Raw genomic sequence first — 124167 nt, forward strand, 5'->3', positions numbered from 1 at the left:
AAAATAAAATATCTCACCAATCTACAAATAAGGAAAGAGATCTAATCTCTTTCTTTAATCTTTTATAGATATTTTACAAGAGAGATATTTTAATTTTAATTCTCTTTAATAAATTATTTCTTCCACATAATAAAAATTAAAATTTAAATTATTTTTAAATTTAATTTGGCCGGCCCAGGGCTGGCCACCTTATACCCAAGCTTAGGCCCTAGCTTGGTTCCCAAGCTAGCTTGGTCGGCCACCTGGTGGGTATAGAAGGTGGCTATAGGTGGGTATAGTACTCAATAAATAAGAGGTTACGATAGGGACCGAGAGGAGGAATTGGTTTTGGTCTCCCGATAAAATTAAGCATCCCGTGTTCGTCCCGAACACACAACTTAATTTTATCAATAATAATTCATTCCACTAAAGAACTATTATTGAACTACCGCACCAATTCCAAATTACATTTTGGGCTCCTTCTTATTATGAGTGTGTTAGTCTCCCTGTGTTTAAGATATCGAATGTCCACTAATTAAGTGAGTTACTGACAACTCATTTAATTAATATCTTAGTCCAAGAGTAGTACCACTCAACCTTATCATCATGTCGGACTAGGTCCACCTGCAGGGTTTAACATGACAATCCTTATGAGCTCCTCTTGAGGACATTATTAACCTAGTATCTCTAGGACACAGTTTCCTTCTATAATCAACAACACACACTATAAGTGATGTCATTTCCCAATTTATCGGGCTTATTGATTCATCGAACTAAATCTCACCCATTGATAAATTAAAGAAATAAATATCAAATATATGTGCTTGTTATTATATTAGGATTAAGAGCACACACTTCCATAATAACCGAGATCTTTCTTTCTTTATAAAGTCAGTATAAAAGAAACGACCTCAAATGGTCCTACTCAATACACTCTAAGTGTACTAGTGTAATTATACAGTCAAGATAAACTGATACCTAATTATACTACGACCTTCTAATGGTTTGTTCCTTTCCATTTTGGTCGTGAGCTACTGTTTATAATTTATAAGGTACTGATAACATCATCTTCTGCATGTGGCACCACATACTATGTTATCTACAGTATAAATTAATTGAACAACTACATTTATCACAAATGTAGACATTTGACCAATGTGATTCTTATTTCTAGATAAATGTTTTATACCAAAAGCTAGACTTTTAGTATACATTCTAACATAAGTATCCTTAACCCTTAGCTAAATTAAAGCTTAAACCCTACATTGCCCAACATGTCCCAAGAAATGCCAAAATCTAATTTTGACATTTTTCTCCCTTTTTCCAATTTGTGCCAATGTAAATTAAACATATTCCTCAATTTTTGGCATAAATTTCTCTTTTAAAGAGTAATAATTCAAAATAAGGCTTAGATTTTCCTTTCACTTTCCAAAATAAATGTCAACATCCCAACTTGGCATTTCTTTACACTTGATTTCTTGTGCCAATTAAAGTTTATATCAAATTTCTCAACCTATGACACATTTTACCCTTTCCAAGAGTAAACCATTAATCCTTATCATTTTCAAAGGTTAACAATAACCTTGAAAATGCTCTTGGAGTGCCAACTTCATCATGATTAGGTTAACTACCCTTTCAATTTGAGTTGATACTCTCTAACCCATCTAAGGGGTAGAAAAAATGCTCCTAGGAACCCAAAACCTATTGGTGCTCTTTGGATGCTCTAGGTATTCACTAGGGATAACTTCCCTAGATATCTTCCTAGTGACCATATTAGGCTTCTTAGAAGCCTTGATTACTTTTTCTAGGTCAACCCTAGGGATTTCTTCCCTTGTGACCTTTTTAGTGATTTTGTTAGACTTCTTAGAAGTCTTAGTCACTTTAGTTGCAAAAATACTCCTAGGGATAACTTCCCTTGTTCTTTAGACTTGACCCTTAGACCTAGACTCGGTTCCATAGCTATATGGAACCCTATGGTAAGTGTTGGGACCCCAAGGTTATTTTGGTGTGATCAACAAGTTAAGTTAGGTCCTGTGTGTTTCTAACCTTGTGTCTAAGTGTGCAGGAGCTTAGGAACACAGGTAGTCGAGCGGAAGAGCTTAGGACGCAGCTAGCGGACCCAGTATTTTCACCAGATCGAGTCAAAACTCGATCTGAACATTGGGGGATAAAATTTATCCCCCAAGGGCGCCCGGAACCCTTCCAGGCGCCCCGACCAAGGCTATAAATATAGCCTTGATCCAGAAGCTTTTCATCAATTCAGAACTCACGCATTTCTTTCAAACACTTGTACGCTTTCTGTAGTTAGCTTCTGTTGTGTGCTTCAACTTTGTAAGAGGCTTCTCCGCCTGAAGGAGAAATTCTAGTGCGATCATCTTTCTTGGATTAACAACCTCCCCGGTTGTAACCAAGTCAAAACTTGGTGCCTCGTTTTCTGTTCTGATCTTAGTTTATTGCTTTGATTATTTTACAAGTGTCAGTTTAAGAGTTCGAGAAGGGTTGGTTTGTGTTTTGATTTTTGCATGGCTATTCAACCCCCCCTTCTAGCCGGCCTAACGGTCCTACAAGTGGTATCAGAGCCGAGGCGCTTCAGGAGGACTAACCGTCGAACGAAGCAACGTCATGGCCGGACCAAGCATCCATCCGCCGAAATACAAAGGGGACTTCTCTACGTGGAAAAAACTGATGCAGGTATTTCTTACAACAGATATTGAACTATTTTTAACAATGAAATTTGGCTTTGAAGCTCCAGAGGACAAGAAAATAGATAAATGGACAAAAAAGGAGCAGGATGACTTCGTGGCGAGCAATGCAGTACCATCGCTGGCGTTCTTCCTCCTCAAGAAGTCAACGGGATCGGTAAATACAACTCCATGAAGGAACTTTGGGAGAAGTTCCTCGAGTGCACGAAGGTGCGTGCGAAGCCAAACTCGCTGAGCGAGATCGCCGCAATCAACTCACTAGCTGCGACTTGGGAAGGCAGGGCGATCATCGCACTCGAATAAAAGAAATCATCACGGACTCACGAATCTCGGAGAAAGGTAAGTAACGAGATTCGCTCAGTACGCTTAAATTCATTTAAGAAATTCAAAATGGGCATCGCTAGTAGATGCTTTTTACATTTCGAAGGACTTAGAAAAATTTCATTAGAAGAATTTTTTTCAACATTTGAAGTGCATGAGACAAGATGTACAGGAATGAAGGAGCCCAAGAACAACGTCGCCCTCAAAGCTTCGAGAGACGAACCTGAGTCGGAATCTTCTCTCGACGATGAGGAAATGGTAATGATGGTAAGAAGATGCAAGAAACTTTGTAAATCCAGATCTACTAACCATCCGCAGGGGAAGAAGAAAAGGACGATCCGCTGCTACCATTGCGAGGAAGAAGGGCACGTCAAGGACAATTGCCCCAAGCTGAAGAGCAAGAACAAGGAAAAGGGTAAGAAGCCTATCCAAAAACGAAAAGCCCTAAAGGGATGATACGTCGTCGGAGTCGGAAGTCGAGGCATTCTCCGGACTTGCTCTAATGGCAAGTCATCAAAACGACGACTGCGAGTCAAGCTCTTCCGAAATGAGCATCGAGAGCATCGATGAAGGGGGAGCGTCGTCAGAAGAAAGCAGTAGTTCAGGGGGAGACACGGAAAACGAACTCGATAAGGTAAGTCAGGTACGTTCTCTTCCTCCCGATAAACTTTATAAATTTGTTAAGTTATTAACTAAAGACTTCTGTAAATTAGAAAAAGAAATAAAAAATTTAAAAATAATTTTAGCTAAGTCTTGCCCTCTAGAAGAATTAGATAAATCAAAATTGGAAAATGAAAAATTGAAACTTGAAAATAATGACTTGAAAATTCAAGTAGATAATTTGAAAAACCATGCATATTCATTTAAAACCAATGGTAGAAGATTTAATAATTTAAATTGGTACTTTAAATATCACCCTGGACAAATTAGAAACATTTCAAGAAACTATATTCCTAAAAACGTTTTAGTTAATCCAGTAGGTTGGAACCTATATTGGGTTCCTAAATCATGCTTAAACTGAATTTTAAAATTAAAATTAGCGTTTTAAGTGAGAAAATTAAACAAAGAATTTCTTTATGAGGCTTTGTCAAGGAAGTGGTTATTGCTCCAATAACCAAGAAAGCCTCGTGCCTCACCACGACTTGGAAGCCAAAATATTGAAATAAATGTTTAATTAACTTACTAATGAAGCATTAATACAAGAATTAATTAGTTCTTTAAAAAGGGTTATTCAAAACATTTTATTTCAATTTAGAAATTTACTTACTTAGAAATTTTTAATTGCCTAGTCATTTATGTGCTTAAAAATTCTCAAAAATCATTCTTTCTTAAGTTAAAAGATTTTCTGAAATTAGAAATTTATGCTCAAATTACTTAGAAATTTTTTTTAAGTTAGAAATATTTTTTTAAAAATATTGACTTAGATTGTTTCTCTTGGAACCCCATTTTTTTTGTGATCAAAGGGGGAGAAGGGAAAGTATAAGTCTAGGGGGAAGTAGATAGATTTAATTTTTTGTCTATCTTTTTTACTGAGGTAGATAGAGTTATTTTTTTCTATCTTTTTGTACTTAAATTGCAAATTAAGTTAAGTTACTTAATTTTATTTAAAGTCTATTTTACCCTAGCTTAACTTGGGTTGATCACACCAAAAAGGGAGAGATTGTTGGAACCCCAAGGTTGTTTTGGTGTGATCAACAAGTTAAGTTAGGTCCTGTGTGTTTTTAACCTTGTGTCTAAGTGTGCAGGAGCTTAGGAACACAGGTAGTCGAGCGGAAGACGCAGCTAGCGAGAAGGACGACAGTCCGAGGGACGAGGTGCTGCGGAAGAGTACCCCAGTGGACGAGAAGGAAGCGTGCAGTGGTTCCGAGGGACGAAAGCCGGAGCGGAAGATTGTTTGGGGAGCAAGAGACGCAGCTAGCGAGAAGGACGGCACGCGGTGCATCTGAGGGACGAAGACTGCAGATGAGTACGCCGGCGGACGAGAAGGAAACACGCGGCAATTCCGAGGGACGAAAAGTCGGAGGGAAGCCCGCTCGAGAAGATCGGAAGTTGGGTTCGGGTGAGCCCTTTTCCGGATGGCAGAGATCACCCAAATGAGTGGATCTAGAGGAGAAGAACCTGACCGAGGCGGGACTGAACCAGAGAAGAGGTCCCGGATGAAAAAGTCAACGGCTGTTGACTTTGGGCTCCGGGGCGCCCGGAACAGTCCGGGGCGCCCGGACCCAATATTTTCACCAGATCGAGTCAAAACTCGATCTGAACGTTGGGGGATAAAATTTATCCCCCCAGGACGCCCGGAACCCTTCCAGGCGCCCCGACCAAGGCTATAAATATAGCCTTGGTCCAGAAGCTTTTCATCAATTCAGAACTCACGCATTTCTTTCAAACACTTGTACGCTTTCTGTAGTTAGCTTCTGTTGTGCGCTTCAACTTTGTAAGAGGCTTCTCCGCTTGAAGGAGAAATTCTAGTGCGATCATCTTTCTTGGATTAACAATCTCCCCAGTTGTAACCAAGTCAAAACCTGGTGCCTCGTTTTCTGTTCTGATCTTAGTTTATTGCTTTGATTATTTTACAAGTGTCAGTTTAAGAGTTCGAGAAGGGTTGGTTTGTGTTTTGATTTTTGCAGGGCTATTCAACCCCCCTTCTAGCCGGCCTAAGGGTCCTACAGTAAGAAGTTACATCCTTCTTAGCCTTGGGTTTGTATCCCAAACCTCTATGGCCATTGGATGATCTTTGTGCTCCTAAACCTAAGTTTTGCTCATTTTGCCCTTTTAGGATATTTTCCATCCTTTTTAGGGTCTTTTCTAACTTATCAAGTCTTGATCTCAAGACTTGATTTTCCATCCTTAAGTCCTTAGCTTTAGGTTTTTCAATGAATTCATGAGCATTTTTATTTTTAGGCTTGTAACTAAAACTCTTAGTTTTCTTGCCTAGATTTTCATCTACCTTCCTAAACCTATGTGTGGTAGTTTTAGCATGTAGAGCCACATGTTTTTCTTTAAAGCTTTCATGCTTTCTATTCTTATGGTAAATAGCATTGAAATGATAAAAGTTAGAATTATCATGCTTTTTACCATTACTTAAAGGGGTAGGCTCAATGAATGATACCTTTCTTTTTACCTTGGAGGCTCCCCCTTGAGTTGTGCTTCCTCCATGAGTCTTTACCGCTTTCTTCCCCTTGGGACATTGGCTCCGGTAATGTCCCTTTTGATTGCACAAAAAGCACACAACGTGCTCCTTGCTCTTCTTTGTTGAGGGAGCGGTCTCTTTGGGCTTTTCTTTGCCCTTTAGTGCCACTTGGCCCTTCTTCTTGGCCAACTTGGGCCACTTGCTCTTGTAATGCCCATGCTCCCTACACTCAAAACATATGATATGATTTTTATTTTTAATTGAAATGTTTATACCTTCATGTGTAGAGATGATATCTTCTCCTTTTGATCCGGAGGTAGAGACTTCCTCTTGATCCGATAATGATGCTCCTCCAATAAATTCGACTTGACTTGTGGAGGTGGAAGCTTCTTCATCCTCTTCTTCTCTTGACCCGGATGTGGAGACTTCTCCTTCTTCTTGATCCGGTGTCATCGAAAATTGCTTCCCCTCAATCCTAGAGGTGGAGGCTTCTTCATCTTCATCTTGTACATGGAACAAGGAGTAGGCCTTCTACTTGCCCTCTTCATTGCATTCCTTTGAAGATGAGGCTTCTTAGACTTCTTCTTCTTCGGAAGTTGAGCATCTCTCAACTTCGGAGTCCTCTTAATTTTGATCCATCGAGTCACCCTCTTTGGATTCTTCATGATTTGGTACAGTGGAGGGGATCTCATGAATCTTAACCAATTTGCTCCATAGCTCTTTGGCATCCTTGAATTCCCCAACTTGAGCCAAAATGTTGCTCAGCAATAGATTGACCAAAAGCTTGGTCACTTTATTATTTGCCTCACATCTTTGGATTTGTTCTTGGCTCCATTTGCTTTTCTTGAGAGGCTTGCCCTTGGAGTTTGTTGGAGCTTCAAATCCTTCCATGAGAGCAAACCATTGCTCTATCTCCATCATTAAGAAATTCTCGATCCTTGATTTCCAAAGATCGAAACTTGTTGAAATAAATGATAGAGACACCCTTGTATCGAATCCAAGCCCGTCTTGGAATTCCATTTGAAGTTGAGCTTCTTGTGATGAAGTCTTCGACTTGTAGAATTGCTTCAACCTCTTCACCCTCTAGCTCTTTGCCCCTTCCGGCGATGATTCCAGTGAAGAGCGGCCTCGCTCTGATACCACTTGTTGGGACCGATTATGTAGCTAGAGGGGGAGGTGAATAGCTCGGTGCGCTCGTCGTGCTCTTCGTTGCTTGTTTCTTCAAGGATATGCAGCGGAAAATACAAAGAAAACAAATACAACGCTAACACTAAGGATTTACTTGGTATCCACCTCAAGAAGAGGTGACTAATCTAAGGATCCACACACTCACGCACCCTCCACTAATAAAACACTCCTTTTTGGTAACTACCGAAGGCGGAGAAGCCTTACAAGTTCACACTACAAGAAGAAAGGGAAAGAGAACAAAATACAAGCAAAAGCTTATAAGTTTGGACAAGAAAACCCTAACCCTAGATTTCTTCTTCTGCTGTAGATCCGCCTCTTGACTTGGACAAACCTCAAAAAACCCTCAAGATCTGGCGGTGGGAACTTTGTGGAGAAGCTTTGGAAGCCCTGTGAAGATCTGAGATGAAACAGTGTAAGTTCTGCCGAGAGAACAGCTCGCCAGCAGCTAAATACGACGCCAACGGTCGGATCCCGATCGATTGAATTGCTCCCAATCGATCGGGGAGGCTTTGGATCGATCGGTTGATCGATCCAGAGCGCCTCTGTGCTCTCGGGAAATTGCCTGGATCGATCGGTTGATCGATCCAGGGCTTATCGTGCGAAATCGCCGCTCCTAATCGATCCACTGATCGATTGGGGGATCTGGATCGATCGACCGATCGATCCAGCGCTATTCTATGCGATCGCGCACTTGTCCCAATCGATCCACTGATCGATTGGGAGGAGGTTTGTCGCGAAGACTCGCCCAATCGATCGGCCAATCGATTGGGCATGAGCCAATCGATCGGCTGATCGATCCAACTCATGATTTCTCTCTAAAATCAAGTCTAAAGCCTCCTAAACCAACATCTGGTCAACTATGACCTATTGGTTCATCGTGCCTAGCATCCGGTCACCCTTGACCTGCTAGAACTCGCTCACCAAGTGTTCGGTCAACCTTGACCCACTTGGACTTATCTTCACTAGGTGTCCGATCAACCTTGATCCACCTGGATTTTCCTTGTGCCAAGTATCCGGTCAATCCCTTTGACCTACTTGGACTTCCCACCACCAGATGTCCGATCATACTTGATCCATCTGAATTTTCCTTGCCTGGCTTCACTCACCAGGACTTTCCTTCTGCCTAACTTCACTCACTAGGACTTCTCACCTTGCCTGGCTTCACTCACCAGGACTTTCCTTCTGCCTAACTTCACTCACTAGGACTTCATGTCTGCATGGCTTCACTCACCAGGACTTCTCTTCTGCCTAGCTTCACTCACTAGGTCTTTCGCCTGACTTCACTCACCAGGATTTCTTTTTTGTCTAGCTTCACTCACTAGGTCTTTCACCTGGCTTTACTCACAAGGATTTCTCTTCTACCTAGCTTCACTCACTAGGACTTTCACCTGGCTTCACTCACCAGGATTTCTCTTCTGCCTAGCTTCACTCACTAGGACTTTCAGTCAAGTATTCAGTCAATCTTGACCTACTTGACTCTCCTTCACACATGAACGATCGCACCTGTAATCTTCATGTATTGACTACATGTATTATCAAACATCGAAACTACAACATCAAGACTCGAGCTTGACCTGGGGAATATTGCACTAACACAAACATTATAAAAGATTTAACAACATAGATGATGTAAAGGATCTAAATTTTAAGAGATCATAAGTTTTTTACTCGGATTAAATCACATAATTTTTAATGTATAAATTTGTTCAAAAATCTATAATTAAATCTAAAAAAATATTGTTTAAGGCCTTTTGGTGGTTATGGATATTTTATTTTTCTGTTAGGATTATTTTAATTTGTTTACAATTTAGGAATTTTGATATATTTAAGCATTTGTCTAGTTGGTACTAGGTCATTATTTTTTATTTTAAATCCATTTTATTCTGTTAAATCTAAAAATAACGTTTTTATGTTTAACAATTGCTTGCGTCCTATCTGAAATTTCTTATAAAAAGAGTCTTTAAAATAATCATTATTCTATCCATCTAATTGGTCAGTTTGGATTTCACAGGAACGAGAATAAAAGACATGTGGTAGCTTCCACTCTCAACCTTTTGGAAATGGGAATTCTACAGCACACAATGATGAAGCCAACACAGACACCATTAATTCCAACTGTATTAACTCTTATTTTTCAAAAACAAAAAAAACAAATCATTAAATGCCACTTTGCTTCCGAATAACTTCTCCGTATCTTGATAACATTGGTGGTGTCTATCTATCTTCCTCACACAGCGCTCTATAACTTTGTGACCAAAACTTTAGGCAAAAAGTTCATGTGGATCATCTGAAACCACAATCTTTTTTCTGCCTTTCTGCAGCCATCCGAAACCACAATCTTCTTCTCCCTTTTGGCAGGACGAGACCACAGTCCTTGGGGCAATGGATAAAGTGCCCTCATGGGAGGGACCCAAATAATCCACAGTACTTGAGCTTTAGCATAAACCCGGAAGCTGAAGCTGTCATTTCATATTTTCCATGGCAACCTGAGCTCCACAAACCATGGTGACACGGCGAGCTGGATAAGAATATGTACTCTTCAATTCTAAGCACAAGACGGGAGAGTGCAGCATGGAATCTGCACATCATTCCTTATCACCATCCCTTTTTCAATTCAAGTATGAGAACTCTTCTGGAAATAGAGGTTGCAATCCATTGGTGATTGGACCATACAACTTTTGCCCCACCGGCTCATTGGGGTTGGATATGATGATGTGTGCATTATTGCCTTCTTGGAAGAAGAACATCATGTATTCATGTGCATATTGGAAATTATGACGATAAGGAAGAACACATGTATGCATATTGGAAGATATGGGGAAAATCACGAGTTTGATCAAAAGGATAACAATATCTGAAAAAATGTATATTATGAAACATTATAGATTCTCGATCAAAGAGAGATTTTTTCTTGAGAAATTTTCGTATCTAGTTCTATAGATGTCTAATAAATATACTTCTTTAAAGTGAAAAATTCTAAAATGTCCCCATGCCAATTTTGTCTAAGAGTATCTACAATATTTTTAACGTTTAAATACGTTAATGTTTATTTTTTATTTTTTCTATTTGAATCTGTAGGCATTCAAAGATTTGAACGCGTTAATGCTACAGTACCAACAAATCTGTCCACGTCGGCGTTAATGCCTCAGGCATTAACATCGTTGTGGATGTCCTAATCACATCTATATATATATTTGAGCATGTGAGTTTTGGGAGGCCGAATCTTCTAGATCTTAAAATACGATCCAGAGAATGGATCATTTCATTCATAAGTGAGATCTCATTGACCCCACCTGTTATACAAATAGGATCCATGGGATCCCATCTATCAGCAACCCCTGTCCAAGAACGGATCAGGGGTTGCGATCCAGAGGTAACAGATAGATCAATGAGATCCCACCTATTAACAATCTTGATCCAAGAACAGATCAGGTGTTACAATCAGAGGATCCTGGTTGAAGTTTTGGGGAGCTCAAGAGCTCTTGTGGCAGTAATACTTGCATGTTTTTACCTTTGGCTTTTCAATCTAGGTGTAATGGTCAATTCACCTTGATGAACATTTACATGTCAAAATACTAGCGTGAGACCACTAGTATGCTCTTAAAGTTCTTAAAAACTCATCAATACTCTCACAGAGGCATTTAAACCACTGTATTGCATTTAAATTAATGTAGATCCACCATGAGTTGGCTTTCGAGGCTAACATTGATTGCATAGATTCAAGACTAAATGAAATTAAACTTTTATTCATTTTTCCTGAACTAACATGATTATCAAAAATTGGTATTGCGTTGTTGCTTGATTTTTTTTTTTTATAAAAAAAAATAATATCAACTAAACACTGTAAACAAAAACCAGAGGAAACATGTAACTGTCTATTGACAATAATCTCATCGTAACAACTCAGATCACATTTAACAAAGCAACACCAAGAACAGAGAGCAGAAAAAACAGAGCAATCCATTCTAGATATCTCCCAGCACTTTTGTTGTTCCACTTCTCTTCCACACTTATCCACAGCCAATTCCTCTGGATTCCTTACTTGTTCCCAGCCATCGTTGTTCCAGGCTGCCGGAGGAGATCCACTCGATGCTAATTCCCTTACTCTTTCTATTCCCTCGGAGATCAAACATACAGAGTCGAAGTCGCCGTAGCTGTCGTCATCGCTGTCGTAGTCTAACTGCAAATTAGCCCATTCAAGTACTCCTCTCGGAGTCTGCTCCGTCGGAGGCTCTGCCTCAGCCAGGAACGGGTGCTGCAGTAGTTGCTCTGCCGTCCATCGTTCTTTTGGGTCTTTTCTCAAACACTTGTCGAGGAAGTCCCTCCCCTGCTTCGAGAGATGAGATGGGTACTCCGGCAGCTCGGGGCCGTAACCGATCCGGAACATGGCTTCGGCAGCGTCCTTAGGCTTCCAAGATGACCACGGTGCTACGCCGGTGAGCATCTCGATGACGGTGCACCCGAACGACCACACGTCCGACTCCGGCCTTGGGATCTCCCCCCTCGCTACCTCCGGTGCCATCCATAATGGCGTGCCTTGCAAGCTCCGCCGATCTCCCGAGAAAACATCGGAAATCCTCATCGCGGAACCGAAATCAGCTAGCTTGGCGACGCCGGGGGCCTCGCCGAGCAGCACGTTCCGACCCTTGACGTCGCAGTGCACGACGCCGGCGACGTCGTGGAGGTAGCGGAGCGCGCGCGCCACGCACCGGGCGTAGGCGCGCACGGACGACTCGTCTGCGCAGCCGCCCAAGTCAGCCGCGGTGCCGCCGGGAAGGTACTCCAGGTGCAGGTTCCGGCATACTCCGGCGCCGACCTCGACGGTGGTATCGTCGCCGAGGTACTCGACGACGAATGGAGAGGAGAGGGACTCGAGGATCCGGATTTCGTTTTCCAGGAAGTCGACCGAAGCGCTGCAGCCGGAGGCCAAGGAGACGGACTTGACGGCGAAAATCCGCCCGGCGGGGACGGCCGAGGGGTCAAAAGCGAGGCTGACCGTTCCGAAGGAGCCGCGTCCGAGGAGGATTCCCCTGATCCAACTATCCCCTTTACTCTCCATAGCCGGAGGACGAGACGAGGAAGCAGAGGAGGAGGTGCCCCCTGTATTTATAGTTAGCCGCGGGAACGTTTTAAGCGAGCTGACGTGGATGGGAATAATTTTTATTTATTTATATTATTGGTTCATTAATCCATGGCACTTGGAGACGTGCACGATGCGCATCTCTTGCTAGTTTCCTTTTTCGAGTGCACAAATTATTCGGTCATTCGAAACGGGCTGCAAGCCTCGTCCACCGGTGCCAGGTGGCATGCTCATTCATCTCTTTTCCATTTTTGGCTATATGTGTGACATGTTCTTTCTAGATTTTTCCTTCGCGTCCCTGAAGGTTAAAATACTGGCAGCGTTAATCATCGGCCATCGGAAATGGAAATGGAATCGTGGATGATCGGGAGCGCGACGCATCGATTCCTTTGGGTGTGTAATTTGGTGATGGATAAGAATTCAAGGGATGGCGATTGGGGGATGCAGTAGGTTGTGGAGCTAGATGAAAGTTTCCGCCAACGGAATCCACGTGTTTTATTGCCTTTTGCGTGGGACAAAACGCGAGATAAAACGTGCACACGCTTCGCCTAAACTCACCACAAGAAGGGGCGTGTGTGTGTTTTTTTTTTCGAAAATAAAAAAAAAATGAAGGCAGAATTCTCAAAGGGTCTTGATGAGTTTCATTTATTGCCAAGAAAGTGCACCACGTGTCTATCAAACGTCCTAAATGCCTTACAAAAAAAAATGAATTCATCTCCCATCCCCCAACTAGCTTAATTAGTATGTCCAAATTATATATATATATATATATATATATATATATATATATATATATATATATATATATATATATATATATATATATGATATTAGGTAGAGTTTTGATATTAGGTTGGCCTACCTTCCGATTTACCTATTAAGTAAAATTGGAATAGTCCTCTTAATTATTTTTCTGAATGTGTTATCACTATTTCACAACCGTGGAGACACATATATGTCCTTACCAATAATGATTATTTTTGAAAATTAATTATATTTTGTTTTGTTTTTTTTTTCTAACTCTTAAATTAATCCATCTATCAAAATCAGCATACATCTTTATTAATAATATTTATTTTTGAAAACTATTTTTTTACTCTGTAATAGTTCATCTAACCATAAGCGGATAAAATTGTTTCATGCTCGTGAGAAGGTTGCATGATAATTTCTGAGTCATTTCTATATTTTGAATGAATGGGTGACTTTTGTGCCAACTAAAGTACATTGATATTTGATAGGTTTCGTAAAGAGTTTAAGTTAATTTGCCTACGCCATTGATATGTGCCTGAAAAATACAAGGACTATATGAAAATGGAATACACAGGAGCGGATCTATGATTTTAAGTTTGGAGGTCATATATCAAGTGACAAAATTAAAATAATTATTAAATATATTATATAATAATAATCCTTCATAACTTTCATGAATAATATATATTTAATTGAAATATGAAAAAAAAATCCTCTAAGGATTCGAACTTGAGAGGTGCGTTTGAAAAAATATTATACATATCATTAGACCAATAATACATATTACCTTATAAAGGGGCCAAATAATATATATACTAAACTATTTTTAAAAAATTAATATAAAAATAATATTATTTAAAAATTTTGGAGGGGTCGTGGCCCCCTCGGGCCATTAGGTAAATCCGCCCCTAGGAATACACACAGAGCTCGTGGAGCTAGACTTGATGCAATTGAGTGGTTTTTATTGGTATCGGAGATTTTGAAAAAAAAAATTATGAATTTACAAATTAAATTCAGATTTATTTATAAAAGTGATGTAAGCAGAAAGAAAAAAATTACTTGGGATGACTGAAGTATTTAGAAAATTTAGTTGTCTAGTATGGTTGACTGTCGAGTTCGAATATAGAGTCCGAGTCAATTAAGTCTGAGTGTTGAGTCCAACTTTGGATGCTAACTACCGAGTCAACCAAGTGCCGACTCCAAGTGTTGACTGTCGAGTGTCAAGTGCTAAGTCGTCAACTGCTGAGTGTCGATCGAGTTAGAAGAAGACATCGAGATCTGCTATCAAGTAATTTCCTTGAAATATATTTGTTCCACCTTCGGCTATGTTTTAAGATTCTCTCGAGTCATCTGTTTCTAGGATACAAAGGTAAACCTCGATCCTCACCTAGCACTGGTGATTGCGATAAAATGAGAGATAGTTGAATACTATCACGGGTACTCTGCCAAGCAAAAGATGTACGATAAATAAGAAGAGAGTGAGGAGAACGTAGGTGGAAGGAAATTCTTTTTTTTTTTGCATTTCTTTGCTTAAGATCATGGCCTCCCCTTTTATAGGAGCGCCTCTCCTTTGCTGCATTAAATGTTATTTATTGCCATTACTATCTGGATCAAAACGTTTATTAATTACCAATTAATGCATCTATTTCATTTGAGCAACAGACAAAAGAAATTCACATGGTAAAATATCGGATGTTTCATTTGGACAAATTTTATCTTGATCAGTCTGGCATTCGATGGGCACATGTCATGTGCGTACAATAATCAACTTGGTTTAGTGCAAATTCGGATGCTAAATTTGCACTCTCCTATACACTCATGCGTGAGAGAAAGTCTCTCTCCATACATTTGTTCACATCATATATGTATGTACAATAATAAAAATCAACCATAAAGCCATGAAACTCCTAATGCAAAACTAAAAACTCATGCATAATGAAGTATCCTCTCTTTCCACCTTTCCATTCATATTTCAAACAATCCCCTATATGAATGGAAACATAATATGTGATAACATTCGGCATTTGAGTCCAGTATGAGACCGATAGATTTTACCATTTAAACCTTCCTATGTGATGATCTGCTTTCTTACTGTCTGACCATAAACATGATGTCCTTTAACTATTCTACCGTTTGTGTAAACATTAACATATCTCATCTAAGACTCTCCCTAAGACTGGCTGACAGTAGACACGATGTTTTTTAATTGTTCTATTGTTGGTGTAAGAATTGACATATCTCACCTAAGACTCTCCCTGATACATCTCAGTTTTTATGAGTGTATTTGTTTTTGATAATAAACACGCCTAGTTCTATGAGAAAGTCTATGAATTTTGTCTCTAATTCTCTTTGAAGTAGTCCACTTCTTTCACACATATGTGATCCTTAAGACACTTGGTGCATGTTAATTAATCTACGCAATAAATCATAATTAACATGTCCAATCCATAAACATGAAAACTCAAACATATAAATGGAAGAGTTTGTAGTTTTATTAACTTTAAATGTAATCTCTATTAGGCTAAGCTTAAATAACTCATTGGTTATATAATCATTTCCTAAAAATATTTTATTTTTAGATAGAATAACTTTGTTCGACTAAAAAATAATGCAGAAGCTATGCTTGTTCAGAAGTTATCCGAAACAAGATTCTTCTAAATTTTTAGAACATACAACATATTATTAAGAGTCAACTCCTTGCCCGAGATTAACTTCAGCATCACTTTTCCTTAACCCATGATGCCCGAGGTTGCTGAGTTTCTTATAAACAATTCTCTCTATCTTTGATTTTTTTAAAGTTGTGGAGTAGCTTATATAAGTACTCTGGGTTAGTTTTGATGTGGTCGACCAGGTTAAGTTAGATCCCGTTGTATTTAAGTCTTCTATCTAAGTGTGCAGGAGTTTAGGAACAAAAAAAGTCAAACAGAAGACACAGCTGACGAGAAGGATGACACGGGAAGGGAGTCGATGGGCTTGGTACGTCTGAGGGACGAAGTACTGCGGAAGAGTACATCGGTAGACAAGAAGTAAGTGTGTCGCATTTCCTAGGGACGAGAAGTCAGAGCGGAGGATCGCTGGAGGAGAAAGCCAGAGTTGGATTCGGTTGAGCTCAACTCTAAAAGGTCGGAGGATCACCCAAGCGACAGGAGAGGAAGCCCAGGATCGGAGAAGGTGCCGAACGAATCAGCAAAGGGTTGACTAGTCCGGGCATGGTCCAAGTGCCCGAACATGGAAAATTCAATCTACATGGCATTGCGAAGCTATTGCGTGGATGTAAAGTTTGCACAGCTAGAGGTGCCCGGAGATGCCTCATCAGTAACATAACACTTGTATTCAAATCTCTTATTTACTGTTTTCATTTTCTAAGCTATAAAGTCATTATACGGGGCTTCTCCACTTCTAAGAATTTGCTTAAAGAATGTGTTCTAATAAGGTGCATCATTCATCTTGGATTAGCGATCTCTTCGGTTGCAAATAAAGTAAATATGATAGCCTCGTTTACTCTTATGCAATTAATCTATATTTTTCTAACAAGTGTTTATTAGTCAAAGTTGAAAGTTGTGAAAAGGGTATATTTGTAATTTCATAGAATTCACCCTTTTTTCCGGTCGCACAAGACCAATAGTTTCTTGTTGTAGTACATATGTATGGTGGCATCGATATTAATCCACCATTGTCGCAGGCTTGAACCCACTAGATTCAATTCAGAGACCATGGTGTAGAGGTCGTCCATTTATGATCCCTTGTTCATGTTGGCCTTCTGCTTTTTTTTAGCTTTTTTCACCACGAAGAGTTGTAACCAATTTGATCACAATTTAAGTCTTTCCTATAGAACTTCTTTTTGTTGATGCCTTCCCTGGATAAAATCTTAGAAGATTTGAGACTTTTCTATTTCAAGCTTTGATTGTGTTCGACTACGTTGGCTTTTACAATAGCCTAAGAGAAAAAAATTTTCTCCAAACTCTTGTTGTCTTACTCACTGTGAAGTCTAACAATGAGTTCTTCTATATTCATCTCATTCCTCATATGCTTTAACTAGTTCTTAAAGTCTTTCTAACCGAGAAGCAACTTCTCAATGATGGTAGTCATCTGGAAGGTTTCACTCAGAACCACACATTCTGAGTGAATCTCATGCAGGATCACCTGAAGCTCCTAATCTTGGTTGATCATCATTCTGGAGTCAACCATCTTGTAGTCTTGGAATCAGCTTACAAAAAATTTCTTAGCTCCCACATCCTCCATCTTGTACTTCTTGTTTAATGACTACCACAACTTTTTAGCTATTTTCTTTATGTTGTATACAACATACAGTGAGTCGGGAAGACAGTTGAAGATATAGTTTTGGAATACAAACTTAGAATGAGGTCATGCCTCCACTGCTCTGATGGTCTAAACATTAACATCCTCAGCATGCTTGGGAAGGTTCTCGTTCAAGAATCGAGCCAGATTGAGCGTGGAAAAGTAAAAAAAACATCTTGTGCTAGCACCTCTTGAACTTCAACCTAGTGAACTTCTCTACCTTTTTCCCATGGCTGATTGGAACATTTCCAATTGAGGCGGAGGGGGCCTCCATGTGATGAGTTTGTTGCACCTCAATACTCTCTATGATCATCTAAAAAAAAATGAATCTGTTTCAACATTGTTGGATAATATGTTGCCAGAATTTTTGACAAAAAATATTGAATTTAGAAACTTAATTCAGACTTATCTATTAATGTAGCCTGAACAAATAATTTCATATTGGCAAGTAGAGAATGAGTTGCTTGGGATGACTGAACTACCTAAAAGATTGAGTTGTCTTGCATGGCAGACTGCTGAGTCTAAGTGCAGAGTCCTAGTCAGCCAAATCTGAGTGCAGAGTTCGAGTGTCGTGTCCGAGTCAGCTGAGTTCGAGTGAGCTGAGTCTTGTTAGGGTCGGTTTATAGCTAGAGGAGGAGGGGGCGGGGTTAATAGCTCGTCACGTTCATTGTCTTACTTCGTGATGATGATATGCAGCGAAATGAAACATGAAAAACTCTTATAACGCTAACACGAAGGATTGACTTGGTATCCACCTCAAGAAGATGTGACTAATCCAAGGATCCGACCCTTACTCACTCATCCATTATGAAACACTCATTTACGGTAATTACCGAAGGCGGAAAAGCCTTATACAAACTCACACACACAGATATACAAGAGGAACAAAAAAAATAAGCTAATACAATATCAAATCTTACAAGATTTGCAAAACTCTAGCTAGCTTCTCCTTCTTGTATGGAATGCCTTTTGACCTTGGAAGTGCAACAACACATTGTTCCAAAAATGCTTCAAGAATTGGCATGCTGTGAAAACAATCACAAGAAGAAGTGTAGATAAAGGGTTGTCGAATCGCTGCGAGGAAGAAGGCTTTTGAGCATTTCCTTCGCAACGGTCATATCTCAATCGATTGATAAATTGATTGGGGAGACTTGAATTGATTGGCTAATCGATTCAGAGCGCCTCTGTGGTCTGTTGGAGAAACCTGTATCAATTGACCGATCGATTTAACGTTTATCGCGACTCACGTGATTTTCAGCCCTCTAATTAATCAGTCGATTGATTAGGCAAGCCTTTATGGTCGTGATTCAGGCTCCCAATTGATCACCTGATCGATTGGGTCAACCTTCACTCACAACCACCTCCAATCGATCAACTGATCGATTTGACTACGGTTCAATTGATCACTTGATGGATTAACCTCCCTTTGACTTGCTTAAATTAAGTCTAGGATCCCCAATTCCAACATCCGGTCAACCGTGACTTGTTGGAACTCCTTATGCCTAGCATTCAGTCAATCTTAACCTTCTGGGACTTTTTCACCAAGTGTCTGGTCAACCTTGACACACTTAGACTTACTGTGTCGTGTCGAGTGTCCGGTCCTCCATGACCCACTTGGACTTCCACCAGATGCCCGGTCAATCTTGCCCCATCTGAATTTCCTTGTGCCAAGTATCCGATCAATCCTTTGACGTACTTGGGCTTTCCAACACCAGATGTTTAGTCAACCTTGACCCACTTGGATTTCCACGTACTTGACTTCACTCACTAGGTTTTTTTAATCTGCTTAGTTTCACTCACCAGGACTATCCATCTGCCTGGCTTAACTCACTAGGACTTTCATCTATCTTCACTCACTAGGATTTTTTCACTACCCAGCTTCACTCACCGGGACTTTCACTTGTTTAGCTTCACTCACTAAGTCTTTTACCTGGCTTCACTCATCAGGATTTTTCAACTACCTAACTTCACTCACTAGGTCTTTCACTTAGCTTCACTCACCAGGATTTTCCAACTGTATGACTTCACTCACCAAGAGTTGCCTTTGCCTAATCTCCAGTTAAGGCTTTCCCAGTCAAGTATCCAGTCAATCTTTTGACCTACTTAACTTGTCTTCACATCTAACTGGTCTGTCCTTGACTAGAGGGGAATTATATCAACAATCTCCTTAATCAGATGATTACATCTGTAATATCCATGTATTATCAAATATCGAAACTCAAGCAACAAGATTCAAGCTTGAGTCAACTCAAGCTTAGTCAACCATGTCAACCTTAACCTAGGGATATTACATCAACAAGTCTAACTATTAAGTCCGACTAGCAAGTTTGACTCCGTGTGCTAATTTTCGAGTAAGTCGAGTGCCAACTCTGAGTCAGCCAACTGTCGCGTCACCGACCGTTGAGTTGTCGATTGCTAAGTTGTTGATCACCGAGTCGCCAACTGTCGAGTTGCCGATTGCCAAATCACTAGCTGTTGAGTCGCAAGAAGACGCTAAGGCATGCTATATGGCATTTCCCATGAAACAGATTCGCTCCACCTCCGACTATATTTTGAAATTCTCTCGAGTCGTATGTTTCCCAGTTTACAATGATAAACCATGATCCTCACCAAGTATTGGTGATCGCGGCGAATTAAGAGGTACCTGAATGCTATCACAAGTACTTAGGCAAGTAAGAGATGCACAACAAAGAAAAAGAGAGCGAGGAGAACATAGGCGAATGGATATTCTTTTCTAGCACCGTTTACTTAATATCATGACCTCATCTTTTATAAGAGTGCCTCCCTTTTGTTGTATTAAATAGCTGATTAAAGACCATTACCATCTAGATAGAAATGTCTATTGGTTAGAGATTTCCCATTGATTGTCAATTAACGCATCAATTTATTTGAGCAACAAATAAAAAAATTCACATGGTAAAATATTGGTTGTTTCACTTTGACAAATTTTACCCCGAACGGTCTAGCATTCGATACGCACAGATTGTACTTGCATATGAGTCAATACGATTTAGTACAAATCTAAGACATGAATTTGCACCCCTGTGTATCTAAGTATGAGAGAGAATCTATTGTGAAAGCGGAACTACCCCCTTCACCAACTTCAACTTCAGCACATGAGGAGACTTGGCAAAATGGGAGGAATTTACGGGTTAGAGCAGCCCGACTTTCTCATGGACGATGAATATTGCATCTTGGAACATTAGAGGCTTCCATAAGCCCCTAAAACATTGGGGGGAGGGGGGGGGGGGGTCATTCACCTTCTCAAGCAAAAGACAATTCAAGTTATAGCACTCATTGAAAATAAGCTTAATGAGGACTCCTTAGATGTTATCATGCGAAGAAAATTCTCAGGTATGAGGATGACAAATAATTTCATTTATTTTAATAGAAGTTGTATTTTGCTTCTATGGGATATGCACAGGGTCAATTGGATGTTCTTAACACATCGGATCAATATACACATTGTCGTGTTCATTGTTCTATTACGGCTCGATCTTCTTTGGTGACATTTATATATGGATTTCATTCTATCATGACAAGGAGACCCTTATGGACTTCTCTTACCCTCTTTGGAGAAACGATTGTGGAACCTGTTGGTTGCTACTCGGAAAGCCTAGAGGTTCCACTGTACAAACATTTTGTACAAAGGTCTGAACCTTTTCTTAGCTACCATGTGTTCTTTTAAATTAAATTTTGAATCGCCTACGGAACTTAACACGTTTGATCCAAAACTTAATCTATTTATTCTTTTAGGTTTTGACTTGGATCTCCTGCGGAACTTAACACGTTCGACCCAAGTCACCTTAAGTTATTAATTCCATTAAATATTAATTTCCATAATCGGTTCCCAGTACTGACGTGGCGAGGCACATGACCTTCTTGGATATGAGAGCAACCACCACCAAGTAGACAAAACCTTTTATAGAAAGCTAATATTTAATTTCCTAAAATAACTTTAGGTTAACCGAAAAGAACAATCAAATCACAAGGAAAAGAAAAACAAAAGAACACTATATCGAAAACAAATTCAAAACTCTAGAATCGTATGTCTCTTGTATTTAGTATTATTTCCAAAAATAACTAGTATGATGCGGAAAGAAAAATTACTAGTTATACCTTTTAGAAAAACCTCTTGATCTTCTACCGTATTCCTCTTATAACCTCGGACGTTGTGTGGGCAACGATCTTCCGAGATGAGAACCACCAAGCACCTTCTTCTTCCTTGCAAGTTTCGGCCATCAAAACTTCTCCTAGGATGAAGAGGTTCGGCCACCACCACCATGCTCCAAGGGATGCTAGAAAAGAGGCTTCTTTTCTCTCCTTCTTCTCCTTCTTAGATCCGGCCACCAAAGCTATCTCCACCATGAGAAGGTTTCGGCCACACAAAGGAGAGGAGAGGAAAGAAAGGGTCGGCCACACCCAAGGAGAAAAGAGAGGAAAAATAGAATAGAGTCATTCACCTTGAAGCCTCCTCTACCCCCTCTTTTATAATTCTTGGTCTTGGCAAATATGGAAAATTTAATAAAAACTTCCTTAATTCTTTTGCCATTGAAAAGGAAAATTTATTTAATTAAAATAATTTTCTCTTTTCAAATTATAATGGCCGGCCACTCTTCTCCCCAAAACAATGAGAGTTTTAATTAAAACAAAAATTAAAACTTCCTAATTTGTTTCTAGAAATTTATAAAAATTTCTCCAATAATTTTAATCCCTTCATGATTGGTTAATAAAAAGAAATTTTATAAATTAAAATCTTTCTTTTAAACATGTGGATAATTTCCAAAAAGAAAAGTTATCTCTAAAAATTAAAATCTCCTTTCAATCTACAAATAAGGAAAGATATTAAATCTTTTCTTAATCTTTTGTAGAAACTAATAAAAGAGAATTTTTAATTTTTAAACTTTTTTTAAATCATGAATATAATTAAAAGGAAAGTTTTTACCAAAATTAAAATCAACATTTTAATCTACAAATAAGGAAAGAGATTTTAACTCTTCTCTTAATCTTTTGTAGAATCTTATAAAAGGAAGGATTTAAATTTTTAAACTCTCTTTTAAATTATATTATCCACATAAGAAAAATTTTAAAATTTAAAATTCCTTTTTATTTAATAGGGCCGGCCACATGAATTCACCCATGAACATACCCATGGCCGGCCCTAGCTTGGTCTCCAAGCTAGCTTGGTCGGCCCCTATAGGATGGGCAAGAAGGTGGGTATAGGTGGGTATAATACTCTATAATTAAGAGGCTACGATAGGGACCGAGAGGAGGAATTGGTTTTGGTCTCCCGATAAAATTAAGCATCCCGTGCTCGCCCCGAACACACAACTTAATTTTATCAATAATAATTCATTCCACTAGAGAACTATTATTGAACTACCGCACCAATCCCAAATTACATTTTGGGCTCTTTTTTATCATGAGTGTGTTAGTCTCCCTATGTTTAAGATAATAAATGTCCACTAATTAAGTAAGTTACTGACAACTCGCTTAATTAATATCTAGCTCCAAGAGTAGTACCACTCAACTTCATCGTCATGTCGGACTAAGTCCACATGCACGGTTTAACATGACAATCCTTATGAGCTCCTCTTGGGGGCATTCTCAACCTAGATCACTAGGACACAGTTTCCTTCTATAATCAACAACACACACTATAAGTGATATCATTTCCCAACTTATCGGGCTTATTGATTTATCGAACTAAATCTCACCCATTGATAAATTAAATAAATAAATATCAAATATATGTACTTGTTATTATATTAGGATTAAGAGCACACGCTTCCATAATAACTGAGGTCTTTGTTCCTTTATTAAGTCAGTATAAAAGGAATGACCTCAAATGGTCCTACTCAATACACTTTAAGTGTACTAGTGTAATTATATAGTTAAGATAAACTAATACCTAATTACACTACGACCTTCCAATGGTTTGTTCCTTTCCATCTTGGTCGTGAGCTACTGTTTATAATTTATAAGATACTGATAACATGATCTTCTGTGTGTGACACCACACACCATGTTATCTACAATATAAATTAATTGAACAACTATATTTATCATAAATGTAGTCATTTGACCAATGTGATTCTTATTTCTAGATAAATGTTTATATCAAAAGCTAGGCTTTTAGTATACACTATAACAGAACCTTGGTTCATTATGGGAGATTATAATTCACCATTGGCAATTCAAGACAAAGAAGGTGGGGAACCGATTTCTAATTATGAGATACATGATTTGGAGTGCTTTGTTGACACTTGTGGTTTGGTTGATCTTCGCTTTATTGGGTGTCGTTTGACATGGACAAATGGATGGGTTTCTTGCAAGCTAGATCATGCTATGGTAAATCTACAATGGCTTGTTGCGGACGATGAAAGTTATGTGAAATTTACATCCCGGGTTGTCTATCAGATCACTCTTGTACCATAGTTTCAACTTTTGCAAGAGAGAGAGGTTCCAATATGCCCTTCAAATTTTATAATATGTGGGCGTTGCATGATGGATTCAAAGATTTGGCGGCAAATACATGGGAGGCACCCGTATATGGCAATGCGCAATTTACTCTCAAAACTAAACTTACACGGTTGAAAGGTAAACTAAGGAAACTTGATGCTCTTCACTTTCAACATATCAAAGAGCAAACATCAATAGCAAAATCAGAGTTATAGGTTGTTCAAAGAACCCTTCTTGATGGTGGAGAGCCCCCAAGTGAATATGACACAATAAGGAAGAAGACAATTATGCTAGCGGAGGCAGAACAACTCTTCTATCAACAACATGCTAAGAGTATTTACCTCAATAATAGTGATAGATTCACCAAATTTTATCATGACTTGGTGAAGCGAAACAACAAAAGAAATGTTATTATTACACTCATCAAACATCCGGGGAACAAACGACTAGTTTGGATGAAGTCGCCGTGGAATTTGTGGATTATTTTCAAAGCTTATTGGGTGAAGCCAGTCAAAGCTCTCCAATTGATGTTTCTTTCTTGCATGGGACTAAATTATCTCAAGCCCAAGTATCATCCCTTGAAGCTACAATCACGGAAGAAGAAATCAAGAAGGCTCTATTTAGCATAGGCACCGATAAAGCTCCTAGTTCGGATGGTTATAATGCAAAATTCTTCACAGCGGCTTGGGACAATATAGGGGATGATTTCATTTAGGCGATAAAGGAATTATTCACTAATGGTCAGCTCTTAAAACAATGGAATCACACCTTGATAGTCGTCATTCCTAAATCTGATCATGCTCCAAGAGTTACGAATTTTAGGCCCATCTCATGTTGTACGATTTTCTACAAGGTTATCTCTAAAGTATTGGCGGCAAGATTGGCAAATGTTATGGATATATTGTTGGATCCGGCTCAAGTGGCTTTCATCAAAGGTCGGTCCATAGGTGACAACATTCATTTAGCTTAAGAATTGTTGAGGAAGTATGCTCGTAAGCGGGTTTCTCAAAGGTGTATGATCAAAGTTGATTTACGCAAGGCTTTTGATACGATTGATTGGAGTTTTCTTATATACACACTTGTTGGTTTTGGTTTTCCCCAACAATTTTGTAGACGGATAAGGGAATGTATAACCACAGTCTCTTATTCCGTTAGTCTAAATGGTGGCTTGCATGGTTTCTTTAGTGCAAGAAGAGGCTTAAGGCAAGGTGATCCTCTCTCTCCTATGTTATTTGGCCTATGCTTAGAAGTTTTCTCACGGTCTATGAATGTTGTTTCAAGGTTAAGCGCTTTTCATTATCATCCAAAATGTAAAGAAGTGGAACTCTCACATATAGCAAATGTTGATGACCTCTTGTTGTTTGCAAGAGCCGATGCTTCTACTCTTAATCTTATTATGGATTGCCTATCGATTTTTTATGATAAAGCGGGCCTTTGAGCAAATCCGTTGAAATCTAACTTATATATGGTTGGGGTTAGTGAACAACTACGAGAGGAGCTCCTACATATAACCGATTTTCAACAAGGCACATTTCCCTTCCGATATCTTGGCATTCATTTAGCAACGGAGAAATTGAGGATTGCAAATTATGGGGCACTTCTTGACTCCATAAGGAAGAAGATTGTATCTTGGTCGAAGCACACACTTTCCCATGCCGGAAGATTGAAACTTGTGCGATCGGTACTTCAAGGGGTGGAATGTTTTTGGTTGTCTATCATTCCAATACCAAGTGGTGTTATTGACAAGATTTATGGCATCTTTTGTTCCTTTGTATGGTCAACAAAACATCCACCAATCTCATGAGCTTCTATATGTCTACCCAAAGGAGAATATGGTTTACGTGATTTGCAAACATGGAATATGGCTCTCTTATGTCGGATTTTATGGAATATTCAAAATCGACGTGAGTCTCTTTGGGTTTGATGGGTTCATTATCACTACCTCCGAAATATGGACTTTTGGCAATAGAGGAGTAAGCCTTCGGACTCCCCCCTTATTTAACACTTACTTTTTATTCGTGATGAACTTGTACGGTGAACTACCTCCATTGGTGCCGCAAACATGAAAATGATAGAGTCGTTTGTCGGGAAAAATAGAGGATTGGCTTTGGCATATGAGTTTTTCCATCCAAAAGCGGCTAAAGTTGATTGATTTTCGGTGATATGGAAGCCATATATTTTGCCCAAGCATAGGTTTACATCTTGGTTATTTGCTCATGGAAGACTAAGAACGGCGGACATCATCTCTTATGAGTCCAATAAATTATGTGTGTTGTGCCAACGACATGATAAATCCAGTAATCATATTTTCTTTGATTGTGAGATTGTCAAGCCCCTACTTGATAAAGCCAAGACATGGATGAGTATCACTTTTGACATCACCGACATGACCTCCTTTCTTGATACATTTCGACAAAATACAAAGGTAAAGGGCGGCAAATGAAAGCAAGGCATTTTGCATTATCTTCCATGATTTATCTCGTGTGGAATGCACGTAACATGAGTCGATTTGAGAATGTTGTTCCTTGCTTTGAGAGGATATTCCACAAAGTCCAAGTTCATGTTTGGCGCTTTGTGGATATCAAGTATTTTTTTTTGTAATGTGTGTAATGCTTTGTGATATGCTCAGGTATCATACAAAGTCCAAGTCATGTTTGGTACTTTGTAGATACTAGTGAGGTCTTGATGTGTGATGTTATGGTGTCATACAAAGTCATAAACCTCTTATGCACTTTGTAGACATCATATAATTGTATCTTGTTTTTTTGGGGGAGTATAATACATTTACCTTCCCCCCTCCCCAAAAAAATGAGAGATAATCTCTCCCCATATTTTTATCCATATCATACATGCATGTGTAATACTATAAATAAGCTATAAAGTTATGAGACTTCTAATGTGAAATTAAAAAATCATATATGTCTCCTTCTTCTTTTCCACCTTTTAATCCACATTTCTAATCGTTTTCAGCTTCATGGCTCAAAGGTTCACTTATTATATTATTAGTGATTGAATTCATTTGTTAATTGATGCTAGATAACTCAACTTCTAATTGACTTGGCTACAAACAAAAATATTATGTTTGTTGCCCGATCAACTTGACTCAACTTTCTGATTTACATAACTATCAAATTGTATTCTTCATTGATTGACTGATTCCTGATCAATTAACTTCCATTCCATTTAGTCACAAATAATAATATTTTATTCATTGATTAATTCATTTAAGTTCACTATTTGGTCTACTTTAATCATTACTAATTAACTAAAGATAATCTTTAGTCAATCAGATTGTTGACTACGACTCCAAATGATTGAATCTTCTCCAAACCCACTTAAGAATTTTATTTTGTAAGTATTTTGCCACAAGGTCATCTCCCATTATATTATTTAGGATAAAATATCTTTAATTCTTCTATATTTTCTATCTAGTACTATTTTGCCCTCGTATATTTAAAAAATAACATTTAACCCCCTTATAAAAAATAAGATATGAGAAATCTTGTAAAAGATAATTGTACCATTATCATTTTTTTTATCATTTTTTTATAATAACTTTAAAGGAGAAAAAAAACATATTGAATTAATCATTATATCATTCGGTAAAAACCTTCACAAAATTCATATATACACCATCATAAATAACAAAAAAACAACAACTCTACAAAAAATAATCAATCAAAAACTCATTCCACCATCCTCGCCAAACTAAAAAAGAGCTCATCATCAAATGTAGCATACAATGAATAAAAGACAATTGTGCCTATTTTTTAAAATCAATTTTTGATAATAATCTCAAAAGGGGAAAAAAAAACATATTGAATTGACCATTACACCTTTGATAAAAATCCTCACAAAAGTTATACTTGTACCTATAGAAAAGTAACAACCTTAAAAGGGATAACCCGCTAAAAACTTATTCCACTACTCTCTTTAAATAAAAAAGAGGTAGAATTCTAAATTGATGAACTAAAATTACACCCCTACTTTATTGTATGTCACATTTGACAACGAGGAGGAGGTTTTTAATAATGAACTTTGTTCTATCTTCATTTAATTTTGATTCATCAATTTAGAATTCTGGTTTTTCTTTGTTTGGTAAAGATAGTAGAATGAGTTTTTTTGTTGATTATTCCTTTCAGAGTTGTTGTTTTTTCTATTGTTTATGCTAGTGTATGTATGAATTTTATGAGTATTTGTATCGAAATATATAATAGTCAATTCAATATGTTTTCCCTATTATTATTATTGAAAAATTATAAAAAAAAGACAATGACATAATTTGTCTTTTATAAGATTTCTCACATATAACTTTTTGTCAAAAGGGGTTAAACGTTATTTTTTTAAGTATAAGGGGATAAAATACTACTAGATAAAAAACACAAAGGATTAAAGGTATTTTAGCTTATTATGTATTAAGCAAATACGCCGAAGCTCATGACTTGCTTTATGCATCTTCTTCCAACTATCATCAATATCAAGAGTATCCATATCAATTTTTCTATCCAAAATATATAATTTAGGATAAAAATTTACTTTATTAAATTTATATATTCACTTTTCGCTATATCATATATCAGTTTCTTTATTTTTTTTTGTCTCTTCTTTAATGTTAAGGGAATGAAATCCATTCCTTAAATTTAGTAAAGTTCTATTTATAAATGTAAATTTTAAGAAATGAATAAGGCAATTGATATAAAAATTATTTTTAATTATCCTATTCAAAATTCAAGATAAAATTTTTAGATAAGATAATTGATATGGATATTCTAAATCTTGAAACTCCTCCTCAAATGCCCCATCCAATCTTTAGCACATGTTGAACCCTTGAGGCAAAATATTTCATTGCATTAACTCATGCTCCATGAACTTCATCACCTTAAAGTTTCCTGTTTTACAATCCCTTAAACGACTCATGTGACTTTCTTCAGAGTCCATTATTGAACGTGTTGCCTTATTCACATTAAATCGTCATCAAGACTGTACCTCATTGAGTCATGAGTTCCATGGATGCCAGTTCAGACATAGGCCATCCCAATTGAATTCGGTATATGATTTTTAATTAAAAATATTATAATTAAAATTTTAATTAAAACTCTTTTTTTTTATTTTTTATAGATTTTTAACTAATTTTTAATTATATATATTATTTTAAAAATCTTATAAATTTTTATTTGATCATACTCTTGAAAATGCATGGTACCTTTGCGGCCTGTGCGTGAATTTCGTACATGTTTTTTCTCTTAGGATGTTTTCACGTATAGTAACAAGTAATACAAGTGGTTTGTTTGTCCCTAGTATTTTTGTCCATTTATCATATCAACACGAAAAAAATAAATTATAGATAATTATTAGTCATTAATAGAAAAACACGCTCAAACTCTCATACTGTTTTCATGTTCATTTTATCCCTAGCCAGTGATAACCTGTGATATTTTTATCTCTTACCAGCAATCCTTCCTCCATGCGCTTTTCTCCTCTTCCTCGATAAGAACATAAAACTGGATTCCTTATCTATTCAATATAATTAAAGTAGATTGCTAGTATTTTTATGCATCAATTTTTTCAATTATACTATTGATAATGCCATTTCTTTACTTCAAAATAGGCTGAGTAGTCTTTTTTTTATAACATAGATAAATTAAAATTGTTTCCTAAGTTTTTAAAAGAAAATATTTTTTGAGTCTTATTTTTTTTTAAAAAAAATATGATATATATGTTATTTGATATTGATGAAAAGGAGTGTAAATTAGTCAAGTCGTTTGTAAATTATTCGAATTTTGATAAATTATTCTAATTAGTCCGATTAAGTTAACAAGCTAAGTATGAGCCTAATTTCGAGTTTGAAAAATTATCGAACTAAATTCAAGTTTAACAGTATTTAGTTTGTGAGCTCATAAATATATTCATTTAGAGATCCGCGAACGTATTTATTAAAAAACTCATAAATATATTTGTTAAGAAACTATATATATAAAATATTATTAACTATTATAATTAATTATCTTAAACATGCTTAACTAAGCTCGTTTAAATTTTACATGATATTTTTAACTAACTTGAGTTATTTAATTTTATTACGAGTCAAACTCGAACTTAAAAATTAAAGTTCAAATTGAACTCGAGCCAAGCTCTAGTTTACAGATAACAAATTGAGGTCGAAGTTGCTTCGAATTGAGGTCGAGGTTGTTTCTTACTATCTGACTCGGCCCGGTTCAATTTGATTACAAATGATGATTTTTTTTTTTTAGAATTACTTTTTTTTAAAAACAATTAATTCAAATTTAAAATAACATTGAGATAATAAATCTTATAATAATTATTAATAACTGCTTAAATAATTTAATAATTAAAAATTTTTATTATCAAATCTTAAATATAAAAATTTAATTAGTAGCGTTCCATCTAATATAAAAGATCTAAAAAAAAATTCACGTGAGCCCTTGAGACGAATTTGATATATGTCTCGTGTCTTGTCAAGTTCCCGAATAACTTAGTGTAATTGACTTGATATTTTATGCGGATTAGAATTGTAGGTCGTATAATAAAGTAGGAATACCCCGTCTTATATTTCACATCAAATTTAATTTGAATTTATATATATATATATATATATATATATATATATATATATATATATATATATATACACGAAGGGAGGAGAGATGAAAGTGATATAAATTTCATTACAAATGAGACTTTAGTCTCATATTGAAAATTTTAAGATATATTGATTGGTTTATATTGATTTATATATATTGATGATGTAATAAATGTATGGGGAGAGATTTTTTTTCATGCGTGGATGTACAGGGGTGCAAATCTAGGGTCCAGATTGTATTGAACTAAGTTGACTCGTGTACGAGCACGATCTGCACGCGCCTAATACCGGACCAGTCGGGACAAAATTTGCCCAAGTACTGGAACAATCGATATTTTGCTACATAAACTTTTTACTGCTTATTGAAGGGTATAACGAATGCATTAAATTAATGATTAATGCAGTCGAGTGAAACGTTGACGTTTCACAGTTGATAAAAAATGATCATTAGCGCTGCCCATTGATCTGAGCTCCTATATAAAGAGGCTGTGATCTTAGACAAAATGTGTCACGCTCAAAAAGTTGAAGCTCTTCGTCTACGTTCTCCTTCTGTTCTGTCATGCATCACCATGCTTAGCGGAGTGCAGTACTGTCCGTGATAGCAGTCGGGTACCACTCAGTCCGTCGTGACTATTAGTGCTCGATGGAAATCACGGTTCATCGTTATATCCTGAGAAAAATATGACCTGAGGAAACCTCGAAGTACAGCCAGAGGTGGAGCGAATTTGTTTCAAGAAAATTGCGACCCTCGCATGTCTCGGTCCATTAGCCTGCTCGAATTCTACGTTCGCTCTGCCGCTAACTCGGTTGGCCTCTGTGTTCGCTCGACCCTCTGCTCGTCCGACCTCTTCTTCGCTCGGTTGCACTCTCGTTCGACCTTTGCTCGCTCGACCTCTTCTTTGCTCAACTACATGCCAGTCCGACTGCAGCTCGCTCGGCTGCACGTCAGTTCGGCCTTAGCTTGCTCGGTCAGTTCGCTCAATCGCTCACTCAGTTCGCTCGACCGCTTACTCAGTTTGCTCGACCACTCACTCAGTTCGCTTGGCCGCTCACCCAATTCGCTCGACAGTTCGTTCGCTTGCTCGCTCGGTCACTTGGTCTGTGACTCACCCGTCCGACCGCTCACTCGCTTGGCCTCTTTACTCGCTCGCCCCGCTCACTCGCCCGGTCAATCACTTGCTCGTCCGCTCACTAGGTCTGCTCGGCTATCTACTTGCTTGCCCGGTCGATCATTCGTTTGTGTTCAATACTTGGCAGAAAATCAACCCCTGTTGACAGTCTGAGATTATCTATTTAAGTTATATCAATAAATAAGTTAAATTTAATTTATGTATTTAAATTCAATTAATTCTCAAAATCTCCCGCAATATATTATTTTGTCCAATAAATATTTTGTATGTGAGACTTAGATATTAAGTGATTTTGACATTTATAGAGAAGATATCAATAAGAGTATTAATTCGGTCTCCATTGACCTCTCTTTTCCATGGTACGCTCCATTCAATATCTCTCGTAATTTATTCCTAGATTATATAGAGAAAAATAAATTATAGGATAAATTTATAATAGACCATTAGGATGAGAAGATTTAGAGCATGCATACTATCAAAAATTGATCCTTTGTCTTATTATAATATATATATCTAATTAGTTAATTAGACATCCGTGAAACTGATTTTTTTCCCTCCTACCCATTTGGTAGTCTCCACTTAATTATCACATCAAATAACAGTTGTTGGGCAATCATCGGTGGCTCGTGATAGGTGTCTAGGTCAAGTGTCGGAGGCATGCTTGCGAGAGCCATCATCCACTTATGGACGACTATGGGACTCACGAGCACTGACGTAAAAGAGAAAGCAAGGGCAACTGATAGACTTAGGACGGAGAACCCATACTCAATGATTAACTCGTCTTTCATTAACTGATCAACTCGTCTTTCGTTGACTGATCAATTGGTTCAGATAATAGATCTAGAATCGATTTTTAGTAGATGTGAAATACTTTATTAGTTGTCTTAATTCCTTCTTATATACAATGTTATTATTAAATGTGGTAAAAAAAGATGATTCGCTTGCTCTTGGTATTCTTGTCAATCTGTTCCCTAGGTCAATACGGAGGAGATAAATTACAGATGATTATTAACTATTAGTGCAAGTGATCAAGGTACGAGGGAAGTCATACTCAGATGTATCGAGTTTCGACCCCAATACCTCATATGACAATACTTTATGTCTTAACCATCTTCTAAAAGGATAGACTACTATTATTAAATGAAACATCTTAAAAACATCCACAAGGACGTTAATGTTCGAGGTATTAACATCGACTTAGATGCACTGTAGTATTAACATGTTGAATTCTTTAAATCACATTAATGCATGCAAATAAAATAGAATATAAAAAAAAATAAAGTTTTAGTATTAACACGTGAAGTTGTTAAGGGTGTGTTTGGTTCGGGGTTATTCTTGATAACCTTGATTATTCATCCAAGATTATCAACAAAAACCTTATTTGGTTTAGGTATTCGATGATTCCCGAATAATATTCCATGTCCGATACGTCAGTAAAAGAGTCATGCAGTCCGGAATCAGAAAACCTCAGAAAACTAAGGCTTTTCTTGATTCCGGGGTTAACGAATTTTTTTACCAAAAATACCCTCCGATAAGAAAAAATATGAAAAAAAGAGAAAAAATGTAAAAAAAATAAAAAATGTTTAAAAAAATTTAAAATTTAAAAGTTTATTTTTTTTAAAAATAAATAATTTAAAAAATTTTAAAAATAAAAATTTTAAAAATAAAAATTTAAAAAATTTAAAAAATTTTAATTTTTTTTTTAAAAAATAAAAAATTTATAAAATTTTAAAAAATTAAAAAAATTTAAAAATAAAATAAATAAATAAATATTAAAATTAAACAAATGTAAAAAAATAAATAATATAAATATAAATAATATAAAAAATATAAAAACATTAAAAAATAAAAAAAACATAAAAATAAAAAAATATACAGGAAAAAGGAAAGTAAAAAAACATTAAAAAAAAAATAATAATATTATGTATAGTTGGTTTTGTAACTGAGGGTAATACGGTAAAATATTAAACTAGGGTATTCATTAAAACCTTCAAACAAATAAATTTTTGTTACATTACCTAGATTGAACCAAACAACATTTGGTTATATTTTTATTACCAGTAATCTTAGTTATGTGATTACCTGATAATCATATAACTAAGATTATATATGATAATTTGAACCAAACACACTCTAATGATATTACGGATGCCCTAAGAGGGTTGTCGAGATGATAATTTTAATTTATTTTTTTTCCCTCCAATGATCAGCTCGCCGGCGGGGTAGGGGCGGCAAACTAAGTCAGTGGGCTTCTCGTATCACCCGATCCCAGGCCCGGCCAGCTCAACCAGACGGAGCACAGTCCTCGCCAGTTGCTTATAAGGGGTAAAGATAAAATGACCAAAATAGCCAGCCCACTGCCCACCGAGGTTTACTACCTTCTTCGACATCCCCCTCTTTCCCGCTTATCTTCGATCTCCAAATTTGGAGTGTGCTCTACCACTTCGCTAGCAGCGATCTTCTCCTCGCCACCGGTGTCGTCGGAGGGATCTTTCCGACGCGCCTTTCGCTTTCTCTTCCCTCTCGTTTCTCTTACACCCAAGAAAACACGCCCTTCATCTCTAGCCGCGACCTCCGCCAATGTCGATCGGGGTCCGCGAGTTGTCTGTCCTGGGCGAGTTCAAGCCGTTCGGTCTTTCGGTCGAGGATCTCGACGGCAAGACACTCGACGACGCTTCCTCGGAGCACCAGTACTTCCTCTTCCACCCGGAAGTTGCGCGTGAGGGGCACGGGACCGCCAGCAACCTCGACTTCTCCTCCCCTTGTACACCTTCCGAAGGAGATCATGAGATTTTCATACGCGGCAATCAGTAATTCATCCGCCTTAACATCTTCTTTTATAGAGGAAGCACATTATTAGGGTTTAGGGGTTGGGAATAATTAAGTTACATTTTCGTATCTTTTGAATGGTATCACTTGTTTCCATTGATCATGAATCCGTGCGTCTTTTGCCAGATGATTTCCTTTGTTTCTTTAATGCCTGTTAATCCCGGAGCGCGATGTTTGTTTTTTGTGTGATAGAAACATACTGTTATCCCAAAGAGATCTAGAAAATGCACGGCGATAAATGCCTCTTCCTGACGAGGCGTCGTAACAATTGTTCGTTGATAGGAAGCTCTCTTTCAAAAAAAAAAAAAAAAAGTAGAACCAAAGAGACTAATACTTCTATGCCTGGAGGACTATATAACACACTTCATAATATATCACTTCCATACCTTGTGTTGAATTATAAAATTCTCCATTCTCCTCTCTGGTTTCGAATCTTGTTAATAAGCAAGGGACATGTCTTCTAACTGGCTATGCTATCTTCTTAACTTCAGTACTTTTCATCCATGCCTTAAAACTTCTATGAAAGTCAGGTTATCTATTATATTGTGCTTAGGAGCTCAACCTATTTAATTTGTGTCTTTTTGTCGAGAAGGCCAATCTGCATTGATAAAACCTAGCCTTATTATGAGCAAATTCTACTCACAAAATCATGTCTGAATGCAACCCAATTCAATGTCCAGCTAGCTAGCTTGCTGATTTAGAACTTCTAAGTGATTTCAGTTACACTGAGGATGGCTTTATTGTGTTGTAAGAAAATTGTCAAGTTGTCCTTGAATGTTGTGTCCCATTTTGAATGTTATGGCTTGTCCAGCTATTGTTGTCTTGGTAACAACTGTTTCAGAGGTCTTTTCCAAAATATTTGAAAATTTCTCATGGTTGTATTAGACGCTCAATGTTTAGTTATGATATTTAGACTTTCCATGTCCTATATGACATTATATAGCAGTGCTGATAATTATTCTGTAATAAGTAGTTAACATGCTGCTATTTATCTAATCCTTTATATTATTTGTTGATAGGATAATATGGAGCAGTGGGCCCCGGGTTCATAAAAGATACACCTCCACCAAAGCAGTCATTATGGTATTCTTTTTTTTTTTTTGGTTTAAACTATGGTTTGTATGTCCTTGTTAGATATTCAGCTGGAGTCACCAGTTATTGACATGTTTTTACTATTCAGTGTATATACATATATAATCTGTCAATGACATATGTGGAATTTGAAAAAATTTCATAATTATCTTATGCGTAATTCTCTATCTGGCGGCAGCAATCTTATTTGGTTTATGGAAGCCACTAGTGGAAATTGGATGGATGACTATCCCATTCCTTAAAATCTCTTCCTAATATATGCATATATGTATGTGTATGTGTATGTGTGCGTGTGTGCGCGCGCATATTTCTGATTTCATTATAGTTGGCATCTGTAAGATGTGAAAAAGAAGGATGTCTTAGTCACATTTGGTTTGATACATGAATGATTCATTTAGGTACTCTAGTTTTATCAGTTTGGATAAACACTGTTTCTTGTTCTCAATCGCAATGTGTAATCATATTGCAGAACTCATAATGACATGCTTAAGAGCGGAGAGCCTTTGAACCTCGCTTCAAGAACTAGTGAAAATAGTTGTGCTCATGAGGGATACAAATATGTTGATGCATTTTGATTTGGCTACTTGATTTCGGTAGCATAGACTGATAGTTAATAACAGTTGAATTTGATGATCACCATTGTTGTTTGGTTCTTAGATGGTTTTTGATCTTTCTTAAATCCTGAAGTTGGCTACAATTTTAGGTTCAATATTTCACCTATATGATTTTATTAATTTTATGCTTTATTTGATTTGATTTAATTCTTATTCCACTAATGCAAGCTTTGTTGTGTTGTTAGGTCTGTTGGTGTCACATGGAGGGTATTTCAGATGCACTCCTCTGTGTTTTACAGAGTGATGTGTTATCTATTTATGGCGTGTCTGGTTAGTTCATTAAATTTGATTTCATGTTGAGGAGATCAACAATAATTGCTATTTATTAAATTGCAGTAACTTTTGCTAAAGTTAATAGTTATTGGTGTTAAGTGATTTAGCCTCACATATGGTGTTTTAAGTTTAGTATGCGATGAGTCCTATATATGCACCATGTAATAGATCTTTCAAAGTCAAAGAATATCAATGCAACATTATTATTCTCCCACTTATCATGGTTTTAGAGCCCCTCTTGGAGGGTTAGGTTTGCCAGAAGTAATCCCCTTATGGGAGATCGTTGATTACATGACAACCTCCCTTCATTCATATACTACCTTTGTTAGTGTCTTTTTTTGTTCTTGTCATTCCACATGACCTACTTTCAACTTCTTCTCTCCAAGAGCATAGTGGAAGCTTATAGAGGGATAATATTGTTTTTGATGATGTTGCTTCTTCTATGGCATGGTTCCAAGGTTCTAAAATTCACTAGGTGTTAGTCGGGTTAGGCGGGGACTAGGCGCTGCTAGGTGGATTCCTCGGTATTAATATAAATTACATAATAAATCACATACTATAACTCTAATACAACCACCGCTAGGTGCTTGGCACAACCATCGACATCAACATGAACATATTTTGTTCTGACTGTGGATTGAAACCCTATCTCAAAATGAGGTTTCAAACCTTGATATTATTTGTACAACTCCTAGGTGTAATTACATCTTAACAAGGGGTACCCCACTTGATGACATTATAAGAACAAGAAATAACTCAAGATAAATTATTCAACACACACATATACTTTTCTTTTGTTAGAAAAAGAGTATAACGAGGATATATAATACTAAAATGTCAAAATGGAAAAATTGGAGGCGAAGGAAAATGGGGACCAAGTATAAATTGCTAAGTAGCTAAATAAAAAATCTATAAATTTTAATCTTGATTAAGAGTTCAAAAATGTCGATAAGACATCACAACACTAGAGTTTTAAGTTGTTAGGCTTTTTATTTTAATATAAAACTTTTATTCTTGTTCCACTTAATTTTTATCATTTATTTTGCATAAATAAATCTATTTAATTTTGACCATTTATTATCACATGCTAATCCACTTTTCACTACGAGTAAACAATTAATAAGTGAATCACTAGAGTTAGGTGCTCAAAATATGGATAATATGTGCTAAAACCCTCACTAATGATAAACAACATTATATCCCCTCGTGCGAATAAATATTGATTGTGTGCAACCCACACCACCACATATTTGTGGGCGTTTAGATGCTCTCATAGAAGGTTAGTTTTCACTTTTTAATATTTATTTTTTACAATTAATAATAATAATTGTTATTTGAAGGAGAGCCTTTACGTAACGGTAAAGTTGTTGCTTTGTGACCTAAAGGTCACGAGTTCGGCTGTCCTTTTAATAATAATTGTTATTTCACTTTAAATCTTGATAAAATAATTGGGTTCACATTTTGTTTATAGACTAAGTCACCTTTTTAATATTGTAGTAATTTAATTATATATTAGTAGATGATCTCTATATAAAGGTTCATAGCTTCAGAAAGGTGTAAAAGTATCAACACGCAAATCAATAGGTAGCATAGGTAATTGAGGAGCAATCAGAGTATCAATTTTATCCTTTGATAATAGCCCCTCTTAATGTTAATTCCTACATGTTTATAACCCACTTACAAATTTTAGTGATGGTTTAATTTCCCTTTTCAAAATATTTGTAGCAACATAAATGGTCCTTTTACATATTTAATTCATTCATAAGGAATATATAATTGAATCTAAGGATTGATATATCTATCTCAAATATACAGTAGGTGAACATCTGAAACTCTACAAGGTTAGTGCGCTCTTGGCAATGCTTTTCTATAAAACCAAGCATAGAACAACTTAGAAAATCTTAAAATAAACTAAATATAATAATTACATAAAACCTAAAACCTAAATTTCATTAAAACTCAAAATCAATGTATCTGATCTTTGATTTAACATCAAAAAATATTAATCTTCCATCTTGAACCAAATGCACCAACATAAATACTACAACAAACCTTAGATAGAAATGAAATAAACTGTGAAGTGGAAGCTGAAGAAGCAATATAATTCGGAACGATCTGAGCAGCGCGAGGAGGTCGACCATGTAGACCCCAACACTTATCAATCGTGTGGCTCGGGCGGTGGCAATGATCACACCAAGGACGACCTTTGCCATCCTTCCGAGGCGGAGGTCTGTTGTTGTGTCAAGAGACCAAAGCTGCAGGAACGGAAGGAGGCATCATCAAGATCTTGTCCAGGACACAGAGGAGAGTTGGCCAAGCATTGTCCATGGTAGCTTCTTTGGGGCTGCTCAGGAACTGATCACGAACATGAGAATAATCTGTGGGCAGACCATATAAAGCCAGGGACATAAAAAATTTCTTCCGATTTTCAAGCTCTTTAATAGGACTGACCGTAGGTGGTAGCAGTTCATTGAAGTCACAAAGGAGGCTAGAGATTGAACCCAAATAAGTTGACATTGAATCCTTAATCTGATGGACACCGACGATAGTCATAAGATCTTCACAAACTTGATAGAGTCGCCGAGAGATGTTTGTAAAGAGTTGTTGAGCCTGTGTCCAAATGGCTTTGTAGGTTTTGTGAGTACGGAAGACATTCCTAAGAGATGGATAGATGGATGGTGGCTCGGATAATACAACACAACTGAGCGTCAACCTTCTTCCATAGAGAACGATCGGCGACTTGAACATCTTCTTGAGTTTGAGTGAGATGTGTCTCATAACCCTGTTCAACAAGCCAAAGCTCAATGTGAGATGCCCAAGAGACGTAATTTTTACCATCCAACTACTCGGAAGAGATGTGTGCAGTGATGTGGTTGGTAAAGATTGAGGTATCTGGCTTTGGGATATCGGATCTAGCCATTGATTAGTTTGGAAAGAACTGTGAAGAACGTCGAAGGAGAAGATGAAGAGGCAGTCGCCCCTTCTATGGTGAAAACTCTCTGCTTCTGCAGCCACGTCGGCAGAAAGTCCACAGTAGAGAAGAGCTTGCTGGAGATGAAGTTGAAACGACCAACTGGAATTGAGAAGAAGATGCTCACTGCTCTGCCAGCCTCCTCCTCTGTTGAACACCTTGCGTTAGCAACCACGTCGGCAAAGAAATCTTCGGATGTAGAGACGGAGAGGAAGCAAGAACAACCAGAGAAGAGGGAAGAACAGCCGGATTCCTCTGTTAGAAACCATGTCCACGGGAAGCCTTCAGAGAGCAGAACCACTGCGGCAACGAAACCCTAGATTGAAGCCGACACTCTTCAACAACGATCGGGAGATGAGGGAAATCCATTGCGCTAGAGCAGAACTACTTCGCATGAAGGGAACACTGAGGAGTCAGAAGAACCCTAAGATGAGGTCGTCACCTTCCCCAGAGCCGTCGGAGATGTCGTCGTCGTCGGAGAACAGAGGAGCCCGAGGCGGGATAGCCTCGTTGGCCATCAGGGATGGGAGTCAGCCTGCGGATCGCGCGCTTGCTGGTCACGTCGAGGACGATCGTGCGATCGTTGGCGAATACGAAGAGGTGCTGTCATGGAGGAGGTGGAGAAGAGAAAACGCAAGAGCGCGACGACACAGGAAATTAGGGTTTTCTTTTAACCTGACTTTGATACCATGTTAAGAGAAAACCGTGTATTAGACACCACGGAATTATTGACTTATATAGAGAAGGATATACAACATAATTACAATAATACCCCTAGTTATTATGTTACAATATTCTAACACTTTCAAATGTAAATATTATTAATTTATTTTTGGATCATATAAATTGAATATTTTTAGAAAATTGTTATTTCCAAACGTATGGCATGACATACAAAAATTATACCACAATTATTTTCTTTTCTTTGATTGGTTGGACATACTTATGAATAATGTCCTATCCTTCATCCTGGTCTGCTACATGGGTTTCGACAAGCTCCCATTATTGGTCTTTTGTATTGTCAAAACAATCAATGTTCTTTTAGAAAATAAATTACTCAAGGTATTGGTTGCACATCACATGTTTTTTTCTCGTTCTAAACAAGTTGATGTACTGAGAACGTTTGAGCACTATACTTATGTTGGCCTTGATCACTAAATGGTGGATAAAAGTTGCACCACTAAACCACAATAATCTATGTTTGCTGTTCTGATTGACACCACTGGATAGGTGCTATGCTTTCTCATGAACCCTGTGTCGGTCACATTTGTCTAGGTCTGGCATGCCTTGCCTTCTCATTCCAATTAAATTTTAGCTAAATATGTGGATTGCTGAAGTCAGATCAAAGAAGTGTCAAAACTCTTTACCCGTTTAACCTTCAACAAATTTCAAAAATGCTTGCCCGACGTCTCTTAAACTTCATAGGAAGACACTCTATATGCTTGATCAGAAACTTATTTGAGGACTGCAACTTTGCAAAGTAGGATTGGCTGTAGGTGTACTATTCCACTCTCCTTGGAATGTAGGGTTCTAGATGAGGTACACAGGAGTTGGAACAATAGTTTAAAATAGATCCTCTATTGTAAATTTCTGTGTAGATTTGGGCAATTGGATAGGAGAAGCGAAATTTAAAATTTAACCAATGATCAGAACTTAAATGGAAATTTATAGATGGTAAATTGAGGTATTTCTCTTTTGTGTAGCTAAATCTAGGTTCACTCTACCTTATGCTTTATTTATTGTACATAAATTCCCCCTTCTTACACTAATATTGGATAAGTATATAGCTATGCACTTTGACTATCTACTTTCGAAGGAGCCTCCGACCTTCCTTAAAAAAAAGTATCTCTTGATAGTCTGTTGGTGAACTTTCTGATTCTCTTCTCTATCTCTTGAATTTTTTTTTTCTTATTAGAAAATACTCAAATAATTCCACTTTTTTCAGCATTTCTTCTTATGCAGTGTGTTACTTGAACTTGGGCATGTGTTTCTGACAACCGGTGCAATCACAAGTGTTTGAGATTGCTCTTACTAAAATTTCTTACAATGATCAATAGAAATATAGAGTATTCTCTTGGAACATGGGTGTGAGATTCCAAGTGTCTGACATTGTTATTTCTAAAATTTCTCACATGTGAAATTTTTTGTCTTCACTTAGAGTGTAAGTGTCTAGTGTCAGTATCTGACTCGTGTATGGAAAGGAGGTAGATGAAGAGCTCATATTGGAATTTATGCATCACTACATGTTTTCCACTAACTAGTTCTCATATTAAGCAAGTTGCTTATCAATTAATTCTCAAGGATATTACTTTTGCCATAGGAACATGATATTACTACAGTCGGAATGCTGCTAGGTATGGCAGCATCTTATCGTGGAACAATGCATCTTGAAGTATCAAAGGTAAGAACTAGGTATGGCAGCATTTTTGAATTTATTAACAATTTTTATTTCAATTATTTTTAGTAAAAAATTAAGGTCATTGGATTGTTTCTACATGGGAAGTTCTGGTCATGAGCATATGTTGTCTATTTATGTCATTCAAAAAAGGAATATCTTCAATGAAATGAATGTATATCTGTAGCATCAATTTTTCCTAATTATTTGGCTTTGTCTTACTCTAAGCTCAAGTAATGTGTTTGTGACTTCATTGGCATCGCTGTTAATATTTTATGGGAGTTCCTATCTTGTCATTTTTATCTTACTCTGTGATGGTTTCTAGGATATATATATATATATATATATATATTATCTAACTGAGATTTTTCATTTTCCTCTTCCATTTTTAGTCACCTTTTGCATTTCTTTGACTGAAAAATTATTTTGTAGTCGTCTTCTATTTGCAAGAACCTTTGTTGTGAGAACTTATGTGACATTTGAAGGTTGAGGTCTTATTAGGTGCTTCATCTGCGACCTCACTGTCATTACACCATTTAGACTCTCATCGCAGACCCATCTATTCATTTTTTGTACGAGAAGACAAATAGTCAAAATTTTACTAACTAAATTCTCTCCAAAGAGCTCTCTTAGCCACTTAATATTCTGATTTCCTCAGATACCTTAGTTACATCATCAACATCTCCATATGGACAAAGTGATAGTTGCTACCATCTCTCATCAGTTTGATCCAACAACCATTTAACACTAAATTCGACCTATGAACATTTTGGAGAGCCTAGAAAGGCGCTTTAGCCATTGTATCTGATTTGAGGGTTGCAACCTGCCATATTTGCCTTTGAGTACAATAGACCAATAAGTTTTCAGTGATCAATCATCCCTAAAACCATGACTTCCAACAACCTGCATCTCACCATTGCACAAAATAATTTCTATATATTTCAGATCTCGTCTAAGGTTCAAAATCTCGAGTTGCATAGAGTTTCTCTTTGACTGCAAAGATTCAATAGCGTGCCGATATTTTGATCTATGGTGCCATAGCTAATTGAAGATCAAAGGAGGAATGAAAGAAAAAAAGAAGAAGTTAACTATATGCTTAAGTTTGAAATTTGTGTTTCCGTCTAGAATGATATAATTTTGATACGATCTTGTATAAACACAAGCTAAAAACCAACATTTAATTCATCTTGACCCATGCATGCCAATGGAGTTGAGTTTCAACATGACAAAATATTCTTCAACATAATTGACACAACGACTTATAGAAAGACTATACCTGCCAAACAGTATCAAGCTGAGCAATTTATCATAACAACACATTTTGAATGCGTCACGCGATACAATATGAGATTTCAAACTATGATTTTGTCAAGAACAAACTCATTCAACCATCTAATAGTATGGGCCTATGGGGGTGAACAAGTAGTGCAGTGATAAACCAATCAATTAGGGCCGTTTTCTTTTATTATATTTTTTAGCTTTGTCAAGAAATTCTAGATAAGTAAATTCTGGAAATTAGGACACTAACAGAGTCCCTTGTAGCATATAACCATTATGTTTTTAAAAAGGAAAATACCATGGTTTGAAATGTCATACAACATAGTCAAAGGGTATCATTCCGATCAATTATCGAAACTTGATTACTACTTGGCACAGGTAATCTTCATGTGGTGCTATGTTAATCATGTTCACGCTTGATACCCTTTGACATGATACACATTTAGATTAATTGAATGAATGTTTGTTATTTTTTTTTAGAAATTGCATACACACATAATGTCAAAACCAACCATTTTGCATGAGGCTAATTCCGAACTTGGATATATAGTAGCTATGTATATAATTGTCGTTTCTTCATATTCTTTCTCTTGTTCATCTCGTTCCTCCTTCCACTTCCAGTTTGTTACCGGCACCATATACAGGAATGTTGGCACGATACCGAAATAGTATCGTTCTAGTATAAAACCAAAACTTTTGCACGACTAAAGATTTTGAACCCTTGAAATACCATTTCTTAATAATCAGAATAATCAGAGATTCAGACTATCAGCATAGTCCTAGCATTTCTACCACCAGGAAAGAGGATTTCAGACCTCTGTATTCACTTCCTGGTTGGTAAGCATTCAAACAACTTCATTGGTTCCTTAAGTTCTCTTCAACAATTACCATTAACTCTAATTCTAATTAGCTGGTCATTGGCATATATAATGTTGTAGAAAGTTACTCCCCCAACTCTGCAGGGATCTGTGACACCTTATCAAACTTGAAAACAGTTGTTGCATAATAATGGACAAATAAGAGAAGACGATCTCCTTACCTTGCACCAATTATGCTAGAACAAACTTTAAGAGCAGACACTATTAACCTTACAAAGCAGATGCTAGGCAAGAACAAAACTAGTTCAAAAATTTATCACGAAACCCCCTTCAATTTCTATATCTTTAGCAAAGTCTTCTCCATCAAAGGTTTTGACTTAAAAGTCACTTAAAGCCATTGGCTGATGGAGTTGTGAGAAGAGTGCAGTGCTCTATTTCATTTATCGACAGAGTATTGCCCTAGATCTCGTACCTAGCAGAAAGGCCCTTTGATTAGAAGTGATAATTGTACAATGTAATGGTCTCATCTTGTTAACCATTTTCTTAGCAAGCACCACAGCCTATACCAAACACACTACAAAGGGATATAGGGCTAAAATCAGCAATAATGGCAGTCTCTTTGTTTGTGGGATGATTTGTTTTAATTTCTTGACAGGTTCAAAATGTCGTTTTATTTACCCACCCATAGACTGGAGTGGGTGCTAGAGGGGTGTCAAGTTGTTGAAGAAGATTGAAGATCGAGAGGATGCAAGAAGTGATAGAATGGTGATTATAAGGTTTCAATTTCAGGATTTACTTACTATTGGCAGCAAAGGTGAAACCGTCACTTCGGTGACCCCCCAACAACAACAACATATGCAAGGAGGGGTTGAGGCAACTAGCGGGGTATTCCACACCCATTGGGAATTGACTCGGCCCATTGGTAGCAACACCCTTGCATGAACTAACTGTGCCAGCCCGTGGGGGCTTCAGGATTTACTTACTAGCAATTATTGGAGGGAAGGCTGCAATTATGACAAGAAGAGATGAGCTCTAATGAGGAAGAAGACAACCTCAGGGAAAGACGGTGTTGATTTTTGATGTGGGTGTGTAGCTGTTGGTGATGAGGCCAACAATTATGTTTGGAAAAAAGGGGAAGGGTGGGCTGAATCAATAACCTCGGAGGGACAAGGAGTTACAAAAGAAGTGCTGTGGTTTAGACTGAAGATGAGAGGAACATGAGGTCTATTTGGGTTGCCTAAGGCAAGGTAGACAACAATTGTGATAGAGGAAGGATTTATGATGTGTGTGAGAGAGCATGGTTCCTTGGGAAAGTGAGCTATTGTATGGTGTGATTACTGGAGGAAATGAGGGTTTGGGGGTGGTCGTTGTGGGTCCCAAGATGGCGGTGACCTTTACGAGAGAGAAGGTGGCATGCCCTAGGTAACAACATGGGGATTAAAGATAAGGGGCATGATGCATTCCTATATAGGCCTTCGGGAAGTATCACTTGACACGTTAAACAATGTTGGTCCCCATTAAAATTGTCCAGTTTATAATTTTCATTCCTAAAATTCCTTCTTCACATTGGAGTGGACACATTAAACTCAGTAGATTTGAATCCCAAACTCAATAAGTGTATTGTATTGTCAGGATAAATATTAGTGTGCACATATTGAATCTGGACATACAAACTCTTGTTTTGATAATATGTTGATTTAGATGGATCCTAATTCTTCCTGAAATGACTAGCCACTTGAGAGGAGAATCCATTATCTACATAAGTGCTAAAAGGATCTCTATGTGCAACGATGTGCTTTAGCACATTATGGGCATGGAACACTCTTGCTTCAACACAATTAAAGAGTAATGCTTTGTTTTTTTTTTCCTTTTCTTAACTTGCCCATTATGCATATTGATCACTAGTTTGAGGTTTGTTCATTTCTGCATTATATATGGTTCATGATTCTCATAGATGCAGATTCATTCATCTTAAGTTCTGGATCGTGATTCATTCCTAACTTCAAATTGTCTTTTAGATGCTATACCTCCATGTTCCCTCTCGACACCAGTTGTCTTTTCCTGAGTTGGAACTGCCAACAAGTTTGCAGGTATATCTTGCTTATTTGTATTTATGGTTTCTCAAATTGAAGGGTATGCAACACATCCATGTTCTTCCCATTTGTACTTTTGTTAGCTGATTAACTTTTTATTTTCGTTTTTTGATGCTGTTATATAGTTAGTAAATGCTTTCTTTTGATGAAAAATAAATCAATTCATTTACAAAGAGCAAATTTGTAGATAAGACTGGCCAAGCTTTAGCTAGAGCTTAATGTTTGTGGTAAAACAATTGCACCATTTGAGGGATTTTTTTTGTCGGTAAATCTTCTGATTTTGCATGACTTTTCCTATCATTGCTATTTCTGCAATAATTCCCCATATTCTCTACTATGCATGCTGGTCTGACTCAAATTCTATCATACTTTATTCTCATTGTAGGAGAATAAAATATTGTATCACAATGAATTTCGTAAAGGACAATGGCATGCATTTATAGATACATACAAAATTTTAAACATGATTTATTCTATTTACATAACTAATTTTATCTAAAATATAGACATAAGAACAAAAAAACTTAGACTAGCTTATATACTATATTTTTATCTAATACCCTACCTTAAGCTACCTCAAGGTAGAGCATATAGACTACCTATATCTAGCTTGTTACATAAACTAGAATAAATTTATTTGAGTAATTAAAGTTGAAGAAGAGGATTAGAAGGATGTTTAATCTTTGTTGTCATTGTTATCATCATTGTGGACAACATAGTACGAAGGGAACAATATGACTTGTAGTGTCGGCGATGTGCAATTGGACATGTGAAGAGACATTCACACGACACGAATGAGTAGAGAAAAGAGAGGATCTAGTGAACGATAAGGGGAGTGACCTCTACTTCAAGTGAAATATCTCTTTCAGAAAATCCTAATCTAGAAAGATGGCTCTCATATCATGTTGGTGAATAAAATATTATATTGCAGTCTATTTCATAATAGATTAATTCTATTAACTTATGTAATTTTTTTCTCTAAAATATAGACATAAGAATGTGTAGCCTTAGGCTAGGTTATATTTTTATCTAATATTGATGTGTGATACAGTTGTAGGATATCGTTTCCATTATTGGTGCTATCTGCTTTACATCACATATGATATTTTAGTGGACAGAAACAATTATAGTTTGCTTCAGTTTCTAAAATCTCACGTAATGTAATGCCTTTTCTTATTTTTTTGACAAAAAGGATGGATCATGATATGGTTTTCTTATTTAATTTATAAGATAACATAATATGTTAGACTCTAGAGCAAGCAACTGGAGTTGAATGAATAAGAGTTGCTGTTGAATGATTCTTTTGATTTCCTTGGAGATCTTATTATGTTTTAGGAGCGAGTTCATGAATGAACTCTGGCATACATAAAATATATTTGTGATGGAGCTGGCTTACAATTGGCTATTTTATAAAGAAGAATTCATGTTTATCTGATTACATTTTCTGTGTATTGGAAAACTTGTTTTTTGTTTCTCCTCTACTCACTTTCTTTTCCTATGAGATTTCTTTCTTTCCACTTTCTGTTTCTGAATGGAAACACCCCGTATACCTGCAGCGATAATCCATTAAAGAGCTAGAAATTTGTTTTAGGAAATAAAGGGAGAATTACTGTCCAGCCATAGGATTGAGCTAACATTCAAATAAAAGAAATTCAGTCTCCATAGATTTAGTCAATGACAAAATTTTTCAAAATTTAAAAAGTATTGATATATGTTTTTTCAATTAGTTTTTTTTTTTGAAAAAAAAGCTCACCTACCTGTCTTTGATGGCACCAGAGTAGAAGATGAATCTTGCTAGTTAGTAATTTAAAAAGTGTACTTCCTGTTAAACTAGCACATATGTTAGCCTTTTTCCAGTCCATTACTGATAATAGAAAGTATGAATTGACCTTTTTCATAATAGCCTAATCTTATGAGATAAGTGACTTCCAATGAATCTAAACTATGAATAATGAGAGAAAATTACACATTGCCCCCAAAGTTTGCCAACTTTGCATTTCATGCTGTTAATTTGATAATTTATTGTTTTCTCTGTAGGCTATGTTAAACCATACTATTTTGCCTTCTTGACTTAAATTCGTTTGGTTAAGATGAAGTGTTGGGACAATTTACAATTTCAAATTTTGAGGGTTGCATGCAGAAGTATGAAACTCTGTGGAGCAATGCAAAATTTTATCATATGACGATGATAAATCAGCTTTATTCTGTGGCTGAAGCAACAACTTATCTTGTGCTTTGGGCGATTTTTATAACATTCCTTGACATATTTTTAAAATGTTATTGTTTTTTCCCCTTTGTTGAAGATCTCTATATGAAGATAATTAATTCATATCCAGCCAGAAAATAGTACTGAGTGGCCATCTTATTAGTCTTCTGTGTTAATAAATTGTTGGTAAACTTTTATCTCTTAAAAATTAGTTCATGATGTTCAGTTGCAATTGCAACTTTTTATGTTATGAGATTTGCTTTTATTTTTAACCGCATCAGTTAACTTTATTCCATTTTTTGATCTTATAAATGCCTTTTTTTTTGTCTTGGAGCCATGACATGTTTTCTTTTCATAATTCATGTTGCATACAAATCCGTGTTTCTTATGTAATGTTTGTTATAAACTAAATAGTTAATTCATGGTTTCTTTAAATGATCTCCAGTCTGCTGCTTTGGTGGCCATTGGCCTTCTCTACGAAGGTTCAGCACACCCATTCACCATGAAGATTCTTTTGGTATGCTATTTTTCTTTTGAACAAAATATCTTTTATGGTTTTCTTTGAAGCTTTGGTTCACAAATGTCTTGTACTATCACGATAATACAACTCTATTTGTACTATTCTGTCTAATTAATTTAGCTTTATTGTTATGCTAATATGCTGAAGTGCTAAATGCTACTGTAAAAGAGAAAGAGGTAGGATAATTCTATATTCTATTTTTATTTATGTGTAGGTATTTATATACATAAGACATCCTATAATTATGCCTATCAATTGCTAATTACAAACTATTACAATCCCTACAATTAAACTAATTAAAGATGCTAAAGTATTCAACACTCCTCCTCAAGCTAGAGCATATATGTCAATCGTATCCAATTTGTCACAAAGTTCTGAGAATCATTTTCCTCCTAATATTTTAGTGAAGACATCAACAACTTAATTAGACGATGATGTGAATGGAGTAGTAATTTTTTGGCTCATTACACACGAATAAAGTGACAGTCAACCTCAATATGCTTAGTGCTCTCATGAAAAATCGGATTACTTTTGTATGAATGAGGGAAAAAGTTGACCAATTTCTTTACGATCACTTGAAGACGTCTGTGAATTTATTTTCAAATTTGGAGCTGATCCTCCATATTGTAACCACCACGTAGTTGTAAGATAAATAAGAATAAAATTAAAACAATACTTACATTTATTGACAATAATTAGTAATAATTTTTACTATATTACTTGCATCCATTTTATATCTACATGACAATGCAATATGATCGCTAAAATAATCATATGTCTCTCGAAATAATCGACTTTCATTAATAGTCTCAACAATTGATTCTCTATTTGTATGTAGTCTTGATATTACATCTCTACGGGTCACTAATAAATCATCATTTGTTCCAAGATTATAACAGTATTGATATGCCAGATTGAGATAATAACCTACAATAATTAAAGATATGTAATTATTAATAACAATATTAAAAATTCTTTATCATTCAACAAAACGTATTGGCCAAATGAATATATTTTCCCATTTGATCATCCCATCTTGTAGAGATTATATCAATATAATGTTGATACTTGGTTAGTGATTACATTGCAATATAGTAAAAAGTTGATAATGCTCGTCCATGTAGGTCCTGTCCTGCTATCAAACATCAACGTAACCCCATATAAGCTCCATTGCTTCTTGCATGATAGGATTCAAATCTTGATCTCCTCCACTTGTTCATCTAAATATGGACTGACAATTTCATCTGCAGTTGGAGGTTGAATACCAGGACTAGATTTTTGGATGTTGGACACCATGCTATGGCAGTACATGTTGTTTTCTACATTAGGGGGAATATGATTAAAATGAAAAAAATTTAGCAGTACTTTTATCGATTGATTTCTTTTCTTTTGAATATGCATCATCAATCGTAATCTGTTTGCTAGCTTGGTCTGAGAATGCTAGTGGATTAATATCAGCAATATCAATTGTACGTCTTCACCCCATAGAAGGAAAAAAATGACCAATACCACTTTATGTTGAAGTAATACGAACACTTGCACTCCTTCCTAATGTTGCTGCAGTAGTTGAGTCACTTCCACTGGTAACAGAGCCACTTCTATGTCGCATATTTTGTTCATAGTCATATTGAGTTCGAGAGGCACTGAGCTGCTAAAAAATCTTTGTCATTTTGAACTTCATCACGACCTTCAAATTCATCATAGATTGATTCTTTAGAGCTTCGGTTATCAATAAGTTTACGTTATCGTTGTTGTTTATACTTTAATGCTTTTTTGCCATTAAGTTTCTTTCATTGCACGACGAACTTCTTGAGAAACTTTTGGACAATTAAAAACATCAAGATATTCACCAGCAAGATGTTGTAGGCGTGTAACCCCACCGCCGCATCCAATCATATCGCAATGCAAACATTGCCAATAGAATCAATTTTCTAATCGACGTGCACGTCTCCAAGTTGGATCATGAGATTGTTGTTTTGGTGTCATTACCTATGCATTATAAAAAATGAAGAATAATACACATTTCAAGGTAATGGTCATCATTTTATAACACGAAGAATGTATTTATCATTGTAAACTTACAAATTAAGTATATAAATTATAAAGAGCAACTTCTTGAAATTTGAAACAATCTCTTAAGAATATTATTTTAATTTTCTCAATTTAGAATGATCAAAATTGTACAAGATTATAAGTGCTTTATTAGGAATTATAAACTTGACAGTATACTTTTATCAGAACTTTTAAAATAAATGACATGTAATATTTCCTAGAAAGATATTCTAAGACAAAAATATATATGACAGATCAGTAGAAACATTATAAGACAAAAAATATATATATTTCATATGTTCAGGAAACAAGAATCTTAAATGTAAAATGTTAAATATGTTAATTTTTATGGATCCAAATTTCAAATTAATTCTAAGATAAAAAAACATTATCTATAATAAATATATAAATTAATACAAAGATGTTACTTTTCATGTAATAATTATACAAATTAATTATTTATTCATTTAATTAATTATTAATAATATAAATTTTAAATAGTAAAAAATATCAATTAAATAGTAAAATAGTAAAAAAATAATAAAAATATTAGAATATGAATTTAATTTATTAGAATTTATATTATACAAATTAATTATTTATTCATTTAATTAATTATTAATAATATAAATTTTAAATAGTAAAAAATATCAATTAAATAGTAAAATAGTAAAAAAATAATAAAACTATTAGAATATGAATTTAATCTATTAGAATTTATATTATACAAATTATTTATTTATTCATTTAATTAATTATTAATAATATAAATTTTAAATAGTAAAAAATATCAATTAAATAGTAAAAAAATTATAAAAATATTAGAATATGAATTTAATTTATTAGAATTTTTTTAAAAAAATTTTAGATTTTTTTTAGAATATTAGAATATAAATCTAAATTATTATAATTTTGTTAGAATTTTAAATGAAATTTAAAATAATAAAAAATATTAGAATATAAATCTGAATCTTTAGATTTTTTAAGAATTTTTAAATGAGATTTAAAATAATAAAAAATATTAGAATATAAATCAGATTTATTATGTATTTTTTTAAAATTTTGAAATACAATTTAAAACACTAAAAAATAATTTTCAGTATATTAATTAGAATTTTAATTTTAAATATATTTTTTTATATATTTGATTGAGATAATTTAATTAGGGTTTATAAAGGCTTGTTTGGAATTTCACATTTATCTTGGGAATTGTATAAATTAATTAAATCTAAAATATAATTTTCTCACGGGAGCCGTAGAGGGCAGCGGCGGATCGTAAGGGTCCGATGGCGCTGAAGGCAACGCGGGATGCCTTGGTCGACGACGACGATTCCAGTGCCGCTGGAGGAGTCCGGCGATGATTCCAGCGCCGAAGGCATCGTGGGGTGCTTCCGGTGCCTCCGAAAGAGTCTAGCAATGCTTTCGGCACCTTCGAAAGCGTCCAGCGACGCTTCCGGCGCCACTGGTAGCGTCTAGCGACTCCTCTGGCGCAGCTTGCGACGCATCCGAGATGGGGACGCCAACGAATAGGGGAAATCATACTTCTGGAGTGGTCGCCTCTCGTTATTGTCTCCCTGCTTACGCCGCTGCTCGCCTCACCGTTGCTGATCGAACGCTCTCTAGTGCCTCTTTATAGGTTTTTTTTACCTTCTACCTCGCGAGATTAATCAATCGCAACAAAAGGAATCGATTCGATTCCTTCGGTCGCACGATTAATTGAGCGTGACTGAAGGAATCGATTCGATTCCTTCCGTCGCTCGATTAATCAATCGTGACAGCGTGCGTGCTGTTGGCGATGCGTGCGTGATGCATGCCAAAATCATATTGAGCCGGTTGTCGGTTTTGTTAGGGCGGCGGAATGATAAAAACAGTCCGTGCTGCCCGGCACGGAACGACATTCTTTTCCTTGCATAAAAGATAGTTGGTCTCATTCAATTTAATAGTGGTAGCCAAATTAGATTTAGAATCTGAAGATGCCATTGTAGGAGAAAGTTAGAGACAAAAACCTGAGTAGTAGTTTAGAGCAACAACGGCGGCAAAGTTTCAGGTAGTGGTGACATGAGGACCGTCAATAGCGGAAGTAGAAAACTCGAGTAGAAGAAAAAAATAGAAACTTAGGTTAGAGAAGGATCAACTTGCTCTGATACCATGTAAAAAAAAAAGAGGTAGGATAATTCTATATCCTTTTTTTTTTAATTTATGTTTAGGTTTTTATATACATAAGACACCCTATAATTATTCCTATCAATTGCTAATTACATTCAATTACAATCCCTACAATAAGCTAATTACGGTCAAAGATGCTAAAGTATTCAACAGCTACTATGAGAATGAAAGTTGATGTGTAATATATGATATCTATGGTGTCATTACCAAATTATATTTCAAGCTGAAGGTTAGAAGATCTATTCTCCCAGTTACTGAGGTTTTGCTTCATTATCCTTGTGTTTACTTTTAGTCTTGATGTGCCTACCCCAGAAGTTAAACAATAATTTGTTTTTGTTGCTTATAATAAAGTTTAAAATCTCCAGCTGTGTTATAGTTTTGGTATGTAAGGAAAACAATGATTTGGTACTGTATTGTGTTGTAATGATATGATTTCAGAGAAAATTTATTTTTAAATATATGTCTGTACCAATTAAAAATCATTTGCACTAACGTTAAGGAGAAATAGGAACAAACTGTTACAAGTATCTCAACTATCTTGTTAATACCAAATGGAGTGTTGTGTATCAAATGAGGGTATGACTCTTGCAACATTCTCATGTAATCAACTCCATAGTTTTCAACATTTAAATTAAATAATTCTCCTACAATATTGGGTGGTTAGAACAACATGAAATTGCGCATTACTGGCTCTCAAGTACATGCACCTAATGCTGATGATTAAAATGTCACGGCGAGATATATGGTTACTTTCAAATCAACAAATAACTCGAAAATGGAATATGACAGTTGAAGTAACATGGTTGTGGTAGTAATGGTGGTAGGGGCTTCTTCCTCTTTGAAATCTGACAAGGGTGAGTTTCTCTTCACACCACTTGTCAGTCGGTCAACACAATCTTATTCTAGATAGGGATCAATACTCCTACATCAAGCAACACTTAAATTCTTGCTTCACATGAGTATGGATTTAAGTATATGGTGCTTCATTTTATAAAAGTTAAACTTGTGTTTGATGGGGCATCGAGCATTCAAATTATGAGTAAAGAGTATTGGGTATTTAACATGGGGTCAAATGGGTTGTTGGTCGAGGTAGATGAAGAGATTTTTTAGTATCAGAGGTAAGGTGTGCAAGGTCTTGCTGAAAGCTTGGACAACAAGCTTGTCTATATGTGTTTTCTTTGAAGTTCTTGAGTTTCTGTAGAATGGAGAAATTGTGATTATGAGATAAAGTCATAAAGGAAAGAGGAATTACGAAAATGTCTTCGACTCATTGCATGTCTTCAATCTTTTCATGGCCAAAAAAACTTGCATTCCACAACATTAGTGTTTGTTATATAATTGCAGTGTGCTCTAGCATCTAAATTTTCGTGCTCATTTAATGTGCTATCTTTTCTTCCATTAGCATTGAGCATCAACTTGTAGAGGACTTTTGTTGTAATGCATTAAAATTAAATCCACTTTAAATGTTTATTGAAAAATCTACAGGGTGAGATTGGTCGAAGAAGTGCTGGTGACAATGTGCTTGAAAGAGAAGGATATGCTGTTGCTGCTGGATATGCTCTGGGACTTGTAGCTTTAGGTTTGCATGCCTCTATTTCAATATTAGTTTTTCCTACATTTTTTCTGATTTACTTAATAATGATTGGAAGGTCGAGGAAATGATGCCCTTGGCTTTGTAGACCGATTTGTGGATCGAATTTTCCAGTATATTGGCGAGAAAGGAGTTAAAAATGTAAATTTTCTACCTGTGTGGAATGCCTCCAATAAATGTTTCTGTATTTTATGTCCCTTTCCTAACCATACTGATTTTATTTTCCAGGAGAAATTTTCAGTAGTTGCACAACCAGCAGAAGATCATGTCCGTATTCTTGGGCAGGTTGTGCTACAATATTACAATTTTCTTTTGATGGAAGTCTGATGATTGTTATACAAGTATGACTGGGAATTAGTTGTTCTTCATTCCCTGTGCAGATAGTGGATGGAGCCCATGTAAATGTTGATGTGACAGCTCCTGGTGGTACAATTGCACTCGCTCTGATATTTATGAAGGTGAAGTTTATAGAAGACATCTTTCAAAATTGTGCATATCTATTTTTCTTTCCCTTGGGAATCCATCAAAGTGCACTTATGGATCATTTGAACGTGACCTGTTTCCTTCAAAATTACAGACAGAATCAGAAGAAATTGTGTCTAGACTCCGTCTGCCCATTAGCCACTATGATCTGCAGTATGTTAGGCCTGACTTCATCATGCTTCGTGTCATTGCACGTAATTTGATTATGTGGAGCAAGTAATGTACCTTATTTATTCACCATTTATATAAGCATGTGTCGTGCCTTTGTTGTTAATAAACTTTTGGCATTTTCAGCATGCAACCATCTATTATTTGGATTGAATCTCAAATTCCTGATTTTATCCGATTAGCGGTCCTGAAATTAGATGGAGCTAGTAGTGATGATGATGAGTTCGATGCAGAAGCTGTTGTCCAGGCATATGTGAACATTGTATCCGGTGCTTGCATTTCACTTGGTAATTAAGAATCTTTTTTCACTTCTCTTCTAATTCTTCTGTCATTTTATTTTTCTGCATCTATAAAAATTAGATCAATAGTTACATTTTAGGCCCTGTTTCATCTTCTACATGGGTATGATTAATTTCCCATATGTCAATTATGTTTGCAGTTGAATTGGCTATATTCTTTTATGTATAATATTTGGGTCAATTCAGCATTCAGAATCTTTTAGTGGGAGATCGTTTGGCTGTGGCTAATTGGTCACTGGGGCTGACATGAATGTTCCAGAATTCTTTGCTAAGACATACTAAATCTACCCTTAATTTTTTTTAAGAAAAACTTCGTAGCTTTATTATACTTGCTGTCTTACATTTTAAAGATCAACCTTAGGTAGAATTAATCATCTAATATATTAAAATTAGTCATTATTATTTTTTTCACTACTGATTATAGCATCAGATCTTCATTAGAGTGATGTGTTTTAAGAATATAATTCTTCACTCTTCCCATAGCGACCCATCTTTCTTTCTGGATAGTTTAGTTCTGTTAATTAATTGGTTGCTTATTGCTTCCACTTATACCTCTCTCACTTTTAAAGATATGGTTATAAATTTATAATCTATGTTGGGCTACATACTGCAAAATTATCAACCAGAATCAATATCAACGTGTTCAACATTGTTGGCCTTCTAAAAGTTTCAGCTTCACTAACTCTACCTCTGTTTACTAAATAATATAGTAGACTGAGAATATGAAATGCTATTATCATCTTTTCGCTTTAATTTTACTCAACTAACATACAATATGTTTTGTAAAAATTTCACATAATTGAACCCCAATTCAATTTTCAATGACTAATTCTCATCTTAATGCATCTTCCAATATATATATAGTTTTTCTACTTTACAATTGATTCACTAGTTTTTAATTATTTTCTGCTATTGTATCAAAAGAAATATCTGTTATTGGGTCATCCCAGATGACCCAGTATCATCGGCCCGCCGCTAGATACAAGCAGATAAATTACGGGGGGTATTTTTGTCCTATGCAGCGGCCCTTTGTATGGGGAGGTCAGACAAGCAACTACTCATGTAGTTACTAATTGTGCCATCCCGTTTGTGCAGACTTGGAATTTGATTGGAAGTCAAGTTTCTATGTTTATAAATAATTCATTGTCTTTGTTTGGTGTACTAAAATAGATTTGTGATATTTGTTAAGAAGCCTTTGATTTGCCATATATGTGTCTATGAAAGTTGCTAGATTATTGTTGTGTGCCTATGGTAGTGAATCAATTGCCTGACCAAGATTCAATTCTTCTCAGCTTATTTGGATTGTGCGCATGGATCTATAGAATAAAAAAGTCAGGAACTTTTAATTGCCATTAAATGTATTATTTATTTATTTATTTATTTATTTTGTTTTGATTCTTTAGAGCTTATTTCTGCATATCAATTTACGATAGTAGAACTGTAAGATGAATCTTAAATTGTGAATTCTTTTCTAATTTTGTATTGCAACACCTCTTTTAGGCACCCCTAAATATGATAGTATTCATTTTTGTTTTGTATATCATTTATTTGTGAGAACTGCTTCTAGGATTGAAGTATGCTGGCACCAAAAGTGAAGAGGCTCGGGAGCTGCTTTATAATTATGCTCTATACTTTCTTAATGAGGTAAAATCTTATGTTTTGCTTTTCTCTTTTCATGCTATTATCTCTATGCTAAAGTTGTGAAATGTCTATTTAGTTTAAGCACATTCCAGCAATGGCTAATGTCTTACCAAAGGGATTGCTGCATTATGTGGATCGCGGGACATCAGAAATATGTTTGCATCTGATTATTCTTTCTCTCTCTCTGGTCAGAAGTTCTCCAACTTCATTTTCAATCTTATAGAGTTTTATTTTAGTATAGTGAATTCTTTCTTCATAAGATTTTCTTACCCTTTTGCCTTTCTATGAATTGGTTTAATTTATAGTACCTTATATTTTTGGACGTCTGTACTGCAATTGAACTCGAGATTTTACTACAGTCAGCAAGATATGAAAGTTGAGGCCCTTTGTTGTAATCCTTCCTAAAATCTGCAACCATTTGATGCATTTTTCTATTACATTTAAATTAAAAGAAAGTTATGGCACATGGGAAAATGGTTTTTGTTTCATGGTTCATTGAATTTCTCCTTTTGTTCAATTTTCAAAATCGACAGTCATGTGAGTCCTATCTATTTGGAATCAGCTACATGGATTTTATCCTTCCTATTGTTGAGATCTATGTGCAATACCTAATGCAACCCTCAATCTTTTTCATCAAGATTGGCATTAATAATTAATTCCAATATATTTCAGATAGTGTTTGGAACAACATGATCAGATATTTTTGAAAAGTCGGAGTTTAAAAGCTGTTTGAGTAATTTGGAAATTGGCAATGTTAGGCCATTGCATTATCAAATTATCTAGGAGCAATCATGACCTGAAATCAATCAAGATCAGTATCCTTTGGTTGCTGCTTGGGGATATTTTTTCTGGATAAGTAAAATGTATATATCAAAAACAAATCCAGAGTACAATATCCAGAAATCAGTAGTGTCTTATGTCTCTGATGTAATGTCAATTAGAAAACACTCCCAATGACCGGTAAACATAAATTTGTACATTTTTTTTTAAAATTTCTCTCTCCAACTCTCCCTCATCAAAGATACAATTGTTCCTAGCTCTCCATACAAAGTGTATCATAGCCGGAATCGCAGGGTGTCTGGCTTTAGTCAAGAGACGATCACTTCTTAAGAAACGTCCAAAAACTCGTAGCATCCATCTGTAGGTACATATCTCTTGTTTCATATGTAGCCACTCGTCATAAGACCGTTACAGAAAGGCACCCAAAGAACAAGCGCTCCTGCGTCTCCATCTCCTGCCTACAAAAGGGACAACATCAATCCTCCAAATAGTCTAGTATATCTCGAGTGAGAAATCACCTCTGAGCCAACATCCAAAGTGTAATTGCATGGCTAAACTGGATGTAGGGTTTTTACACTGTCCACACCAGGGCTTCTTAGTATGGGGATGCCTAAAGAAGTCATAAGCCCTAGCCACACCTTTATCTTGCTCAAACCAATTCACCAACCTCTACAATACACCTACCGACGACCCAGCAGCTGTAAAGATAAGGCCACGAACTTGCAACAATCGCTTGATCAGCGAAGAATCCGAGAGCACCGCCTCCTAAGTCCATTAGTATAGCAGATAGCTAGAGTCATTTACTTTTCCGTTGTTCTGGCATGAGTCTAACATTAGGATTCATAACCTGACTTTCCTTCTAACATACAAACCGCTTGAGTGTGCCAAGCATATATTTTTCATGGAGCTCTTGTCCCTAATCCTTTTTGTGCTTTGCTTTTATTTTTAGTACTAGTTGAAACTAAACCTAGAATGCATGGAATGAAGTGTTTCCCTTGATAAACCAAATCCATGATCTAAAGTGGTGAAGAAATATGGTTATTAGATTGACTTGCCTATTTGAAACATCCTAGACTTATATATATATATATATATATATATATATATATATATATATATATTTCACGAACCTCACAATACTAACATTGAAGAGACTCAAATTAAATAAAACAACTCCAAATGATAATGCATTATGATCTTGTCTGAATCGTTGAATCAACAGACGCTGGGCACGTGGCACTCTCGTCGATGACGTAGATCTCCGGCCGGTCGTACGGTGCTCCGGCGAACCTGCAAAGAAATCGGGCCGGGAAGGGGTTCCCGGCGACGATCCTCCGACGCTCAAGTCAGGCAAAGCTCGACAACAAAGAAGTGGCTCTAAATATCGTAGAATGCGTACCTCCGGTGAAGGGATGAGGCCCTTTATATAGGGCTAGAAAGGGATTCACGCACACAGATCGAGGCGAATACGTGTCCTCAGCCCATACCTCAACATGGGTTTGTCAGAAAAGCTTACCTGACCCCTTACTGCTACAGTCCGAGCACGTCTTTGATGGGACAGCAGAACCCTGTCATGAGATCTTACGTATGGTTCGCTCGTGGGCCATATCCGCTGTCAGAAGATGTTTCCCAGTACTGTTCTCTTCTTACTCCGTGCCGAGTGTCCGGCCGGACGGCAACCCTCTTGCTCCCGGCCGGTCGGACATACGTGCTGGTCCACTTAGGGTATTCACGGTAGTGTGCTCTATGGAGACTGATCGCAGTATTGCTACCTCATGCCTCCGGCCGAGTGGGCCACCCGCTCGGCCATACAATCCTGTTCAACGAGCGTCGGAACCCTAACTCCTCGCCGGGTACCTTTGACTCCGATGGGACCTCGCTCGGCCGACCGGTCTCCTCTTCTCCGGTCGACCGTTCGGCCCTTTGACTTCCACGTGGCGTTGACTTCCCTCAGCGGGGGGATCCCTCTTCTTATCGCCGGATCACATTACAAACTGATTCAACTTGAAACCCAAAACAATATGAGTTTGAATATTATAATAGTGAATAAAATCTTCAAAAGAACAGAGAGTGCAACTAATTAGTGAGATGAACTCAACCGATTATCAAAACAGATAACTCAACTCCGACTAGAGGACCCAACATCCTAATGTAAGTAGAAAAGTAGACTAATAAAAGTAGCCCTCGTGTGAAGGCTCATCTATCAAGTGTTGTGGCAATTTCCCTTGGTCAAGTTTGACCAGTTTGACTAAGCTTGAGTTGAGTCAAGCTTGAGTCAGAATTTGAGTTTTGATGTTTGACAATATAAGGAGATTGCTGGAGCAATCGCCTGGTTATGGAGATAGTCAAAGGGTTGACCAGGTTGATGAGAATACAGGTCAAGTAGGTCAAGGTTGATAGGAGACTCGACTGGGAAAGTCCTAACTGGATGTTAGGCATTTGGAAAGTCCTAGTGAGAAGCTAGGCAAGGGAAAGTCCTGGTGAGGAGCCAGGCAACGGGAAAGTCCTAGTGAGGAGCTAGGCAAGGGAAAGTCCTGATGAGGAGCTAGGCAATGGGAAAGTCCTGGTGAGGAGCCAGGCAATTGGAAAATCCTGGTGAGGAGCCAGGCAAGTGGAAAGTCCTGGTGAGGAGCCAGACAATTGGAAAGTTCAAGTGTGATCTTGGCAAAGGAGAAAGTCCTGGTGAGGAGTCAGGCAACTAGAAAGTCCTGGTGAGGATGCAGGCAGTTGGAAAGTCCAAGTGTGATCTTGGCAAAGGAGAAAGTCCTGGTAAGGAGCAAGGCAATTGGAAAAGCCAAGTGTGATCTTGGTAAAGGGTGTAAGTCCAAGCATGTGGTCTTGACAAGGTAAGTCCTAGTGTGACTTGGCAAGGAGAACTCGATAACTAGGATGAGGCCGAAGGAAGCTCTTGAAGGCAAGGCGTGAAGGATGTGAGATATCCGAGGGATGCAAGGCTGATGGAGGAGGCTAGAAGGCTAGTTCGAGGTTGGTCGGGTGTGGCCAAATACTAGGCACGGAGACCCAACAGGTTACGGTTGACCGGGAGTTGGGTTGGAGGCTTTGGACTTGAGTTTGAGTCAAGTCCAGGATGGTCAATCGATCGGGCGATCGATTGAACCAGGGTCCAATCGATCAGTGGATCGATTGGAGTGTGCTGCGAAGGAAGGAATGACCTAATCGATTGGTCGATCAATTAGAACCATAATTCGCGAGCACATAGGCCTTCCCAATCGATCGGGCGATCGATTGGGAGCTGCCAATCGATCAGTCGATCGATTGGGCAGGGGAGTTCTCACACGATCGCGAGAACACAGAAAGCTTCTGAATCGATCCACCGATCGATTCAGATGTTCCCAATCGATCGGTCGATCGATTAGGATTCGACTGTTGGGCAAGATGCAGGTGATGGACGACTGCGATGAAGCGGTGCTGACGTGGCAATCGATTAGGGATGAATTGGATCGATTGGGAGCACTGTTTAAAGCCTGGGCGGAGCGTTTTCTCTGCAGTTCTTTGCGAGCTTTCTTCCTGCGATTTTGCTGCGATCTTTAGTGACTTTCTCCGATCTTCACCGCTAGTTCTTGAAGGCTCTTGGGAGTGTTCTCTAAAGATTCAAGAGGCAACAACAAGTACAAGTAAGCAAGAAGAGTGTCTTTCCGTGTATTTGTATTACTTCTTCTTGTATTTTTGTGTGTATTGTTGTGTGAGTTTGTACGAGGCTTCTCCGCCTCCGGCTGCGACCGAGAAGGAGTGTTTCATAGTGGAGATAGCGTGTCATGTGTGGATCCTTGGATTAATCACCTCTTCTTGAGGTGGATACCAAGTAAATCCTTCTTGTTAGCATTGTATAGTTTGTCTTCAAGTTGTATTCCGCTGCAAACCATCAAGCAAACGACGCAAGCGCGTGACGAACCACTATTCACCCCCCTCTAGCAGGCACAAAGGTCCCTACATCAAGTCCCTTCGTCTCCTCATTACCTGCACCATATGGATATAATGAGTCAAAAGACACAGTAAGTTCAACCTTTATATAAATAACATCTATTCACATTTAAGAGAAATATTTGATAAATTACCTTGTTAAATATCAATGCAAATTAACCTTTCACTTCAGTTTCATGAACTCCAAACTACCCTAAATTAACATTCAATTTTTAACCTTTGTTATATTTTATTTTGCTTGTAAGATTCGTAAGTTACAAGAATTCATATCATCAAGTGTAGTTCCTTTATACCTTAATTTCTGATTGTTTGGCCAAACTTTTCCCTAGTACTAGGTTGATAAGGTTCACCGGACCCTTCTTAAGCCGGATTCCCCAACCCCTCTATTTTGGTAAGGTTCACCGGACCCTTCTTAACTCGGATTTCCAAACCTCTCTATTTTGGTAAGGTTCATTGGACCTTTTTTAAGTCGGATTCCCAAACTTCTCTGTTTCGGTGTGGTTCTCTGGACCCTTCTTAAGCCAGATCCCCCTACCGTTAGAATGTCACATATGAATCACATTATTAAACAAAGTATTATTACTTTTCATGCCTATCAAACATTGCTACATAAGTTACTGGTTCACTTTGCATACCAAAACGATCGTTAACTTGCGTGTATTCACATCCTACTAACAGTTACGGTAATAGAGTTCAAGGTACTAATACATGTAGGAAGTAAATAATAGCTTAGGATTGGTGTGTTAGAAATTAAATAAGTATGACATTGAATTAGAGTTTTGTTTTAATATTTCTATTTTTTTTTTCAAAAGGCTAGTTCAAGACAATCAGTCTCCCAAAGAACCACGTGTCCAACATCCAAATGTGACAAAGCAAACTAGAGCCACTAACATTCATTTCTCAAAAATCTTGGTTCAAGTTCATGGCAACTGACACATCATACAATAGTGAAATCAATTCTACGAGTAATTATCTCTTACTGATAGGATGCTAACCACCAATACTTATATCTAAAAATGAATTATTTGCATTAGATATCCACTATACTTCAGGTTTCAATATCATTTCAAGGTGTTCCTCTTAGACATACACTTCAATGTTTATGCAGTTATGGATGTTATGATAATTAGGTAAAATCATCATAACAATGAACCTTCAATGTTTCAGTAGCTAAAACTCGCACATATAAAAATAAGGGAAAATATACATAGCATCGATAAGTGTCCTCTACTACAAAAATCATAAGTTATACTGCTATATTTGATAGCATTGTGAAAAGCATCTGATATTGTTTTCTGTTGTGTACCAGCAAGTATGACCAAGTGTCTCGAAGTGCCAAACTTAAAGAGATTATGAGTTCTGAGCTTAAAGGGGAAAGCTCACCGATAAAAACCCGACTTTGACAAAAAGGTCTTAACTAATCTTATGGCAATGAGAAAACCCTAAACTTCATCATGTTTAGGGAAACTCATTTAGGGTACCTAAACATACATGAACGTGAGAAACTAAAATAAAACATGATATGAGAAAAATATGAAACAATGGTAGAGCAACCATGATGAACAAACCCTTAAAACAGGATTTAAAACTACTACTATCATATCCGAAACTTGCAAGGTCTATAACATAATTTGAGCATGCAAAGATCTCTAGTTTCTAATGGAAAACAAATAGAAGAACATGAAGCAATTATAGGGCAACATCATGATGAATAAACTCCTAAAAACAGTGATTAAAACCAAACCTATAGAATCCACAACTTACTAGGCCTACAAATTCATGTGAGCATGAAAAGATCCCTAACTTCTAAGGGTAAACCAATAGCAAAACATGAGACAAACTTTTGTACATCGTCCAAATAAATAGCTCCTAAAAACAGTGGTTAAACCCCCCTCCGCCGCTCTATAAATCTGAAACACCCAAGCTTTATAATTCGAATTAAGCTTTCTTGGAACTGGCAGTAGGCACAGCCCTTTCAGGAACTTTTGCTCTGATACCAACTGTAATGTCCCTAGTTAAAAACGTGCGATATAAATCAAAATATCTTACTAAAATCCATAGGGTGCCGTAATTTCAAAATCAACAAAAGAGAACTTGCCTTGGTGTTTTATGTGTGGGAGATTACTTGCGAGACATAGGTAAAGACGACCTTAAGTATTTCGATGAGGTTCTTCCTCTATCTCTTCCAAAGTTGCTAGGGTTTCAATGGGGGTGTGGGGAGGCCGACTGCTTTCAGGGTGAGGGGTGGGGAAAAATAAAACTTGTATTTAAAAGGGTAAACTGGGTCGGATTGCTAGCAAATCGGGTAGGGTTCGTTAACCTACTAACACTTTAATTACTTAAACCCTTTAGTATTGATCCATAACATAAATCTTGGTTTGTTTAAGTGAACCTTCTTTTTTTTAAATGCTACACTGTTGCTTTAGCTGTTCATATACTTAGTTAGGGATAGGGCTGAATTTTTGCTTTTGTGCAACCGAGCAACCTCTTTTTAATACAACACTTTAGTTTGGGAGCAATTCCTGGATTGATGACCCTTTGTGAAGCTCCTCATATTGGACATAGATTCTACCATGGGAGAAAATCACAATGCTAATAGTATGGGATGCTAGCCAAAGATACAATACCTTGATGTTGCCACATGGCATGTTATAGGCATTATGTGAGATGAAAAAGGATGTGAAGTAGTGCACTTCCTGAGGATCATCCAAAAATCAATAGATAGGCCCAAATTAAAAGTGGATTGATGACCGGTGATAGTGTCAAAAGAATATTAGAATCTTGAAGAATAATAGTCACAAATTCAATCCTAGGTCAATGAATATAAAATCTCACGTCTCTGTAGTCGAAACGCTGGAGTAGAAATTAGAGTAGCAACAAGAGTCAAAGTAAGAACAAGAGTAGGAACAAGTGACAAACTCCAGTAAATGGTGTGGTAGAGAAGGGACTAGGACTAAAAGAATGCTATATTTGCTAAAAAAAAAGGCTTGTTGTTATGTAGGAGAGTAGCATCAATATCCTTTTGCACTCAAGAATAACAAGGAAGATATACTTGGTATTTTATAAGACAATTTGTCTCTTCTAGGGGATGAAAATGAACAAAAAAAGTGCTCCTAAGCACATAAGGTGGAAGTAAATGAAGCCATGATAGAAATAAATTGTAAAGGGAATTCAACAATGTAGTATTGAAAAATACATGCAATTTATATGGTAGCACATAGCATAGGAGGAACCTCCAAGTAATAGTGTTCAAGTTGTCTAATCATGTATCAAATTTTCCTCTAAGCAATACCATTTTGTTAGTATACGAGGATATGAAGATTATGGGAAAATAACTTGGCTAGAGAGAAAGGATTAGAATGTATAAGAATAATATAGGATCGTAAATGAGCTAACTAGGGGGTGAATTGACATCCCTAAATTCATGCTTAAACACAGAATTATGATTAGTAGCGAGTGCATGTATGTGACAATATCGTGATAGTCTATGATATAAATTGTGCATGTTAATACACAAATAAATAAGAAAATGCTAACACAAGTGATATTACATGGTTTGGAGACTGCACTCCTACTTCACAACCTAAGGTGCTTAAGTTGCGTACCTTCTCACAAACAATTCAATAAAACCACTCTTTCACAAGGGGCTATAGGGTAATCCTTTACAAATCAAGGTTAACACCTTTAAGACATCAACCTTAATCCACACTAATGGAGTTACCATAAGTGTGAAAGCTTGACGCATTTGTGAAATTTCTAAATCTCTATTAAAGATACAAGAAATACACACAAGAGATTAAAAACAATATTGGTGTTAATGGGTCATGCTTAGGTGCATGATATGACCCTCTTGGGGCTGATTTTTTTTGGGTTATACCTAACTCGACATGACTCCAAATGGGCCATGCGAAGCACGAACTAGAAATAGGGTTTGCCTAGCTTGAGCATGTATGTATTCTTGCCATTGCCTGCAAAGCTAGTGCCTACAAGCCTGATTTATACATTTGACATGCAACTGACGCTATCTCATTCTAGTTGGGGCCGAAACCCCTACTCAAAACAAGACTTAAATCCTTAATTTAGAGTAGCTTTATCTCATTAGAAAGTATACATAGATAAATCCATCAAATATATATCAATGTCGAAAATAACTAGACAAGACCAACAAATGTAATTATTTTCTATAACATCATCATCATATACTTATTTTTAGTGAAGTTGTACCTGGTACTTTTTATAATTGCACACAATTACAACAGTAACATAAATTGAATTTTAGAGTATACAAAAATTGAGAAAAAAAATCTTAATCCCTTTTTCTATTTGCGTTCCTATATGATCAGCAGCACTAGATACTCAGTCGTGATCATATGATCACTTTCTATTCCAATTCCAATTTGGATCTGTGAAGTATGATTCTATTCTAGTCCTGATCATAGGGACGACATGCCTTTTACACATGTTCCATAAATATATATATGCTGCAGAAGATCAAGACTATTAAATTATCTTGTAAGCTATTTGCATTAAAACATAACAAACCATAGTTTATTAGCCTCTGCTTGAGAATGAGTTTTAATGAAATGGTCTTTGCAATTGTATTGCACTCAATGGCTTTGTTGCATGGCATCCTTAAGAAAGCTTGAGTTATGGTATTGTGCTTAGGCAATGTAATGTTTGCACGGTTTTTGGAGCTGTTGTTTGCTATTTTACATTTGAGCTTTCTATAGTGCTTCCTTTTTTGACAAAGTTGATTAGCCATAAGATGTGGTTTCTGAACTTCTCTTTTTCTGTTATAGAGTACTTTATTAATTTTCTTGTTACCTCCATTACTTTGTAGGAGAATTTTGGTTGCTTTCAAATTCCATTGTACATTACGAATGTCAATTTCTTTTTACAAGGCACTGGTTTATTGCACGTTGTATAACATGTTGATTTTTTTTTGTATTCAAAATTATATTCTATTTTTATCCGATGTATTGGTATTTGGAGTTAGGTTATGGCAGGATCAGGGCATTTGCAAACATTTCGATTATTGAGATACTTGCGTGGTCGAGGTTCTACAGAAGGACAAATAAATTATGGAACACAAATGGCTGTAAGTTTTATGGATCTGTATTTTCTAGTAATAGATGACAACGCAATCAAAGATGTTATAAATTTATTTGGTCATAGTTTCTAATTTCTAGCATGTGCTTTATTTTTAAGTCATCTCTCAAAAAGTCTTGTCATTGTGAACTTAGATTTTTTTTTGTGTTCTTTCTTTTTCTTGGTGTTATCAATGGCCTTTGAGGATTAATATTAATGGTTGTTTGATGCAAATCCAAAATTTTCTGTTACTCTATGCTCAAAGAAAAACAATATATTTCTTGTTCTGAATCCCCACATGCATTTCCATATTTGTCACATTGGTTTTGTATAGGTCGAAATTATTTGACTTTAACAATTACTCTGAAGGGGAGCCTTGACGCAACGGTAAAGTTGTTGCTTTATGACTAAAAGGTCATGGGTTCGAATCCTGGAAATAACCTCTAAAAAAAAAAACAACAGGATCAGGCTGCGTACAATGGATCCTTCCCCGAGACCTTGCATGGTGGGAACTTCGTGCACCAGGCTGCCCTTTTTTTAATTTTTTTTTTTAACAAATACTCTCATATCAATCATACATTTTCAATTAGGTTTTCAAGACTTTAACTCAAAGTGGTTTATAAGTATGATTGAGTTTGTTCAATTCATGCATTTCTCAAAGACTTAGTTAACAAATTTGTCAATTGATTTTCAAAACTAGTAGAATATGCAATAATCAATGCATTGAACCATCTCTTATGTAAAATGACAATCTGACTTAATGGGTTTTAGCCGCATAAAAGGTTGGATCAGAGATAATCAATGTATGTGTCTCATAGTTGATTACCATTATACTTTCATTGGACCATTGTGACCTATACACACTTCAATCGTTGGATACTTAACCAAACAAGCCCATTTTTAGCAAGTCCATGGTTCCATATTTTGTCTTTGCACTTATGTAGTTTGGAAGATATCATATTCACTCCCAGAAGAATACAATTACTTGTTGTGGATCTCCTGTTTAGAGGGAGAAACTGTCTAATTTGCATCAACATATCCTATAATCTGAAGGTGGTTTTATATACCCTTGTTTAATCTGCTGTATTTACTGAAGAACCCTTAGACTTGCCTCCCAATGACCTTAGCAGCCAAGGCCCAAGAACTCGGCTAATAACATATAAAAATAGGAGATACCAAGTTTACAAGAATTGTAAGATGATTCAAATTATCTATCAATTTACAATATTTTCAACAATATAAAAGCATCTTTGTTCTAATATTATTCTGACATTTGATTCTTTGAATTGACTTAGTTTTGCACTTGAGATATCAACTTCTTCAAGCATTTTAAATACATATTTTTCATTGTGAGAGATATGTATCAACCTCTGTCTACAATGCTTGGTATGAAGGTATTGATGGAGATAAGAGTTTCAATCTCATTTATTTTTGCAGTCATCATCTGGAATCTAAGTGTCATCTAGACTATACAAGGAGGAGAGAATTTTTATCACGCAGAGTAGTATTGTGATATTGTGGATGGTACAATGCACTTTTGAATCTTGATCATGCCAAATTGTATAAGAGCAAAGTTGAATTTATCAAACCATGTTTTGGAGAACGCTTCAATCAATACAAGAACTTTTTCTGTTTATGCTATGCCCATATAAGGATTTTTTTAGTTTACATCCATGCACTTTTCCGGGTTCCTATTGATCAACCAAGTTTTTTTTTGGAAACTGTGTCAATCACTTGGATCCACACTCATGTCGGACACTTTGGATGCACACTGTTTTTAGATACTTGCATTAAATCATTTCTTCTTGTTTATATTGGATTTTGTTTTAATTTTATTGGATTAATTAATCTCTAATGGATTTTTGTAACATTATATATAATAGGATTAGCATTAGTATCAAATTGAATCTCCACTATTCCTTTAAATTTTAATTCTTTATATATGTAGGAATTGTTACACAATTGATCTGAATCCTGATCCATACAGTTCTCACAACTATGCTTGCCTTCTGTGATGGTCACATTAGTATCCTACACGTTGCCATGATTAAAGCAGTGTATGTCCAAGTTGATGGCAAGTGGAGCCTTCAGTTGGATTATGACACTATTGAGGCTGCAATTAGTGTCAAGGCAAATTGCTTCTTCAAAGTTTCCCACTTAGTATTATTTAGCTTGAAACGACAGTATCAATACACATCAAAGTATAACCTATCCTTTTTTTTAATACTGATTTGTGCTAAAATCTGGAGCAATGTGACCGTTTCTTATAGAGATTTCACTGGACAAGAATAAGGGTATAAAACTAAGCTGTCTTGCTACTAGAGTTGTTTCATTATCATAAATGTTGTGTGTTTTTTTTATTAAATTTATATGAACGTGCTATTTGAAATGAATGATGTGTGATTTTGTTGTCGTCAATATAAAATGCAAATGGTAATATCTATGTGACCAAACTATGCCTTGTGAGTTACAGGCCTCATTTGTGAATACTCTTGCAGTCTACATACAGAAGATATTTCTGTTTGTTTGTCTCTGTGACCAGCCTTTTTTGTGTTTTTTTTTCTTATTTGCATAATTTATTGTAATAATATGTTTTAATCTATACTTAGATGCTGCATAATGCATCTGTCGCTTGCCTTTGACATGCTTTGCTAATGACTGTGTCTATACCTTAGGTTAGCTTAGCCATTGGTTTTTTATTCCTTGGTGGTGGCATGCAAACCTTTTCAACTGGAAACAGTGCTGTTGCTGCACTGTTGATTACTCTTTATCCTCGTTTTCCTACAGGTCCGAATGACAATCGTTGCCACCTTCAGGTACATGAGATTTTCTGCATCATAATCATGTTCATATTTACTTTTACAATATCTCACTGGCATTAATTACAGGCCCTACGGCATTTGTATGTAATTGCTGCTGAATCTCGTCGGCTGCAGACAGTGGATGTTGATACAGGTCTTCCGGTATATTGTCCAATTGAAATTACAATCAAAGAGACAGAACATTATGCTGAGTCCAGCTATTGCGAAGTTACTCCTTGCATTCTTCCAGAACGTTGTGTGGTATGTTTATAACACATTCCTTTATAATTTCAAATTTATTCTTAATTGAAAGATGGTGTGATTTGCATGTATTACATGGTTAGAATTTATTAAGTGGAATTTAAGTTTTAGTAGTATTAGACGTAGCAAAATAATTGTTAAGATAGGAGTTGACGAGTTACTTGTTATGATAGCTTTAAGTATCTGTAATCATTTTTTGTAAAAGGATGGAGAAGTTAATAGAGATGTTTTACATATGATATAATCAGGATGGTTGAAATGGAAGAGAGTGTTAGATGTTTTTTTGTGATCGTAAGGTATCTCTAAAGCTTAAATGAAAGTTTGATAAAATAATGATATGTTATATGGAGATGAATGTTGGGCTATGAATCAAACACCTGAGCAAAAAATGAGAGTCGCAGATATGAGGATGTTAAGGTGGATGCATGGACATACGAGGATAAACACGAAGAGAAATGAGAATATTAGAGAGAAAGTCAAGGTTATACATTGAAGAAAAACTCACACATTTCAGATGATATGAACATATACTCACGTGATCAATAAATATCTTAGTTAGGCGATGTATACATTAATTGAGGAAGAGAGAAATCAAAAAAGACTTGGTTGACATGTTAAAATAAGATAAAAGTTTATTTAAATATAGATATGATAATATTATAGGGGATCGAGTTCAATGATGTAGGAAGATCCATATAGCTGACTCCACTTATTGGGATAAAAGTTTGGTTGTCGTATTTTTTCCATTTGTTATTTTATTGATCATAAATTTTGCCTAAAATTGTCAACATCCTAAATTTTACCTAAATTTTTTTCCATTTGACTTCATTGCATGTTGAAACTCTACTGAGTCAAGATTGCAAATCTGTTCATTATTCCTTTTCAAATCTATAGGAACTCTATTTTCCCCCATAAAATAGAGATATTGGTAAAAAAACTGCTCATCAATGCCTAAATCCTTGATTGGATAATTTACATATGTGATTCACCCATCTCCTAGTTTTACTAATTGGAAACGTTGCCTAAATCCCACAATAAGCATGTTCATTAAATTTGACTAAATTTTACGCTCATTGCTCAGTCAGAATTCCACGTCCTTCACTATTCTGAATAGCACTAAAGAAATGTGAGGAAAGTAATCCAGGGCCCAATTCTAGGATTGATATTTAACTCATTCACTTCAATTGCAGCTGAAGACTGTTCACATTTGTGGGCCTAGATATTGGCCTCAAGTCATACAAGTTATACCTGAAGGTGCTTCTGGCAACAATCAATTCCTCTGTCTCCATTCATATATGTATATTTGATTGATAGTCTTGTGTTCTTTTGTAAATAGAAAAACCTTGGTGGAGATTTGAGGATAAGAGTGACCCTTTTAATGGTGGTATCTTATATGTTAAGAGAAAAGTTGGCTCCTGTTCCTACGAGGATGACCCCATTGGTTGTCAGTCTTTGCTTTCAAGAGCAATGCATAAGGTAGACCTACATGCTAAATTTTCTGTGGGTATTTTGTCTTTTAATGATCAAGCTGCATTAACAGGTTTTTGATATGACGGATTTGGACTATGCAAACATGAGAAACAGCAATAACCCTGTACCTGATTCATACAAAATGGATCAATTGGTTAGCACATTTTCTGGTGATCCAAGCTTGATTGCTTTTGCTCAACTTTGCTGTGACTCCTGGAGGAGCAGGCAAGTATCAGGCTCTGTTCATTTTGACTTTTCTACTGGCAATATTTGCAAATTAAAATTTCAAATTTGTTTTATCCGTGTTGTCACCTTTAGTGTAGCTTTTTCTAGGTGCACTTGGATTTGAGTTTGCATTGTATTGTCATAATTCCCAAGAGGTTAAAAGGCTTTCTGTACCTAAGCTATTTTGTTTTTGTTGCCTTGGCTTTGTTTAAATAATATTTTTTGTGTAAATGCAAACTGGAGAATATTATCAAAAGGAAATCTCACAAGTGGAAACTATTAAATATTAATGGTCTTTAGAAACTCAGTGCTTTGTTTTTAAAATTCTTTTCTTCTTTGAATTAATTTTTTGTTTGGATGGACAAATTATAGTTTCTTAATATATTTCAATGAAACACATTCGACTAAACTTATTGTACTAAACAAGCTCAGTGCTTTGGATGCTGGAAGAGCCAACCTGTGTTCTCATGTGATTTGGATACTGGCCTTGGTGAATAGATCTTTAGTCTGCAAGAAAGAAAAACATTTGAAAATCCTAAAAAATTGTACTATGATTTGGTGGGAAGATTGTAGTGTGCTTTTTTAGTTTTTGGAAATCAGCCTTTGAGGACTTTTGACCTGCAATAAAGGAAATCATGGCCTAAGAAGGAAAAAAAATTATCTAAGGAGCAGGAGGATGAAGGAACTATATACTGAATGCATGCAGCTCACTGCAGATTACACAACCTAGGAATCATGATTAGACTGTGGTACAATTGCTGTTGGTCAACAAACTTTGTACATGGTATTGTCATTGGTCAATGTGCGGAATCTATATTAATAAATTGTGGGAATTACGATAGTTTTGGTAACACTCGATGGGGATGGGGTTGGAGACCGCTTTAACACCACTTGCTAGAATCCACCAACTCAAACCACACACTTGTAGATCCAAATCTACTGCTTCTAGAAGGAAGAATAACAACCTTCACTAAGCACGTGTGATGAAATCTCTCTCCTTTTGTAGAACAACAGAAACTCAAGCCAAGCACATGTGATGAAAATTGTCTTCTCCAAGGTAGAACAAAGACAAATACAAAGACAAGCCACTTAACGTGATTCGACATGAGTCTAAATTCATAGAAAAATCTAACTTTATAATATATGAGTGAAATTTTGAAAAAAAAAATGTGCACACCTTGTTTAAAAAATCTCTTAATTTTTCTACACTTCCCTCTAGTGCTCCCTGGACATAAGAACACAGTCTTTAGGGAAAAAATAACTGCAAGGAGTTTGCATTTCTCTGGCCAGAATGCTCCACCGGCGTGAAATTCACATCCCTTAACGCTACTGTGTAAAATATCATCGAAAGCCATCCCAAAAAATTCTTATTTGGTACGTGAGGATGAGATATAGCCAACCTTTTGCACCCAATATATTACTGAACCACTGAAAACAACCAACCTTTTGGGCCCAATATAGAAGAAGATTTATTTTTCATGATGGTTTAATGTTAGGATGTTGGTAGTTAGTAACTGTCAACCTCTCGCTCAAATGAGACATTTGACCCATTTCCCTTGTCGTGCTCAAACACCTGGGTAAATTTTGTAAGCCAAGTTAATAGTAGCTTGATTATAAGCTTATGAATTTCATGCATTAGCTTAGAGCTTGGCATGTGGATTGAAGCTAGAGTGTCACATTATATCTATACTTAAAGAATGATGTTTTTAATGTGAACAATTCTCCAGGTTGATGTTTGCATGTGAACCAATAATAGTAGAGTACTAATAAAAGTGTTGCTAGTAAAAGATATAAGGTTTCCCAAACTAGTATGAACAATTTGCAACTATACGTTCCTGGACTAGCCATATTTACTTGTCCACGCGATTACTAATTTTTCCACAGTTTGTCATGATTTCTTAATTTATTTGATTCACCTTTTCTGTGTTTGTTTTTTGCAAGAGAGATCTAGAGAAAGCCTGGTATATATCTTTGATTTGACTTTTTTTTCACTTGAGAACGACAGGTCAGATCCCAATTTCCAGGAGTTTTGCTCACAATTAATATTTGAATGTGTGAGCAAAGACAGGCCAGCTCTTCTTCAGGTACACCATTTTTATGAAAGGTTTCCTTTTGTTTATTTTGCTATTTTTACTACCATTTTGCCCGCTCTGCAATAATGGATGATCATGCAGATCTATCTCTCATTATATGCTTTGATTGAGTCAATGTGGGAGCAGGCTAACAACAGCCATCTTATTTTCGAAGATTCACTTTTCCTTTCTAGTATAAAGGCAAGCTTTTCTAGTTTTCCTCCTATGAACCAGGGGTTGTGTTTTTGATCATGTTGTATTTTATTTGTGAAAATACTCTTGCTTTAGTTTGTCATGATCATCTATTTAAAATTTAGTAAGCTAAATATTAATAGCAAGAGTTTCAAACTTGTAACTGTGGAATGCTAAAATATTTACATGCTTTTGTTTTTCAGCTTACTTTAGCTTACAATGAATCTCTTGTCACTGGCAAACTGTCTTCTCCAATTGGATCTATTGTTCAATGTGCATTCATTCAGTCAGTTCGGAAGCACATAGATGAAATTTTGACCTGTTCAAAAAGTCTTAGTGAGAACTTCTTCAATTATTTGGAGACAGGAAAGTGGCCTGATTATCAAAGTGATAGGGGTAAATCAGATGCAATGTTTCTTTCTTGGTACCTGCTCTGGCATGGGATACCATCATCTCATCTTGTGAAGTCAGCTGTTAAAAATATCAAATCGAAGGCTCCAATGTCCTTATCTATGGTTCCTCTCTTGCAATTATTGTTTCCATCAACTCAAACAAAAGGAATTTTTGAAATCAACAAGTTTCATTACTCGTCATAGCAGGAGAATCATACAATTGAAGTAAAAAAACATCATCTTGTGCGATCTCTTCAGAGGTAAGCTAGAGCATTGCCAGTGCAATTTTTAGTACATGTTCTTCATTTTCAGCGTTGTTTCTGAACTATCAATTTAGTGTGGAACTACAATAAGTTTAAGTTATTACTAAGAAAGCCAACATGAAGAGTACAATCTTGTGCATTTACTCTAGTGTACTAAGCATTCAAATTTACAGAATGTTCAAAGTCAATCTCTTTGAAGTTAAATTCTCTAATATACTATTATCAATGCAAAGACAAACGTTTGCTGCTACAATTCCGCTATTAATATCAGTAGGATTTGGTGGAATAAAATATTTTATCACATGTATCATAAGTAGAAGTGCCAACAGGTCATGCCTGTGTTGGGCACGACTTATAGCATCCCTGCCCTGACCTAGTTTGGCCTCGAGCTTAGTTGGCCAATGTTGTACATTAAATAAAAATGTATAGAGATACAAAAAATCATTTATTTTTAATTGTGTTATCTTCTAGTGTTACTTGATTTAAAAATTATAAATATAAACAATGAGAACACGAATATATACTCACATAAACAATCGAGATTTGGACATGTGATGGCCATGCCCATGTTCCCAAAGAGTGCTGCTGCTGATGTAGTCATTCTAAAACCTCATCATCTATGGAATTTGATGTTAAAATCATGGGGAATGAATTGCTAGATGTTAAAAGTGGCATCCTTGGATCATCTATGGATAATCAAAAAACCTGTTCCCAATTGATTGATTGTGGATCAAAAAGATATACTGTCACCATGAAGCCCCGATTTGGATGATTGGATGTGACATCCTCAATACAACTCCAATATAGTCCGCAAAGCATATTCTTGATTGAGAATTTGGATATATGGCTAGTATGGTTGAGATTTGAGGTTCATAACATTGTCACAGTGCAACGATAGGCTACATTGTAGCCATAGCCCATAGTCCTCGATGCAAATGTAGTCTTAGGATTCTACCTAGCATTATCCTTTGTTTTCTTTATACTGTAGATGGTAGAACTATGTTGTCCTTGCCCATGATGCTGACTAACAATAGACCTCCAAACTCCAGTTGAATAGTGAAATATGATATAAAAGATGAGAACATAGAGATTAAAGGATGACATGAAATATTAGCAATGAAAAAGTAGAGAAGAGATTATGAAATTAGGAGTGCATATGGATGAATATGGAAAAGAAGCATAGGAAAATGTGTTGTTTTTTAACTTTTTTTAAAAAAATGTTTTAATTATTTTGTTATTCTAAAGATTTAAAATACACCTAAATTTTATTAAAAAGGTTCATTTGGGGTTTTAAGGTGTAAAAGTATATCGATTGCGGCATGTGGCTGGCATGTTGTCCAAATACTGCTTGGTTTGCATACCATGCTCCACCAAGAACTAGTTTTAGGTTAGGTTGGGCCGCCATGCCCAACTCGGCTCTCAGTCAACTGTGTTCGAGATCATGTGTCTGGTTGAGCATTACATGCCAATCGACCACGCCTAGCTTGGCCCAAGTTTTAATTTAATTTGTGCTAGATCATGCCAAACACTACTAATTTATGCCATGTTAGATTGGTTCATTGACTTCCCAGGCCCATTTCCACCTCTTAATTATGAGGTAAAGCTCTGCAAGTTACTGTAGGTCCCGTGGGGCTGGCAAGAGGGGGTGAATTGCCCTGCACTGCTGCACAATAAAATCAAGTATACCTTTTTCAAACTATTGGGCTTAAACAATTACACACTTAACAAAAGATAATAGAATTAAAAAGAGTACAAGACAAACAATTTTACTTGGTTTGCAATCAGAAGATTGTTACTCTAAGGAAAGTTGGCTCATTATGAAGATCTCCTTCTCGAACAAAACGTCATAGGCGAAGAAGCCTCGTACATGAAAATGAATCTTGGAAATGAAAAATAGAATGGATTTTGAAGTATAGAAGTGTGTCTTTCGAAATAAAGAAGACCAGAGCTTTATTTATAGTCCACTGGTCAAAACTAGCTGTTTGCTGGCGTGGCGTGGTCCGGGCGCTAGGACCCTCTCCGGGTGGCCAGCGAAGCAACCTCTATCTCCACGCAACAACAACAAGATAGACTTTTTCATCTCTGGGCGCCTAAACCATGTCCGGGTGCCTAGACCGGTGCTGATGTGGACCCAAAAGTTGCTTCGTAGCGTCGAGGCCCCTTTCGGGCACCCTGGTGGTCTGGGCGCTCGGACGGTCCAGGCATCCGGATCAGTCAGCTTTGTGATGACTGGTCCGACACATTCTTTCGTCACTTGGGTGATTTCAGCTATTCGGAATTGGGTTCATCCGAACCCATCTTCCGGCCTTCTTCTCGAGCAGTCTTTCGATTCAGCTTCTCGTCCCTCGGAAACGTCGGGCGCTTCCTTCTTGTCTACCAGCGTACTCTCCGCATCACTTCATCTCTCGGACGCACTGAGCTCGTCGATTCTATCCCGTGCCATCCTTCTTACTAGCTGCATCTTTCGCTCGACTTCTTGTGCTCTTAAGTTCCTGCACATTTAGATAAGGATCAAACCTAACATGACTTAACTTGACTTGTTTGATCACATTAAAACTACCACGGGGTACTTACATTTACAAGTAACCTACACCTAAAAAACCCATGTGGATGACGCTTGAATATAATACCTTTTTCACCTAAGCCTCTCAACATTTCCTTCTTAAAGTTGGAACATAAATACTGATGCAAAAAAAAAAAAAATATTGACATGCAAGTGAAATAAAAGTTGAGGAGCCAATTGATATTTAAGTCAGCACATAGCCAATGTTTTCTTTGATCTCAAATTAGAACATCAATAAAGCAAGAGAGAATAAGTGAAACAAGAATGACTGATCATAGAAATTAATTTTGAGTGGGTTTTTCTCTAAAGCGACACATACAACACCATGCAATAAACTAATGAGGAAGAAAAACTCATAGCAATTGCAACATTTGACGTTTGGATAGAAGATCTAGTGTCGGCCACAATCGCCCCTCGGGGTACAACGCAAGTGGTAAGGCGTGAGAAACACAAATAGGAGCATTTGGCTTCAATTCCCAGCAAGTGCATTTGCCTGGCGTGATTAATTCCCAGAAAGTCCGGCTGCGAGTGTCTGATCAGTTGTTGCTTCCTGGATTTAGGTGGTTGGCGGAAAATTTGTTAGGCCGAGCGAGGCTGGTCACCTCCGGGATAAGTCAGTTTGAAGAGGGGTTATCAAAAAAAAGTGTCTGTCACAATCAAGAAATGATGGATCTGAGGAAACAGAGATCAGAGAGAAGCGCAAATGCAGTAGATCTTGAGGTTGGAGACAGATCTGGTATATCAGAGATCATGGGATGACAGTAAAAATGGGAATATGGTGATGGGTCTCTTAAATGCAAAGAGAACTGAGTCTAGTGTTGCAGTCTTTAGGGCAATGCAACAACAAAATTGTGGGTTGCCACATTCAAAGATTCCAACTGACAGAAGAAGAATGCCAGTAGCACTATCCCTCGCACTCGTGATTTCTCAGGAAAAGAGGATAACAGGAGCCAAAATTGATCAGGTGAGCAGATTTCATGTGAAGGCTTCTTGCAACAATGGATCTGCAATGATGGATGCTCGTAGATGGCTTGCGGATGGTGGTGGTAAGCAGTGTGTTCGTGTGGGGAAAAGACATGAGGGCACAGAGGGTCACATTGTAGTGAATTCCCACGTGGTAGTTTTTGCATTTTTTTCACGCCAAACTCTGAGTGCTTCTGCTATCGGTTTTATCCATTCCATTGATGATGAAACTCAAGTTGCATTGCCATGACCATGTTCTTCAACATCACCTTAACCACATACATTCAGTTGATGGACGCCACACTAGGTGGTGATGCTATGTTGATCCTACTCATTGAGAAGCACCATGAGGCCTTATACTAACTATGAAGGGGAGGCAAAGATGTCTTTCAAGAGTTCATCAATGCAGTCAACCTTGGAGTGGCCAAGTCAAGCCAACTTACATAGGATTCTTTTCGAGTGCCAGATCAAAGTGCATTCGTTGTGAATTACTATATCAAATTCAATTTGGTTTTATAATTGAATTCATTTAAAATTATAGTTATTCTAGTTCATTAATAATTGAAATACTATGAGGAATATAAACTTCCTCATCAAATGCTTTTATATAAAAAACATTTTTATTTAATGAAGGACGCAAGACATGTCAACTTCAAAGTCACTATTCATTTTGTCATTGTTTTATTTGATGTATCAGTATGATTCTTTTCGATCATTATTATATATAAGTTTATATCTACTATCATGGATTATGCATCTCCACTTAATAAAATCTTTTCTTTTTTGTTATTAACTTTGAGATGACACTTTATTTGATCATTATACAAATGATTGAAGTACTAGGTTGGGTCGATCGTCACAAGCATAATTTATCATTCTGCCTGCTAATTGACACATGAGACAACTTTAGCACCAGAGTGACAGCGTGCGACAGGAACTGCTTTAACACTGACTCCTAAAAGTCAAAGTATTAGTTTTTTTTTGTTTAATTAGTCATTTTAAAAAATAAAATGTAAACATTTAAATAAGACAATTTTCTATTTAACATCCATGATTTTTTTTTAACTTTCATAATGTTGGGAAATATAGCTAAAAGTTAACTTCAAGAGTACTTTCAAGAGTACTTTTTTGTGTGTAACTTTTGTAACATATTTTCTATTTAACATCCACGAATACTTTTTTTTTCATGTTATAAAATGAAAAAAATATGGTTTACAAGTAATTATAGGTAATAATTGAAACTTGATTGGGTGCAAGTATTTTTAACTTTTGAATATTAAGGTGTGATCAAATTAGTCAACTAATACAAACAAAAGTTAGTTAAAAGTTACAACTTAACTAAAATTAATTATATTACACTGCATTGAGATTTTAAACCTTGAATTATATTATATAATATAAAATTCATTAATAGTTTGTTTATAAAAAATGTGATTTAATTTCTAGGGAATTAGGTTTAATTAATTTTTTAATGGGTGAGATTAACTTTTAGTATGTTAGATTTAGTTATCAATTAGTTTTCTTTTGTTTAGAATCATTTAAAATAAGATTTCTATGGGGATCAAACATTGCTTTGTATTGAATTGGAGAATTGTCATGGTCCAATTTGCTTCTGATTCGTATTATATAGTAAGATACTAGTCATAAATTGCATGATCCTGATAACTATGATTACAAAGTCAAATTAAAGGTTGTAGGCTGGTTCCTCTTCTAGGGCCAAATCATCCTTCAATAACAAAATGATAATATATCCATTGATAATATACCTCTCCTATGATTGATCAAGTTTTGGAACCTGAGATTCTAGTAGAAAATTCTAGGTAAATTTCATTAGCCAAATGAATTTCAAATGTCATGATCAAAGTACAAAATTTGCTGGTGGCAGGATGGTGATTGTAGATTAGCCAAGGTGGTGATCCTTTTAAGCTGACCTCTATGTCTATGTTTGTGCACTTAATTTGACCTCTAGGGGTTTAAATTAAGAATTTTTTGTGATGGCAGGATGGTGATTGTAGATTAGCCAAGGTGGTGATCCGTTTAAACTGACCTCTATGTCTATGTTTGTGCACTTAATTTGACCTCTAGGGGTTTAAATTAAGAATTTTTTGTGAACTGTTTGAAGAAGATTAGATTTCATCATTTTATTATAGTACAATTCCCCTATTGGACTTATATAAACAACAACAGTCACATTTATTTTTCCTTTGATAGCTGTGGTGCCTAATTGAATTCATTAAACATTTCCACAGACTGAAGCAGGTTGTCTTTAACTCCGATCTAATTTTGACCGAAATGACATGGATTTGACAACTACCAGAGAAGATGGCATACCACTTAGCCGACCTTTCCATGCAAATCTTTTTGGAGTGGTTCTCTCTTCTTTGCTGGAAATCTACGACGACCAAGTAACTACATGACAGGTTATTGTTAAGTTTCTGGGTCTTTTTCTGACACATTCTGGCAATCAATATCTCATATGGAGACGTTATTTAACAACTGTTGGGGGTACCAAGTTCTTGTTGAGTTGCTATTCTGCCTCGACAATCTGCTTCGAATTCAAGAATGAACACCGGTGAGCCAGGAGTGAATGAGGTGAGGTTGTCTTTCATATTTTTGGCTGACAAGCAGATGAATTGTAACACTTACAAGTAATTGCCAAGGAAGATGAATTGTATTTAATTTTAAATTAATTGTAAAAGATATTATAAAGGTTATTTAGTTTATACAGTCGTGATAAGGCTCCAAAAGACATTCTTCAAATTTCAAAGAATTTCAGTTAATTGTATGTGCATATGTTCTTTGTTAGCAACTTCTGGTCCAACGCTAATAAAAATGGAAAATAACTGACTGGAATAGTGCTTCAATGAAAGTAATGGAAAGAAATGACGATAATCGGGCATGGATTTGTTGGGAATGTTTCCAGTTTTTTTTTTTAAATTGTTCAAAACAAAAAAAAATTGTTCTTCCTTGGATCATTTCCACCTCTTTTTATCCGCAGAAAAATGAACATTTGCTCACGGATGATTAGCAATATACCCATTGTCGGGCGTGAAGCCATGGGGCGGCATCGTGTAGAGGAACTCGCCCCGGCGTGGTTACGCTGGGGCACCAATTGATTCAGTCAGTTAAGCTGGCCCGGTCTGCCTGTTGCTCCGGTGTCAGCGGTTTCCCCTGTTGGAGTCCTTGCCTGTCCTAATAATATTAATTATCATGTTAATCCATTTTTTGAAATTAATTATCATCACAGGACTTCTTTCATGTCGAGCATGTTTATTCACCAAATGTCTCTATAGGGTGTCTAGTTAGTTAGAGGGTTATAGATTTCTTATAATGGGTGTGTGCTCTAAGGAAAAAGTATTTTTATCTCTAACTATTTGTGATGAACTATAAATTAATTCATGATTTACCTCTAGACAAATTTTAAGGAGTAATCATCTTTTTTTATAGTATTTATTCACCAAATATAAGTTTTAAAAATGAGGAAGTGGAGCCCCGGGACTATGGTGCAGTGACAGAGCAATTAAGTTATCACCTAAGTACTTACGGTTTGAGTTCCAACTATGATTTACTTTGATGACCGATGAACATTATGATCCAGTTCAAGATGATGTACTAGTTCGAGTCCTCCAAGTTAAATTTGACTAGGGACAAATCTAGAAATTAAAGTTAAGAGACTTGAACATAATACATTTATACAATAAAAAAAATCATTGTTCAATTAAGTGCTTGCTATATTTTAAAATATAAAATTTATCTATAATATAATATATATCTATCATCTTAGTTAAATTTCGTTTAATATAAAAGATCAAATAATTAGTAAGAAAGTTATTTTCTATTTTATTGTAAAATATTTAACTTTAGATACTTCAGTATTAAAAATACTGTAATGGTGGCAAAAATAAGTTAAAAAATTCTCATTATGCTTGATATTATTTTATCAAAAATTATTTATAGAAAGTATTTTTCTTTAATAAATTTCATTTTATTTTATCCTTTAAAAGTTCTTTTCGATTAACATTTTAAATTTTCAAATAAATTTATTAATTTTTATTCCTCTATTGATTATTAATATAATTATTTAATATATTTATAATAATATATTGTGTATATATTTATTGTCTGTCATATTATTTTTCTATTAAAAAATTTAAAATTAAGTTATTTGAATTATATTTTTAAATATTTAATTTATTCACTCTTTTTTTAAAAAAAAAAATTATCAAATCACTTATTAATTTGTCAAAATACTCTTCTCTACTCTCTCTCTCCTTGAGTTCCTTTCAGCTACCTCCGTCGCCAGAGACACATCTCTGATCGAAGCCATGCACGCAAGCACACTAAGGTTAGATCTTTCTTCTAACTCTGTTCCTTAATTTTTCGTCCATTTTCGTTGGAGATTTTGAGATCCGATTCTTATTGTTTTGCAAAGAAAAATACTAGATCTTTCTAGATCTAATTTTACCATCTTATTTTCCTTATATGAGAAGAAGAGAAGAAGACTATAAATGAGTTTTGCTTCCGGATCTAGCAACAAGATGACTTCTTTTTTTGAATTTTCCTTCCGGTTCCTTGTTTTGCCTAGCCTTATTTTGATCTGGCGACAAATTTTATCTACTTGGAAGCTACCATCATGAGTATCCAGTTGAGAGATCCTACCGACTATTGATGAAACGAACTTCATTTCAACTACTATAGTCTTCCATTCTACCGCACTCGAGATAGATCCAAAACTACGCCAAAAATCTAGGAGAGCTCTTTATGGGAGACGGAGGAGCAGGGCTGGACTATAGCCCAGGGCTACCCTCCGTCTCTCTTTGAACTCGACCATGAACGAGACCCAATAGAATTCCACACTCGCATTGTAATTCTACACGCGTCCATCTAATTAATCTACTAATTATCAATCCCAATCATCTTAATTCCACACTCGATCAAGATGTTAACCAGCCTGATTATTTATTTTTTTAGTTCGATTTAGAGGGTGTTTGGCTAAACTTATTAAAAACAGCTTATAAGTTTGTACAACTTATAAGTTGTTTTAGGAGCTTATAAGTTGTTAGGTCTTATTTTAAAAATAAGTTGTTAAAGTGTTTGGGTGAACTTATTACAATCAACTTAAAGATATTGATGTGTTTGGTATTATAAGATCTTTTTATTAATAAAATTATCAAAAATGATATAATACTATTAATAGAGGGTTTTGAGATTTTTATTAATAGAGGATTTTGGGTGAATTTCTGTACCGAGGGAGAGAAAATTAGAAAGAGGCGTTGGCGGAGAAGATGATACAATGTTGGAAGAAAAGTCGACGGAGATAAAAAGATATTAGGCTTATAAAAATTTATGGAGGATAAGATGGGGATTTATGAAATTATATAAGGATATTTTAGAGAAACAAATTATTAAAATAAGATCTTTTTAAAAAAAGTAGGGTCTTCCATACTTTTTTAAAAACAGCTTATAAGCTCCAAAACAGTTTATTTTGACAGCTTATAAGCTATTTGGAAAAAAATTTACCAAACAAATTTGAAGAGCTTATAAGCTCCAAAACAACTTATAAGTTGTTTTAGAGAACTTATAAGCTCAGCCAAACACCCTCTTAATTAAATTAATTACGTGGAGGCGGAAGACGTTGAGCGGTCTTAGTCAGAATCATATTGCCGGGTGGGACGGCGGTTTGGACCAGGCAGACCATCGACTCCCATTGATTCCGGTTCAGTGAGCCGTTTCCCCCTCAATCTCTCCCGCATCAGATCTTTATTTATTTATTTATTTTTTAACTAATTAATCAATTAATCTTCGGCTGCCACCGCCACTTCTGGTAGGCGTCGTCCCACCGGCGACCATTCCTCATGAACGTGACCTGCTCCGTCAAGAATAACCACTCCGACTCCTTGTAGACAGGGTAGTTCTCCTCGTCGTACACCCACCTGCCGGTGAACAGGTCGCAGCTAGCCGGCACCTCCACCTGCCGCACCTCTTCCCTCCGCCCCTCATCCTCCTCCTCCACCTCCGCCGCAGCAACCTCGGCCTCTACTTCACTGTCGCTAATTAGTACCAGGTCGACCACAGCGAGGCCGAGCTCGCCGACCATGCAAGCCAGCGGACTTGTCTCCGGCGCCCCTGCTTCTGCTGAAAGGGAACTCGGCGATCGACTTCACGTCGTAGTTGTACTGCTCTTCCTTCCGCTGCCGCCGATGAACGACGACGCTTGCTTCCCTCCAAACCTCTAAAACAGACGCTTTCCGGCGAGGCGAAATCATCTGTGTGTGTACGTAGAAGCTTGAAGTCGAACTTCACTAATACGAAATAATTAAATAGATAGAAAGAGAGAGAAGACAACATGACAGAGCAGTTGAAGTACGATGGAATTAATTAAATTAACGAGAAGAGATTAAAGGGACGGTGTCAAAGGAGTTCGATCGTGATTTGTTGATAAATGATTCAAAATTAATAATTGAGTTAGTGGATTGATGAGGTGATATTGAATGATAGTAGTGATAATAATGGAGTAGAATAGTTGAGTTAGTGGGATGAATTATAGAATTAGTGGGTTGTAATAAATTATGTAGGTAGCTTATAAATAGACTACATGTTTTATGATTTAATTGAAGTGTGAAAGATTATTGTGTTCCACTTGTCCATCTTGTCCTCTTATCTTCCTCCCAATTTTCTCTAACAGTGATATCAGAACGCCAAGTTTGATGTGTCTTAGTTTGCTTTCAATGACAATCAATGGAGTTTCTCAACCCCTCATCTCCATTTTCAAAGGAGAGTGCTACAAATTTTGGAGTATCAAAATGAACACTTTATTTAGATCTCAAGATCTTTGGGATTTAGTAGAAAAAGACTTTGATGACGAGGATGCCGATGAAGGTCGATTAAAGGAGAGCAGAAAGAAAGATTCAAAGGCACTGTTCATTCTTCAACAAGCAGTACATGAGACGATTTTCTCAAGAATTGCAACTGCCTCATATTCCAAAGAAGCATGAGAAATATTGCAGAAAGAATTCCAAGGCTCCTCCAAGGTGATAGCAGTGAAACTCTAGACTCTCAGAAGTAAGTTTGAGGCCTTATTTATGAAGGGTAACGAAACTTTACCAGATTTTTATCTAGAGTCATTTCGATTATCAGTCAAATGAGATCTTATGGAGATAATGAATCCAAGATGTGCCACTTGAGATATGGGCATCTCAACACCAAAGACATGCAATTTTTAAATCAAAAAGGTATGATTTTTGGATTACCTCAAATTAGTTTTCTTGGTTTATGTAAAGGATGTATTTATGGAAAACAAACAAGGAAGTCTTTTCCAAATGGACAATCATGGAGAGCTTCAGAATGCCTTGAGCTAATTCTTATTGATTTATGTGGTCCTATGAGAACTACATCGTTTGGTGGGAGTAAATATTTTTTAATGTTTACTGATGATTTTAGTCGGATGAGTTGGGTATATTTTCTAGCAGGTAAGTCAGAGACTTTTGAAAATTTTAGAAAATTCAAGGTGTTTGTGAAAAATCAGGATGATACTTTAATAAAGACTCTTCATACAGATCGAGGAGGTGAGTTCTTATCTAAAGAATTTAGTAAATTTTGTGAAGAACATGGTATTCACAGGGAATTAACAACGCCTTATACACCGGAGCAAAATGGTGTTGTCGAACGAAAAAAACGAACCGTTGTAGAAATGGCTAGAAGTTGGCTGAATATCAGAGGACTTCCAAATATTTTATGGGCTGAAGCAGTGGCCACATCAGTTTATTTGTTGAATATTTCTCCAACAAGGGTCATTTTAAATCAAACGCCATATGAAGCATGACGAGGTAGAAAACCATTGGTAAATCACTTAAGAATTTTTGGTTGTATTACATATGCTTTGATTCTCAATTTCGTCATAAACTTGAGAATAAATCTGAAAAATGCATATTTATTGGATATTGCAATCAATCAAAAGTATATCGGTTGTATAATCCTCTTATCGGCAAATTAATTATAAGGAGAGATGTAGATTTTGATGAAAGTTCAAGGTGGAATTGGAATATACACGGTGAAGAGACTCAAATTCACATCCCAATGGAGAATAGAACTCCAACAATAGAAGGTGTTGAATCATCTCCTTTGGGATCACCGGCTCCCTCACCATCAAATTCAAGAAGTAGCAGTTCATCCTCCTTACCAGAATCTTCTGATGAAGCACCTCCAGCAAAGGTTAGATGTTTAAGAGAAATATATGAGTCTAGTCAATTTTCTCTTTTTGTTATAGATCCTACAACCTCTAAAGAAGCAGTAACAAAAGAGGAATGGAGGAATGCAATAAAAGAAGAGTTAATTGCAATCCATAAAAATGAAACATGGGAGATAGTAGATCTACTCGAAGGCAAGAATGTGATTGGTCTCAAGTGGGTGTTTAAAATAAAATATCATGCCGATGGAACCATTCAGAAATTTAAAGCTCGACTTGTTGCAAAAGGGTATTCACAACAACAAGGTATTGATTTCAAAGAAACCTTTTCTCCGGTTGCTAGATTTAAAACTATGAGAATTATCCTAGCATTAGCTGGACAATTATATTGACATGTTTATCAATTTGATGTTGAATCTGTATTTTTGATGACGATTTGCAAGAAGAAGTTTATGTAGATCAGCCAGAAGGTTTTATAATTGAAGACAAAAAAATAAAGGTGTATGAATTGAAAAAGACACTTTATGGGTTAAAACAAGCCCCACGGGCATGATATAGCAAAATTGATGGTTATTTTCGACAACATGATTTCACAAGAAGTGAAAATGAAGCCACTCTTTATGTGAAAAAATAAGATAGAAATGATTATATTATTGTGTGCCTTTATGTCGATGATAGAATTTATATGAGTTCTTTTGATTCTCATTGGCTGATTTTAATTCTAATATGATGAAGAGATTTGAGATGTCAAATATGGGAATATTACATTATTTTCTTGGTCTTGAAGTGAAGTAAGGAGTTGATGGGATTTTTATCTCACAAAGAAAATATGCGACAGATCTTCTAAAAATGTTCAACGTATTCAATTGCAATCCAGCTACTACACCTATGAATATAAATGAGAAATTGCAACTGGAAGCTGGTTCAGAAAAAGCTAATGTAAAAAATTTCAAAAGTTTGGTTGGAGGCTTAATTTATTTAACTCATACTCGACCAGATAATATTACTTTTTCTGTTGGTGTAATATGTAGGGGATCTTGTGGTCGACTTGAAGGGGGGGTTGGATAGACGACGCCCCCAAATCGATCGCTTCCTACGTATTCATTAGTTGCACAGCGGAATAATACAAAACTAAAATACGAATACAAAAGCTAAAGACAAAGAAAGGAAATGCAAACCAATACACGTCAATGTAACGTGGTTCGGAGATATATAACTTGCTCCTACTTCACGGCTGTCCGTAAGGTGGATGATCCCGATCCTTAGGTGGATTAGCCCCCGGAAACTCTGACTACTCAAGCAACTCGTTGTGGGTGGAGAAACCTCACCACAACACCAACCAAGAACACTTGGACACAAGAGAACCTTGAACACTTTGATGACTACTAATTAGGATTTAACCAAGTCTAATTTCGTCACCTTTGCCGACCATCCCAAGCTCCTTCTTATAGAGCTTGGAAGAAATCAGCAAGCTGATTTGTCCGTTACCAGTCGACTGGTCCTTGCACCAGTCGACTGGTGCCAGCCCAACGGCATGCCAACGACTATCTACCAGTCGACTGGTCTCAGGACCAGTCGACTGATCCTAGCCATTTCGAGCACAGAGAGCTTCTGTGCTCACCACCAGTCGACTGATCTCAGTACCAGTCGACTGGTACAACCCTATACCTAGGGTTCTCATCCCGAGTAGATTTCTCTCAGCACTCGGACCCTCATGACTCACTTGACTTTTCTTTTCAGCTTTGACTTCTTGCCTTCAAGCCTACTTCCTTTGGCTCTCTTCCCTCGGATGCATTCAAGCCCGCGGCTCGTCTCCAATGTCATCCTTCGCGTATGCCTCGAAGTCGCTTCCCTCGGCCCTTGTCCTTGTTACCTTGTCCACGGTCCCTCAGATGCATATAAGCCCACGGCTCGTCCCCAATGCCATCCTTCGCCGGACCCGAAGCCATCAACCTGAGTCACATGTGTATCCTGCAGTCTTGTACAACTCAAGTACACATATCAAATACAAGGGTGAACCTAACTTAACCCCTTTGCCCAAACACCAAAACACACGATCGCACAGACTATTGGGATTGCTCCAACATAATCTCCAGGTTTATGCAAAATCCTACGAAGCATCATCTTAGAGCAACTAAAAGGATTTTACGCTATGCTGCTGGAACTGTGGATTATGGAATTTATTATACTAAAGTTTCAAAATTTGATCTTTGCGGATTCACTGATAGTGATTGGGCAAGTTTAGTGGATTATCGAAAGAACACTTCAACTAGTGTTTTTAATATTGGATCAAGGGCAATTTCATGAAGTTCAAAGACACAAGCTACTACAGCCTTATCATCTTCAGAAGAAGAATATGTAGCAGCAACTTCAGTAACATGTCAAGCAATTTGGGTTAGAAGATTACTTATAGATCTTCACCAACAACAAAAAGATGCAACTACTATTTTTTGTGATAACAAGGCAACAATTGCAATGACAAAAAATCTGACTTTCCATGCGAGGACTAAGTATATTGATATTCGTTTACACTTCATTCGAAACTTAGTTGCAAATAATGAAATTATGTTGGAGTATTGCAGCACACATGAACAAGTGATGGATATCTTGACGAAGTCACTTTCAAGAGAGAAGTTTATTTATTTTAGATCGTGTCTTGGTGTTAGTAATTTTGAATCAAGGGGGAGTGTTGATAAATGACTCAAAATTAACAATTGAGCTAGTGAATTGATGAAGTGACAATGAGGGGTAGTAGTGGTAGTAATGGGGTAGAGTAGTTGAGTTAGTGGGGTGAATTGTGGAGTTAGTGGGTTGTAATGAGTTATGTAGGTAGCTTATAAATAGGCTACATGTTTTATGATATAATTGAAGTGTGAAAGATTATTGTGTTTCACTTGTCCATCTTGTCCTCTTATCTTCCTCCCAATTTTCTCTAACATGGTTAAGCTTTCTTCTTATTTTAGCTCATTTAGGAGTAAGAAATAAAATCCAAAAGAAAAGAGGAAAGAATTATTATGGAACTTATCTTATTCATATTAATCAACTAGTGTTGTCCCCATAGGGTGGTCGATTGATTAGAGAGTAATAGATTTATTATAATGAGGTAGAGATCAATTCTTGATGGAAGTATATGTTGGAGCAATCTAGTGACCCTAGGTTTTGATGTTTGGGCAAAGGTTTAAGTTAGGTTTATTGTTGTTGATCCTGTCCGAACACTGACTCAACGGACGCTGGGCACGCGGCACTATCCGGTTTGCTGACGTGGGTCTTCGACTGGTGGTACGAACCTCCTGCGCACCTGCACAGAAGTCAGGCAGGGAAGGGGTTCCCGGCGGCGACCCTCCGACGCTCAAGTCAGGCAAGCAAGTAGTGGGGAAAGTGGCTCCAAAGTTGTATATATGGCGTACCTCCGGCGAAGTATGAGGCTCTTTATATAGAGCGGTGAAAGAGCTCCTACACGTCCACCGAGGTGCCTACATGTCCGTAGCACATACCTCGGTATGTGTCTGTCAGAAAGCTTACCTGACGCCATACTGTTGTAGTCCACGCATGTCTTCGATGGGACAACAGAACACCCCGTTGTCAGACTTGGAGTATGGCCTAGCCATAGGACTTGACAGCTGTCATAAGATGTTCTTGTCCTTCTTTACCTACCACAGGCCGGGGCGTCCAGCATGCCGGCCGGACGGAGAGTCCGTCCGGCCAGCCCTCAACGTATGCGCCGGCCGGACGGCACTCACATCGCGTCCGTCCAGCCAGCCCTTGGCCTCCATATGCTGGGGATATTTTTGGTAGGGTGCTATGTAGGGACTATTTAGCAGTATATCACCTTCTCTTAGGCCTTCCGCTCGGCTCTTTGCTACTGTTATGTTGAGCATCGGAACCCCGACTTCTGTCGGGGCGACTTTGGCCATCGGCTGTTCACCGGTCGGTCGGCTGGGAGGTCGGCTCATCCTTCTTCGGTCGGCCACCTGGCTTTTTGACTCCCGCATGGCCTTGGCATCTCAGGATGGGGGTCCCCTGTTCTAACCACCGGATCACTTGCCTCCCCCTCAAGTCTAGTCGAAGGAGGCGAAGTCCGACTGACTGGACTGCCGATCTGTCAGTAACGACCGATATATTAATCCGCTCGGCCAGACTTAGGGATGCCCATCCGTTCGGCGGTACTTTGCCCATGCCTTGTGTTCCCTTGGAATCCATGCTCCATCCTCTCCCCTACTGCCCATCACGTGGGCTGCGCACGGTAAGGGGTGATCATTAAATGCGACCTATATTCTGCTGACACGTGGCGATCCTGCTTTTGTCAGCGCATGGCGGTGGCGTCACTTCTGATGGGACGACCGCCGTTTGAAATGAACGGCTGGATGATGGCCTCGTTCTTCACGACCTGGATCGGACGGTGGAGGCTGCTCTCGGGTGGCAATATAAAGCCCACGACTCTTTTTTCTCGCCGCATTTTTCTCTTCATCCTCCTCCGGCGCCCTTCTGCTCTTTTTCTTCTCCGGCGACCTTGCTCCTCCATTCTCCGGCAACCCCCAGGCCCCAGTCGATCATCCCTTTTGCTCGTAAGACCCTTTTCCTCGCTCCCTACGTTTTCTTCTTTCTGTTAATCGTTTCATTCAGTCGGTTTCCTTTCATTCCTTGCTCGAACCTTCCTTCTTGGTCCCGCATTCTTGTCTTTTGACCATGACTAGCACCTCGCAGTTGACCGGCGGCGCTCCTGGTCTATGGTACACGACCATGGAGAGCCGTTTTGACGAGGAGGACGCGTTGCGTCTCGCTAGGACCTACGACATTCCTTTCGACCACCACATAGTATTAGCCACACCGGTCGATCGGCCTCATGAACCGCCGCCCGGCACCGTTCTTTTTTTCCGATACCAATTTTTGGCTGGGCTACGCTTTCCATCCCATAAGTTCTTCTTGCAAGTCTGCAACTACTTCCGCATCCCGCTCGGCCAGCTAGTTCCAAATTCCATAAGGCTGCTGAGCGGGGTGATAATTCTATTCAAACTGAACGGCATTCCCCTAGACCCCAAAGTTTTCCATTACTTCTACTACCCCAAGCAGTCCGAGTGGGGAACTTTTGTTTTTCAATCTAGGATAGGTTTCGTTCTTTTTGATAACATGCCGAGCTCCAACAAACATTGGAAGGAGCACTTTTTCTATGTGCGTTTCCCCGAGCCGCCGACCTTCCGTGTCAAATGGCAGACGGTGATGCCCGCGCAACTAGAGCTCGGCAAGTTTAGAGGCGATGCGGCCTACCTTCATGCAACCGATCGGCTAGTCGGCCAGCGTTATCATATCGACAAGCTACTCCTCCCGGGAGTTATGTATATATTCGGCTTGTCTTCTACCCCGGCCGATCTGCCCTGCAGCATGAGTAAGTTCCCTTATCTTCCCGTTTGTTTTATTCTAAATGATTTATTTTTTGCTTCTGCAGCTGAAGTCATGTGGCGCGCCAAGGCAACCGAAAAGCTCAAGCTGAAGGCCGCCAATATTGAGGCGGTAAAGGATAGGGAGATCGCCGAGCGGGGTTCGGCTTCAGCTGGTCCGACCAGCGAAGAAGGTGAGGGGACCCAAACTGTCCCCGAAGCCTTAGACGCCCTTGCTTCTCACGACGAGGCCACGGGCGACATAGAACCCTCTGCTCAAGTCGAGGTAGAGGGTCGTTCGGCCGACGACATTCCTCTGGCAACTCGGAAGCGCAAACAGCCGGAGGCAACCTGTCAACCAAGTCCATCCGATGAACCGCAATCCGAGCGGGGCTACGAAACTCCAGTGTTATCTGGGACGGTCTCTATCGAGAGTACCCCGACACCGCTCGGCTCTCCAAGGGCAACCTCTTAGGTGCCGCCCTCTAGTCCTCCAAGAACACTACGACGTATTAGGCGGTTGGGCGACCACCCTTCTTCCTCCACCGGTGAGCCGTCCGGTAAGGCTGCTGCTTTTAAAGGTGATCCGAGCGGTCCGAAATTGATAAAAACCGTCCTGCGCCTCCCGTCGGAAGAATACATGGCGGCCGCTGATCGGCCTGTTGTTCCTGAGCAGCAAATCACGCTTACTGGTCCTCTTGCCAAAGCTTGGGAGGATGCTCGGCTTAGAATTGCCATGATGACTCCTAGTCAGCTCGGCGACAGCAATTTACAACAGGCGACCGGGGTATGTTCTTTTGCTTTGTTGGTTATTTTGGATCAAGCTCCTAACTTGCTCGTATCTGCTCGCAGAACTGGGTGGAGCAGATTGCCATCAGCAATCGCCTAGCCGAACTGGAGGACGAGCTGAAGAAGCTCAAGGCCGCGGGAGACAGTCGACGGCCGCTCTGGAGAAGGCTAAAAGATTGCTGGAAGCCGAACGGGGTAAATCCTCTGGCTTGACGAGTGAGGTGCCCCGCCTCGAAGCCTTGGTCAAGCAGCGGGACAAGGAAGTGAAGACCGCGACTGCTCGGAAGCTCAAGGCCATTGATGATATGGACCTGATGAAGGTAGAAAATCGGGGGCTAGAGCAGCGCGTCAAGGATCTGGATGCCCTTCTGGCCACCGAGAAGGAGAGCCGCTCGGCCGATCTGCTCAAATTTGAAGGAGACTTGAAGGATCTCCAGGCCGTCAACGATGCTTCCCGAGCCGCGCTCAAAGAGTATCAGGATGGGGAGTCAGCCCGCTCTGACGAAGTGAGGAAGGCATTTGTCCGCTCAGACGACTTCGGGGAGAAATTCACCGACAAGATTTCCCTCACTTTCGAAGAGGCGATCAAGGCGGCGGTGGATTACTTGAAGACTAAAGGCCACCTTCCTGCCGAGCTGACCATCCCCCCAAAGGATCTGGCTACCGTGATGGGCGCCATTCCCGACGCTCTTTTTGATTTTGACGCGTGAGGAGTGTTTTCTATCAACTTTTTTGTATCCTCGCCGTTCGGCAAAACTTATTTTTGCTGTAACTTCTTTTGTTTGCCCAGCGTTGGGTGTTAATTGATCATCTTTCCGTTCTTGCAACTTTTGTTTTGGCAAGAAATTTCTTTCGTCATGTTCAAGTGTTCTTTAAAACCCCTCCGCTCGGCTTCATACTCTAATACGGACTCAAGCCGATTGTTTTCAGAAAATGTCTTTTCACCATGCGCCTGCATAGCCGCTCGGCGCGCGAACGTCACACGTTCACGTGCTCACATCTTTAATTCTTATTAACCATCTTTTGCTTTGCACCTTACCTCAAAGAGGTTTTCCATATATTCTTGCTAAGCGAGCCGCTCGGCCGTATGTTGGCCTTCAAGAACAGGCTCTGTCGTCGGTCGGCTCTTACCACCAGAATGTATCACGTGGATGGCCATCCGCTCGGACGTTTATAGACGCCGGCTCGTCTCTCAATATTTAACGTCGGAGCTCGACGGTCTTCCGTTCGGACGTTTATAGACGCCGACTCGTCTCTCGATATTTAACGTCGGAGCTCGACGGTCTTCCGCTCGGACGTTTATAGACGCCGGCTCGTCTCTCGATATTTAACGTCGGAGCTCGACGGTCTTCCGCTCGGACGTTTATAGACGCCGTCTCGTCTCTCGATATTTAACGTCGGAGCTTGACGGTCTTCCGCTCGGACGTTTATAGACGCCGGCTCGTCTCTCGATATTTAACGTCGGAGCTCGACGGTCTTCCGCTTCGAGCGTTTATAGACGCCGGCTCGTCTCGATATTTAACGTCCGGAGCTCGGCGGTCTTCCGCTTCGGACATTTATAGACGCCGGCTCGCTCTCGATATTTAACGTCGGAGCTCGGCGATCTTCCGCTCGGGCGTTTATAGGCGTCGGCTCGTCTCTCGATATTTAACGCGGAGCTCGGCGGTCTTCCGCCGGGCGTAGACGCCGGCTCTCTCTCGATATTTAACGCGGAGCTCGGCGGTCTTCCGCTCGGAGCGTTTATAAACGCCGGCTCGTCTTTCGATATTTAACGTCGGAGCTCGGCGGTCTTCCGCTTCGGGCGTTTATAACGCCGCTCGTCTCGATATTTAACGCGTCGAGCTCGGCGGTCTTCCTTCGGGCGTTTATAGACGCCGCTCGTCTCGATATTTAACGTCGGGCTCGATGGTCTTCCGCTCGGACGTTTATAGACGCCGGCTCGTCTCTCGATATTTAACGTCGGAGCTCGACGGTCTTCCGCTCGGACGTTTAAAGACGCCGGCTCGTCTCTCGATATTTAACGTCGGAGCTCGACGGTCTTCCGCTCGGACGTTTATAGACGCCGGCTCGTCTCTCGATATTTAACGTCGCAGCTCGACGGTCTTCCGTTCGGACGTTTATAGACGCCGGCTCGTCTCTCAATATTTAACGTCGGAGCTCGACGGTCTTCCGCTCGGACGTTTATAGACGCTGGCTCGTCTCTCGATATTTAACGTCGGAGCTCGACGGCCTTAACGGCTAATCTTTAACACAGCCGCTCGGCGGGCATACTAGCCATCCTTTTAATTCATTTCTGCTTCCTGCATTACAAGGACATTGGCGACCAGAATATACACAAAAATGAATTACATCAGTGCACCTTTCACCCAGCTCGATAAGGCTGGAGATGATTTGCGCTCCAAGGTCGGTCCAGCTGTCGTCCGTCTTCATCCTCCAAATAGTAAGTGCCCGAGCGGAGCTTTTCGGTGATTTTAAAGGGACCCGCCCACGGAGCTTCTAGCTTGCCGACGTCGCCGACCGGCTTCACTTTCTTCCTGACAAGATCGCCGACCTGGAACGATCTGGGGATTACGCGGCGGTTGTAGTTCTGCTTCATCCGCTGCCGGTACGCCATCAGCCGAACGGACGTCTTGGCTCGCACCTCGTCGACCAAATCCAACTCCATGTTTCTCAGTTCGGCGTTGTCAGCATCATAACTCTGGATCCGAACGGACTCGACGCCGACTTCAACAGAAATGACCGCTTCACCGCCATACACCAGGTGGAAAGGCGTGATTCCCGTCCCTTCCTTTGGAGTCGTTCGGATAGCCCATAAGACGCCCGGCACTTCATCCACCCAACTTCCTCCCAAATGGTCAAGCCGAGCGCGCAGAATGCGAAGAATTTTCCGATTGGCTACTTCGGCTTGACCGTTGCTTTGGGGATAGGCTACAGATGTGAAGTGTTGCTCGATGCCATAGCTTTTGCACCAATCTTCAAGCAATTTTCCTGTGAACTGCCGTCCGTTGTCGGAAATCAATCGGCGGGGGATGCCGAACCGACAGATGATGTGCTGCCATATGAACTTTTTGACCATTTGTTCCGTGATCCTGGCTAGCGGCTCGGCCTCCACCCACTTGGAAAAATAATCGACCGCCACTAGTAGAAATTTCCGCTGTCCGGTTGCCATAGGAAATGGACCAACGATATCCATTCCCCACTGGTCGAACGGACATGAGACTGTTGATGCCTTCATTTCCTCTGCCGGTCGGTGATAGAAGTTGTGGTATTTCTGGCACGAAAGGCACGTCGACACGGTCCGAGCGGCATCTGCTTGTAAAGTTGGCCAAAAGTACCCAGCCAACAGGATCTTTTTAGCCAGCGATCGTCCGTCCGGATGTCCTCCGCAGGATCCTTGATGTACTTCTTGGAGGATGTAAGCTGAGTCCTCCGAGCTCACGCACTTCAACAGCGGTCGTGAAAAAGCCTTCTTGTAAAGCTGATCGCCGATGAGTGTGAACCGACCGGCTCTCCTCCTTAGCAGCTGAGCTTCATTCTGATCGGACGGTGTGGCGCCCGAGTGCAGAAACTCCGTGATGGGTGTCCTCCAGTCGCTCGGAAACGTAAGGCCTTCCATACGATCGACGTGTGCCACCAACAATACTTGTTCAATTGGCTGTTGAAGGGCAATCGGCGTTATTGAGCTCGCAAGTTTGGCCAACTCATCGGCCGCTTGGTTCTCCGATCGGGGTATCTTCCGAACAATGACTTCTCTAAAATTGGCTTTGAGCTTCTCAAAGGCTTCAGCGTAAACCTTGAGCCGAGCGCTGTTGAGCTGAGCAGCCAACTGGGAATCCAAATGCAGCATTACCCGACCGGCACCCACATGCCGTGCTGCCTGCAAGCCGGCTATGAGGGCCTCATACTCTGCTTCGTTGTTCGTAGCTTTATAATCCAGCCAGACGGATAAGTGCATCTTTTCTTCTTGTGGGGAGAGCAACAGTATTCCAATCCCGCTTCCGAGCCGAGTGGATGATCCGTCCACAAATATTTTCCACATAGCTTCTGGCTCTGAATTCTGCACCTCCGTCACAAAGTCTGCCAAGGACTGCGCTTTGATTGCCGAGCGGGGCTGGTATTGGATATCAAATTCACTTAACTCCGTCGTCCATTTGATGAGCCGCCCAGATGCTTCTGGATTTAGTAATACACGTCCGAGCGGGCTATTGGTTTTGACAATGATGGTATGCGCCAGGAAGTACGGACGAAGGCGCCGAGCGGCGAGGACCAGAACGAAAGCCAGCTTCTCGAGCCCAGTGTAGCGAGATTCAGCATCTTTTAAAATATGACTAAGGAAATACACAGGCTCTTCTCTGCTCGCCCTCACTAGTGCCGAGCCAATTGCTTGCTCGGTTGAAGACAAGTACATATAAAGTGGCTCACCCGCAGTCGGCTTGGCCAATACCGGGAGAGAGTTCAGATATGCCTTTAAGTCTTCGAACGCCCGATCGCATTCTTCATCCCAGTGAAACTTAGTGGCCTTACGCAAGATTTTGAAGAAAGGGAGGCTCCGGTCGGCAGTTTTGGAGATGAATCTGGACAGAGCAGTTATCCGACCGGTCGTCACGAAGCTGACTTTTTCTTGATCTTCACAGGTGAGCGGCACTTGATGATAGCCTTGGTAAGCGTCGAGCATACATATTAATTCGCAACCGGCCGTAGAGTCCACTAGCTGTTCTATCCGGGGCAGAGGATAAAAGTCTTTCGGGCAGCTTTATTGAGATTCCGAAAATCTATGCATACTCTCCACTTGTTTCCCGACTTGGAGACTAATACCACGTTCGCCAGCCAGCTCGGGAACTGCACCTCGCGTATATGGCCGGCTTCCAGAAGCTTCTCCACCTCCGCCCGGATGATGGCGTTCTGCTCGTCTCTGAAATCTCTTTTTCTCTGCTTGACTGGCCGAGCGTCCGGTCGGACGTGGAGCTCATGCTGCGCAATACTTGGTGAAATTTCGGGCAGCTCATGTGTCGACCAGACGAAGACATCATGGTTTCTTCTGAGGCATTGGATCACCTCCTCTTTCTGATTTGCCTCTAGATCGGACGCGATGAATGTCGTGGCCTCCGATCGGGTCGAGTGTATTTGCACTTCATCCTTTTCTTCGTAAACTAAAGAGGGAGGCTTTTCAGTTATAGCATTCACCTCGATCCGTGGCGATTTCCAAGCGAAACTTGCTTCTGCTTGGACCATTTCAATGTAGCATCGCCGAGCTGTCAGTTGGTCTCCCCGTACCTCTCCCACTTTGTCTTCGACGGGGAACTTGATCTTCTGGTGGAAGGTTGATACGGCCGCCCGAAACTCGCTGAGCGCTGGTCGTTCCAAAATGACGTTGTAGGATGAGGGAGAGTCCACCACCACGAAGTTCGCTGTCCGCGTCCTCCTGAGCGGCTCTTCTCCCAATGAGATGGCTAGCCGGATTTGCCCGACCGGCAGAACTTCATTGCCCGTAAACCCGTAGAGCGGGGTTGTCATGGGCAGCAGCTCGGCTCGATCGATTTGTAGTTGATCGAACGCCTTCTTAAATATGATGTTGACCGAGCTTCCTGTGTCAACAAATACGCGGTGAATAGTGTAGTTAGCTATTACCGCTTTGATGAGCAGAGCGTCGTCGTGGGGCACTTCAACTCCTTCCAAGTCCCCGGGCCTGAAACTGATTTCGGGTCCACTCGCCCGCTCTCTGCTGCAGCCGACTGCGTGGATTTGGAGCTACCGGACGCTCGCCTTTCTTGCTCGGTTGGAGTCTCCTCCGGTCGGCCCGCCAGCGATAATATTGGTCTCACCTCGGGAAGTATTACTTCTATTCTCTTCTTCCCTAGCGGATGGCCGAGACCGTTCTCGCGACATCCGGCGATTCTCCTGCCTTGGAGAGCGATGCCGATCGGGAGTCTGTTGCTGTTGCCTATCGGTTCGCGTCCGATCGGCTTCATGTGTTCTCTGTCGCCTGTCGACTGAGGGAGACCGTCGGCCGCCATTCCGGGGCACGGGATGAGCCACGAAGGGAAGACTTCGACAATCCCTTGTGTTGTGCGTATCCGTCCGGTGGAAGGAGCAGAACATCGGGGTCCATTTCTTCTTTGGCTTGGGTCGGGCGGCAGCTACCTCTTGCACGTGAGACCTGGCATGGGGGGAGCGGATTGCTTCGGCCCTCGGTCCTCGGGGCGGCTGATGAACGGCGTGCTGTTTCCGCTCACCAGGAGGAGCCCGCTCGGTTGGAGTTTCTTTTTTCCTGGCCGCTTGCGCTTCCTCCACGTTGATGTATTCGTTGGCCCGATGTAGCATGTGGTCGTAGTCTCGGGGCGGCTTTCGGATGAGCAATCGGAAGAAATCCCCATCCACTAGGCCTTGTGTGAAGGCATTCATCATGGTCTCCGAGGTGGCCGTTGGAATATCCATGGCCACTTTGTTGAACCGCTGGATGTAAGCTCGGAGCGATTCACGGGCTTCTTGTTTGATGGCAAACAGACTAACGCTGGTTTTTTGATAGCGCCGACTGCTTGCAAAATGATGGAGGAAGGCCGTTCGGAAGTCCTTGAAGCTTGTGATGGATCCGTCCGGCAACCTCCGAAACCAGCGTTGAGCCGATCCAGATAGGGTGGTGAGGAAAACCCAACAATTCACCCCATCTGTGTATTGATGCAGGGTTGCCGTATTATCAAACTTGCCTAAATGATCATCCGGATCGGTGGTTCCATTGTATTCGCCGATCATCGGAGGCACGTAGTGCTTGGGCAGAGGGTCTCGGAGGATAGCCTCTGAAAATTGTCGATTAATCCGCTCGGGCGATGAGTTCGCTCGAGGGGCTTTTCCTTTTCTGTCATCTCGTCTTGGCATCTCATCCGAAGAAGATCCCCGATCTCTATGAGTGGGTGCGGCTTCGGGGGTGCGGAATAGGGCTCGGTGGAATGCAACGGTGGCTTGAGGTGCTTCCGCCCGGCCACCAGAGGCTGAGGTTGCTTGCTGCTCTGGCCGCTCGGCTGTTGCTTTCTGTTTTTGCTCCACAAGCTTAGCGGCCCTCAACTCGATCAGAGCATCGAGTTCCTCCGTGGAGAGCGTTACCGTGTGTTGTCGTCCAGTCTCATCCATTGTTTCCGTTCGAATACAGGAGCGTTCCCACAGACAGCGCCAAATTGATCCTGTCCGAACGCTGACTCAACGGACGCTGGGCACGCGGCACTCTCCGGTTTGCTGACGTGGGTCTTCGACTGGTGGTATGAACCTCCGGCGCACCTGCACAGAAGTCGGGCCGGGAAGGGGTTCCCGGCGGCGACCCTCCGATGCTCAAGTCAGGCAAGCAAGTAGTGGGGAAAGTGGCTCCAAAGTTGTATATATGGCGTACCTCCAGCGAAGTATGAGGCTCTTTATATAGAGCGGTGAAAGAGCTCCTACACGTCCACCGAGGCGCCTACATGTCCGTAGCACATACCTCGGTATGTGTCTGTCAGAAAGTTTACCTGACGTCATACTGCTGCAGTCCACGCATGTCTTCGATGGGACAACAGAACACCCCGTTGTCAGACTTGGAGTATGGCCTAGCCATAGGACTTGACAGCTGTCATAAGATGTTCTTGTCCTTCTTTACCTACCACAGGTCGGGGCGTCCAGCAGGCTGGCCGGACGGGGAGTCCGTCCGGCCAGCCCTCAACGTATGTGCCGGCCGGACGGCGCTCACATCGCGTCCGTCCGGCCAGCCCTTGGCCTCCATATGCTAGGGATATTTTTGGTAGGGTGCTATGTAGGGACTATTTAGCAGTATATCACCTTCTCTTAGGCCTTCCGCTCGACTCTTTACTACTGTTATGTTGAGCATCGGAACCCCAACTTCTGTCGGGGCGACTTTGGCCATCGGTTGTTCACCGGTCGGCCGGCTGGGAGGTCGGCTCATCCTTCTCCGGTCGGCCACCTGTCTTTTTGACTCCCGCATGGCCTTGGCATCTCAGGATGGGGGTCCCCTGTTCTAACCGCCGGATCAGTTGTATTTGATATGTATTGTGAGTGTGCAGGATACAGGTACAACAAGGAAGTCCAAGTGTGATCTTGGCAAAGGAGGAAAGTCCAAGGATGAGTCTTGGCGGTGTAAGTCCAAGCATGTAGTCTTGGCAACGTAAGTCCAAGTGTAACTTGGCAATGGATGAAGTCCCGGAGGCGCGACCTCTTGGCAAAGGAAGACCCGACAACAATGACAAGGCCGATGGAAGCTCCAGAAGGCAAGACGTGAAGGATGGAGAGGCATCCGAGGGACGCAAGGCTAATGGAGGAGGCTAGAAGGATAGGTCTAGGTTGGTCGGGCAGGGACGAGTGCTGAGAGATTGTACTCGGAGTAAAATATTAGAATTAGGGGTTACTGTAGCAGTACTGTAGCATCACTGTAGCAGTACTGTAGCGTTACAGTAGCGCTACTGTAGCAGTACTGTAGCAGTCGACTGCATGTTTTAGCAGTCGACTGGTGCAGTCGACTGGCAGCGAACATAATGTGTGAAATCGAGCCGTTGGGGTGTAACGGTCGAATTTCCACAGAGGGCAGTCGACTGCATGTTTTAGCTGTCGACTGGTAGGCGGAGTTTTCAACCCGCGGGCTATAAAACCAAAGCTTGGGAGCTTGGTTTGGGTTGACGAAATTAGACTTGGTTAAGGTCTAATTAGTAGTCTACAAGTGCTCAAGAGTTTTCCTTGTGTCCAAGAGGTCTTGGTGAGTTTGTGGTGAGGTTTCTCCACCCACAAGGAGTTTGAGCTAGCCGGAGGTCTTCCGGGGAGTAATCCACCGATGGATAGGGATCGTCCACCTTACGGACACACCGTGGAGTAGGAGCTTTATCTCCGAACCACGTAAATGATCGTGTAGCTTGATTTGCATTCTTTCTTGTCTTGTATTTTATTTAGCTTGTTTATTTTTGTATTATTCCGCTGCGCAAGCTAACAACGTAGGAAGCGAACGATTTGGGTGAGCCGCTATTCACCCCCCTCTAGCGGACATCGGTCCTAACAGTATATTCTAGGAGAAAAACCCCTTCCACTTCTTAGTTATTTGACAATCAGATCTAACGACGAGCTATGAGGGACATATTAAAATTAATTAGTCTGTATTAACTACAATTGTTGTACTGTAACCTAACTAAAGGCATTGGTAACAGTTTGAGCATTAAAGTTTAATATTTCATTTGAAATGTATAACATTATGAACCCAATGTGGGTCAAACAAGTCCAAACAGATTAGTTATTATATAGACGAAACACTGTGTATTAGAATTTTGGGATAATTATAAATGTGTCATCAATTAAATAAATTAATATGATTTAATTTAGAATTAAAGAATTTATTTAAGGACTTAATTGTCATGAAATATAATAATGTAGATACGACATATGTAATTTCTGATTTGTTGAGAGGTTAATTAGAAATAGACAAACTTAGACAATTATAAATACGAGTTATGGCCCCAGTTTGGAGAAGTTTTTTTTTTTTTTTTGATATTTTGTACCCATCAATAAAATTCTTTGAATATTAAGGAAATTTATAAATTAAGATCATTTTCTAAATTGACTCTAAATTATGGATTCTGGTATGCTTCCGTAATTATGATTATTATATTTATGATTTCTTGATAATTGAATAGAGTTTAAACTTTTGTATTGAGATTTCCCAACCCTTTAATCTATCAATTGATATTAGAACAAACTATTTTAAATTTTTAAGAAATTATTCTGTCTTGGTTGTTATACGACTACTGTTCCATCCATTCCATTATCACTCTTTCATTGTTGGACTCTGGGTGATTGTTGGCATGGAAAGTACCACCGTGTTTAGTTTTTCAAATTTTCAATTTTGTTTCATTTTAAAATTGAGGGAAATTTGATTTTGGGTTAGGGCTGCCAAAATAGGATATAAATCGGCCATATCCACAACCGATTTTCGATGGCATAAGGTGACCTGTTAGGACCGATTGAGCTAGAGAGGGAGGGGTGAATAGCTCGCTTCGATTTCTTGATCTTCTTGGTTACACAGCAGAAACTTAGAAGCAATGCTAACTTCTTGTGTTTCGTTGGTATCCACCTCCTTGAGGTTACTAATCCAAAGATTCACACCATGATCACAACATCCACTATGAAACTTCTCCTTCTTGGAACAATGCCAAAGGTGGAGAAACCTTACACAATTTACAGCTCTCTCTCAAATGAAATAGCTCACAAGAAAAAGAAGAGAAAAGATTAAGGTTTCGATGTAGCATCTTCTTCTTAGAGTAGCTTGAGGATGTAGCAAGGATGAGAGCACTTGAACTTTTTTGAGCGCTTGTGAGCAATGGAACAATTATTCTTATTTGTGTCCGAATATTCCCTTTTAAATGCTTCGAAATCTAGTTGTTTCTTGGTTTTTTATCACCTTTAATCGATTAGAAGGAAATCTCAATCGATTACAGATTTTCTGACTTTTCCATTGAACGGTCACTGACTTCAGATTAACGGCTGAGATTACTCCATCTTGAATCTTAATCGATTGGTGGGAGTCTTCAAGGGATTTGTTTCCGTAATTGATTGAGCAATCAATTTGACACCATTCTTTTCTCATGAAGAAAGTGTTCTAATCGATTAAGTCAATCAATTCGTCGTCCCTAATGATTAGCCAATCGATTTGGCAGCTTTATGTGAGTTCGCAGATATCCCCTAATCGATTGGTTAATCGATGAGACAATCCTTTTGTGCGCTCGTAGAAAACCCCTACTCGAGCACTAATCAATTTGGCACCTCTTTTGTGAGTCATAGAAAGGCCCTGATCAATTGCACCAATTGATCAAAAACTCTCTATGCATCATAGAGAGCATTCTAATCAATTGCACCAATCAATTAGGTTTATGCCTAATCGATTGGTTAATCGATTTGGGACCATTGAGTGCTTGCGATCAGTTACCAATCAATTGATAAATACATCAACCGATTTCAATTACCTCATGTATGAAACCTCTTGTTCCCTGGACTTTGTGCCTGGAGTTTCCTCATCTTTGGGTCTTCGTCTATCCTAGCATCTAATCTACTCGGGTTCCCACTGTTTGCCAAGAATCCAATTCTCAACCTTTTTAGACTTCTCTTGCCTTGCATCCAGTCTTCCAACTTGCAAGGACTTCATCTTGCCAAGAATTTGACCCTTGGCCTTCTTGGACTTTTCTTGCCTTGCATTTAGTCTTCCAACTCGCAAGGACTTCATCTTGCCAAGAATGAGACTTTTGATCTTCTTGGACTTTTCTTGCCTCGCATCCCATCTTCCAACCTACAAGGACTTCATCTTGCCAAGAATCGGGACTTCTCTTATCCTACAAACTGATCCAACATATTAAACTAAACTTAAATACTTGTCAATTATTGAAACTTCTCATTTAGGACATGATCGCATCAACAATCTATCCTTTTTGATATTTGACAATCTATTTAAGTTTAGGTTAATTTTTAATATATAATATTATCAAGATGTATGATAGACATAAGAATTGCAATCAACATGAATTAATCAACAAGCATCATGTCATAAGAACTAAGAATCATGAACTTAAATACACTAAGTCTCCCCCTTTGTCAAATATCAAAATGAAGTTAATACAAAGGAAGACAATAATGATAATGAACTCCCCCTCAATATATGTACCCAAAGGAAATTGTCACACTTTAAAACATATAGAAATATAAACATAATCAAAACAACGGCACTTCCCTAAAATAATGAACGATATGATAGACCCCTACGTATCATGTAAGCAAAACACTCAGTAATGGAATAACAAAATGAGATACACCTCCGTCACAACATAAATCCATAAACATAACATACACACACACACACACACAATATATATAACAAAAACATTCAAACACAAAATAAACATCCATACAAGGAACGTTGACTACATATGTCAAAGTGAGACATAGAAATTAACAATATCATCATGAGCAGGGTTCATATCCACTAGGGGGTCAGCAACACTTGGAGGAGCATCAACCACAAAAGGGATAACACTCGTTGGAGGAAGTGGTTGAGAAGGAGGATGACTCGACATCCATGAGCGTACTAGATCAGTCAAGGAATCAATGCTCGTCTGCAAATCAATTTGCCAGCGCCCTATGGTCACAAGGTCAGAGCGCACCTCAGCCATCTCAAAAATGTGATCCATACACATCTCCTCGAAGCATGTGTCCATAGTCTCCTCGAGTTCCAGAATATGAGATCGAAGATCATCATCATTGCTATACACATCGTCATCATCGTCGTCGTCCTGAGTTATTGCCACTGGAGCCCCAGCTGGTGCCTGCTCCGTAGCTCGTAGTCGTGGCCCCTCACCCAAGAGATGGTCGTCAATCCATCTCACGGTATCCCCCTCGGCCTCAATGCCAAATAATAAGAAGGATTGAGCTGAGACTCCCGAATACTTCTTCGTCATCTGCTGCACCCTGCCACGTGAGATATCAATGCCCAAAGATGCTAACTACTCTGTGATGATATGTCCAAGTGACATATAAATAGTTCTATAGACAGGCGTGACAAAGTGAGTGATGCAGTGGAAAACATTCAATGCAATGTTTATGTCAAGGGAATGACAGAGAGTGTATAGTATAAAAAGGTGAGAGGGTCGAATAACGGCTAAGGCACGAGTTACAATAGGTAACAAACAATTGACAATAACTTTGAACAAAGCATTGTCCGATACGGATATCTCAAGTGTCGAGAAACTAGTGATCACGACACTAGGGTTGTCTGGATGAGGTCATCGATAAAAAAGCTCATACATAGAAGACAAAGAGAAATGGTCAAAAGGTGGAGGCAGGAGATCGTGTAAGATGGGATAAAAAAAAACAAGAGCATCCATGGATGGACGACAATATAGAAACTCTTGAAGAATGGCGGGAGAAAAGTCAATATTTCATTTTGCAACGCGAGTACGATATGTCGAGTCCACACCAGGATGTAAATTATTGTAGAATTCACTAACTAATGATTCATTGATAGGATGCTTACAATAGACAAGCTTCTGCAACTGATAGTGGATAATGATCCGATCTACATTGTCACAGTGATGACGGAAGAAGGTCGGGACAATTGATTGAGCCAAAATAAGTTTGAACTTTTTTGAGTTGAAAGCATGCTAAAGAAAAGCATTTGGAAAGAGAAGGTCAGTAGGTGGTTGATGGTGGCAGGATGAACCCTCACCTGACTCTACTTGCTTTTGTTTCTTCCTAATGGTAAGGAAATAATGCACTAAAAATGCATGCAAAATAATAGAAATGAGATGGAATGATGTATGAATGAGATGCCAAATAAACCGATTAGCAAAGTGGACACAAAGACATAAACAATCGAATGAAAGGTATGGATTAGGGTTTTAGCGTTTTACCTTGGTGGCTACATTGCTTTCCCAGCAAAGTGAATGACGAAGAGATGACTAGCAGGCACCACACCAGTGAAAGTAGTCACTGGAACCACGCCGACACCAAAAACCTAGGTCTGAGAACATGGAAAGGCTATAATCGAGAGGTTGAGAGGGGAAAACAAGGACACGAGAAAGACCTAGGTCTTACCGGAGCGACCTAAACAGCGTAGTCACCATTGGAGAGATGTCGAGGATAAGCATGACACTAGCAAAAATTTCGAAGGTTTTAGGGCTCGATAGAAAGAGAGAAAATAAAATGAGTGAATGAATAGAGCAGTTAGGGCACGACGTTTAAGTCGAGATCCTGAATCGATTGGAGAATTACACCAATCGATTAAACGAGTTTAATCGATTCCAATTTAATCTGTATGTAGAAAAATAAATCCAAATCGATTGATTCAATCGATTCTGATCGAATCTGTGTACGAAAAAAATGAACCCAAATCATTGATTCAATCAATTCATATGATCATAATCGATCAGGTGATCGATTCAACAAGTTTTTGTTTGCACGACAAAATGACTCCTAATCAATTGTATCAATTGATTAATATAACACAAATCACATTGGTCATCACTAATAGATTGATTCAATCGATTTGTGTGTGGTAATTGATTGATCCAATAGATTACCGTATCTTAATATCCGATTTTAATTTCAGACGGAAATTTAGAAAATCATAGATAATTCTACAAGTATCAAAAAATCATAAAATTTTATGTAGATATTACTTATGTCATATACTATCAAGAAAACATAGTTTCCTATGAAAATACATCCTATTTTTAAAGATAGATCAAAAATTAAAAATCATTAAAAATTTCAATATTTCACTTTACTTTGTATCTAACTAATCAATAGTGACTCCTATCAAAAGATAGACTTCACCAAAGTTTTCAAAAATTATTTTGAATTAATTTTTAAAACATAATTTTCAACCATAATTTTAAACGGTCGATCGTCGAATTCTTCCTGCACCAACAATCTCCCCCTTTTTGATTATGACAACTGAAATTCAAAGTTAAGTAAAATAGATACATAAAGTTTAAGTAAGCAAGCTTAACTGATTTTAAATGCATGCATGGTTAAGCTAAACACTTAAACTTTGTCAAGCTCCCCCTTAATAAAGGCATTCTTAAAAAACTTTATTAACATTTTATTAACGTTTCTTTTGAATTTCCCTACTCTCCCTCTTTGCCATTCATCAAAAACTAAGCATGTTTGAAAAAAATTGAAAAAAAAAATCTTAGATTTTTAGGAGAGAAAAAAAATCTAAACTTTCTAAAAGTAACTTTTCTTGTAAATCAAATTCACTAAGTTAAAACAGTTTGAGCTCGAAGTTTTGGTTTTGTATAATATTCTTTAGCTAAGTGAAACCAAGGTCTAAAGAGCAATTTTACTTTCAAAAAGCTAAAAAAGTTGATTTTGAAAAGTACTTAGTTAAATTTTCAAAATACTTTAACTTTTTAAAATGGCCAGAACTTTGAAATATTAGTTTAAAAATACTTAGCCCGAATTTTCAAAAAGTAAAAAAAAATGATTCGAAAGTTTAAGGTTTTAAAAACTTAGCTTAAAGTTTAAATTTGAAAGAATTTTTCTTTTAGTCAAATTTAAAGCTTTTGAGGGCAAGGGAGGAGTTTTAATCCTTAATGTCCAAGCATGAGTTGAGTTAGATTGATTGTTAATTAGTTAATTTCGCTTTAAGTAAGGTATCAGAGCCCTAATGCTATGCCAAAAAAATTTTAAAAATCAAGCACTTGGGTTCGTGGCCACATGTCTAACCAATTAACTACTAGTTGATTACCTAGAGGGCAATAGCTTTCACTTGGTTAGTCAAGTTAAGTCAATAGATCCAGTTATATTTGACTAGTGCTGGAAGACTTGACTTGATTACTGTTAACTAGGTGTTTAACGCCCAGACTCATATTGATGTACAGATATAAGCATTCTTGAGTCCAGGTTGTACCCTATGCATCTCACGTCATTCTATGTTTTTCAAACACAAGGAAGGTAAGCCTAGGTGTTTGTGAGATGCTCTGGCTGAATTCTAGGGGAGCAAGATTTCTAGGGTAGAGCCTAAACTAATTCCATAATTTTTAAAAGTCTAGTAAAATTGGAATTTTAAAAACAGCATTTTCCTAGAATTTTTAAAAACATACAATGATTTTGAAAACTGTATGAAGCTAATTTGAAAATTAGAAACTATTCTATCTAGCACATACCTACTTTAGTAAGCAACTAAAAACTAATAAACATGAGTAAGTAGAAGTTAACCAAATACTAATACAATCAGTGAAGACAAATAGGTGTCTGTCCAAGATACATCAAGTGATAGTCTCAAAAGGCAGGATCATCTAGAGCAGGATCATCAGCTGGAGGGTCGTCAGCTGGAGGTGGTGCAAGAGGCTGCTCGGGTGCCGGCTAAGGCTGTCCCTGGCGACATATCTAACCTCGGAGAGACGCGAACCCTGCAGGTATCTCGGATCGGAGAGATCGGAGGAAGCGATGGCTGTCTAGCACAACCCGTCGCGTCTGAATGGACTGGATCTCGAGCCGAGTAAGTCTGTCCTCGATGGAAGGAGGAGCCGAAGTCGAAGGCCCGGCTGATGTGGAGGGTTCGACAGAGGTGGAAGAATCTGCAAAAAACTCCTCTGCCAGGAAGTCGGGCCACTCCTCACCCTCACCTGGTACGTCCTTGGCCTCTAGAGCACCAGGAGCAGCGATTGGCGGTGGCTGGCCCTTCCAGGCTAGAATCCCCTCGGCAGTGACCTCTGCACCCGTTAATCTAAGACTACGCTGACCTAACTCATCATATATAGTAAGTGGTATGAGTGTCCCTCTGATAGTGTCTATCCTAGAGGAGGAGAAAATCTGGGTCAAGATATGGTAGTAGGGCATATGGATCACTCCAGTCGTGACTGTACTAGATGCATGAATAATGTTATGAAACATATGCAGTGCAATGTCTATATCTAGGCGCTGGCTAAGAGAGTACAAAAAGAATGAGTGGGATGATCGCATCTTCGAGACGTCTCGAGATGTGATGGGTAGGATGCATGTTGTTAGGACTTTGTACATAACATAGTCTTGAACTCGAAGAAGAGTAGACCTGAACTCAGTTAGGCCAAAGGGTCTCTCCTCCCCAAAAAAATGCATGTAGATGTCATCTAAGGTAATGTGGGAATAGGGATCACCAAAGGGTAGCTCCCTACTCGGGTAACATAAAAATGTACACTGAGACTCCCTAAGCTCTAAGCTAGTGCGAAGCAGGGAGGGTGTAAACTGAATGTCAGTGCCACCAACTCTGGTGGAATAGGTGCTATCATCAACCTTTTCAAGGTTGTGATAGAACTGGGCACACAAGTCTTGATTCACTGTAGTGGTGTAGTCAACCAGTTTAGCTAGATGATAATATTCTATCATCTGGACTGCAGGGAGACAAAATTGAGCAAAATATTCCCTACCAATATATCTAGGTTTAATGGCCTCAAAGGTGAATCTCGCAAAGTCTATCCTATGTTGCTCCGAGGGGAATCTAGGGTCCGTGGAAGGGGCCCTAGCCGGTGTAGGATCCACAATGCGACGCTTCCTATTTTTGACAATATATATAAAAAAATGCATAGTGACTACAAATAAGGACAATAGGAAGGTTTGAGATGTACCTAGGAGGCATTGCTAGGAGTAGAGGAAGAAAAGGTGGGTCGAAGGCGCCTTGAGGATGAAATCGCCGCTTAGAAGAGGGATTTACGGAGACAAGGAACGAACAGACAACCTCTGTTCGTTTCTGAAATCACGAGTTGGAGGTGCCTTATCCAGTTTTTAAGGCACCTCCATTGCGAGGTTAGAGGCGCCTCCGAGACCATCCGAGGCGCCTTTGGTTAAAGCGGCGGGAAATTTCCCACCGTGATTAAGGGCGCCTTCCTCTTGTGGAAGGCGCCTCCGCTGGGCGCCTGCGTGTCCCTATTTTTATTAAGGTGATTTGTTTTAAGCATTAGTTTTTTTAAAAAAAATTTAAGTTAATTAATTTTGAAAAAAATAATTTAAGTTAATTAATTTTGAAAAAATAATTTAAGTTAATTAATTTTGAAAAAAAAATAATTTAAGTTAATTAAGTTTGAAAAAATAATTTAAGTTAATTAATTTTGAAAAAATAATTTAAGTTAATTAAGTTTGAAAAAAAATAATTTAAGTTAATTAATTTTTAAAAAATAATTTAAGTTAATTAATTTTGAAAAAATAATTTAAGTTAATTAATTTTGAAAAAAAATTAAGTTAATTAATTTTGAAAAAAAATTAAGTTAATTAATTTTGAAAAAATAATTTAAGTTAATTAATTTTGAAAAAAATAATTTAAGTTAATTAATTTTGAAAAAATAATTTATGTTAATTAATTTTGAAAAAAATAATTTAAGTTAATTAATTTTGAAAAAAAATAATCTAAGTTAATTAATTTTGGAAAAATAATTTAAGTTAATTAATTTTGGAAAAATAATTTAAGTTAATTAATTTTGAAAAAATAATTTAAGTTAATTAATTTTGAAAAAAATAATTTAAGTTAATTAATTTTGAAAAAATAATTTAAGTTAATTAATTTTGAAAAAATAATTTAAGTTAATTAACTTTGAAAAAATAATTTAAGTTAATTAAATTTGAAAAATAATTTAATTTAATTAATTTAAAAAAAATAATTTAAGTTAATTAATTTTGGAAAAAAATAATTTAAGTTAATTAATTTTGAAAAAAATTATTTAAGTTAATTAATTTTGAAAAAATAATTTAAGTTAATTAATTTTGAAAAAAATAATTTAAGTTAATTAATTTTTAAAAAAAATAATTTAAGTTAATTAAGTTTAATTACAAATTTAATTTTTAATTAATTTTAATTCCTTAGTCATCTCACCTGATCTAAATTTTCAATCAGGGAATCTTATAATTGTTGTGAGATGAATTATGGTTCAATTTTAGGGTTTAGTTTAACTTTGTGTTAGATTCAGGTTTAGTTTTGGGTTCAACAAGTAGGCGTTCTTTGGATAAACTTCTGGGCTATGGTGAGTCACAAGGACATCATTAAAGTAACCATGCCTTCGAGGTTTTCCAAATAGTCCTACCCATTGAATTTAATACAAAACCTTGGTCTAACTGGTTAGGATCCATAAAGGGTAGGTTCGGTCAGTTCCACTTAGCCAAATGCACCATGTCGAAGCAATATCTTCCTAGACATGCGATGACTAAGTTTCCCCAACGTACTATCATCCAATACTTCACCAGTACCGTCGGTCAAGTTAAACCTAGCCCATTTTAATCTAACCTTAATTATCCGGCCGGGTAATCTACTCTTGTTTACCCTTATTGGGTGAATTAATTTCGGAGGTGTCAGATATTCTGGAGCCTTCCTTTGGATTTTGATTTAGTTTGAATTTAATTTGATTTTATCTGAATTTAATTTTAATTTAATTTGAATTTAATTTTATTTCAATTTAATTTGAATTTAATTTTATTCTTAATTTAATTTGAATCTAGTTTTATTTTTATTATTTTTCTTTTAGCTCCCCCTGGATCATAGCCTCGATATAGTTTATCGAGGTAATGTATTTGATCCTTAGGGACCCAGTATTGTCCAAGTCCAACTTAATTAATCAGGTTGGACTTGGGGACCCATGCTTGGATCATTTTTCTATTTGTTCTTTGTATAAGTGATAAATATGATTTATATTTCTTTTTCGATTTGAATCCTAATCCAATTCTATTGTAAATTGCCCTTTGTGTTCCAAGAAGTAGGTCAAGGTTCTTGGAACCCAAAGAGAATTGTTCTAATGTTTTCTCCAGATCCTTGACCTGAGTTTTCAGGCTGGAATTCTCTTCCTCAAGTTTTTGGACTTGAGTCGAGTTTCCAGTCTGAACTGGTTTGGTCAAAGATTCGGAGTTAGTCACTTCTTTACGGACAGCTACTTCCTTTAGAAGTGACTTAATTCTAAGATTGGACTTAACTAATTTTCGTAACAAATAATTAACTAGGTTGTTAAGCCGAGGGATACTTACAGAGGGATCGGGCCCTTTGGAAACAGATACGGATCCGTGGCTTCTTTCCGATTCTGCTTCCGACTCGCTCTCGCTCTCGGACACATTGATCTGGTCTCAGGCCATCAGGGCAAGAAGGTTCGTCTGTTCGAGCTTGGCGTCGGTATCCTCTTCTGAAGATTCTTCAAAGGTTGCTTTTAGTACATTCTTTTTTCTTTGCTTCTTTGCATCCTTTTGATTGGGGCAGTTGACCTTGATATGCCCCTTCTGATTGCATCCGTAGCAGGTCATCTCAAATTTGACCTTCGAGCTCGGTTGACCCTCCTTTGATTGGACTGTCTTCTTTAGGTCTTTCTTGTTGAAGCCCTTCTTTTTCTTGTAGAGCTTCTTTACCAAGTTCATGAGTTCGGCTGTTAGTTCGTCGTCTTCATCGTCTGAGTCTGGTTCTGGTTCCGACTCGTGCTCGGTTCTTCTTCGTGATCTTGGTTCGCGTGCTCTACTGGTACCTGCAAGCAAAGCTACATCTTTCTCGGGTGGCTGTGTATTAGTCTGCTCATGAAGTTCAAATTTAGAAAATAATTCATCTAATCTATTTGAAGATAAATCCTTGGAGACTTTGTAGGCATCTACCATTGATGTCCACAATGTGCTCCTCGGAAAAGCATTAAGTGCGTACCTTATGATGTCTCTGTTCTCGACCTTTTGCCCGATCGCGTGGAGGGAATTTAGGATGTCTTGTATATGAGCGTGGAGTTGGCTGGCCGTCTCGTCTTCCTGCATTTTCAAATTATATAATTTATTGAACAAGAGATCTCTCTTGCTTACCTTAGTGTCGGAGGTGCCCTCATGGAGTTCGATCAGCTTCTCCCAAAGTTCTTTTGCGCTGGAGAATGGTCCAACTCTGTTGAGTTCCTCCTTGGTCAGTCTACACTGGAGGGTGCAGGTTGCTCTGGCATCAGCTTCCACCTTCTTGATTAGGGTCGGTTCCCATTTTTCGCAGGGTGTCGGCTTGTAGTCTTCGTCGAATGGAAGTTCTAGTCCAGTCTTGATAATCATCCACGTGTCGAACTGTGTCTTGAGAAATATTTTCATTCGGCCCTTCCAATATCCGAAGTCTTCTCTGGAGAAAAGTGGGGGGGGGCGAACGGTGCTGAACCCTTCTTGTTGGGCCATTTAGCGATATGCAACAACAAAAGAAAAAGGAATATCCCAAGACTAGGTCTTGGATTAGCAGTGCGGGAAGTAAAGTTAAGAATTTACGAAACTCGAGTGGTGCTGCACCAGTCTCGAGCAAAAACTGATTCGAAGAAATTAATTAGAATATAGCTATTAAGCTAATTCTAATTGACTCCGGAAAACTGAAAATACCACGAAAAAGATTGCATGATTGGTGGTTGCACCAGATTAACGCGACCCCGCTCTGATACCAATTGTTGGATCAAAAGCGCTAGAGGGGGTGAATAGCGCTCGTGGCTATTTCATACGTTTCGAAATCGGAAATCTTTCGAGTAATTAAATGCAGCGGAATAATGAAAAGAAAGTAAAGCAACACAGAAGGACACGAGGAGTTACTTGGTTCGGAGCCTGTGGCGACTCCTACTCCAAGGCCCACGTTCGTTGAACGTTTAATTTGGGCAACACCTATATTTCGTAAAAGCTATTACAAACTAAGTACAATTCAAGGCAGTAATAATAAAAATTATACTGACAACAAAAGACTAAATCTGAATCTCTGGGTTGTCGGCGTCGAGTTGAAGCTTTATTGGAACGTCTCGTTAGCAGCAGGTTGCAGAAAGATTGCTTCTGCGAAGTTATCTTGAGCTGCTGTTCGAAGTCCCCTTATAAACAGTGTTGGAGGCGCCTCCAAGCCTATCCGAGGCGCCTCCAGGCCGCCGAGTCACACGGGTGGATCAACGCAAACCTGGTCACACCTCATCCCTCTGAAGGCGCCTCTAACGCCTGGTCCAAGGCGCCTCCAGCTTCCTCTGAGGCGCCTCCAGCTTCCTCCGAGGCGCCTCCAGCTCCTCTGGACAGCTGGCTTCGGCTAGCACTCGAGGTGCCTCCGAGCCCCATGGAGGCGCCTCGGACACTGTTCATCCGAGGTTTGAGTTGCTCCTTTGTTCCTGCAAATTGTGTTAGTCCCAAACACAAACCCTGCAAAACAAAGTTAGCACAGAAATAATATTATAAACTTGACAGTCGTTGGACTGTCCGGGTCTAACTTCGGATTTCCAATCGGAAACCCTAGGTCGACCCGAAGCTTACTGTTCCCTCTACGGGGAACGCATCCTCACCTACTCCACTCAGGAGATTTACCTATTGCCAGTTCGATCATCCAGATCGACTGGACTTTTGCTCAGCGTTCGAAGCTTCCGGACTTTCTGTTGGACTTCCGCTTCCTGGCTGATCAAGTATTTCACCTGGTTCGCGACACCAGGACTTTCCACGTAGGGTAACCCCCCCTAGGACTTTTGCCTGAAGCTCTTGACCCGCCAAGTCTTTCCGAAAAGGTTACCACCCCCTATGACCTAGGGTTACCACCCCCTAGGGTTTTCCACCTGCCGAACCGCAGCTAGGACTTTCCTGAAACACTCAATCAAGTGCATTAGATCATAAAACAACTTAACTTTGAATTTCTTTGCCATTATCAAAACAACGGTCGATCGTCGGATGCATGCTTCCCGCACCAACACTTACAACCTTACAATACAACAATGAGAAAGAAAGAAACAAAATATAAATGAATCTTACAAGATTACAATGAAAATCCTAGCTTCTTCTTCTTCTTGCTTGCAACTCGCCTCTTGACTTGAATGAGCCTCCAAGAACCTTCAAGAACTGGCGGTAAGGGAGAAAAGATCGCTATGGAGTGTTGTTGTGATCGCCTGTGGAGAAGAATCGAAGAACTACCGAAGAAACGCTCGCCAACGGCTAATATCTGCGCCAACGATCGGATCCCAATCGATTGGATTGCTCCCAATCGATTGGGGAGGCTTTGGATCAATCGACCGAATGATCCAAAGCACCTCTGTGCTCTTGGGAATTGCCTGGATCGATCGTCCGATCAATCCAGGCTTATTCAACGAAATAGCAGCTCCCAATCGATCAACCGATCGATTGGAGGCTCCCAATCGATCGGCCGATCGATTGGGAGGCTTTCTGTGTGATCAAAAATTCTCCCCAATCGATCGGCTGATCGATTGGGGAAGCCTTTGTCGCGGGGACTCACCCAATCGATCAGCCGATCGATTGGGCATGAGCCAATCGATCGGTTGATCGATCCAGCTCCTTGTGTTTGCCCAAAGCCATGTCCAAAGTCCCCTAAACTAACATCTGATCAACCATGACCTGTTGGTATATCATGCCTAGCATCCGACCATCCTTGACCTGCTAGGACTCTCTCACCAAGTGTCCGATCAATCATGACCTGTTGGTACATCATACCTAGCATCCGGCCACCCTTGACCTGCTAGGACTCTCTCACCAAGTGTCCGATCAACCATGACCTGTTGGTACATCATGCCTAGCATCCGACCACCCTTGACCTGCTAAGACTTTCTCACCAAGTATTCGATCAATCACTTTGACCCACTTGGACTTTTCTCCTCGTGCCAAGTGTCCGGTCCTCCATGACCCACTTGGACTTCCACCAGATGTCTGGTCAACCTTGACCCATCTGGATTTCCTGTGCCTGGCTTCACTCACCAGGACTTCCCTTCTGCCTAACTTCACTCACTAGGACTTCTCCTCTGCCTGGCTTCACTCACCAGGACTTTCCTTACTGCCTAGCTTCACTCACTAGGACTTTCACTTGGCTTCACTCACCAGGATTTTCTTCTGCCTAGCTTCACTCACTAGGTCTTTCACCTGGCTTCATTCACCAGGATTTTCTAGTCTGCCTAACCTCTCAGTTAGGACTTTCACCTGACTTCACTTATTAGGATTTTTCAGTCATGTATTCAGTCAACCTTGACATACTTGAATCTTCTTCACAATCTCCCCACATGAACAATTGCACCTGCAATCTCCATGTATTGTCTCCATGTATTATCAAACATTGAAATCCAAACATCAAGACTCGAGCTTGACCCAATTCAAGCTCAGTCAACCAGGTCAACCTTGATCTAGGGAATATTACACCAACAATCTCTCCCTTTTTGATGTTTGACAATACCTCCTTTAAGTTAGGCTAATCTCATAGCCTCAAACTCCTTCATGCCAATATAAATGAGGATTTCCTTCACTCTCCTCCTTTTCTAAAGGACAACCTCCCTCTTAGGTAATGAAGGTCTAACTTAACCCTACATTCTCCCCCTATTGGCACACATCAAAAACTCTCCCCCTGAAGAGTTACTCAATGTTGTTTACAACTTCACTCGTTGTTCACAACATAATAACAAATGTCTCATACCCTTCATTATTCTTAACGCGCATCCTTGAGCATATACCACTTGGTATATTCACACACGATTCAAATGAAGGTTCCATACCCTTCATTGTTATCAAATGTTCATCCGTGAGTATACATCACATGAATAATGAAGATATCCACTCTCCATTACATCCAAATGCCCAACCTTGAGCATTTTCATTAAAGAAGGTTAACCACCTTCCAAGGTGTATGAAAAATAGTTTTTCATGTCCTTAAAGAGTAACTCCCCCTAAAGACATGCACATAACTTCTGTCATTGCACCAACAATGACTTGGAATCCCTAAACCTTTAGGAAACCCAAATTTTGAAGTTTTGAGGTTCAAAAATTCAATATTGAAACCAAACCTCAACCTAAACCTCTACTTAGTCTCCCGTAACCAATCCGTCCTTGTTTTCATCATGAAAACTCCCCCTAAATGTATACAAATGTGTTTTGAGGGGTAAGGAATGGTTACCTAGACTAAAGGTGGTTCAAGATTCTGAAATCAAGTTTTTCCAGTCAAAATCAGCATTCCCAATCGATTGGAGTTGGGTCCCAATCGATTGTACCTGCTTGAATCGATCCACTGATCGATTCAGCTAGTGTGGATCGATTGGTGGATCGATCCAGTGAGCTTCTGTTCGCGAGAAGTTCACTCTCAATCGATCGCCCGATTGATTGAGACCCTTCAATCGATCGGGTGATCGATTGAAGGTCTGAAGTTGCTAAAATTTCATTTTAGTTAACTTCAGAAACCCCTAAAAAATTCTATAAAATTTTAAAAATTATGAAAATTCATGTAGACATTATTTAGGATATATATTATCAAGGAAAAATAGTTTTCTATGAAAATACTTTCTATTTTCAAAGATTGACACAAATTTGAAAACTTGAAAAAACCTTAGTGTTTTCTTCAAATTTGTGTCTAACTATTCAATGATGATCACTATCAAAAGATAGTCTTCATCAAGGTTTTCCAAAAGTATTTTAAAATTATTTTCAAAACCAATTTCTAACCATGTTCTTTGGGCTCAATGCACATAACTTGTACATTAGCTTTCCCAATGATTGGAAAACACATATCTATGTGTTTTGATGAACTTAAAACTCAAAAGAATGCACTAAATCAACATCTTGAGCTTTGTTCATCATCCTAACATCTCACTTGTATCTAATGTGCACTAAACCACATACAAGTCACCTTATAGTTCTTTTGTGAGATGAAAAGTTTGGTTTTGCCCTAATCTAGGGATCATGCATATCTATCTAGGCATTTTGAGGTTAGGAACATCCACCAAGGATGTTACTTGTTAATGAATATCATTTATCCTTAGTTTGCAAGGAATTAAAATAATGCATGATGTGTTATGGCATACATCAAAGATAAATATTTTTCAAAAGAAAATTTTCATATGACTACATGATGTATGTATGACATGACATGATATTTTATAATTTTCATAATAAGACATGAATGCAAAAATAAACATGATGTCATGACATATGATGGGCAAACAGAAACATAGCAAATTAGCATAAATAAAATACCTAGATTACCTATCTAAGTATCCTTAAATCTTAGCTAACTTAAGGTTTCAAATCCTACATTGCCCAAAATGTCCCAAGAAAATGCCAAAACTCAATTTTAACATTTCTTATACTTTTCCTAATTTGTGCCAATTTAAATTAAGCATATTTCTCAAATTCTGACACATTTTACTCTTTCAAGAGTAGCAAATTAAGTTAAGGCTTAAGTTACCTTTAATTTCCTAGGAACATATCACAATCCCAACTTGGTAGTTCTTATGATTTTCCCAAATGTGCCAATTTAATTTTAAAATCAAACTTCTCACATTATGACACATCTTACTCTTTCCAAGAGTAAGCCATTAATCCTTATCATTTTCAAAGGTTAACAATAACTTTGAAAATGCTCTTAGAGTGCCAACTTCATCATGATTGGGTTAACTACCCTTTCAATTAGAGTTGACACTCTCTAACCCATCTAAGGGGTAGAGAAAATGCTCCTATGAACCTAACACCTATTGGTGCTCCTTGGATGCTCTAGGTACTCACTAGGAATAGCCTCCCTAGATACCTTCCTAGTGATCTTGTTAGGCTTCTTAGGGGCCTTGGTCACATTTTCTAGGTCAACCTTAGGGATTGCTTCCCTTGTGACCTTCTTAGTGACTTTCTTAGACTTCTTAGAAGTCTTAGTCACGTTTGTTGTTGCAAAAATACTTCTAGGGATAACCTCCCTTGTATTTTTGACTTGACCACTAGGCCTAGGGTTAGTTCCATAACTATATGGAACTCTATGGTAAGAAGGTACATCCTTTTTGGTTTTAGGTTTGTATCCCAAACCTCTATGATTCTTGGATGACCCTTGTTGTCCTAAACCTAGCTTTTGCTCATTTTGCACATTTAGGATATTTTCCATCCTTTTTAGGGTCTTTTCCATTTTATCAAGCCTTGACCTCAAGACTTGATTTTCTTCCGATAAATCCCTAGATTTGGGTTTTTCCTTAAATCCTTGCGCATTTTTATTTCTTGGCTTATAACTATGGTCCTTAGTATTATTGCCTAAGCTTTTACCTACCTTCCTACCCCTGGGTGTGATAGTCTTAGCATGGAGAGCTATATATTTTTCTCTAATGCTATCATGCTCCCTATTTTTATGGTAAATAACATTAAATGGTATAAATTAGAACTAGCATGCTTTTTACCATTATTTAAAGGGGTAGACACAATAAATGATACCTTTCGTTTTACCTTGGAAGCTCCCCCTTGACTCATGCTTCCTCCTTAAGCCTTACCCACTTTCTTCCCCTTGGGACATTGACTCCGATAGTGTCCCCTTTGATTGCAAGAAAAACACACAATGTGCTCCTTGCTCTTCTTTATTTCGAGAGCGGTCTCTTTGGGCTTCTCCTTGCCCTTTGGTGCCACTTGGCCCTTCTTCTTGGCCAATTTAGGGCACTTGCTCTTGTAGTACCCATGTTCCCTACATTCAAAACATATGATATGTTGTTTATTTTTATTTGAAGTATTCATGTGTAGGGATGTCATCTTCTCCTTTTGATTCGGATGTAGAAACTTCCTCTTGTTCCGACAATGATGCTCATCCAATAGATTTGACTCGACTTGTGGAGGTGGAAGCTTCTTCATCCTCTTCTTCTCTTGACCCGGATGTAGAGACTTATTTTTCTTCTTGAACCGGTGTCAACGAAAATCGCTCCCCCTCAATCCTAGAGGTGGAGGCTTCATCAAGTATATGGAACAAAGAGTATGCTCCCTCTTTGCTCTTTTCATTGCATTCCTTTGAAGATGAGGCTTCTTGGACTTCTTCTTCGGAAGTTGAGCATCTCTCAACTTCGGAGTCCACTTCCTCTTGATCTTGACCCACGGAGTCGCCCTCTTTGGATTCTTCATTATTTTGTACAGTGGAGGGGATCTCATGAATCTCGGCCAACTTTCTCCATAATTCCTTTGCATCTTCAAATTCTCTAATTTTGCATAGAATTTTGCTTGGAAATAAATTAACCAATAATTTGGTTACCTTGTCATTCGCCTCGCACTTTTGGATTTGTTCTGGGCTTCATTTGCTCTTTTTGAGGATTTTACCCTTTAAATTTCTTGGAGCCTTGAAGCCTTCCATGAGAGCAAACCATTGCTCTATCTCCATCATAAGAAAATTCTCGATTCTTGATTTTCAAGAATCGAAACTTGTCATTGTGAACGGTGGAGGCACTCTTGTATCGAATCCAAGTCCATCTTGGAATTCCATTTGAAGTTGAGCTTCTTGGATGAAGTCTTCGACTTGTAGAATTGCTCCAACTTCTTCACCCTCTAGCTTTTTGCCCCTTCCGGCGATGATTCCGGTGAAGAGCAACCTTACTCTGATACCACTTGTTGGGACCGAAATGTAGCTAGAGGGAGGGTGAATAGCTCGTCACGATTGTCGTGCTCGTCGTTGCTCGCTTCTTCGGATGATGTGCAGCGGAAATACAAGAAACACAAACAACAACGCTAACTTTAGGGATTTTCTTGGTATCCACCTCAAGAAGAGGTGACTAGTCCAAGGATCCACACACTCACGCACCCTCCACTATAAAAACACTCCTTATCGGTAACTACCGAAGGCGGAGAAGCCTTACAACCTCACAATAAAACAATGAGAAAGAAAGAAGCAAAATATAAATGAATCTTACAAGATTACAATGAAAACCCTAGCTTCTTCTTCTTCTTGCTTGCAACTCGCCTCTTGACTTAGATGAGCCTCCAAGAACCTTCAAGAACTGGCGGTGAGGGAGAAAAGATCACTGTGGAGTGCTGCTGTGATCGCCCATGGAGAAGAATCGAAGAACTACCGAAGAAACGCTCGCCAACGACTAATATCTGCGCCAACGGTCGGATCTCAATCGATTGGATTGCTCCCAATCAATTGGGGAGGCTTTGGATCGATTGACCGATCGATCCAGAGCGCCTCTGTGCTCTTGGGAATTGCCTGGATTGATCGTCCGATCGATCCAGGCTTATTCAACGAAATCGCAGCTCCCAATCGATCAGCCGATCGATTGGAGGCTCCCAATCGATCGGCTCGATTGGAGGTTCCCAATCGATCGGTCGATCGATTGGGAGGCTTTCTGTGCGATCGGAAATTCTCCCCAATCGATCGGCTGATCGATTGGGGAAGCCTTTGTCGTGGGGACTCACCCAATCGATCGATTGGGCATGAGCCAATCGATCGGCTGATCGATCCAGCTCCTTGTTTTTGCCCAAAGCCAAGTCCAAAGTCCCCTAAACCAACATCCAGTCAACCATGATCTGTTGGTACATTATGCCTAGCATCCGACCACCCTTGACCTGCTAGGACTCTCTCACCAAGTGTCCGGTCAATCCCTTTGACCCACTTGGACTTTTCTCCTCGTGCCAAGTGTCCGGTCCTCTATGAGCCACTTAGACTTCCACCAGATGTCTGGTCAACCTTGATCCATCTTGATTTCCTGTGCCTGGCTTCACTCACCAGGACTTCCTTTCTGCCTAGCTTCACTCACTAGGACTTCTCCTCTGCCTGACTTTACTCACCAGGACTTTCCTTACTGCCTAGCTTTACTCACTAGGACTTTCACCTGGCTTCGCTCACCAGGATTTTCTTCTGCCTAGCTTCACTCACTAGGTCTTTCACCTGGCTTCACTCACCAGGATTTTCTAGTCTGCCTAACCTCCCAGTTAGGACTTTCACCTGACTTCACTCACCAAGATTTTTCAATCAAGTATCCAGTCAACGTTGACCTACTTGACTCTTCTTCACAATCTCCCCACATGAACAATTGCACCTGCAATCTCCATGTCTTGTCTCCATGTATTATCAAACATCGAAATCTAAACATCAAGACTCAAGCTCGACCCAATTCAAGCTCAGTCAACCAGGTCAACCTTGACCTAGGGAATATTGCACCAACATAAACTTGTGTTTCCTTGAATGTGAGCCCTTAAAAGCTACCAAGGTCTGATATCACTTGTTAGGACTGATTGAGCTAGGGGGTGAATAGCTCGCTTCGATTTCTTAATCTTCTTGGTTGCACAGCGAAAACTTAGAAGCAATGTTAACTCCTTGTATTTACTTGGTATCCACCTCCTTGAGATTACTAATCCAAGGATCCACACCACGATCACAACATTCACTATGAAACTTCTCCTTCTCAGAACAACGCTAAAGGTGGAGAAATCTTACACAATTTATAGCTCTCTCTCAAATGAAATAACTCACAAGGAAGAAGAAGAAAAGAGATTAGAGTTTCGATGTAGTTTTTTCTTAGAATAGCTTGAGGATGTAGCAAGAATGAGAGCACTTGAACTTTTTTAAGCGCTTGTGAGCAATGGAACAATTATTCTTCTTTGAGTCAGAATCTCCCCTTTTGAATGCTTCGAAATCTAGTCATTTTTTAGCTTTTTGTCAACTCTAATAGATTAGAAGGAAATCTTAATCTATTACGAATTTTCTGACTTTTCTGTTGAACGGTCACCGACTTCAGATCAACAGTTGAGATTACTCCATTTTGAATCTTAATTAATTGGTGGAAGTCTTCAATCGATTGATTTCCTTAATCGATTGAGCAAACGATTTGGCACCGTTCTTCTCTGGTGAAGAAAGGCTTCTAATCAATTGAACCAATTGATTGGTCATGCCTAATTGATTAGCAAATCGATTTAGCAGCTTTCTGTGAGTTCGCAAATAGTTTCTAATCGATGCACGTGCCTAATCGATTAGACAATCCTTCTGTGCGCTCGTTGATTGTACCAATAGATTAGGATAGTCCTAATCGATTAAGCAACAATTTGACACCTCTTTTGTGAGTTACAAAAAGTCCCTGATCGATTGTACCAATCGATTAGAAACTCTCTGTGCGTCATAAAGAGTGTTCTAATCGATTGCACCAATCGATTAGGCTTATAATTGATTTGGGAACATTGAGTGCTTGCGATCAGTTACCAATTGATTGATAAACACATTAACCAATTTCAATTACCTCATGTCAGAAACCTTCAATTCCCTGGACTTTGTGCCTGGAGTTTCCTCATCTCCTGGTCTTCATCTAACCTAGCATCCAATCTGCTCAGGTTCCCACCATTTGCCAAGAATTAGGTCCTTGGCCTTCTTGGACTTCTCTTACCTTGCATACAGTCTTCCAATCTATAAGGACTTCATCTTACCAAGAATCTAACCCTTGACCTTCTTGGACTTCTCTTGCCTTGCATCCGGTCTTCCAACCTGCAAGGACTTCATCTTTCCAAGAATCTGGCCATCAACCTTCTTGGACTTCTCTTATCTTACAAACTTGTAACTCAAGTTATATCCAATATATTAATCTAAACTTAAATAATTGTCAATCATTGAAATTTCTCATCCAGGACATGATTGCACCAACATGACCCATGTAGGTGCGACCATGATGGGACGAGTGGCTGCCGAACACTGTCACAAAATGACAAAAAAATTTTGAAATTTTAGAACCTGTCCTTTTCCCGCATATTGGTGGTTGGAGACGGTGTGGCATGGTCACTTCCTTATGGGCTGTCATCGGTTGGCGGTTGTTTCGACAGAGGCAAATCGGGTGGTATTCGGTTAGGGTTTCTTTCTCCATTGCATTTCATTTCTAAACGTTGTGTCATTTTGACGGAGATGAACAGTGATGGTCACGTTTGGCTATCGATTGTCAAATTTTAGAATTTCACAATCTTGACCGTTTAAAAAAAAATGCATTTTATCACCTTTAAATTTTTAATTAGATTATATAGGTTCTACTAATACTTATTGTTTTAAATTAGGTTAAATTTGAATTATATGTCGTCAAAGTAACAAAAGTTTTGAGCTCATTAAGGTTACCACATCTATAAGTTTACTCATATGGTCTCGTGGGAGATTATTAAAATTTTAGGGTCATAATTATAATTATAAATGTCTAGTGTCATCAATTAAATAAATCATAAATTAATGTGATTTGATTTGTTGAAGGGTCAAATTAGAAATAAACAAACTTAAGTAATTATAAATATAGATTATGATTCCAATTTGTCGAAATTATTTTTTGATATTTTGTAGTCTATCATCAAAACTCTAATGTTAAGAAAATCTATAAATTGAAGATCATTATCTAAAATTAATAGTAAATTATGAATTTCTGTACGCTCCCATAATTATGGTTATTATATTTATGTTTCCGTGAGAATTGCATAGAGTTAAAACTTGTATGTTAAGATTTCCCAGCCCTTTAATCCACACTGTGGAGAT

At 38.4% G+C, this 124167-nt stretch overlaps 2 protein-coding genes across 2 annotated transcripts; one reads left to right on the plus strand and one right to left on the minus strand.

Moving 5' to 3' along the window:
- Positions 1–9929: 9929 nt before the first annotated feature.
- Positions 9930–12379, minus strand: LOC121995401 (mitogen-activated protein kinase kinase kinase 18-like). Its single transcript, XM_042549149.1, has 3 exons — positions 11163–12379; positions 10614–10720; positions 9930–10174 (listed from the first exon to the last, which is right to left on the minus strand). Exons 1-3 carry the CDS (start codon positions 12377–12379, stop codon positions 9930–9932), a joined length of 1569 nt encoding a protein of 522 aa, XP_042405083.1.
- Positions 12380–34005: 21626 nt separating this feature from the next.
- On the plus strand, positions 34006–80928 carry LOC121995402 (anaphase-promoting complex subunit 1-like). The gene is made up of 28 exons (XM_042549150.1): positions 34006–34452; positions 35491–35554; positions 36363–36447; positions 38266–38291; positions 38532–38678; positions 39367–39726; positions 39821–40021; positions 41742–41822; positions 45931–46002; positions 48657–48728; positions 54435–54528; positions 54599–54681; positions 54769–54825; positions 54921–54998; positions 55118–55239; positions 55318–55478; positions 57058–57134; positions 57208–57318; positions 66850–66951; positions 69617–69757; positions 69830–70003; positions 71194–71257; positions 71340–71479; positions 71544–71698; positions 73704–73782; positions 73873–73971; positions 74166–74614; positions 80393–80928. Exons 1-27 carry the CDS (start codon positions 34223–34225, stop codon positions 74556–74558), a joined length of 3468 nt encoding a protein of 1155 aa, XP_042405084.1. The 5' UTR covers positions 34006–34222; the 3' UTR covers positions 74559–74614; positions 80393–80928.
- Positions 80929–124167: the final 43239 nt, after the last annotated feature.

The sequence above is a fragment of the Zingiber officinale genome, chromosome 6A, assembly GCF_018446385.1.
Source record: "Zingiber officinale cultivar Zhangliang chromosome 6A, Zo_v1.1, whole genome shotgun sequence".
Lineage (NCBI taxonomy): Eukaryota > Viridiplantae > Streptophyta > Magnoliopsida > Zingiberales > Zingiberaceae > Zingiber > Zingiber officinale.

Coding starts and splice junctions, on each gene's coding strand:
- LOC121995402 (XM_042549150.1), top strand. CDS start 34,223: ATGTCGATCGGGGTCCGCGAGTTGTCTGTCCTGGGCGAGTTCAAGCCG. Junction 66,952..69,616: donor ATTATGGAACACAAATGGCT/GTAAGTTTTATG, acceptor TCTATACCTTAG/GTTAGCTTAGCCATTGGTTT. Junction 73,972..74,165: donor TTTTCCTTTCTAGTATAAAG/GCAAGCTTTTCT, acceptor TTTGTTTTTCAG/CTTACTTTAGCTTACAATGA.
- LOC121995401 (XM_042549149.1), bottom strand. CDS start 12,379: ATGGAGAGTAAAGGGGATAGTTGGATCAGGGGAATCCTCCTCGGACGC. Junction 10,721..11,162: donor TCCTCTGGTTTTTGTTTACA/GTGTTTAGTTGA, acceptor GATTGTTAATAG/GTGGGATCTCATTGATCTAT. Junction 10,175..10,613: donor GGATCCTATTTGTATAACAG/GTGGGGTCAATG, acceptor ACATTTTTTCAG/ATATTGTTATCCTTTTGATC.